This window comes from Nicotiana sylvestris, chromosome 2 (genome assembly GCF_000393655.2).
Source record: "Nicotiana sylvestris chromosome 2, ASM39365v2, whole genome shotgun sequence".
NCBI lineage: Eukaryota > Viridiplantae > Streptophyta > Magnoliopsida > Solanales > Solanaceae > Nicotiana > Nicotiana sylvestris.
Window position 1 is genome coordinate 34,710,710 of NC_091058.1, and position 144,179 is coordinate 34,854,888.

Here is a 144,179-nt window from a genome sequence, read left to right on the forward strand (position 1 = left end):
TTTATTAGTTATAGAAAACTAATCGACGACATTTATCGAGTCGACTATACTAATTATAACAGGTAATAATTAGTCGCTCATATAAACAATACGTTCATGGACCTAAAGGGTATCAGACAACTTTTGTTCAATTACTGAGGCCTATATAAGTTATTCATGCGACGACTATACTAATCGGACATGCTTATCATAGGATGCATTTAAATCATATACAGAAACAATCGACCAAATAAAAGGTCTTTACTGAGAGGAAAGAAATTAAGAAACTATCAGAAAATAACAAACAATTACCACAAAGCAATGCTAATGACTTAATCAGCAATTAATATAAACGAAAAGGGAAAGAAAACTTACCGAAAAATGTTTAAATCAAACAGACCCAAATCCGACTCAACTCTGACCACTTGAGGCCGAACAAATTTTAACCAGGGTGTTCTCACATGAGAACACCTTGGTTAAGATCCATTAAACCTCAAACCCTTATTAAGACCGGCCGGATTCCAAGGCTATTAGTGTTCTAGGTTTTGGATCTTCAGATCTGATTTTTTGGGAGTTGTGGGTAGATTCGGACCAAACCAAGCTTGGTTTGGTCACGAGGAGGGTCAGGGGAGTGTCTGGTATGAAGATGGGGTGGTTTGGCATAGGTCCGGGTTCGACTCAAATCTTCAAATGAAGATTCGAGACGAAGGAAAGTGATTCGAGGCTAGGGGGTAACAGATCCATGTTCAGGAGAGTGAGGGGGTCTTAGGGTGTTCAGGATGTGGCCACCGGCATTCGTGCCGCCGGGTTCTGGTGAAAGGGAAGCTAGGGCGGCTGCTAGGGTTTGGGGCTTCAGTGTTTGGGTGAAGACGATGAGTGGGGGGGGAGGTTCGAATAGGGGGTGCGGGGTATGATAGGAGGCTTATATACGGGGAGGCTGATTGGATCTGAGCCGTTAGATCAGATGATCTCAACGGCTTGGATCTGAGGGTGAGAAATGAGACGGGGTCGTTCTGTAGTTAAACGGGGTCGTTTGGTTTAAGTGAGGGGTTGGGTCGGATTGGTTCCTGGGTCGGGTTTGAAAATGGGTTGCTGAAAGAGATCCTGAGCCGTTGGATTGGCCTGGACGGACGGCTCAGATTGATTTGCCTGAAACGGCGTCATTTCAGGAGGTGCCTGGGCAGGCCTGGACTTGGACTGGGTCTGAATGCTGGTTTTGGGCCTTTTTTGTTTCACTTCCTGGGCCCAAACCGATTTTAATCCCTTTTTTTTTGTTTTCTAATTTCATTTTCTTTTAAAACAAATAATAATAAAAATAATGAAATTGAAACTAAACAACAAGGCAACCTCTTAACATAATTATCACAAAAATATTTAAATAAATAAACCTAGAACGAACGATGCACATATATATGTTTTGAATTTTCTTTTAATGACACACATTTTTTGTATTTTGTTTGATAATGATTAAATGCAAAATGGACAGACCCTCAAATGACTAACAATACATGTCATGAAAAATTTGTACCGCGGGGTCACTTGTCACTATTTTTATATTTTGTTTTCCTTTTGGAGTGATTGCTCGTGAAGCAAAAATCACGTGCTTACAGCTGCCCCCCTCCTAAAATAAGGGTGCCTCAACAAAGAGTTCGTGTACGCGACATGTATTCCGATACTTGTTGCAGAAAGAATTGACTCGAGGTTATGTAAATGATGACATTTATAAAGCAGTAACACATAAAGAAAAAAACTGTAAACACACAAACAACTAGTAAATAATAAAACAACACAAAAATAAAAATCAAATACAGCAAATACAAAAAAAAAAAAAAACTTCAACCAAACATTCTAAAAAGCCAACAAGATCACAGTATCAGCTCAAACCTGCAAGATCCCCAGCAGAGTCGCCAGAGGTGTCACACTCTGTTTTTACAAACTCACTTAACCCTGTTAAATTAATAAAAAAGATTTGTAAAGCTCAAAAGGGCTTTTAATTAAAAAATGACAAAATTGTGTTCAAAAGGAAATAACTCAGATTCGCCACCTGACTTTGATTTCGGTGTGCCAGGTCACCGTTTTAAAAAAAAATAATTTTTCCTTTAAAACACTTTGGACTCCAAAACTAAGTCCGCACCAGAGATTCAGGTAAGGGGGTTCATTTGACTCGGGAAGAAGGTGTTAGACACTCCCCAAGTCCCGTAACTAGTACGGTTGCATGCTTGATCTAGTCTATTTTTAAAATATTCAATTTAAGGTAAAAACATATAAAAGGAAAGTAAACACAAAAAAGGCTCGAGGTCGTCCCCTCCTAATAAAGAAAATATAAAAAAAGAAATAAGGAAGAATCTTAAATACTAACATGTACTATATTGTTCCATAGCTTCGTCATGGCCTCCAAATACATTATACTATGGGGCATTACCCGTAATAAAGTAGGTACAAATCCTTCGGGGCATTCCCTAGATAAATTTAACTAAGGGAACAACCTCTCACCTTGAAACCAACGAAAATCTTAAGGCTTGCCTACCCAAATGTGGTTGGCCTAAACATGCTCCTAGCGATTATGAAAGAAATGTCAAAATTAAGCTAAAATAGAGATATTCCATGATCATGTTCAATCTTCATTTCATTTATGATTTCACTCTCCCTGGTCCAGCAATCAGTCAAACAACTTCAACAAAGACCAAACGAGTAAACAGTAACAATCAAAGACATGAAATGAAGAAAGAGCTAATTAATTAGACTGAAAAGAAAGAAAGGAACCGAAAATTGATCCAAGCATGACAAGAGCCGCAAGTATGTAAAAGCTGAAATTTAACTTTACTAAAGGTTCAATCTAAAGTTATGAAGATTCTGAGATTAGTTCATGCCCTTAATCACGTAGGGAACCTTATTGTATAAAACAAAAGTAAATATAATCTGCCAGCTATAGCTATAAGACACGGATAGTATACTATAATTTCAAACAATAAAAGCTCATTAATTTAGCTAATCCAATTTCATGACTTCTGATCATGCAAATTTAGAAAATAGTCAACCTCCTACTATCTCCGATTGTAATTTTCATATCCAAAGGCAAAACAATCATATAATACGTTACTAAACCATTATAGTACTATTTTGTGTGTATATATATATATATATATACACACACATATATATGCAATGTCTACTCCTTTTGATTCCTTAATCAACTAAACTCATGTAACATTGCCTAGACTTTACCAATTTAGTATTAAGTCATCACAACTAAAATAAGGTATGAGAATCATGTTTAAGAACTCATGTAGGCAACAACTAAGGAAGTTTATGAAGTAAAATTATTATCCTAAATTAGATTCAAATAAGGAAAAGAAACCAATAAAGAAACAAGATACGACAGCAGATACTAATGTCAAACATAGAAAACCTTAAACTCAAATTAGACACAGACACTCTAAGCAAACAGGGAACAAAAGAATTCTTGAACTTCAAAACCAATTAAAATTTTTATGCCCCAAATTTTAAACGACTCTCATTATGCTTTTCACAATAATTCAGATTAAGACAAAGATAGGGGAGAAACCTGGAATAGCAAATGCAGCGATGAGAATCCGAGGCGACACAGAACCACCGATCGGAACCCAAAATGCTCGGACTCGAACTCCCCGGTTTGAACACCAGAAATCGAAATTGAAAGAAGCAACAGAAATTTTCGTATATTTTTTTGATTTTTTGTTATCAGATGAAGAGAAGATCCTTAAAACCTAAGACCAAACCCTTCTTTTATGCAAAAAAGTTTCCCTTTTTTTTAATATTATCCCTCACTCCCTCTCTCTTTTCCCAAAAATCCTCTCCTTCACTCAATGATGTCCCCCACTTTCTCTCTCTTGATTTTTATGTACGTGAGGCTAGATTAATTGTGTGTGTGCAGATTGTGAGTGTGTGCATTTTGAGGAATCTTTTTTGAGTATTTAAACTTACTTGGTAAAAGAAAGAAAATGAATCTTAGTTTGCTGCTCTCCAAATAAAAAAAATAATTTTTTATTTGATGTGGGAAGTGGGGATGTATAAGACTATAAGAGCACTTGTGTTTTATTTCGAACAATAGTTACACCTTTTTCGATTGCTTGGACAAAAGTTGCAATTTTGTAAGTGAAAAATCCCACTAGCATGGATATCATCTCGAGGTGCATGAATCCATAATTGGGGACTAGGATCCTGCAAAGAAACCAATATAGCAGTTTGAAAGACCAGATGCTTAAGCGACTCTCAACAAGGTATAAGCATTAATACTTTCTCTACAACAACGAAGGAGAACTCATTAAGGTATCCTTTGGTTTGCAAGGGTAGTAGGAAAAGGGATATGCGGAAAAAGTTAATTCCCCTTAATTTTTATGCATTGAATGAGCAGAAAAATTGTGGGAAATTAAATGGATTTAAAATATTCAACGGGAATGACTCTCCAACTTGAGTCATGCTAATAAAAGAAACTGGTTTTTCTTTTCTAATCTTCTCTGAAACAAAAAAGATGTTTTCCTTGACTGCAATTTTCTGAATATATACATTTTCTAACTACTTACTTGACATCTACAAGGAATTTAATGGTTTTTATTGTCCTCAATGTCGTCAAAGAACATATTCAAGAAGGGTAGATTCATTAACATCAAATCTCTATTCCATATATATAATTTTATTCAAGATGGTAATAGTGGTAACCGGTTAAAAATCATGACCAAATTAAAGCAACAGGAACCAATAGCCTTGGCTGCCCAATAGCTCCCCTGCAAGTAAAACCTTCTGGTAAGCTAATCAATAAAAATAAAAAATAGTCCTTTTCTAGGGATATAGCTACGTCCAAACCAAGACTCATCTATTGTGCAACCCTTTGGTTTCTATTTCTGTATGTGGGCTAATACTTCCATTCATGGAAAAATGAAGCTGGCAAGCGGGAATTAAAGAAGTATAATTTGACCGATCAAGTACAACCCCGATTCAAGAATGATATAATTCTGAAAAAGTATTAACAAATGCTCCATGAACATTTTCAAAAATGAATTTGGACGTACGGTGGTATTGCAACACATGCAAAATACATAGGGATAATTGGCATCCTACTTTTAACTGGCATTAGTCGTCGTACATGTAATACAAAGAAACAAGTAATGCTATGTTATGAGCTAATACAAGAACCAATCAAGACAGACCATACAATATGCAAATTTTTTTCTTTATTTTCAATCGACTAGGTTTTTCTTCTTTGTATACACAACATGGAGTATAGAAGTTTATACCCTTTGGATTTTCAGTGTAGGATGAACAATGTAAATGATACACGGACTGTTGGACTTCATGGATGTAACACTCCTTAAATCTATAGAAGTTTAAACACTCGTTAAATATAGAATTATTATTTTTTCCTTATATTATACTGCTAGTACGGATTTAAATCCTTGTAATTGATTTTGAGTTACTTTCCTATTTATAAATAGTTAGATATATAATTATGGGAATATTAATAATTTTAATATTATTAATTACTAAAAATGGGTATCATTAAATATTAGTTAAGTTAAAACAAAACAAAAAGGGAAAAGCAATAAAACAAAAAAAAAAGGAAAGAACAAAAGAGAGGGGTGCCCATAAAATGGCTGGAAACGTATTTCTTTAGGGCAAAAGGCTTGAAAGCCTTAATCAAAAAACAAGTCTGAAGGCTGAAAAGTCTTATAGGAACAAAACAGAAGCTTAAAATCACGCAAGCCTCATACAAAAAAGAGGAACAGAACGAGAAACAAAGGCAGCAAGATGATTTACGCAGACAACGAAAATTCTAGGGTTCTTTACAAATCACAAATTCTTAAACTCAGGTATATAAAATTTCCTATTGTCAATTATCCTATAGTAGTAATAGGTAAGAATTGAATAGTTAATTCCCTTATTTCTCTGTATCAACAGTAAATTTCATGTTTAGGCGAGAAACTTTAAAATTGATTAAAATGCATTGGTTGTTGTAGAATCAATTATTTGACGGGTATAAATTGGAATGGGGCCTGCGTATTAGCTCAAGGAGTTTTGAGTTGAGTTGATATAACCTTTTACTAAAGTAGTTTAACTCACAAAAGCACGCATACACGGTGTTTGATGAATTGTTTAAAAGAGTTTATATTTACTTAATTGGAGCGAGTGAGTACCTATTAACTTAGAATTGTTCTAGCAAAAGTTTAGATGATTTATTATGATATATGGGTATAAATCTTCAGATTTTTGTGTTATTCTTATATGCTATTTTCATGTTGAAAATTTATGAAGAAGCAAGAATCTTTAGAAACGCTTTTACATGTTTATTCATTCTTATGTCATGCTTTACATTTAAAGATACCAGCATGAGCATGTACATGATGTTCTATAAAGAAAGGATCTAGACTTGAAAAGTCACAAGAAGAAGTTTTAGAAAGAAAAGATTTTTGGAAGTATCCTTTATTCTGAGAAGGGGTCATCGTCCAGGCCGAAGGTCCTAACCAAGGCTTTGACTTCCTGAAACTACTTGTGCTAAAGTGGGGAGCACACGAGCCGAGGGTCTCGTTGCTGAGAATTTACTTAGCGATGCTAAGATATGATACATGAGCGCTGAGAACCGTGAAGCGAGTGGTACCTCGTGGATGGGCCTATTCGATCAGGTTGGGATCGAACTCGTGCCAATCACACGGTGACTGAGACAGAATTAAGTCAGGATAGTTGAAAATCCCAAAGTATAAAGTGAAGTATTTTTTTTATAAGAAAAAAAAAGAAAAGAATTTCTTTTAGAATATTCATAAACTGCTATTATGCAATTATTTAGAATTATTCTTATAAGTTTTATGTTTTACATGCATTTAGAACCTTTACTCGTAATGTATATGTTATTAAAGTTTCGCCCCCTGTTGTTGAGACTCACTGAGTACAATGGATGGTACTGACGTTCTCTTTTGGGAACTTACGTTGGTCTGCGGTACAACATAGGAACCGGTTTTACAGGTGCGCAGGTTACTGGTTAGGACTTCCTTCTCTTCCAGTGCTATTGGTGAGCTCCGCTTTTGTTCGTGGAGTATTCCTTAGAGTCATCTTTATTTAGTTATTTCTTTGTTTACTTAGAGAATTGTTCAGGAAATCTCATGTCCTGAGCAGTGCGTCAGTTTATCAGTAGAGGCTTCATAGACATAGTCGTTGGGTTAAGATTTAGACGTTCTTTGATAATAACTTAGCAGTAATTCAGTAGTTACTATGAATAAAGTTTTGGAATTAATTTATTTAAATTAATCAAAAGTATTTGGTTAGAGTATTGCCCTGTTGCATATAAAGTTTGTAGTTATAATAGATTTGATAAGCAGAGATGGCTCGCTCGGTCATGTTTAGTGATCGAGTGTCGGTCCCGGCTTGTTCAGAAAATGGGTCGTGACAAACTTGGTATCAGAGCCTCAGGTTTATGGAGTCCTAGGGGTTTATGAAGCCGTGTTAGTAGATTCTTGTTTATGGGTGTGAAGCACGCCATACTTATAAATAGGAGGCTACCAACATTTAGGAAAAGTTTTATTTATCTCATACTTTAGATCGTGCAGTAGATCCTACCTCTAAGAAATTATCTAATGTATTCATTTTTTCAAAACTCGCAGAAATGGCTCGTACTCGCAACTCTAACACAGACACTTTGGATGATGCTGAAGAAACTATTGCTACTATTCTGGCTCAAGGCAGAACTAAAAAGGCTTCAACTCAGAAAAGGAAGGGTAAATCCACAGAGGGGGTTCAAGTACCCCGGGTTGAACATGAAGAAGGGGTGGAGCATAATGATCCAGTACCTTAGGATCCAGTACCGCCCCCAACGGTAGCTCCGGCTCAGGAAACTATATCTCCCGAGGTGGTTCAGATGTTTAATGTTGTCAACAGTGCTATGGAGATGTTTAAAGCCTTTATGGCCAACTAGAATGAGAGAAGAGATGAGATTCCACCTCAATAAAGAGAAAGAACAATTCTGAGTCCTCAAAAGTGAATGAATTTTTGAAGTTGAGTCCTCCAGTGTTCCATGGTTCTATAGTTGATGAAGATCCAATGTTGTGGCTAGAGGATGTCAAGAAAGCCCTCCGAGTGATGAAAGCATTTGATGATAAAGTTGTTGATCGTGGCCTACTCCGCACTACTAATTATGTAGTGAGAGAGGGTCGGAGTAGCTTTTACCTGATTTTGGGTCGGGATCGGTATCCACAGAGATCTAGAAATGGAGTCGAGTATCTATCTAGTTTAGGATTGCGCAGAGTTCCAAATTACACTTCTAATCATTTTTGGGGTTCTTTTTTAATTCTACTGTTAACAAACTACAAATTGTAAATTAAGCTAAGAGTTAGATGCTACGGGTTGTTCAAATAGTTAAAGGCACTAGGGTAGTGACATCCACCTAGGTGGTCAATTGACGGGTACTTGAAACTGAGGCACAATTGACATAATTGGGGAGTATGATATAACCATTGCACTACTTTACCCACTCTACATCTCTCAGTGGTTCAAGTGATTTTGCCCAATTGACTTTCTCAAGACCAATTGGGTATGCAAATTTACACAAGCAACTTAGGGTTCAAGTCTGGTATTACTCTCTCGAGGTTTAACCCTTTTATTGGGGCTGTGAATCTCTTGAGTACACCCCAATATCATGTTGGATCAATTTCGGAGACGTGGGATTTCTTTCTCAAGAAGAGCCCTAGTCAACTAAACACAAACTAGTGTTTGCAACCACTAATTCAGCAATTTAACCATGAAATTGACCCAAATATCAAACACCCATAGTCAATTTAGCCCTAAAATGCAAGACCCATCGATTACCCACACTAGGGTTGAGCCACAACCCTAGCTATGGGGTCTAGCTACTCATATTCAAAGAAGAAAAATAAGAAATAGATGAAGATAAACACATATTAATTAATTGCTAAGTCAAATACAAAGATTCAATGATGAAAAGTAAGTAAAATTGCCCAAAATGGCTACAAGAGTCGTTCCCACGAGTGCAACTGCTTCTACAATCTATCTGATGACCTAAAATTAGAAAAAGGTTCTATTTATACTAAGCTGAAAAATCTAGATAAAAATGCCCCTGCGGGGTTAGTGCGGACCACACAGAATGGACTGCGGCTGCACTAGGACTCTTGGCTTCAAAATCTAGCTCCCTAAACTCAGGCTCTGTGGACCGCACAGAATGGACTGCGACTGTGGTGACTTCTAGTGCGGTTCGCACAAAGTGGACTGCGGACCACATTGGCTTGAAAGCTCCAACTTCAACTTCTTTGAATTTTGGCTCTACGGACCGCACAGAATGGTAGTGCGGCCGCATGGACTCCAGTGCGGACCACACTAAACCTAGTGCGGACCGCACTAAACCTAGTGCGGCCGCATTGCCTTTTAGCCTGAATAGCTGCCCTCTGAACCTCCTAGTGCGGACCGCACAAAGTGGTGTGTGGTAGCACTGGACCTATTTTGCCTGAGCTTGTCTTGTGTTTGGTACTTGTGCAAGTTTCACTCATTTTGAGCTGATATTTGCTATTTTGTCACTTTGTTGATCAAACGTGCAATCAAGTACAATTTATGAGCCTTTTTGGGACTATTTTCTATGAGTCTCTAATCAAAGCATGAGCAAGAAGGAGTATAAAATGCGTCAAAATCCCTAGTTATCAACTCCCCCAAACTTAAGTTTTTTCTTGTCATCAAGCAAACAAAATAAGACCCACCCCTTAAGGGAAAATCCAAGAAATTTTCAGCTGTCCTAAAGCAACCTCAACTAGCATCAATTGGGACTAACAATTGCCCTCAATACTAATGAATCATTAACAATCTTTACCCTTTGAAACACCATGGATTAAGTGCGACACAAGAGCATCAAGAGTTGACTCAACACATCAAGGAACTCTTTCAATTACTTTGATCATTGTGGAACCCAAACTCACACATCCTCAACTCTCCCTAAGCAAACCTTACCTTTAGAATAGTGGCACGTAAAACGAGCTTAATGGAAATTCACTCATCTCTCTCAAGAAAAAGTCACAAGTCCAGCTCTAAGTACCATATGCTTGCCCCTTATGTGAGTATCCACTAATGTAAGCTTCATTCAACTAAAGATCATATAGGACTTTTGTGGAGATATTGTGAAGGCTTTTGTTTCAGGGTAGGAAATGTTTTGGTCTAAGTAAGTTCCGTCTTCCCTTAAGCACTTCTTTTGATTCATTTGGCATATATTCACTTGACTCTTTGAGTCATTTCAGTTCTTTCTAAGGGGTTAGAGAGACACACTGTCACTCTTTCTTAGGCATTTCAAACCTTTTCTCCTTTTTCAACTTTCCACACCTTTCATTCTTTGCTTTTCTTGAATCCCTTTTTATTCTTTTTTACATTGAACATTCTTTTTATCCTTTTGCTTTTATTTCTTTTTCATTGTCTTTCCTTTTCTTCGTTTTTGTGCCTTTTTACCACTTTGTTTCAATCCTCATCTCTTCCCCCAAACTTATACTTTTTCCATGTGCTAAAAGAAAGATTGGGTGCCAAGAGAGGGTATCTTTTAGAATGGGTATAGGCTTGTATCATGGTTCTTGAAAGAAAAAGGTCTAAGGCTCAAACGGGTTAACTAGGGATCTTATCATTAGTAGGCTATGGAATTTTTCAAACTATCATTTGGATCAAGGAGAGCCTATAATCATGTCTCAAGTCAAAATTCACTTATGATTTCGCCTCAACAAACATTCAGGGCAAGCTCTAGACCAATGGCTCAGGACTTGGACTTGTAATTGCAATTACTCACCACACAAGTTAAGGGATTGCTAAAGATCTAGAGTCGGGGCCCACAATGACCTTAGATACGATTTGAGTACACAATGGTCCCGAAAAACCACTTGATGATTATCGGTCAACACAAGAGTCTCATGGTCATGACTTTCACCATCCTAAATACAACAATTTGTTTTTGACCATGAGATCAAAGGCAAATGTGCTAGGCCCAAGTGAAGCTTTTCTTGAGGCACCCTTAACTACTAACTATTAAAAGCAAAAAGAAAAATGGACTCAAACCCTTAAGAAGGTTGTCACGCCATCCATCATTAGGAAGAGCCACCCAGTTCACACAACACTCCACCTTTGGAAAGAACCGTGCCATTAAGAAAACCAAAGGCTTATTGTAAACTTCGAAAACAAAAAGTTACGAATCACAAATAAGAAACTAAAAATGAAAATTTTTGCAGAAAATAGAATGAATATATACAAAAGAGGATTTGAATATACAATGGATGGGATGAATATATACAATATGATATAATCTTTATATACAGACCCAAAGTGAAATAAAAATGCGATAAATGTAACAAAATATCAGAATTATATACAGACCGAAGATGAAAAATCAAGAAAGCATAAAAGATGTTAAATATATACAATCATCTAAAATGTAGGGCCTACCCCCTCAAATGAAAGCTGGTATTGTCCCCAATGCCAGCTAGTCTAAATAAAGCACCAAAAAGGCAAGAGGAAAAAAGATATAGAAGACTCCCTATAGCCCGGCTGTTTGCATAGGCTCATGTGTGGTCCCTGGGTCCCCTCTATGCTCGGGGACCTCAGATTGGTCCCCTGTGGCCTGTTGCTCTGCTACTAGGACCTGGGCCTGGACTTGGACAGGCTCTGTAGGTAGTACACCCTTTGGCTGACTGGAAGAGGTCTCATGTGGGTTAGTCAGCTGGATGACTGCATCATCAGCTCGAGGGAATCATCCTCTTCCTCTTGGGAGGTCTTTGTGGTTTCTCCGGCTCTAGATGAACTACTGGTGCTTTGTCCTGGAGCAATAAATCTAAAGGCAAGTGATCCGCCTTCAGTCTATCTACATCAGCTCTCAACACCTTTACGGACTCTTTGGAGGCCCGTGTCTTTCTCAACTTCTTGTGCTCCCGAGCAAGCTCCTTGAGATCCTTGCTATGTGAATCAACTGCCTTTGAGAGCACTGCCTGAGTGTCGAGGATCTTCTTTTGGTTGTCAAGTATCTCCTTGAGCACATCCTCTATCGACTGTGGAACCTGTGCTGGCTAAGGTGCCAACTGAGCCTCTACCACAGTGGTGAGTGTGGACAACTTGGATATGGCAGTCTGCATCCAGTTGTTTATGCTAAGAAGCGCCTAGCTTAGTCGGTGAGCAGTAATAGGATGGGCCCGGGAAAATGGAATCTATGGGCCTGCTGAGGTGGATGGACTGACAGGAGTGGTTGTGGATGTGGAAGGACTGGGAGGGATGTCTGTAGAAGTGGAGGTAGGCTCAGTAGGAGCCACTACCACAATTGTCTCTTCAGACTGGCCAGTTGGAGCAGTAGCGGTTCCTTTGAAGTTCTTGCTTTTGTGGTTGTCATCCCCCTACATGCTATACCAGGAAAACGGGGCCTTCGCCTTGACCTTGATGTCATAGGGCCTCTTGTATACATTCAGGTCCCGGAAGTACATTGTGAGGAAACTGGGGAAAGGATAGTTCTGGTCATGCTCCGCACCCACAACAGTAATGATTCTGGACATAACATTCCCCACGTTGATGGGATACCCTGCCATGATAGAAGCCACTAATACAGCGCGGTGGATAGGTAAGGTGTTGTCATGAGTGGTAGGGTCTAACCTGCTACAAACAAAGGTCTCCCATCCCCTTGCTTTAAAGTTCAAGCTCCTTCTCAATATCTTAACTCCAGCAGTCAACCAGTCGGGGACGGTACCTGGGATTGCCAGGTACTGTGCTAGCCATGGACGGACCTCCTCGCCCATTTCCATCTTCGCCATGTACAAGGTCTCACCCTCTTCATTGAAGCCCATGTATTCATTGATCGACTTCCCATCAAACAACACTTTTAAGTTCCGATCCTTGGTCACTTTGGAGCCCTTTTTATGTGGGCTACATTGCAATAAAATTCCTTGACCAAGTGTTCGTTGGCATCCACACAGTCATCCATAAAGTGCTCCCAGCCCACACTAGTCCTAAACTGTCTCTGCACGTTGGGGTTGTGAGGTAGTAGGTCTCTATCTATGAAGCTCCTCACCGGAATCAATTTTCTCACCGGCCACCACTCCCGAAACTTATGGTATGCCACCTCACTCACAAATCTATCTTCCCAAGCTTCGGGCTTCCTAGTTTTAGCAACGCCTCCCACCTGAGGCTCACCTCCTTCAGCTACATCCTCATTTCCCTGTACTTCATCCTCACCTCCTTCTGCAACCTTCCCGGATAATGAAGCTGTGGGAGAGGTAGAATATTTCCCACTACTTGTTGTTGAGCCCTCAGATGACTCAGAAGAAATGTTCACTGATGCTTTGGCAGCGGGGGAAGTGGGAGGAGTGTCTCTCAATCTATGCTTCTCCGGCCAGTCAGGGATGTATTCAAGTATAGAGTCCGAAGAGATTTCCTGGGAGGGCTCGTACTCACTCCCCGACATGTCTATAGCTCTGTCAGCAGCCTTCCTCATGTTTTTGATGTTTTTCCTAGCTTGGTGAGTGAGTCGTACCATTTTTTGCTTCCCTCCCCGTGAGGATTCACCTTTGCCCAGTTGTTTTGAACCTTTTCCTCATTGTTTAACCATTGTCTGCAACACAGTTGAAGTGACTTTGTTAGTATAAGTTGCAGCAGCAGAGAAGCAGTTAAAACCAATATTGCAGAACAGGGAAGAAAAGTTGCAGAAAGTTCTCGGAAGTCCCCCAGTGCGGACCGCACAAAATGTAGTGCGGCCGCACAGGGTGCGTGAGGACCGCACAAAATTTCCATGCAGTCCGCATAGGGGTGGGGTTCATAATACCCACCCTCTGTATCTTGACAGCGTGGACCGCACAAAGTGGTAGTGCGGCCGCACATGGGCTAGTGCAGTCCGCACAAAATATAGTGCGACTGCACTGCCCAAGGTTCAGCTTTACAGAAGTTCATCAGTGCGATCCGCACATCATGGTACTGCGGACCGTAGAGGGTCATCGCGGATCGCACAGAAACGACTGCAGTCCGCACAGGGTGCCCAACTATGGCACTAAGTTAGGGTTCCAAAATTTTGAAATTATGTCTAATCTAACACCTAAATCATGCTCCTACGTTTTTGCCCAAAGTATTTAACTAACTAAGCCTATTTTAAACAAGAAATCAACAACCCTATAATAATCGAATGAAGAAAAATACGGGAAGAAGAGAAAATGAGCAGAAAATAACAAAAATTTAAAAGAAAATGACAAAATTAATCAAGTAAGAGGAAAAGAATGGTACCAGATGTGAGATGCAATGAGACTAATAGGTTCCAAACAATTAAATATGAGCAAAGGAGGATGAGCAGTGTTTTTAATATCTTAGAGATGCAAAGGTTCGAAAAGTTTGAACACGAAGGCCTTAGGGACTATTTATAGAAAAGCCCTGGGGTCCAGCTCACCTACCCCAGTGCAGACCGCACAAAATGGACCGCGGCCGTACTGAACTTTTATGTTCAAGCTTGAGAAGACAACGCTCTATGGTCCGCACAAAATGTACTACGGCCGCAGAGATCCACCGCGGACCGCACAAAATGTAGTGCGGCCGCGGTGGCAAACTTTAGAGAGGCTATACTTTACCCTTCACCAGTGCGGTTTGCACAGAATGTAGTGCGGCCGTACTGAAAACTTCAGAGACCTGTGGATTTTTTTTTCACTATGTTTTGCACTGCATCAACACAATTCTATAACATCTCACAACTAGTTAGCCCAAAAATAAATCCTATACTTCAAAGAAAAATCAAAGAAGAACAAAAAGAAAAACACATGGATTGCCTCCCAAGAAGCGCCTGATTTAACGTCGCGGTACGATGCAGGTTACCATCACATCATTTGTAATGAATAAGTTCTACCACGTGGTTGTCATCAATTTTTCCAAGATAATGCTTGACCCGGTGCCCATTAACTCTGAAAACTTCACCATTTTTATTCTTTAAATCAAGAGGACCAAACGGGGTCACACACACCACTTCAAAAGGTCCACTCCATTTTGATTTGAGCTTTCCTATAAACAGACGTAACCGAGAGTTGAACAAGAGAACCAAATTACCTACTTTGAACTCCTTTCCACGAGCATATTTATCATGAAGGTACTTCATCTTGTCCTTATACAAGGATGAACTGGAGAAGGTATGGAATCTGAATTCATCAAGTTCATTGAGCTGCTCCACACGAAGATTGGATGCAACATCCCACTCAAGATTAAGCTTTCTCAAAGCCCACATGGCCTTGTGCTCTAACTCAACCGGTAGATGGCAAGCTTTCCCAAACACCAACCGATACGGGGACATACCAATCGAAGTCTTGAAAGTCATCTTATAAGCCCATAGAGCGTCATCCAACTTCTTCGACCAATCGGTCCTATTTGCATTGATCATCTTTGACAATATGCTTTTGATTTTCCTGTTAGAGACTTCCACTTGACCACTTGCTTGAGGATGATAGGGGGTAAAAACTTTGTGATTGACACCGTACTTAGAAAGCGATGTGTCGAAAGTTTTATTGTAAAAATGAGACCCCCCATCACTTATGATTGCGCGAGTAGTACCAAACCTTGTGAAAATGCTTTTCTTTAGAAATGCAACAACACTCCGAGCCTCATTGTTGGGCAAAGCCACGGCTTCAACCCACTTTGAAACATAGTCCACCGCCACAAGAATGTAAGTGTTCCCACAAGAGCTAACAAATGGGCCCATGAAATTAATGCCCCATACATCAAAAATATCAACCTCAAGGATGGTATTGAGAGGCATCTCATCTTTCTTCGAAATTCCACCCGCTCTTTGGCATTCGTCGCATCTCTTCACAAAATCACCCGCATCTTTGAACAAAGTTGGCCAATAAAACCCACAACTAAGAACTTTAGAAGCCGTCCTCACCCCGCCATGATGGCCACCATAGGGAGAGGAATGACAAGCCTTCAAGATACTCAATTTCTCCTCATCCAGGACACACCTTCGGATCACACTATTCGTGCAAATCTTGAACAAGTATGGCTCATCCCATTAAAAATCCAAACTATCCCGTTTGAGCTTCTTCCTTTGGATAGAAGAGAGTTCACGCGGGATTATTCCGGTCACAAGGTAATTAGTAACATCGGCAAACCAAGGCATATCATTTACCGACACCGCAAGGAGTTGTTCATAGGAAAATGAATCATTGATCTCTAGGACATCACTAGGCCTCCCCTCCTCCTCCAAATGGGACAAGTGGTCTACCACTTGGTTCTCGCTATCTTTTCGGTCCACAATTTCTAGATCAAACTCTTGAAGTAGTAACACCCATCGCATCAACCTTGCCTTGGAGTCTTTCTTTGTCATCAAGTACCTAAGGGCGGCATAGTAGGTGTGCAGCTTGACTCCCATAAGATACGGCCGAAACTTTTCCATCGCAAACACTATGGCCAACAACTCTTTCTCGGTAACCGTGTAGTTCCTTTGATCCTCATTCATGGTCTTGCTTGCGTAGTACACCGGATGAAACATTTTGTTAACCTTTTGACCTAAGGCAGCCCCAACCGCAACGTCATTTGCGTCACACATGAGCTCAAAAGGCAAGCTCCAATTCGGTGCGATAATGATATGGGTAGTGGTCAACTTAAGCTTGAGAAGCTCAAATGCTTGCATACATCCCTCATCAAACACAAACTTTGCATCCTTTTCTAGTAGCTTGCACAAGGGGTTTACCACCTTTGAAAAATCTTTTATAAACCTCCGGTAGAACCCCGCGTGCCCAAGAAAACTCTGCACCCCCTTGACGGAAATGGGGGGAGGAAGCCTTGAAATCACCTCTATCTTGGCTTTGTCAAATTCAATCCCACGCTTTGAAATCTTGTGGCCCAACACTATGCCTTCCTCTACCATGAAGTGGCAGTTTTCCCAATTAAGTACGAGATTTATGTCTTCACATCGGGCCAAAACTCTATCCAAATTTCCCAAACACTCTTCAAATGAATCTCCAACCATACTGAAATCGTCCATGAATACCTCCAAAATATCTTCCACTATGTTAGTGAAAATAGCCATCATGCATCGTTGGAATGTCGTCGGGGCATTACACAACCCGAACGATATTCGAGAGAAAGCGAAGGTTCCATATGGACAGGTAAAGGTGGTCTTCTCTTGGTCCTCCGAAGCGATTAAGATTTGATTATACCCAGAGTATCCATCCAAAAAGCAATAAAAGGCACGCCCTGCAAGGCGATCAAGCATTTGGTCAAGGAATGGCAATGGGAAGTGATCCTTACGGGTCACCTTATTCAGCTTCCGATAGTCCATGCATACCCTCCATCTGGTAACTGTCCGAGTGGGAATAAGTTCATTGTTGTCATTTGTCACCACAGTCATACCACCCTTTTTTGGTACACATTGCACCGAAGAAGTCCACGAGCTATCGGAAATGGGGTACACAACCCCGACATCCAACCACTTGATCACTTCTTTTTTCACCACCTCTTGCATTGCCTCATTCAATCTTCTTTGATGCTCCAAGGAAGGTTTTGCATCATCCTCCAAGATAATTTTGTGCATACAGAATTCGGGGCTTATTCCCCGAATGTCAGCCAAAGTCCATCCAATTGCCCTTTTTCGCCTTTGAAGAACCGCCAAAGTGACCTCAACCTGCATGTTAGTTAGGCAAGAAGAAAGAATAACTAGTAAAGTAGAATTTGAGCCTAAGAACTCATACCTGAGGTGTGGAGGCAGTGGTTCAACTCCAACACTGGTGGCTCCTCAATTGATGGTTTTGTTGGTGGAGTTTTCCGATTTTTAAGATCCAAAGACAATTTTCTAGCCTCATAGGAATAAGAGCCCATCCCATGTAAGGCATTCACGCACTCCACTCTACTTGCATCATCATTGACATCAAGATTTAATAACACGGCCTCAAGGGGGTCCTCCACGTTGATCATAGCACTGGTGTCATCCACAATCACAGCTGTGACAAGGTCTACAAATGAGCACACCTCGGTGCTATTGGGTTGCTTCATATATTTGCAAACATGAAAGACGACCTTTTCATCTCCCACTCGGAAAGTGAGCTCAGCCGCTTCAACATCAACCAATGCCTTCCCCGTCGCAAGGAAAGGCCTCCATAGAATGATAGGGACCTCATAGTCCACTTCACAGTCCAAAATCACAAAGTCGGCCGGTAATATGAATTTGTCCACCCGGACAAACACGTCATCAATAATGCCCAAAGGTCGCTTCATCGATCGATCCGCCATTTGTAACCACATGGAAGTCAGTCTAGCTTTCCCAATACCCAAAGTTTTGAAAATTGAGTAAGGCATCAAATTGATACTAGCTCCCAAATCACATAGAGCCTTGGCCAAATCCGCACTCATAATGGTGCAAGGAATGGTGAAAGCACCGGGATCTTCAAGCTTCGGGGTCATTGAATGCACTATAGCACTAACTTGGTGAGTCATCTTTATAGTTTCACAATTCATAGAACGCTTCTTTAGGACTAAGTATTTCATGAATTTTGCATAGCCCGACATTTGTTCAAGTGCCTCCACCAAAGGCACGTTAATAGATAAGCTCTTCATCATATCAATGAACTTTTTAAACTGATTATCATTATTTTGCTTCGCAAGCCTTTGAGGATAAGGTGGAGGTGGCCTTGGCAAAGGTGCCTTAGCTTTAGGCACAACCGGCTTCGGCATGTCAATTATGTGTTCCCTAGACGGGTTCACATCATTTTGAGTTTCCACCTCGACTTCTTGAATATCAATACTCACTTCATTGTTCACATTTTCATTAACCACATCTTCAACTACCAGAGGGACTTCATCATCTTGCAACTCAACATCATCATCCACGACTTGCTTTTGCTTAGAGGCATTCACATCACCGCATCTCCCACTTCTTGTTGTAACCGCCATAACATGATTGTTCATACCCTTTGGATTCACTACCATATCACTTGGTAGAGCACCCTTTCGGACGAGTATTCAATGACTGAGAGATTTGGCCTAATTGCACCTCCAAGTTTCGGATAGAGGTGTTGTAAGAAGCTAACTATACATTAGAATCCGCATTCTTCTTCATCATCTGCTCGAACATCATTTCAATTCTACCCATATCATTACCCGAAGAACTAGGACCTTGAGATGGAAATGGTGGTGAATTGTTCGGTTGTTAGTACATTGGGGGCCTTTGAAAACCTTGCCCCCGGTTTCCTTGGTTTCCATAGTTCCATCCTCCTTGATTATTATTGCCACCCCAATTATTGTTATTACCATTCCAATTCTCTTCGTTGCCTTGATTGTTGTTCTGATTGCTCCAGTTGTTGTTTTGGTTGTTGTTCCCCCAATTACCACTATTTTGTTATTGGTTGCCCCAATTTCCTTGAGGTTGCCACTGTTGTTGGTTGGAAGAGTTGCCCTGTTGGCCTTGATAGTTGTTGACATATTGAACCTCTTCACTTTGGTCATCATAACCATTATGTTGAAATTCATCATATCCATCATCAAATTGCTCATAATTCCCTTGGTTTTGTTGCCTTATTTGCCATCTATTGTTGACAAGCATATTAACACCCTCCATGGCATTCACTTGGAGAGGATTTTGGACTTGTTGCAACTGTGTCTTAGCCAATTGATTCATAGTAGTTGTCAACTCCGCTATAGCTTGCCCATGGTCATGTAATTCCTTGTGCAAATGAATAACCGTAAGGTCACCTTGAGGCACATTGGCTCTACTTTGCCATGCAGAAGAAGTGTCAGCCATCTCATTAAGTACATCACATGCCTCATCATACGACAACTTCATAAAGTTGCCCCGACAAGTTGGTTCACTATGCATTGATTTGTTGTATTGATGCCCCAGTAGAAAGTTTGTTGGATCATAGCATCGGTCATATCATTGTTGGGACATTCTTTCACCATCGTTCTATACCGCTCTCAAATCTCATGCAAAGGTTCCGTGGGCTCTTGCTTGAAAGCTAATATCTCATCTCGAAGTGCCGCCATATGCCCGGGTGAAAAATATTTAGCAATGAATTTATCCGCCAACTCATCCCAAGTTGTGATGGAATGGTTAGGAAGTCTCTCGAGCCAATCTAATGCCTTTCCCCAAAGTGAGAATGGGAAAAGTCTCAACCTAAAAGCATCCTCGGACACATTCGTCTGTTTGCTCCCCCATATTGTATCCACGAATCCCTTGAGATATTTGTAGGCATTTTGATCTGCAGTGCCCATAAAGTAGCCACGCTGCTCAAGTAAGGACAACATCACATTGGTTATCTGAAAGTTGCCCGTCCGGATTCTGGGTGGGACAATAGCACTTGCATAACCCTGGTTCGGAAGTACTCTGCGAACCACTCTTGGAGGTGGCGGAGGAGGGTCTGGAATATTGTCATTTGGATTAGCATTGACATTTCAGCATCTATGTTGTCCTTGAGGAACAAGAGACACCTCATCTTGTTCAACATCATCTACCTACTCCCCCATAATCACATTTCCAAGAGGGTCATTTGCGTTGTGCAATGCCATTTTAGTACCTGAGTAGTGACACAAACAAGTAAGTAACAAAGAAGGAAAGAAGAACAATACGCAAAACTAACTAAATAGATAGCCAAAACCGTTAGCTCCCCGGCAACGGCACCAAAAAGTGATCGCGGCCTACTCCGCACTACTAATTATATAGCGAGAGAGGGTCAGAGTAGCTTTTACCTGATTTCGGGTCGGGATCGATATCCACAAAGAGCTAGAAATGGAGTCGAGTAGCTATCTAGTTTAGGATTGCGCAGAGTTCCAAATTATACTTCTAATCATTTTTGGGGGTTTTCTTTTAATTATACTTTTAACAAACTACAAATTGTAAATTAATCTAAGAGTTAGATGCTACGGGTTGTTCAAATAGTTAAAGGCACTAGGGTAGTGACATCCGCCTAGGTGGTCAATTGACGGGTACTTGAAACTGAGGCACAATTGACATAATTGGGGAGTATGATATAACCGTTGCACTACTTTATCCACTCTACACCTCTCGGTGGTTCAAGCGATTTATCCAACTGACTTTCTCAAGACCAATTGGGTATGCAAATTTGCACAAGCAACTTAGGGTTCAAGTCGGGTATTACTCTCTCGAGGTTTAACCCTTTTATTGGGGCTATCAATCTCTTGAGTACGCCCCAATATCTTGTTGGATCAATTCGGAGACTTAGGCTCTCTTCTCAAGAAGAGCCCTAGTTAACTAAACACAAACTAGTATTTGCAACCACTAATTCAGTAATTTAACCATGAAATTGACCCAAATATCAAACACCCATAGTCAATTTAGCCCTAAAATGCAAGACCCATCAATTACCCATACTAGGATTGAGCCACAACCCTAGCTATGAGGTCTAGCTACTCATATTCAAAGAAGAAAAACAAGAAATAGATGAAGATAAACACATATTAATTAATTGCTAAGTTAAATACAAAGATTCAATGATGAAAAGTAAGTAAAATTGCCCAAAATGGCTACAAGAGTCGTTCCCACGAGCGCATCTGCTTCTACAATCTATCTGGTGACCTAAAAATAGAAAAAGGTTCTATTTATACTAAGCTGAAAAATCTGGACAAAAATGCCCCTACGGGGTTAGTGCGAACCGCACAGAATGGACTGCGGAGGACTCTTGGCTTCAAAATCCAGCTCCCTAAACTCAGGCTCCACGAACCACACAGAATGGACTGCGTCCGCGGTGACTTCTAGTGCGGTTCGCACAAAGTGAACTGCGGACCGCATTGGCTTGAAAACTCCAACTTCAGCTTCTCTAAATTTTGGCTCTGCGGACCACACAGAATGGTAGTGCGACTGAATGGACTCCAGTGCGGACCACACTAAATCTAGTGCGGCCGCATTGCCTTTTAGCCTGAATAGCTTCCTTTTGAACCTCCAATGCGGACCACACAAAGTGGTGTGCGGCCGCACTGGACCTATTTTGCCTGAGCTTGTCTTGTCTTTGGTACTTGTGCATGTTTCACTCCTTTTGAGCTGATATTTGACATCTTGTCACTTTGTTGATCAAACCTGCAATCAAGTACAATTTATGAGCCTTTTTGGGACTATTTTGTATGAGTGTATAATCAAAGCATGAGCAAGAAGGAGTATAAAATGCGTCAAAATCCCTAGTTATCAGCTGCGGAGCTAGATGCATACCAACTTAGAGATTTGGCTGGTGCTTGGTTTGAGATGTGGGAAAAGGAAAGAAATAATGATGATGGTTTGCCTACTTGGGAAGAATTTGAAGAGGCCTTCATTTCTAACTTTATCCCAGAAGAGGATAGGGAAGCTAAGGCTACAGAGTTTGAACAGCTCAAGCAAGGGAATAAAAGTGTGCAAGAGTACTACATTGAATTCATAAGGTTGGCTAAGCATGCTCCTCACATGGTTAAGATAGAAAAAGAAAAGATTCGCATGTTTGTTGGCGGTTTAGCTTACCACATTAAGGATACGACATTGGCTGCAGCAGTAGGGATGGCAGCCTTCTCCTCTGTTATGGGATTTACCAAGCACTTAGAAAAAGACAGACAACAAAGGAGAGAAGAAAAAGAGCATAACAAGAAAGCCCGGATAGCGGGCAGGTTTAATGGTATATCCAGCGGAGGTGGAAGGGATTCCTCTAATAAGGAGGAATTAGCACCAACTCAGTCTAGTCATCTGTTAGGTGGTGAGTCTTCCTTTAGACATACTTAGAGTTATGGAAACCGGTCTCACCAGAATCAGAATTTTAGGACATCATCCTCACATAGCCAGAGTCATGCTGAGCAACAGTCATACCAACAAGGTCTTTGTGGAATATGTAAGCTGCAACATTCACGTCAGTGTAAGCTCGGGTTTCATGGTTGCTATCATTGTGGAGACATTGGTCATATAAAGTCCAACTGCACAAAGTTGTGGCATAATTTTAGTGGGGGATCAACTCGTCCTTCTAGTCCTCAGCTACTGCAGTTGCAGCACCCCAGGCTCGTGGTTCTCATAATCAGGCCGGGCATGGGGCAGGTAGAGGTGCAGATCGAGTTACTCAGGGAGGAGGACAACCTCGTTTGTTTGCTACACTTGATAGTCAGAGTGCAGACGCATCTGCAGAAGTTATTACAAGTATACTTTTAGTCTTCTCACATAATACTTATGCCATAATGGATCCAGGTTCAACGTTTTCATATGTGACTCCATACTTTGCAATTAACCTCGGACTAGAACCTGAACAACTTAGTGAGCCATTCCTAGTATCTACTCTAGTTTGCAAGTCAGTGAAAGTCACCAGAGTCTATAGAGGTTGTATAGTTTCAGTCCAAAGTCGCAATACCAAAGCCGATCTCATAGAGTTAGAAATGGTGGATTTTGATGTTATCATGGGTATGGATTGGTTGTCTTTCTGTTATGCCATGTTAGATTATCGTGCCAAGATAGTCAGGTTCCAATTTCCAAATAAATAAGTCTTAGAGTGGAAGGGTAGTTCAGCATTTCTTGTAGGTAAGTTTTTTTCTTACCTTAAGGCACAACGAATGATCAGTAAGGGGTGTCTTGCCTATTTGGCTCACATCATTAATCCAGAATCGGAACCACCAACTCTTCAGTCTGTGCCAGTTGTTAGAGAATTATCAGAAGTTTTCCTAGATGACCTTCCTGGACTTCCTCCCGAAAGAATCATAGACTTTGGCATTGATCTCATGCCAGGCACTCAGCCCATATCTATACCTCCTTATAAGATGGCTCTAGCAGAACTTAATGAGTTGAGAGAGCAGTTGAAAGACCTTCTTGACAAGGGCTTTATCAGGTCGAGTGTTTCACCGTGGGGTGCTCCGGTCCTGTTTGTCAAGAAAAAAGATGGGTCTCTCGGAATGTGCGTCGACTATCGGCAGTTGAATATAGTTACCATTAAGAACAAGTACTCGCTGCCAAGAGTTGATGATTTATTTGATCAAATTCAGGGTTCAAAGTACTTTTCAAAAATAGACTTGAGGTCGGGGTACTATTAGTTGAGAATCAGAGAAGATGATATATCTAAAACAACCTTTAGAACTCGCTACCGGCACTATGAATTTCTAGTGATGTCCTTCGGGTTGACAAATGCTCCAGCTGCATTCTTGGACCTCATGAACAGAGTTTTCAAGCCATTCCTGGATACCTTTATTATTGTGTTTATAGACAATATTTTGGTGTACTCTAAGAGCAAGGAAGATCATGCAGAACACCTCAGAATAGCCTTGCAGACCTTGAAGGAGTATGAGCTTTATGCCAAGTTTTCAAAATATGAGTTCTGGTTGCAGTTAGTGGCATTCTTAGGCCATGTGGTATCTAGTGAAAGAATAAAAGTAGACCCTCAGAAGACAGAAGCAGTCAATAACTGGCCTAGGCCGACAACGCCAACTGAAATCAGGGGTTTCTTGGGGTTAGCTAGCTACTATAGAAGGTTTGTAGAGGGGTTTTCCTCGCTTGCAGCTCCATTAACTAAGTTGACTCAGAAAGCAGTTAAGTTTCAATGGTCAGATGCTTGTGAGTAGAGTTTTCAAGAGTTAAAGAAGGGGTTGACCACTGCACCTGTGTTAACCTTGCTGATAGGTTCGGGTGGGTTCACAGTGTATTGTGATGCCTTCAGAGTGGGCCTTGGTTGTGTTCTTATGAAAAATGGAAAAGTTATTGCTTATGCTTCCAGGCAGTTAAAGAATCATGAAATGAACTACCCCACACATGACTTGGAGCTTGCAGCACTAGTGTTTGCGTTAAAAATATGGCGACACTACCTTTATGGCGAGCATTCTGAAGTGTTTACTGATCACAAAAGCCTCCAGTACATTTTCAAACAAAAAGAATTAAATTTGAGACAGAGAAGGTGGCTCGAGTTACTGAAAGATTATGACATCAATATCCTTTATCACCCGGGCAAAGCTAATGTGGTAGCAGATGCACTTAGTAGGAAGTCAATGGGTGTCTTGGCCCATCTTGTAGTACAAAGGCGATCTTTGGGTCGAGAAATTCAAAAACTAGCAAATGATGGAATTAGATTGGATGAGACCAAAGAAGGAGGTATAACAGCTTATGCCTTAGCACAATCCTCCCTTGTTGCGCATGTTAAGGCTAAGCAAGATGAAGATCCGTACTTAGTGAAGTTAAAAGAAGGAGTCAGAAACAAAGAAATCATTGTTTTCACTCTAGGAAGTGACGGAGTTTTGAAGTTGAATAATCGGGTATGTGTGCCTGATGTAGATGGTCTTAGGAAGGCCATAATATATGAAGCTCATAGTTCGAGGTACTCTATCCACCCAGGTGCTACCAAAATGTATCTAGATTTGAAAGAGTTGTATTGGTGGAAAGGCATGAAGAAACAAGTAGCAAATTATGTAGCTATATGTTTGAATTGCCAGCAAGTCAAAGCCGAGCATCAGAGGCCTGGTGGCCTAGCTCAAGATATAGAGATACCACATTGGAAGTGGGAGATGATTAATATGGATTTCGTAGTAGGTCTACCTCGTGCGTACCGTAAGCATGATTCAATTTGGGTTATTGTAGATCGACTGACAAAGTCCGCGCATTTCCTACCAGTAAAGACGATAGATTCCGCAGAGCAGTATGCATAGTTGTACATCAAAGAAATAGTCTGATTGCATGGTACTCCAGTTTCAATCATATCTGACAGAGGCCCTCAGTTCACGGCGCATTTTTGGCAGGCATTTCAGAGAAGATTAGGTATCAAGGTCAATTTAAGCACCGCTTTCCATCCACAGACCGATGGCCTGGTAGAAAGGACCATTCAGACTCTCGAAGATATGTTGCGTGCATGTGTTATAGATTTTGAAGGTAATTGGGATGATCACTTACCACTTATAGAATTTGCTTATAATAACAGCTATCAGGCCAGCATTGGTATGGCTCCTTATGAGGCATTGTATGGGCGGAGATGTAGGTGTCTAGTGGGTTGGTTTGAACTGGCAGAGGTGCAGTTGATTGGTCCAGAGATTGTTTGTGAGGCCTTAGAGAAAGTCCAGCTAATCAAGGAAAGACTAAAAGCGGCTCAAAGTCATCAGAAATCCTATTCTGACAAGAGGCATCGTGAGTTAGAGTTCATGTTTGGTGATAAGGTGTTTTTGAAAGTTTCACCAATAAAAGGAGTTATGAGATTTGGTAAGAAAAGGAAACTTAGCCCTAGATTATCGGACCTTATGAAATTCTAGAAAAGAAAAGAAACGTGGCTTATGAACGAGCGCTACCCGTTGAGTTGTCCTCTGTTCATCTTGTCTTTCATGTGTCTATGCTTAGAAAGTACATTCATGATGAGTCGCATATAATACCTGCCGATACCATAGAAATTAAAGAAGGCTTGACTTATGAAGAGGTACCTATAGAAATTCTCAATAGGTAAGTAAGAAAGTTAAGAACAAAAGATATAGCATCGGTAAAAGTTTTGTGGAGTAATCATGATTCAAAAGAGGCTACGTGAGAGGTCGAGGAAGATATGAGAAAGAAATATCCATATTTATTTGAGGAAAAAGGTATGTGAACCTAAGTTTGGTTTTACATTTATATTTTATTTATTAAATACAAGTTAGCAAGTGTTTCTGTCCTTCCTAGATTATACTTAGTTGTTATAGTAATTTAGTTTATGTCGTAGTATATTAAATTCATTAAAGTGATTTACTTATGCTAAAGTTGTTGTGCTTTAGATTCTTGTTAGTTATTGTCGTACCTCCTTGCCGGAGTGTGAGTAATTAATATATGAGCTGTGTATGATGCCTATGAATGACCTGTTATGGTATATTTGGTTGTTGTTGGTATAGTTGTGGTATTTATAACAAGGATATTTTTTTGGATAGTCCAATTTACAAGGGAAGCTCTGCCGAAATTTTTGAAAATTTAGGGAGTTAGCCAAAATTTTGAGTCCCTTAGAAGAGTGGGTAGTGCTAAGAAAACTTATTAACTTTAGGGCAATAAGTTTAATATTATTGCCCTTAGCTAATAATTTTAATATTATTAACTATTAAAAGTGGGTATCATTAAATATTAGTTAAGTAAAAACAAAACAAAAAGGGAAAAGCAATAAAACAAAAAAAGAAAAGAAAAGGATAAAAAAAGAGATGAGGCCCATAAAATGGCTGGAAACGTATTTCTTTAGGGCAAAAGGCTTGAAAGCTTTAATCAAAACACAAGTCTGAAGGCTGAAAAGTCTTATAGGAACAAAACAGAAGCTTAAACTCACGCAAGCCTCATACAAAAAAGAGGAATAGAACGAGAAACAGAGGTTGCAAGACGATTTACGCAGACAACGAAAATCCTAGGGTTCTTTACAAATCACAAATTCTTGAACGCAGGTATATAAAATTTCCTATTTTCAATTATTCTATAGTAGTAATAGGTAAGAATTGAATAGTTAATTCCCATCTTTCTCTGTATCAACAGTAAATTTCATGTTTAGGTGAGAAACTTTAAAATTGATTAAAATGCACTAGTTGTTGTAGAATCAATTATTTGACGGGTATAAATTAGACTAGGGCCTGCGTATTAGCTCAAGGAGTTTTGAGGTGAGTTGATATAACCTTTTACTAAAGTGGTTTAACTCACAAAAACACGCATACAAGGTGTTTGATGAATTGCTTAAAAGCGTTTATATTTACTTAATTGGAGCGAGTGAGTACCTATTAACTTAGAATTGTTCTAGCAAAAGTTTAGATGATTTATTATGATATATGGTTTTAACTTTTCAGATTTTTGTGTTATTCTTATATGCTATTTTCATGTTGAAAATTTATGAAGAAGCAAGAATCTTTAGAAACACTTCTATATGCTTATTTCATTCGTATGACATGATTTACATTTAAGGATACCAACATGAGCATGTATATGATGTTCTATAAAGACAAGATTTAAACTTGAAAAGTCACAAGAAGAAGTTTTAGAAAGAAAAGATTTTTGGGAGTATCCTTTATTCTGAGAAGGGGTCATCGTCCAGGCCGAAGGTCCTGACCAAGGCGTTGACTTCCTGAAACTACTTGTGCCAAAGTGGGGAGCACACAAGCCGAGGGTCTCGTTGCTGAGAATTTACTTAGCCATACTAAGATATGATACATGAGCGTTGAGAACCATGAAGCGAGTGACACCTCGTGGATTGGGCCTATTCGATCAGGTTGGGATCGAACCTGTGCCGATCACACGGTGACTGAGACAGAATTAAGTCAGGATAATTGGAACTCCCAAAGTATAAAGTGAAGTATTTTTTTATAAGAAAGAAAAAGAAAAGAATTTCTTTTAGAATATTCATAAACTGCTATTATGCAATTATTTAGAATTATTCTTATAAGTTTTATGTTTTACATGCATTTAGAACCTTTGCTCATAATGTATATGTTATTAAAGTTTCGCCCCATGTTGTTGAGACTCACTGAGTACAATGGATGGTACTGACGTTCTCTTTTGGGAACCTACATTGGTCTGCGGTACAACGTAGGAACCGGTTTTGCAGGCGAGCAGACTACTGGTTAGGACTTCCTTCTCTTCCTGTGCTATTGGTGAGCTCTGCTTTTGTTCGTGGAGTATTCCTTAGAGTCATCTTTATTTAGTTATTTCTTTGTTTACTTAGAGAACTGTTCAAGAAATCTCATGTCCTAAGGAGTGCGTCAGTTTATCAGTAGAGGCTTCACAGACATAGTCGTTGGGTTAAGATTCAGACGTTCTTTGATAATAACTTAGCAGTAATTCAGTAGTTACTACGAATAAAATTTTGGAGTTGATTTATTTAAATATTTAAATTAATCAAAAGTATTTGGTTAGAGTATTACCTTATTGCATATAAAGTTTTGAGTTATAATAGATTTGATAAGCAGAGATCGTTCGCTCGGTTATATTTAGTGATCAAGTGTCGGTCCCGACTTTTTCAGAAAATGAATCGTGACAATGGAGTCCTTGTGTCAGTAAAAGGAGTATGGGTTCCTTTTGCACACACCTTCTTATTAAGTAGAATTACTAAAACTGTACATTTACCTATCAAAATTTGACCAAGTGTTTTTCTTCATTGAATGTTTGCTTATTCATTTTACAACCTGCTGATCAAGATTAGTTTCTTCAGCTCTTCCAGATAAGTTTGTGTTGTAAAATGGCAGCTTATTTTGAAAACTCGGGATCGGAGAACTGTACAGAAATGATACAATTCCAGTTAGGATCCAATTTTTTCTTGTGGTTCATTGACCTATCAATGGATAAAACACACCTAGTGTGAAATAGTTTGACCCCAGTCCTTCTCCTCTTCTTCGTATTTATATTTGTATTTTAATTCTTAATCATCTTCTTATATATTTTCTTGCCCAAAATGCTGACAAAGGAGAGAATGTTGCAAGTAAGGGAACAGGAATCAGAATGCGCACAAGACAAACAGACATATACGTTGCTTTTTACCGTGGACTCAGGACTCTTATGATGTCCTTTATTACTTAGGTACTCTTAACATGCTGATCAAGCAGGACACACATATATATGCCTGACGAAAACAAATAAAATCAGAATATTTCAGTTTCTTAAGCAAAACTACTGATATATCTTCATTTTGGGCTATAGTAAAAAATTGAATGAAAACCAAAATAATAGAAAAAACATGCATAGAGAGATCTTGAAACATGAAAAGTGTACTTGATAAGTGCTCTGGGTCCATCTGACTGCATAGAATCCACACTGTTTCCAAGCATGCGCATGTACATCAATGAACCAATAAACCCTGCACCGTAACTGCAACATTAATGGTATATACCACAGTTTATTAGCACCGCCTTTTTCAAGCTTGTGCGCATCAGTGCAACATCACCAGAATAACAAAAGATGTTATGGATTGCTTTATATCAATTGAAGAAACAGAAGTATATCCAGGCAAAGAGAATCTATGAGAAGTCCAGGTCCAATGGAGGACCTCGAAAGAATACTAACAGCTTAAGATATTTCATGTAAAGAAGCTGCTTACGTTTCATCAGTTATCACAAACATCAAGTTAGAGAAGAATATTGCTCAATATATATTACGAACCAAGTTTCACGAAATGAACTAATTGCAAGTTCCGATGACGTATTCTGACCCCAGTTGCAGCTTTGTCCCAGTCCCACTGCTCCTGCTCGCGTCGTGTTGGTGCTGGCCGCCATCTTTGAGATGCACTTAAACGAGGCTGAAAATCAGTTTAGTTTTCAGCAATGCAGTAGACAAGTTAATGCTTAAAGTTGCAAAAGGCAAATGTTTTAAAGTTGCAACATACTCTAGTATTTTCGACTTCTGGTTCTTGAACAGGTACTGAAGGGGCTGTTAGCTCCTTTGGTCAAATCAATTTCCAAACTACATTCTTAGCTCCTTTGGTCAAATCAATTTCCAAACTACATTCTCCATATGCGATTAAATTAAATTTAAGAAGAAAACAGAATTTCTAAAATCTCTATAAAGAAAAGAAGAAAAAGAACACACCTGTCAAAACTCATGACTCTGTTTAAGCTAAGAAATCCCGATGTCTCTTCCTGTAAAGATAGCAAGTCACAAGCAAATTTTGACAACCATTCTAACAAAACTGGTATGCATATGCTACCATGCAAATTAAGCTACAGCAACTTCTTCACTACCATTTTTTGTATTTGTAAATAATAATTCTGGAGAAAATAAATTAGCGTATAAACTAAAATATAAATGAAACAGTAGTTAATTCGAGCCCACTGAATTCACAGTGTTTTCATAAGGAATTTAACCCACTCCTAGTACCCAAGGTTGTGGATTATTTCCTCCTAGGATAGAACAAATTATACATTGGTGCAGCGGTACTTCACACCCCAGTATTTCAGCGAACACAAAGTTCGATAGCAAATCACACTTACGGTTGCTTTGAAGTTAAAACAATGCAGAAGAAAGGAGGAGAACTCAGAAAAATCGTATGAAAATTCTAAGAGGAATGACAGATTGCTCTCAATCTCTGTCTCTTCTCTAACAGCTGCTGGCACACATTTATAGTGCAGTCAACTACTAAGAGACAGACCCGCCACTCATTCAGTGGAGCATTTGCTCATGATGGCCGGAGCACTAATGCTCTTATTGGAGCACTTGGACATGGTACGGATCGGTAGACAATCTGTTACAAACACGGATAATATTATGTTAATCGATCGATCGATCATTTGACCAAATCCAAATCCAAATTCAAATCCGAATACGAAGCCGAAGCCGCAATCGTAGCCGTAGTCGTAGCGAAGCCAAGCCGAGCTGAGCAAGCGACGGTGTATATATACCCACCAAAAACTTTTTCCTCTTCTAATATGGGACAATGTCTCATTGTTAAGAGATAGAAACTTAAAATTTCACTCAAAAATTTTATTTTCCCTCCATTTCTCATTCACCCTCTTTTAAGCTTATTTTTAGCTTAAAATCTCAACAATCCCCCGCATGAATGAGGAATGACTATATCACGGAAATATGCATGAAAGTTGTGTGATTCACAAGGAATGATTGCATCTGGATAAGTAGATTTCCCTTTGAACTTTCCTTAGTGAACTTATGTCGAATATACTCGGTCAATCGGTAGATTTGATATCTTTGAACCGTCGAATTTTGGTGTATACCTAGACAACCATAAGTCACACAATCAACCCTTAACCGTATTTAGTTCTCATTGTTGTGTTCGTTTCAGCCATGAACACCTCCTGGTTTCGTAAGTGCGCAGAGAACTGGCCTTACAGAATTCTCCTTGAAGCGGCTAACACTTCACACTTACATAGGTGATTCCTAAACGTGTCATCCTGTAGATACACTATTTGATATACCCCATATCAAATTTAGAAATTATTAAAAAGCCTTAATGCTTTATCTTTGGTACTGAACATTGTCTTATCACGAGAATGGACCAAAATTTTAGTTGACAATGTTGAACCGTTATTAATGATTTTGTTTGATCTCCTTGAACCTAGATCTTGGGATCTCCAGTCTTCTAGGTAGAGTTACCGCCACAATGACTTGTTCTCGGCCATAGTCCCATTCCCGTTAATGATTTCTCAACTACCTCTCTAGTTAGGCCTTTTGTAACTGGATCCGACATATTATCACTTGACTTTACGTAGTCAATCGTGATAATTCCTGTAAAGAGTAGTTGCCAAATAGTTTTATGTATTCGTCGTATATGATGAGATTTACCGTTATACATAACGTTCCCAGCCCTTTCAATTGTCGCTTGACTATCGCAATGTATACATATTGGTGCCAACGCTTTGGGCCAAAATGGAATGTCTTCCAAGAAATTTCAGAGCCATTCAGCTTCTTCACCGACTTTATCTAAGGCTATGAACTCAGCCTCCATTGTAGAGAGGGCAATACAAGTTTGTTTGGATGACTTTCAAGATACCACTCCTCCACCAATAGTGAATACATATCCACTTATGGACTTAGAATCAGTTGAATCGGTGATCCAATTTGCATCATAGTAGCCCTCAATCACCGTAGGATATTTACTGTAGTGCAAATCAAAGTTCTGGGTATGTTCTAAATATCCCAAAATTCGTTTCATTGTCATCCAATGAGATTGACCTGGATTGCTCGTGTATCGACTCAGTTTACTTATAGCACAAGCTATATATGGTCGTGTACAATTCACGATATACATTAAGCATCCCAACATACGAGCATAATCCAATTGTGATATGCTTTGGCCTTTGTTCTTTGTTAATGCAAGATTCACATCAATTGGAGTCTTTGCAACTTTAAACCCCAAGTTCTTGAATTTTTCAAGTATTGTCTTAATATAATGAGATTATGACAATGCTAGACCTTGAGGAGTCTTTTGGATCTTAATCCCCAGAATTAAATCAGCAACTCCCAAGTCCTTCATATCAAACTTGCTAGTTAGCATACGCTGAATCGCATTTATGTTGGCAGTGTCATTACTCATTATCAACATATCATCCACATATAAGCAAACAATTGACAACATTGACTATGTGATTTGGAACATTTTTAATGTACACATGTTTATCACATTCATTTATCTTAAAACCATTTGACAATATTATTTGGTCAAATTTTGCGTGTCATTGTTTGGGTGCCTGTTTTAGTCCGTAGAGGGACTTAACAAGTCTACATACCTTCTTTTCTTTACCTGGAACCACAAACCCTTTAGGTTGTTCCATATAGATTTCTTCCTCCAAATCTCCATTTAAGAAGGCTGTCTTAACGTCCATTTGATGAATTTCAAGACCATAAACTGCAGCTAAAGCTACTAACATTCGTATGGACGTAATTTTTGTAACTGGAGAGTATGTATCAAAGTAGTCAATATCTTCTCATTTTCTATGCCCTTTGACTACAAGTCTTGCCTTAAATCTTAAAAATCCATTTAAAACCCAAAAATTTATTTCCAAGAGGAAGATCAACCAATTTCCATGTATGATTTTTCAATATGGATTCTATTTCACTATTGACTGCCTCTTTCCAAAACAATGATTCCTAAGAAACATAGCTTCTTTAAATGTTCGAGGCTCATTTTTCAATAAGAAAATAACAAAATCTAGTCCAAATGAAGTAGACGTTCTTTGACGTTTACTACGTCCTGGATTCTCCTGATTAAAGGTACTTTCTTTTGTTTCTTCCCGAGATCATTTAGATCCTTCACAAATCGACTCACATTCCTTTTTATACGGATATATATTTTCAAAGAACTCAGCATTATCTGATTCTATAACTGTATTATTGTGAATATTGAGATTTTCTGATTTATGAACCTGAAATCGATATGCTTTACTATTGGTCGCATATCCTATGAAAACACAATCAACTGTTTTCGGTCCTATTTTTACCCTTTTGGGTTTAGGGACTTGCACTTTTGTCAAACACCCCCACACTTTAAAATAATTCAAGTTGGACTTCCTTTCTTTCTATTTTTCATATGGAATGGATGGTTTTTTGCTATGGGGTACTCGATTTATTATTCGGTTAGCCGTAAGAATGACCTCCCCCCACAAGTTCTGTGGCAAACAAAAACTTATCAATAATGCGTTCATCATCTCCTTTAATGAACGATTCTTTCTTTTCGCAATCCCATTGGATTGGGGAGTGTAAGAGGCCATTGTTTGATGAATAATTCCATATTCCAAACATAATTCTTCAAAAGGAGATTCATATTCACCACCCCTATCACTTCTTATCATTTTGGTTTTCTTGTTAAGTTGCGTTTCATCTTTATTTTTGTATTGCCTGAATGCGTCTATTGCTTCATCTTTACTATTAAGTAAGTAAACATAGCAATATCGAGTACTATAATCAATAAAAGTTATGAAATACTTCTTTTCACCACGAGATGGTATTGACTTTATATCGCAAATATCTATGTAAATTAAGTCTAAAGGATTTTAATTCCTTTCAACTGACTTATAAGGATGTTTAACATACTTAGATTCCACAAATATTTGACATTTTGATTTGTCGCATTCAAACTTAGGCAATACTTCCAAGTTAATCATTTTCCGCAAGGTTTTATAATTGACATGACCTAAACGAATATGCCATAAATCATTTGACTCAAGTAAGTAAGAAGAAGCTGAAATTTTATTATTATTTTCGACAACCATTACATTCAGCTTGAAAAGGCCCTCGGTGAGGTAACCTTTTCCTAAAACATTTTGTTCTTACTTATTACCACCTTATCGAATACAAAAACACACTTAAAACCATGCTTAATAAGAAGTCCAGCAGAGATTAAGTTCTTCCTAATTTCGGGAACATGAAGGACGTTATTCAAAGTCACGACCTTGCTAGAAGTCATTTTGAGAAATATCTTCCCACATCCTTCAATTTTTGTTGTTGCAGTATTTCTCATAGAAAACATCTCTTCGGGTCCAACAGGAGCATATGTAGCAAATGCTTCCCTAACAGCACAAACATGGCGAGTGGCTCCAGAATCAATCCACCACTCCTTAGGATTTCCTACCAGTTGCATTCAGAAAACATAGCACACAAGTCATCAATATCTTCGTGCTTTTCAACCATGTTTGCTTGACCCTTCTTCTTGTCTTTCTTTGGAGCACGACAATCTACAGATCTGTATCCAGATTTTCAACAGTTGTAGCAATTTCCGTTGAACCGCTTCTTGCTTGGATTACTTTTTGGTCCACAAGCCTGCTTCCTCTTTCTCTAAATTTGAGAAGTATCCACAACAATGTTTGTTCCCATTATTGTTGAGTTTCCACAGCCTTTCTTTTAATAGCTTTGTTGTCCTCTTCGATTCTCAACCGAACAATGAGATCTTCAAGGGACATCTCCTTTTGTTTGTGTTTTTAAGTAGTTTTTGAAGTCCTTCCACAAAAGAGGCAACTTCTCAATCATCGCTGCTACTTGGAATGCTTCATTGATGACAAGACTTCAATGAAAATTCCGTTAGAAAAAATACTAAAATTACTACTTTCAACATCAATATTAATTCGACTTATACCTTCAGCAAGGAGATCGTGAATAAACACTTGTAATTCCTGGACTTGGGTAATAACAGACTTGCTATCTACCATTTTGTAGTCCAAAAATTTTACGGCAACGAATTTCTTCAACCCGGCATCTTCAGTTTTGTATTTCCTTTCAAGCGCAATCCACAGTTCTTTTGACGTCTCCATAATACTATAGACATTATACAAATTGTCCTCTAGTCCGCTAAGAATATAATTCTTGCACAAAAAATCAGAATGCTTCCACGCCTCAATCACGAGAAAGCGTTCATTCTCTGGAGTTTCATCGGGCAGATCAGGAACATCTTCCTTGATGAACTTCTGTAGACATAAAGTAGTCAAATAGAAGAACATCTTCTGCTGCCATCGCTTGAAATCAATCCCCGAATTTTTTTGGGGGTTTTCGGTCGATGCCAACGCTGGTGTTTGGCTTGTCGATGTATTGGCAGTCACCATCGGAACAGTGTGGTTTTCGTTGTCATTCGTCATTTTTTCTGTAAAAGAATGACACAAACAAACGTTTAAAGCTTGAGCAAATAATCACGTAGATTTTAATCTTCAATAAAACACCACGAAGTCTTTAATCTCCAAAATAGGAGTAGACAAAACCACAAAGGTTTTAGTTTCCTGAACAGTAAGAATAACACAAATATAGAAATAAAATTAAATTCCTTAAGCTTGTTATTATGATGTATTTGTAAATAATAATTCTAGAGAAAAATAAATTAGCATATAAACGAAAATATAAATGAAACAGTAGTTAATTCGAGCCCACTGAATTCACAGTGTTTCCTTAAGGAATTTAACCCCCTCCTAGTACCTAAGGTTGTGGATTATTTCCTTCTAGAATAGAACAAATTACACACTGGTGTAGCGGTACTTCAAACCCCAATATTTCAGCGAACACAAAGTTCGGTAGCAAATCACACTTACGGTTGCTTTGAAGTTAAAACAATGCAGAAGAAAGGAGGAGAACTCAGAAAAATCGTATGGAAATTCTGAGAGGAAGGACTACAATTTATAGCCAGTGTTGAGTTTAAAGGAAGAGTCAATGATAGGCAGATTGCTCCCAATCTCTGTCTCTTCTCTAACAGCTGCTGGCACACATTTATAGTGTATTCAGCTACTAAGAGACGGACCAGCCACTCATTCAGTGGAGCAGTTGCTCATGGTGGCCGGAGCACTAATGCTCTTATTGGAGCACTTGGACTTGGTGGTTGGAGCACTAATCATAGATTGGTACACATCCATTACAAACACAGATAATATTTCGTTAATATTTAATATTAACAAATAAATTTAGTCCAAAAAATTAATCAATCGATCATTTGACCAAATTCAAATCCAAATCCGAAGCTGAGCCGAGCCGAGCCGAGCGACGACGGCGGCGGCGACGCGAGGCTTGCCTTTTTTTTAATTCTTTAAGAGCTACAAAAAGAGAAATTGTATATATATCTACCAAAAAAATTTCATCTTCCAATATGGGACAATGTCTCATTGTTAAAAGGGGGAAAACTTAAAATTTCACTCAAAAATTTCATTTTTCCTCCATTTCCTATTCACCCTTTTTTATGCTTCTTTTTAGCTTAAAAATCTCAACATTTTTTAAATTATTCTATCATATATAGGGGGAAGGGAAAATGGAACTACGGGATGGGATTACAAGGTGGGAAATCCAACCCCTGCCAACAACGTGAGAGTTTAAGTAACCAACCAGCTGGACTAAAGATTCCCCACAACTTCTTCAGTATAGACTATAGAGTACTACACATACAATTTTGAGAAGAAAGCACTTTCATTTAATAATGACCCCTTCCTTTCTATATGTAGAAAATATTGGGTCCACCCATAAGGGGTGTTCTAAGGCCCAATAGGGTTATTAGTTAACTCTAATGTTCTCTATATAAGTAGATTTAGTGTGTACTCTAAAAGAACGCTCTGCAGTATTTTTCTATGCTTAGTCTTCTCCCACAATCAAATTAGCGTTTAGACTGTGGAATTGGGGGTTGCTCCAACACAACGTGACAACCACTATCGACTAGTGATTCCAGCCGCGGTTCCCCTGTCTTCCGTTTCCACGACGAAGAACAAGTAAGTTCTCGTTTTACAATTTACGCTTTAAATTAATGTGTTTAGTTTATCGCATCATCCTTCATTGGTATCAAAGCCATAAGCTGGTTTTCTGGTCAGGATACATATATAAAATAGTTCTAGATTTATATGTAAATCTAGAATGTCATATACATGCATCTCTTTTACTGTTCAATTGAGATTGTTATCTGTTTGACATATTTGTTTTATCGGTCGAAATAAGTTGGGAAAACTACCCTCTATAGCCCCTCAAAATTTTAATAGCCTATGTTTTGTCCTACTTACAAAAAATGGTCCTTCGGCCCAAAAGTATTGCATATAGTAGCCGAAAGGAATGAGTATGACAACATAAACACCTGTAGCTTAGTGGATAGAGCGCCTGTTTCCTAAGCTGAAGGTCGTAGGTTCGACCCCTGCCTGGCGCAATATATAAATATTTATTTTTGCAATGTATAAATATTGTATCCTAGTACGATAGTGTATCCTTGGTGTACTTGTGTATCTAAAGTGTATATATTTGTGTACCCCAAATGTATTTTGTATCGTGAATGTATAATCTATCTGAACAATGTATCAAAATTATATATAATGTGTATTTTCTAATATGTAAACATAGTGTATATAAATTTTATACAATTTTGTATGTGTAATGTGTGCACACTGTATATTTGGAGTGTATCATATATTTTTGTATAGTGACAGTCTTTTTTGTATATATTTTGTATAGTTTCATCTATTTTGTATATATTTTGTATAGTTACATTTATTTTGTATATTTTTTGTATAGTGACAGTTTATTTTATATATTTTTTGTATAGTGACAGTCTATTTGTATATTTTTTGTATAGTGACAGTCTATTTTATATATTTTTTGTATAGTGACAGTCTATTTGTATATTTTTTGTATAGTGACAGTCTATTTTGTATATTTTTTGTATAGTGACAGTCTATTTGTATATTTTTTGTATAGTGACAGTCTATTTTGTATATTTTTTGTATAGTGACAATCTATTTTGTATATTTTTTGTATTTTGTATAGTGACAGATTTTGTATGAATTTTGTATAGTGACAAATTTTGTATGTATTTTGTATAGTGACAGATTTTCTTTCCAATATTCAAAAAAAAAGTTTGCTCTCCAGTCTAGTACAGTCTAAAAATGTAATACATGCACTATCTCTACATTAGACAAAATAACACAATTGAGAATGATTTTCTATTAGTGGATTCAAAAATATAAAAAGGTAAATAAATAGAAAGGAGAGAAGGAAAGCCATCAGATTGAACCCAAGTAGAAACCCAATGACTTGCATCTTTGTAAAAACATAAAAAGGGACGCTTTATCTTGGATGGAAGAACTGAACTTTATCGTGAAATTGAAATCAAAACCCAGTCAGTCTAACCCATTGTGCTCGATCTCGTTGGCTTTAGATCTGGACGGAAACTCAAACACTGGCGACCCTCCATTAAATCTGGTGACTCTTTCTTCTCGTTTTAGTTACTGTTTTGGGGATTTTGATATTATAAAAATCTAGATCTGAAAGATGGTTTGCTTGCTAATTTGAATTTCGGTAGATCTGGCCGGTATATAGCTTTTTCAACGACCTTGAAGTTTTCCGGCTAAACCATTTCGGGCCGAAAATTATTTCTCCAGTGAACCTGTGTTTGTTTGTGTACTGTTGTTACTATGAACTTGTTATGCTGGAGATTATGGGATACCTTGAATATTACTTTTGCCGGAATCTAACCCACTAACGATAAATAGGGCCCGACTCTGCCGCCTACATTTCTACAAGAAAAGAGAGGAAAATCTACATTATGATTAATTGAAAATTGAGAAAGTAAGAATTGGAGTTGTGAAAAGGAAGCTACTTTTCTCAAAGGAAAGAAAAGATTTGATTGCTGCTTCCTGTAAGCTGACAAACTGGAGCTGGAATTTGTTGGAGAAAAGGGTTTCTCATTGGAGCTGTAGGCTAGGGACAAACCTAGGGCCATTGATGAAGAGCTTTGAAGGCATGTGGTGCAGATATATAGTTCGGTGGCTAGCCACTAGAATTATTTTTGGGCTATAAAATGCATATTGAAATTTTGGGCTACCGGATGCTATTTGTTTTGCCCGATGGGCTATAAATGAAGTTCTCTCAAATAAGTTTTCAAATCTGATAAATAATTGTTAATTGTAATAATAAATAAATAAATTAAAAATCAAAGAAAAACACACATAAGTTGTGTGAATCAATTATTGTGTTTGATTATAGTGTGCAATTAAAATTGGTTAATAAGTTTAAAGCATTGTTTTGACAAAAGTTCTAAAATTAGTTTCAGAACTTATCAATGGAATTCTATGGCATTTTTTCTATGGCCCACAAACTTGGATCATTACAAATCCATTACTGCTATTTGTAACAGTTTGAAGATATTTATTTTCAAATATGATTTTTTTCTGACATCTCAAATCTGCATGACCGCCACCTGAAATCCACCGCCAGCCACTACCAAAACTCCGACGAGGAGCAACAGTAAATCATAGCAAAGAGATGAAGCTATGACTTTTTCCTCAAATGTTGTACATCGAAAAGTTGGAACTTCCTGCTCCAATGGCTATGGTGGCAAAAAAGAAAGGAAGAAAAAAGAGAAATTTCCGTTTCTTTTCTTCCACAAAATAGGCGGCACTGCAATGAGAAGGAAGAGAAGTTAGGGTTTCTCTTTCTCTACCGCTAAAATACTGATATATTTTTATTAAAAAAATAGTGTTAAACGTGTGGGCTAAAAATAGGCTTCTTTCATTTTACAGATTATTAGCCCTGTAGATGACTCCATCTAAAATACAATAGGGACAACCATTTTCGGCTGCTCATTTCGTATCTTGAAGAAATAGTAGGCTTAAGTAATGTAATAGGGGTCACGACAAGCTTGTCTTCTTCTTGTTGGGATAAAGGCCCACTTAGAATATTTTTTAAAGAAAAGGAAATTAATTAAGGCTTTGGTTACATAAGGAAGTAGCTGAATGGGCCTCTGGCAGACTTAAGAAACTTGGACTTATGGCCCATTTTAAATGCTTTGGACAATTATTCTTTTGTGCTCATCGCCAAAAATAAAAATTACATAATGTTCTTTTTTTTTAATTATTTCTAAATTTCTAAAATTAGTCATATGGACTTAATTTTTAGAATATAAATTTAGTATTTGTATTCTTGCAAAGAACACTATAATTGTTTTATTGTTCAAATTGCTAGAAATGTTAACTTGTTTAACATTAAATTTATTTGTTGTCTAACATGCTTTAAAATGTTAATTTGCTTAACATTATATTTATTTGTTAATTCGTTAAACATGATTGAAATGTTAATTTATTTAACATTATTGTTACTTGTTAATTTATTTAACATGTATAATATGTTAATTAGTTTAACATTAAAGTAAATTTTATGTGAATTTGTATAGCAGGTAATAAATGTTAATTAGTTTGACATTAGTTTTATTTGCATGCTAATATAAGTTATTAGTTAACTTATGACCCACATGGGATTATAAAATCATGGAAGATGATTATGTTGTCTTAAACATGATAAAGACACTTAGCTAGATAATTGAATAGGTTAATTTTCAAAATATTTTAATTCTTGGACGATGATTAGAAACATAGAGAACTTTCGACTCCATAATTAATATATGTGTTTATTCACTTAATCAATTGATGCTTAGTGTCAAATATGTATGTATATAGAACATTATGCCTTGCGTTATTTTTTTAACATGATTCTCATATTATTTTTTATTTTTTAAAGAATGACTACTGCTTCAAAAAATATTGTTGTTGAGCTCAACAAAGGGTTGAAACCCAATGGTGACAACTATGAAACTTGGAGCTTGAAAGCCCAGTATGTGCTAGAGGAGCAAGAGGCTATGGAGGCCATTAACAATGTCATGAATGAGCATGGGGAAGACAACACTGCTCAGCATAGGCGTGAGCGTGAAGCCTATGACAGTTGGAAGAAAAAAACTCTATTGCTCGCATTACGTTGTTGAGCATTGTCACGACCCGGATTTTTTACCCTCGGGAGTCGTGATGGCGCCTACTAATGTGAGCTAGGCAAGCCAATCCTTTAAAGTAATTACTTATTTATCCGATTATTTTTTAAAAAAAATATAACGCGATAACATGATAACAACGGAAATGTAAATTTAAGCGGAAGACAACAATAAAATATCTGAAATTTATGTCTATTACAATTACTCAAGCCTTAATCACCCAAAACCTGGTGTCACAATGTCACAGACGGTCTAAGATTTGCTACATAGAAAGTCTGAAGAAACTATCAATACACTGTTTCTGAAGCGAAAAGATGAAACAGGAAATAAAAGAAAGAGGAGATGCCAGGGCCTGCGGATGCCTGCAGGTCTACCTTGGATCTCCGCGCGGATTGAAGGTAGCCTCCAACTACGGTCCAAGAGCTGCTTCGGGATCTGCACATAGTGCAGAGTGTAGTATCAGCACAACCGACCCTATGTGCTGATAAGTGTCTAGCCTAACCTCGGCGAAGTAGTGACGAGGCTAGGACCAGACCACCAAATAAACCTGTGCAGTTATATAATATACAACGGAAAGTAAAGCAGGAATAAACAAGTAAAGATGGGAGGGGGAAACATGCTTCGGGGAATAATAGGTAAAACAGAATATCAAGAAAACTATAAAGGAATCAAAATCCAACCACTAACAAGAATAAGGAAAACAAAGGCAGATTTCACTTTCTTTTCACATCTTGTTGCAGGCGTGCAACCCGATCCCATTTCCTGCATCTCGTGGCAGGCGTGCTACTCGCTCCCCTTTCATGTATCTCGTGGCAGGCGTTCCACCCGCTCCCATTTTATTTATCTCGTGGCAGACGTACCACCCGCTCCCATTTCATTATATCTTGTGGTAGGCGTACCACCCACTCCCATTTCATTATATCTTATGGTAGGCATACCACCCGCTCCCATTTTATTATATCTTGTGGTAGGCGTACCACCCGCTCCCATTTCATTATGTCTTGTGGTAGGCGTACCACCCGCTCCCAGTTACAAGCCAACAATAATCACAAGAAATCCCGGCAAGGGAACAAGAGCAATATAACAACTTCCCGGCAAGGGAACAATGATATTTCAACAACATTCTGGCAAAGGAACAATACTATCAAAACAAACATCCCGTCAAGGGAACAATAATATCAAACAAACATCCCGGCAAGGGAACAATGGTGATGATAACATATAAAGCACAATAAACCACAACGGAGTCATAACAATTATAATACAAGACTCACGGGCATACTTGACACCAACGTATAGATACTCGTCACCATGCCTATACGTCGTACTCCACAATTAACATGTAGCAAAAAAGACACAACTCCTAATCCCTCAAGCTAAGGTTAGACCAAACACTTATCTCGATGCCACGAACACAATTCACGATTCAACTATAGCTTTACCCCTTGATTCCACCACCAATTCGCTCGTATCTAGTCACAAGTTACTTAATTACATCAATAAACGCTAAATGAATCAACCCTAATGCCTGAAAATGAATTTTAAAGTTTTACCCAAAAAGTCAAAAATCGCCCCCGGGCCTACATGGTCAAAACCCGAGGTTCAAATCAAAACCCGATTACCTATTCCTCCACGAACCCAAATATATGATTTATTGTGAAATTGGACCTCAAATCGAGGTCCAAATCCCCATTTTTTGAAAAACCTAGGTTCTACCTAAAACACCCAATTTTCCCCATGAAAATCATTAATTTTAAGTTGAAATTATGTTAAAAGATGTTAATGATTGAAGAAAACTAGTTAAAAATGACTTACAATTGATTTGGAGAAGAAGAAGCCTTTGAAAAATCGCCCTAGCGTGTTTATGTTTTGAGAGGATATGAAAAATTGGTTAAAATTCGTCTAAGTATAAAAGTTGCAGGTCTCAGATGTGGGAATTGCGAACCTCGACCTCTGCTGGCTTAGGAATTCCGAAGGGAAGTTGGGAAATGTGAACTGGGAATTGCGAACTGGGAATTGCGAAGGGAGGTTGGGAAATGCGAAGCCTGCAGGCCTGCAATTACTTAAGTCCAAAATTTCACCCTGCGGCCTATCCAAAACTCACCCGAGCCCTCGGGGCTCCAAACCAAACATGCACACCACCCTAAAAACATCATACGGACTAGCTCGTGCATTCAAATCACTAAAATATCATCAACAACTATGAATTAAACCTCAAAATCAATGAAATTTCTCAAAACTTCTTTAAACATCAAATTTGCATTTAAGGTCCGAATCACGTCAAATGGATTCCATTTCTTACCAAACTTCACAGAATTATCTTAAATCACGTATAAGACTTGTACCGGGCGCCGGAACCAAAATACGGGCCCGATACCAACATGTTCTAATCAAAATTCATTTTCAAATCCTTTAAACAATTTTCTTTAAAAATTCATTTCTCGGGCTTAGGACCTCGGAATTCGATTTCGGGAATACGCCCAAGTCTCATATTTTCCTACAGACTCTCCGGGACCGTCAAATCACGGCTCCGTGTCCGTTTTCCAAAACGTTGACCGAAATCAAATTAATTCATTTTATAGTCAAAATTTATCATTTTTCACAGATTTTCACATATAGGCTTTTCGGCTACACGTCCGGACTACGCATGCAAATCGAGGTGATGCTAAAAGAGGTTTTTAAAGTCTCGGAACGTAGAATTCCTTTTAAAAACAAGTGATGACCTCTTGGGTCATCACATTCTCCACCTCTAAAACAACTGTTGGTCCTTGAACGGACAAAAGAAGGAAGTACCTGAGTCGGGGAAAAAATGAGGATAACAGCTCCGCATATCAGACTAGGACTCCTAGGTCGATGCCTCAGGAGGCTGACCTCTCCACTGAACACGAACAGAATAAAAACTCTTTCATCTCAACTGACGAACCTGCCAGTCTAGAATAGCTACCGGCTCCTCCTCACAAGACAAGTCCTTGTCCAACTGGATAGTGCTGAAATCTAACACATGAGATGGATCACCGTGATATTTCCGAAGCATGGATACATGAAACACTGGATGCACGACTGATAAGCTCGGCGGCAATGTAAGTCTATAAGCCACCTCTCTCACTCGATCAAGAATCTCAAACGGGCCAATGAACCTATGGCTAAGCTTTCCCTTCTTCCCAAATCTCATCACGCCCTTCATAGGCGACACTCAAAGCAATACCCGCTCACCGACCATGAATGCCAAATCACGAACCTTGCGGTCGGCATAACCTTTTTGCCTAGACTGAGCTGTATGAAGCCTATCCTGAATGATCCTGACCTTGTCCAAGGCATCCTGAACCAGATCCGTACCCAATAACCGAGCCTCTCCTGGCTCAAACCATCCAACCAGAGACCGACACCGCCTACCATACAAAGCCTCATAAGGAGCCATCTGAATACTCGACTGGTAGCTATTGTTGTAGGCAAACTCTGCAAAAGGCAAAAACTGATCCCACGAGCCTCCAAAGTCAATGACACAAGCTCGGAGCATATCCTTCAAAATCTGAATAGTCCGCTCGGACTACCCATCCGTTTGAGGATGAAATGTTGTGCTCAACTCAACCCGCGTGCCCAACTCTCACTGAACTGCTCTCCAGAAATGGGAGGTAAACTGTGTACCTCAATCCGAGATGATAAACTCGAGCACACCATGAAGACGAACAATCTCCCGGATATAGATCTTAGTTAACCTCTCGAAAGAATAGGAGACTGCCACAGGAATGAAATGCGCTGACTTGGTCAGCCTATTAACAATAACCCACACTGCATCGAACTTCCTCTGAGTCCGTGGGAGACCAAAAACGAAGTCCATAGTGATACGCTCCTACTTCCACTCAGGAATCTCAATCTTCTGAAATGAACCACCGGGCCTCTGATGCTCGTACTTAACCTGCTGACAATTCAAACACTGAGCCACATATGCAACGATATCTTTCTTCATTCTCTGCCATTAATAAATCTTGATACATCTTCGCGGTTCCCGGATGAACAGAGTACCAGGAGCTATAGGCCTTTTCTAAAATCAACTCTCGAAGCCCATCCACATTAGGCACACAAACTCGACCCTGCAATCTCAAAACTCCATCATCACCTAAGGTAACCTTCTTGGCACCTCTGTGCTACACCGTGTCTCTAAAGATACACAAATGGGGATCATCATACTGCCGATCACAGATACGCTCCAATAAAGAAGAACGAGCGACCATGCAAGCCAACACCCGACTGGGCTCAGAAACATCCAACCTCACGAACTGATTGGCCAAAGCCTGAACATCCAAAGCAAGCGGCCTCTCACCGACTGGAATATAAGCAAGACTGCCCATACTGGCTGACTTTCTACTCAAGGCATCGGCCACCACATTAGCCTTTCCCGGATGATATAAGATGGTGATATCATAATCCTTCAACAACTCCAACCACCTCCTCTGCCTCAAGTTCAACTCCTTTTGCTTGAACAAATACTGAAGACTCTTGTGATCCATGAACACCTCACATGCCACACCATACAGAAAATGCCTCCAAATTTTCAATGCATGAACAATGACTGCCAACTCCAAATCATGAATCAGATAGTTCTTCTCATGAATCTTCAACTACAACGAAGCAGAGGCAATGACCTTGCCATCCTGCATTAATACTGCACCAAGCCCAATACGAGATGCATCACAATAAAATGTATAAGGCCCTGAACCTGTGTGCAGAACCAACACCGGTGCCATAGTCAAAACTGTCTTGAGCTTCTGAAAGCTCACCTCACACTCGTCTGACCATTTGAACTGGTCACCTTTCTGGGTCAACCTAGTCATCGGGGCTGCGATGAAAACCCATCCACAAACTGATGATAGTAGCCTGCCAATCCCAAGAAACTCCGAATCTCTGTAGCTGATGCTGGTCTAGGACAGTTCTTGACTGCCTCAATCTTCTTCGGATCAACCTGAATACCCTCTGCTGATACAACATGACCCAGAAATGCAACTGAACTCAACTAGAACTCACACTTCGAGAACTTAGAATATAACTGACTATCCGTCAAGGTCTGAAGAATCACTCTAAGATGCTTCTCGTGCTCCTCCCGGCTGCGGGAATAGATCAAAATATCATCAATGAAGACTATCACGAATGAATCCAAATAAGGCCTGAACACTCGGCTCATCAAATCCATAAAAGCTGCTGGGGCATTTGTCAACCCGAATGACATCACCAAGAACTCATAATGCCCGTACCGAGTGCGGAAAGCTGTCTTAGAGACATCGAATTCCCTAATCCTCAACTGATGGTAGTCAAATCTCAAGTCAATCTTCGAAAATAGCTTGGCACCTTGAAGTTGATCAAACAAGTCATCAATCCTCGGCAATGGATACTTATTCTTGATTGTAACCTTGTTCAACTACCGGCAATCAATACACATTCTCATCGATCCGTCTTTCTTCTTAACAAAAAACACTGGCGCACCCCAAGGAGAAACACTCGGCCTAATGAAACCCTTCTTAAGAAAGTCTTAAAATTGCTCCTTCAACTCTTTCAACTCAGGCAGGGCCATACGATACGACGGGATAGAAATAGGCTGAGTGCCCGGAGCCAAATCAATGCAAAAGTCAATATCCCTGTCAGGTGGCATACCCGGCAGGTTTGAAGGGAAAACCTCAGGAAACTCACGCACAATGGGCACAGAATCAATAGAAGGAATCTCAGCACTAGAATCACGTACATATGCCAAATAGGCCAAACACCCCTTCTCGACTATACACCAAGCCTTCACATAAGAAATAACACTACGGGTAGAATGACCAGGAGTCCCTCTCCACTCTAAACGAGGTAAACCCGGCAAGGCTGAGATCACAGTCTTGGCATGACATTCCAAGATAGCGTGGTAAGGTAATAACCGATCTATTCCCTATATGACATCAAATCAACCATGTCTAGAAGAAGCAAATATACACGAGTCTTAAGACCTCCAATCACAACTATACATGCACGATGGACTCAATCTACCACAATAGAATCACCCACCGGTGTAGACACATAAACAGGATCACTCAAAGAATCACTAGGCATGACCAGGTACAGTGCAAAATAAAACCGAAGCTTCTCTACCACAAACCAGAACAGTACATGCACCTTCACCTCTAATACTTTTACCTCCACCTCTAGCATCTCTACTTCCACCTCTAATACCTCTACCTCCACCTCTAGCTAACTGAGCGGGCTAGACGAGTCCCTCAATGAACCTCCTCAGTCTCTCTCACAGTGGGAAGTATGATAAGAGCATGACGAGCCAAGTCGATGAATCTGATCTCGTACTGAGTAATAGTCATAGAACCTTGCTGGAGACGCTCAAACTGCCTCCAATAGGCCTCTCTCTGAGTGATGGGGAGAAACTTCTCCAGAAATAGCTGAGTAAACTGCTCCCAAGTCAATGCCGGTAATCCGTCTACTCTAGCCAAACAAAAATCCCTCCACCAAGTCTTGGCGGATCCAGACAAGCGAAAAGTGGCAAAATCGACCCCATTGGTCTCAACTATCCCTATATTCCCGAGAACCTCGTGACAACTGTCTAGATAATCCTGGGGATCCTCAGTAGATGCACCGCTGAAAGTAGTAGTGAAGAGCTTGGTGAACCTATCTAACCTCCACAAAACATCGGCAGACATAGCTGCTCCATCACCGGTTTGTGTTACCACACCCGGCTGAACTGCTCCAACAGGCTGAACTACTGGAGTCTGGAACTGGGGAGCTACCTGCTCCAAAGTGCGAGTAGCAGGGGTCTGGGCCCCTTCTCCAGCCTGAAAGACGGCTGGTGCTATAGGAAGCAAACCTGCCTGGGTAACACTCTTCATAAGGCCCACTAGACGGACCAGAGCATCCTAGAGTACTGGGGTAGCAATAAACCCCTCTGGGACCTAAGTTGGGCCCACCGAAACTGCTGGGGCCAGAACCTTATCATCAAAATCAACCTGAGGCTCCGCCGCTGGTGCTGCTGCTCTAGGCTAAGCTCTACCCCTACCTCGTCCTCTAGCACGGCCTCGGCCTCGCCCTCTGCCCCTTGTGGGAGCTGCTGCTAGGGGCTCGGGCTGTTGTTCAGTAGATGAGGAAGCGCGCGTGTCACACCTCCTTTTTACGCATCCGAGGGGCGCAGGGGAGTTTATTTCCAATTAAAGGACAACCAAAACGGGATTGGTTTAATTATTTCAGAGTCGCCACTTGGGAGATTTAGGGTGTCCCAAGTCACCAATTTTAATCCCGAATCGAGGAAAATAATGACTCTATATTACGGTCTGCGTACCAGAAATCCAGATAAGGAATTCTGTTAACCCAGGAGAAGGTGTTAGGCATTCCCGAGTTCCGTGGTTCTAGAACGGTCGCTCAACTGTTATATTTGGCTTATTTATCTGATTTTTAATACCATATAAACTTATGTGCAAATTTTAACTTTTGACCGCTTTATTGTTATTGTTTTTACAAGAATGTGAACATCGCTTAAAACACGTCTTTGGACTGCGTCACATGAAATGCACCCACAATCCGGAACGCATTTTATTTGATGTTTTGAGATTTGGCTTTGGGTCGCATGAAATGCACACCCGAACTTAAGCAAGTAAATTATTAAACACGCGCCTAAAGAGACTATCGCGTTATTATTTTGCGGAGGCCGTGAAATTCGCTAAACGACCCTCCTGAATTCTAAGTAATTTTAAACAAGTATTTACTGAGGGCCCCGCAATTTGTATTTTTATTCGGCGAGGCTCATCTCATCCTTATTTTTTAAAATAAATTTGCAACGTCATGGACACGCATCTCGAACCACGTCACAATCAATGTACCCGTGATTAGAAACACATTTCGATTCCGTTGAGATTTGGATTTGGGTCACATCAATGTGCACCCGAGTTTACGAAGGTAAGATTTATTAAGGCGCGTCCTAAAGAGTCTAACGTATTGTTATTTTAGGAAGGTTGTGAGATTTGCTAAACAACCCGTCCTGGAAACTAAATGCTTCACTAATATACATTTAACAAGGGCCCCGCATCTGCGTTTTGTTTATTTTTATCGAGGCTCATCTCGTTGTTATTTTTAAAGGATACCCTATAGCAACTAAGTTTCTTGTCGTGTTTGTCTCTATCAATTGAAAGCAGTAAATAGCCTTAGTTGATTATAAAACCGGATTTAAAGTGCTTTTACAGAATAATAAAACGTGACTGCACTTATGGACAACTAGCTGCAAATTATGGGCCCAAACCTAGCTCATGCGAGATGGCCAGACTTGGGCCCTGTTTTTCCGATACAGGCCTAACTGATTTTTTCGATTTGGGCTCGGCCTTCCTGAGGTTGAGGCCTAGAACTGATTCTTTGTTCTTTATCAATTTATATGTGACAAACTAGCAAAGGGGAAAGAACTTTAACTCATGTGGGTAGTTTTCCTATTTTTGGCCTACATTATAGAATGTACTACACCATCAGACTAAGTCTAAAATACAATCTATTACCCTGGGAATGTTTTTCACCTGACAGCATACATACATGACTATCATTCATTAACCTACATTGATATACTGAGCATGTAGGCTACTTCTATTATACAAACGAAAATGTAACTATTTTATGACATTTAATGTAGCAGTTCATGTATACATAAAAACAATCTGCAGGTCCTCTCTTTTGCATTCATGCTCAAACTCTCAGTTACATTGGTGGTATCAACTGTGTACCTGGTAAGGAAAGGAAAGGAAGAAGGAGAGTGATCAGTTGAGTAGTGTGCAGTAATCACAGCATCAACAGATACACAGCAACAACACAGCAACAAACCAACAACCAAGATTGTTTTCCACAGTCCACGAACAACCAACAATGATTCCCAGAATAAATGAAACCAGCAAATAGTCGAGTGCCAAACCAATAATTCCAGACGAAGAGTAATGAACACCAGAAGTAAAAGAAGTTCAATGCAGCAAATACCAATAGTTCAGCAACCAACAAACAGCTCAGTCACGGCAGACGACAGAACTTGGCCAAGACAGCTTGACCAATATGAATTCTTGTTCAACTTTCAGATGGTGTTTGGTTACAATCTATTTGGAAACTAACTTATGTTTTTCGGCTTTCTTTAAACTCAGTAAACCTCTCTTCAGATTAAAACTCTAGCCTTAAGACTGAAAATTTTCACTTTGTTTTTCTCTTTTTTCTGAAGACTAAAAAGTCCATCCCTTTTTAAGTTTTCCACTGGCCTATTTATAAGCCAAAGTGACCAAGTGCAGCTAAGCTGCCCTCATCTGCAACTTGCAGTCTGCCCATACCCCTTAAAGCCCATGCCTAAGCATCTTTTGGTTGCCAGCCCCTTTATTCCCCACGCCTGGTTTTTGTTTAATCAAGAGTTATGGGCATCATTTTATTATTCATTTTAAGCCCCATACTCTCATGTCTTGCTCCCCATTGGTATTAGTTTAATCCTAAATTAGTACCCTACTTGTCAGCTCATTTAAACTAATCTTTCTGTCCTTTTTAACACCCCAGAATACCCCTGCTTAACCTTGATTATTACTGCCCTGCCTATTGCAGCATCAGGGCAGTTTTGAACTGATGAAAGTTCAAATTCAAGGCTGCCTGGACTGAACCTTTCCAGTCATTTTTTACAATGCAAACAAACCATTTTAAACAATGTTGGGGCATTCAGTTAGTGGCAACGTTCAATTAGTCCTGTGACATTATTAGCTCATTCGATTCATTAGTTATAGAAAACTAATCAACGACATTTATCGAGTCGACTATACTAATTATAGCAGGTAATAATCAGTCGCTCATATAAACAATACGTTCGGGGACCTAAAGGGTATCAGACAACTTTTTGTTAAATTACTGGGCCTATATGAATTAGTTCATTTGACGATTAATCTAACTGACGATCATGTTTATCACAGAGTGTATTCAGAACAAACAGAAGACAATCGACCAAATAAAAGGCCTTTAACAGAGATGGAAGAAATCCGAAATAAAAATAACAACATAACAAACAAACACAACAGAACATGCTGACAGCTTAATTAGAACTAAAACAAAAGAAAGAAAAACTTACCAAAAAGGTTTGAAATCAAAAATGACCCAAATTCTGATTCAACTTCGAACCCTTGAGGCCGAACAAACTTTAATCAGGGTGTTCTCACATGAGAACACCTTGATTAAGGTCTATTAGACCTCAAACCCTTGTCAAGACTGGCCGGGTTCCCCAGGTGCATGTGTCCTAAGGTCTGGATTTCCAGATCTGATTTTTAAGGAGTTGTGGGTAGATTCGGACCAAACCAAGCTTGGTTTGGTCACGAGGAAGGTCAGGGGGGTGTCTGGTATGAAGATGGGGTGGTTTGGCATAGATCCGGGTTCGACTCAAATCTTCAAATGAAGATTCGAGACGAACGAAAGTGATTCGAGGCTAGGGAGTAACAGATCCATGTTCAGGAGAGTGAGGGGGTCTTAGGGTGTTCGGGAGGTGGCCACCGGCGTTCATGCCGCCGGGTTTTGGTGGAAGGGAAACTAGGGCGGCGTTAGGGTTTGGGGGTTTCAGGGTTCGGGGAAGGAGATGACTGAAGGGTGGGGTTGGTATAGGGGGTGCGGGGTACGATAGGAGGCTTATATACGGGGAGGCTGATTGGATCTGAGCCGTTAGATCAGATGATCTCAACGGCTTAGATCTGATACTGAGAAATGAGACGGGGTCGTTTGGTAGTTAAACGAGGTCGTTTGGTTTAAGTGAGGGGTCGGATCGGATTGGTTCCTGGGTCGGGTTTTGAAGCGGGTTACTGATAGAGGTCCTGAGCCATTGGATCGAGAGTTTGAACGGCCCAGATTGATTTGCCTGAAACGGCGTCGTTTCAGAAGAGGCCTGGGCAGCCGGACTTGGACTGTGTCTGAGTGCTGGTTGGGCCTATTATTTTTGTTTAATTTCTTTTGGCCCAAACCAATTTCTTTCACTTTTTGTTTTCTAATTTCACTTTTCTTTTAAAACAAAAAATAACAAATAATAAAATAACGAAATTAAAACTAAGCAACAATGCAACATTTTAACACAATTATCACAAAAAATATTTAAGTAAGTTAGCTAAAAGCCTAGAACGGACGATGCACACATATATATATATTTTTTGAATTTTCTTTTACTGACCGAATTATGGTTTAATCATCCTGACATACATGTTTGGTATTTTGTTTGCCAATGATTAAATGCAAAAATGGACAGATCCACAAATGACTAACAACACATGTCATGAAAACTCAAACATTGTACAGCGAAACCATTTGTTACTATTTTTATTTTCTTTTGGAGCGATTGCTCGTAAAGCAAAAATCACGTGCTTACAGCTGCCCCTCTTTGCACGAAGACACGAAGGGTTTTCGCGCAAAGATAAGCGAGCGATTTTTGCCCGTCCGAATACTCCGTGTGAAGCATTTTTTGAAAAAGATTTGACCGAACCTTTGCTTCAGAGGTTTCCTACATATCCTGGGCTGAAACAGGAATCAGGTCAATGTAGTTCGGGAAATTTTGGTAGCTGGGACTACCGTGTGACTGTATTGCTTGCTGCTGTTGTGCGCTGTCGCATGCTGCTGTAGGATGCTACTGCTCAACCGATCTCCCTGTTACATTGCTCTAAAAGGAAAAACAAGAAGTTAAGCTAGAGTATGAGATCTCATCCATCTCCAACTTGTTCTTGTTGTCTCGCTTTCTTGTCGGCTAACGCTTTCTTCTGATGCCTTTATTTTGTGAACTTTGGAGATGATGCTTGTCCACCGTCTTTCCGAATGCGAGTTTTCATCACTTTGTTTGATTTGCTAGGAACATGGCTTTCTTCTTTAAATCTTCCACTGGTTTCTTCAGTGGTATGTCTCTTCATCAGTATCGTCATACTAGGCATGCTACAATGTTTCCGAGCTGCTTCTTCTGAGACGCGTTCTTTTTTGCTTTTGAATGTGCGCTTGCTTTGGCAGACTTCTGCTTCTTGGCGCTGGGGATTTTATTGTTTTTCCTGCTTGGGTCTCTCTGTTGTAACCTTCCATCTTCAGGTGGGGCTACTGATTCCAAATTCTAGAGCTAAAAGTATTCCCGCATTATACTGGTGGGCGACCTAGAACTTAAAAGTATTCCCGCATTATACTGGTGGGCGACCTAGAACTTAAAAGTATTCCCGCATTATACTGGTGGGCGACCTAGAACTTAAATGTATTCCCGCATTATACTGGTGGGCGACCTAGAACTTAAATGTATTCCCGCATTATACTGGTGGGCGACCTAGAACTTAAATGTATTCCCGCATTATACTGGTGGGCGACCTAGAACTTAAATGTATTCCCACATTATACTGGTGGGCGACCTAGAACTTAAATGTATTCCCGCATTATACTGGTGGGCGACCTAGAACTTAAATGTATTCCCACATTATACTGGTGGGCGACCTAGAACTTAAAAGTATTCCCGCATTATACTGGTGGGCGACCTAGAACTTAAATGTATTCCCGCATTATACTGGTGGGCGACCTAGAACTTAAATGTATTCCCGCATTATACTGGTGGGCGACCTAGAACTTAAAAGTATTCCCGCATTATACTGGTGGGCGACCTAGAACTTAAAAGTATTCCCGCATTATACTGGTGGGCGACCTAGAACTTAAATGTATTCCCGCATTATACTGGTGGGCGACCTAGAACTTAAATGTATTCCCGCATTATACTGGTGGGCGACCTAGAACTTAAAAGTATTCCCGCATTATACTGGTGGGCGACCTAGAACTTAAAAGTATTCCCGCATTATACTGGTGGGCGACCTAGAACTTAAATGTATTCCCGCATTATACTGGTGGGCGACCTAGAACTTAAATGTATTCCCGCATTATACTGGTGGGCGACCTAGAACTTAAAAGTATTCCCGCATTATACTGGTGGGCGACCTAGAACTTAAATGTATTCCCGCATTATACTGGTGGGCGACCTAGAACTTAAAAGTATTCCCGCATTATACTGGTGGGCGACCTAGAACTTAAATGTATTCCCGCATTATACTGGTGGGCGACCTAGAACTTAATGTATTCCCGCATTATACTGGTGGGCGACCTAGAACTTAAATGTATTCCCGGTTTTCGGTGACTTCCCTGGCATTGCATCTCGCTGTCATCATCAATCCTTTGTTTTCCTGCAGCAGACAAAAGGATTTAATTAGTTTTCATCGTGGTGGTAGAGGGTGCCTTTCTGGCGGATGATTTTCCTTTCGTCCCCTTTTCTTGCTCTTTGTTCCCATAATTGGTTGGCGGGCAAAGTTGCCTGTTGGGGGTCTCTAGCCTGCTGGGGATTGGTTTTCAATTTATCCCCTTTTCTGCTTTCTCTTTAAACACATGATGTGGGAGTCTGTTTCTAACTCCCGAAACCACTCCCTTTTGGAGCTTACTTCTTCCAAAATTTCCGGGCACAATCACTGCATTGCCCGGGACCGGACTTTAAGACTGTTTGTATTATCCTGTATTGGATGAATTCCCCTTTGGTTCCTGGTAGTAAGCTTTGAAAAATCCTTTCAAGACACATTTTAGGAAAAGAAATAAAAGATATGGAAAGGAGAAAATCTTTCTGTACCAATATTTTTTGTGGGAGGAGACAATCAAAAGAACTTATCTGGAGGACACAACTGGTCCCTGTGATCATGGCGTGCACCATAGATTCCCAACCCAGTCTATTTGTATCAATTGATTTGCCCGATGGTTTGACTTGCTGGGGATGATAAAGGAGTGTTCCTTTCGTTTCGAATGTGGTAGTTTCGCTGATCTGTCTCGTCGCCTCATAGTGCCCTTCGAGGGGTTTTCACTAATGAGACTCTCTTTTCTCTCATCTCCCGGCGCCTTATGGTGCCTGTGAGGGTTTTCACCAATAAGACTCTCTCATTTCATATCCCTCATCTTACATCGCCTCTCGGTGCCTGCGAAGGTTTTCACCGATGAGACTCTCTCATTTTATTTCTTTCGAGGAATCGGGGCGTTGTAGATACGACCCTCTCTTCTGGAGATTCCTTCGACTATCAATTCATTTCCAGTCTTACGATCCTCTTCTTTGCTGGGGATTGGTGTATTATTCTCGGTCTTATTTGCCTGACTTGACATCTCTTGAACATTGATCGGGAGGTCTTTGAGACGTTGATGTTGGTTTTGGTGTGGAGTTAAAGAAAGGCTATGAAAAATGAAAATAATTTGATGGGTGATGTGCTACAACTTTTGGAATCAAACCTTTGTTGGAATTTTAAAACATAACTTCTGCCCCAGTTTTCTTGCTTGGGGAATTTATTTTTTACTCTTATGTTGTGCTATGTGCGTTACGCACGCTGTGCCTATTATGCACACTATGTACATTATGCATCCTATATTTACTATGATGCATACTATGACCGAGCCGGGAGGCGCCTACGTATCCTCTTTGAGGAATCAGGTCAAACGTAGTTCCCACGGTTTTGTATTTGTGATTTTATCTTCTTCTCTTTTTTCTTTTCTTCTTCTCATTTTTCCATGTCTTTTTCTTTTCTTTTTCTTTTCCTTTCTCTTTTTCATATCTTTCTCATTAGTGATTCCAAAAGAGGGGTATTGAAAGAATTGCTTAAGGCTCAAAGGGGGAAGCGAGGGTTAAAAGTGTTTGGATAGAAGAAAGAATTGCCTCCGTCATCTCATTATTCAACAAATGCCAAATACAAACAAATAAACCAAAATTGCCATAATTAAAGAAGTTACGCATAATATCTCTTGACTGCATCTGAATTGATAGCCATGTCGACACATCTACCTTCGACATCTGTCAAACACAAAGCACCGTTGGACAATATTCTGGTCACGATATAAGGCCCTTGCCAATTTGGGGCGAATTTGCCTTTTGCCTCGACCTGATGTGGGAGGATCTTCTTTAATACCTGCTGCCCTACTTCAAACTTCCTGGGGCGCACCTTTTTATTATACGCTCTTGCCATTCTCTTCTGGTACAGCTGACCATGGCACACTGCTGCCAATCTTTTCTCATCTATCAAGCTCAACTGTTCCAATCGAGCTTTGACCCATTCATCGTCATCAATCCCGGCTTCAGCGACAATTCGGAGGGACGAAATTTCGACCTCCGCTGGTATCACGGCCTCAGTTCCATACACCAACAAGTAAGGAGTTGTGCCTATGGAAGTCCGGACGGTAGTGCGGTAACCCAACAAGGCAAAGGGTAATTTCTCGTGCCATTGTCTGGACCCTTCCACCATTTTTCGCAGTATCTTCTTGATATTCTTATTGGCTGCTTCGACTGCTCCATTCGCCTTGGGACGATATGGGGTGGAATTGCGGTGTGTAATCTTGAATTGTTGGCATACCTCTCTCATCAAGCTGCTATTAAGATTCGCACCGTTATCCGTGATGATCACTTTTGGGATCCCAAATCTGCAGATGATATGGGAGTGAACAAAGTCCACCACTGCCTTCTTGGTTACTGATTTGAAGGTTTTAGCCTCAACCCATTTGGTGAAGTAATCAATGGTCACTAGAATGAACCTATGACCGTTGGACGCTGCTGGCTCGATGGGCCCAATGACATCCATGCCCCATGCTACAAACGGCCAGGGTGCTGACATCGTATGTAACTCTGTTGGCGGAGAATGAATCAAGTCTCCATGTATCTGGCACTGATGGCATTTCCTCACGAAAGTGATACAGTCGTGTTCCATGGTGAGCCAATAACACCCTGTTCGAAGGATTTTTCTTGCCAATACATATCCACTCATGTGTGGCCCACAAACTCCAGCATGTACTTCTGCCATAACCGTTGTTGCCTGCCTGGCATCTATGCATCTCAACAATCCCAGATCCGGGGTTCTTTTGTACAATATTCCCCCACTGAGGAAGAAACCATTCGACAAACGCCGAAGGGCTCTTTTTTGGTCTCCAGAGGCATGTTCTGGATATATCCCCATCCTGAGGTATTCCTTGATATCATGAAACCAGGGTTCGCCATCTGCTTCTTCTTCTATGGCATTGCAGTAGGCGTGCTGATCACGGACCTGGATGTGTAGAGGATCAACATACATTTTGTCAGGGTGGTGCAGCATTGATGCTAAGGTGGCTAAGGCATCCGCAACCTCATTGTGAACTCTCGGGATGTGTTTGAACTTCACCGATCGAAATTGCTTGCTCAGATCATGCAAGCATTGTCGGTATGGTATGAGCTTTAGATCTCGTGTTTCCCATTCACCCTGAATTTGATGTACCAAGAGGTCCGAGTCTCCCAAGACCAAGACGTCTTGGACATCCATGTCAGCAGCCAAGCGCAGACCCAGAATGCAAGCCTCATATTCGGCCATATTGTTGGTGCAATAGAAGCGTAGTTGAGCCGTAACAGGATAATGCCGTCCTGTTTCAGAAATGAGTACTGCTCCTATTCCAACCCCTTTTGCGTTTGCAGCTCCATCGAAGAAAAGCTTCCAACCTGGTTCCTCGGGTAATTCCAACTCATTCGTATGCATCACCTCTTCGTCAAGGAAAATACGTTCTTAAGGGCTCGTATTTTTCATCAACGGGATTCTCTGCCAAATGGTCTGCCAGTGCCTGGGCTTTCATGGCCGTCCTCGTTACGTAGATGATATCAAACTCTGTGAGCAGAATTTGCCACTTTGCCAACCTTCCCGTGGGCATAGGTTTCTGAAAGATATACTTCAATGGGTCCAAGCGGGATATGAGATAAGTAGTATATGAAGACAGGTAGTGCTTCAACTTCTGAGCTACCCAAGTTAGGGCGCAGCATGTTTTCTCGAGTTGAGTGTACTTGACCTCATGCACTGTGAATTTCTTGCTAAGATAGTAGATGGCTTGCTCCTTCCTCCCTGTGTCGTCATGTTGCCCCAGTACACAACCAAATGAATTTTCCAAGACTGTCAGGTAAAGGATTAGGGGTTTCTCGGGCTTAGGCGGGACCAGTACGGGTGGATTAGACAGATACCCTTTGATTTGGTCGAAGGCCTCCTAACACTCTGCTGTCCAACCTACCGCAGCATCCTTTCTCAGCAGCCGAAATATGGGCTCACAAGTTGCTGTGAGTTGAGCGATGAACCTGCTGATATAATTGAGTCTACCCAGCAAACTCATTACCTCTGTTTTGTTCCTTGGCGGTGGCAAATCTCGGATGGATTCAATTTTGGATGGGTCTAACTCAATCCCCCGTCGACTGACGATGAATCCTAGCAACTTTCCTGATGGAACCCCGAATGCGCATTTGGCCGGGTTAAGCTTGATATCATACCTCCGGAGTCTTTGGAAAAATCTCCTTAGGTCTGCTACATGGTCCTCCTGACGCCAAGATTTGATGATCACATCATCGACGTACACCTCTATTTCTTTGTGTATCATGTCATGAAACACAGCAGTCATTGCTCGCATGTACGTTGCCCCAGCGTTCTTTAACCCGAACGGCATTACCCGATAGCAGTAGGTTCCCCATGGCGTAATAAACGCTGTCTTCTCAGCATCCTCTTCGTCCATTAGGATCTGATGATAACCCGCATAGCAATCCACAAAGGATCCGATCTCGCGCCCAGCGCAATTATCGATCAGGATATGAATGTTGGGTAACGGAAAATTGTCCTTGGGACTTGCTTTGTTGAGGTTGCGGTAGTCGACGCACACCCTGATTTTTCCATCCTTCTTTGGGACTGGTACCACATTGGCCAACCACTCGGGATATCGAGTGACCCGAATGACCTTCGCTTGCAACTGCTTAATCACTTCTTCTTTGATCTTTACACTCATTTCTGTTTTAAATTTCCTTAGTTTTTGCTTGACCGGAGGGTATGCCGGGTCAGTGGGCAATTTGTGAACCACTAAATTGGTGCTTAATCCAGGCATATCATCATAGGACCAGGCAAAAACATCTTTGAATTCCCTGAGAGTTTTGATCAATTCTGTTCTGACATTCGGCTCAATGTGGATGCTAATTTTGGTCTCTTGGACGTTATCAGCGTCTCCTAGATTCATAGCCTCGGTGTCATTTAAGTTAGGCTTGGGTTTCTCTTCAAATTGGCACAGTTCTCTGTTTATTTCTTCGAAGGCTTCACCTTCGTCACATTCAGATTCATCGTCACAAACGACCTTTTGCATCATTGAGTCGGTTTCAGATTGATTTATTAGACTAGGTCGAAGATCCGCTGTGCATGCCATGTCATTAGAACCAGTAAAAAGAGAACTGTTCAGAAAGAAAAAGAACAAGACAAAAATTAAAATGAGACAAAAGAAAAGAACTTTATTAAATTTGCGGGATAAAAAGGGTTCACACTTTTACAAAACGAAAGTAAAATTTGGATTACACCCTTGAATAATCCGATCAAACAAACAAACAAACAAAACATTAATCAAAGCCTACTACCAAGACTCCCCTCGGACAGGAAGAGGAGTAACCGTCCAATTGTTGGTCTTGGCCTCAGGCCCCACAAATTGTATCTCTGCTCTGCTGGAACCTTCTCCAGCTTCCACCATACTGACATCCGCGAACAGCCTCTCAAAACTCTGATTCAGGTCTTCATTTATACCGATCAAAGGTCCTCGAATCTTTGGGATCGCTGACCCCTTGGCACTTGCTTTAACAAAAGACCTTGAGAGGCGTGGCACTGGTTTAGGCAGAAACCAGACCCTCTTCTTCATTTTTCGCGCTTGCTTCCTGTCTGCTGCGGTTGGTTTGAACCCCAACCCGAAAGTTTCCAGATTCTTAGGAAGGGAGACAGGTTGGACTATCCCTTGAAGTTCAACTCCCAGGCCTTTTCCCGGCACAAACCCATTACCCAGCATTTCTGATACCATCATGACTGTTGCGGCAGCTACCCTAGGGTGCGGGATGATTTCTCCTTCAGAAATTTTGTTGGCCGACCCTGTATCGAGAATCTGGTAGACCCAGGGACCCTTGTCATCCGTGGTCTCTATGAAAGGCACAATGGTTCCACCCATGGTGCATGTTGTATCCTCGCCGTGCAGCACGACCTCTTGTCTTTCCCACTCGAACTTCACTGTCTGATGTAGGGTGGAAGGCACCGCTTTAGCTGCATGAATCCAGGGTCGTCCTAACAGCAAGTTGTAAGATACCGTGGCGTCCAATACCTGGAATTCCATGGTAAACAGGACCGGACCAATGGTCAGTTCAAGTACAACATCCCCCACAGTGGCTGTTCCGTTTCCGTCAAACCCCCGGACACAGATGCTATTCTCCCGGATTCTTCCACGGTCAATCTTTAACTGGTCCAGGGTGGATAATGGACAAATATTGGCGCTTGAGCCGTTATCCACCAATACTCGGGTTACCACCGAGTCTTCACATTTGACAGCTAGGTATAGAGCTTTATTGTGCTCCGTTCCTTCCACCGGCAGGTCATCATCTGAGAATGTCACTCTGTTCACCTCGAAAATCTTGCTGGCAATGGTTTCCAGGTGGTTTACAGAAATCTCACTGGGTACATGGGCCTCGTTCAATATCTTTAACAGGGCCCGACGATGTTCCTCGGAATGGAGGAGTAATGACAATAGTGAGATCTGGGCAGGTGTTTTTCTCAGCTGCTCAACCACAGAATAGTCTTGTACTTTCATCTTCCTCAGGAATTCTTCAGCCTCTTCTTCTGACACTGGCTTCTTGGTTGCCACTGGGTTGGTTTTTCTTAACTCCACCGGAGCAAAACATCGACCTGATCGAGTCAGCCCTTGCGCTTCACAACTGACTTCTTCCACCTGTTTTCCTTGGTACGTCACCACTGCCTTTTCATATTTCCAGGGCACAGCCCTGCTGTCAATCATCGGCAGTTGGACCACCGGCTTTATGGTCACCCGTTCTCTACATACCCCTTTCAACATGACTGCCGGTGTGGGCAGGATCCCTGGTATTACCAACTTGCTTGGCTCGGGTTTGCTTGCTATGACGGACGGGCTCTTCCCCAATATTACTACCGGCTTGACGCCTTCACCCTGCGTCTGTATACTCGTTCCTCCACTGGTTAAGACTTCTCTCGGGGCGGCTTGGATCATCATCACTGTTTGTGAGGGTTTTCTTAATTCTCCTCCCTCACACACCAACTCAATCATGTGAGTTTCGTGGTGCGCTGGCAGTGGGTTTTGGTTGATGTTAGGAGCCTCTGGTGTCTGGACCTCGATCTTATTGGTGTCAATAAGATCCTGTATGGCATGCCTTAACTTCCAGCACTTCTCGGTATCGTGCCCGAGCATCCCTGAACAGTATTCACAACTGATTGAACGATCCAAATTCTGAGGCGGGGGATTTGGTTCCCGAGTATGGACAGGACTAACCAAACCCAATTGCCGCAGCTTGTGGAACACAGCGGTGTAGGTTTCTCCCAGTTCGGTGAAGGTTCTTTGCTTCCGCAACCTGTCATTCCTAGCATCTGGATTTCCCCGGAAACCTGCCCCTGAAGGGTTTCTATATGCCCTTGGTGGAGGGTAGGTGTTTTGTGGTGGTGCATATATGTTCTGGGGAGCCGGTGCGCGCCATTGTGGGCGAACCGGAGGCTGAGTGTATACCTGGGCTTGGTGTACGGAACAATGTGGTTCTCGAGGTGGATAGAAATTTTGTGGTGGGTTGTATGGGTAATTTGACCTGTGAGGCCTGGGTTGGTTGTAGTGCGGCCTGCCAACCCTGGACCAACTGCCTGCCTCGATCGTGGCAACCTCTTCTTTCTTTCTTCTTAGCGCACCTCTCGTGCCGCTTTGAATAGCCTGGGTTGTGGCCTTAAGTGCCGAATAGTTTAAAATCTTGTCCGACCTCAAACCTTCTTCTATCATGACCCCTATTTTGACCACCTCGTTGAAAGATTTTCCAACCGTTGTCACCAAGTGACCAAAGTAGGTTGGATCCAACGTCTGCAAAAAATAGTCTACCATCTCTCCCTCTCTCATGGGAGGATCGACCCTAGCTGCTTGTTCTCTCCAGCGGAATCCGAACTCGCGAAAACTTTCCCCGGGTTTCTTCCCAGTTCTCAATAACGTGAGACGGTCAGGGACTATCTCTAGATTGTACTGGAAATGACCTGCAAAAGCCTGTGCCAGATCATCCCACGTGTACCACCTGCTGAAATCCTGCCTGGTATACCATTCCAGTGCAGATCCGCTCAGACTTTGGCCGAAATAAGCTATCAAAAGCTCATCCTTGCCTCCTGCCCCTCTCATTTTGCTACAGAATCCCCGCAAATGTGCCATGGGATCACCGTGCCCTTCATATAAATCAAACTTGGGCATCTTGAACCCAGCCGGGAGTTGGACATCTGGGAAAGGGCACAGATCTTTGTATGCCACGCTGACTTGATTGCCCAGCCCGTGCAAGTTCCTGAAGGATTGCTCCAGGCTTTTGAACTTTCTCAACACTTCTTCCTGTTCAGGGGCCTTAACCGGCTTCTCAACCTCTGCCGGTACTTCCAAATGGGGATTGTAAGCCTGTGGTTCCGGTGCGTGGAATGTAGGCTCGGGGGGATAGTATTGGGTGTCGTGAGCCTGAAACAATGGCTCACTAGTCGTTCGCTGCAAAGGGGCTGATGTAGGTCCCACAAAAATGGGAATGTTGGGTGTTGGGAGAGGTTGATGGGGTGGTGGAGCTTGGGAATCATGAGGGCTTCTTTCTTGATGATAGAGGGGATTTGGGCGGCTTGTGGAAGGGCCAGAGTGAGGGTACTCCGGCATGTGTCCCAGTGTCTCAGGGCTCTTTTGTGTTTTGGCCAGGGCTAGCTGCATTGCATGCATCTCTAGTCCCATCCTTTCAATCTTTTCCATTGCCTCTTTTAGCAACTGGCTCATCGGCCTTTCTTCCTCATTACTATTCTCTGAAGTAGTCATGCTTGTTGCTACCGGTCCTTTGGATCTGGTTTGGTATGAATGTGTTGCCAGAATTCTTTAACAACTAACTGTCTGGTATCAGACAACAACAAACTTTGTTAGTGTTAGAGCTTAACAGATTTGATCGTAACACATAGAGGATGCAATGCACCTAGGCAGTTAACCGTTTCTACATGCTTTGCTTCAAACCACATGCGTCATCCCGGCTTGTTCATTCGTCTCTTTTAAAGTATTTTGCGAAACTCTGCGTTTTATTTTATTTACATTTTCTTTTCTTTATTTATTAAAAGCGGTCGAATCTTATGGGGATTGCCTACGTATCACGTCCCCGCGTGAATCAGACCAGGCGTAGTTCTGCCTCAAAGTAAAGAAACACACAATTCTTGTGAAATCATTAAATTCATTCTCAAAATTTTGCTATTACAAATTACATCAAGCGAGGAATAGCAATAGTACAGACTCCACAGTTCTTAAAAAGAAAGGAAAACAGCATATGGAAAAGCGACAAAGACAAATAAACAGGACTCAACCAAAGATTAATTTTCCAACTTAGGGACCCGCGAGGCATCATTCGGCCTTTCAGCGGCCCTTGGTATGAGGTCCCTCTGCAGGTTTTTCAACTCATTCATGATTCGGTGGACGCAACCCATGATGGAAACGAGGAGGGTCTTTCGAGGCTTTTGCTCGCATGCCAGGCATCTCATGTAGATGTAATGCCCAATCTCGTCGATCTTTCCCCGGATGTTGTCCCTTTCTGCGAACAAATGCCTTATCTGTTGGTTCTTCAACCCCAGTGTTTGCGCATTGTTGGCAAGCTGATCTTGGAACATCTCCATTTGCCTTTCCATTCTGGTCATTGCATCGTAGCATTGCCTTCTGTCGGCTTGGGCATCTCGTGTTTGCTTGAGGATGCTTTCTCGAAGAGAGGCGTTCGTTTCCCTTAATGTCCCGATGCTCAGTTCATACTCCCTTATGACTCGTTGCAGGCGCTGCCTCCGAGCCATCGCACCCTTTGCCCACTTGGTTCGCAATTTTGCTGTGCTGGCCCTGGCTTTTTCCAAATCTTCCTGGCATTCCGCAACCTGATCCTTTAACCCTGCTATCAATCTTTTATCCGCCCGGCTTCTCAACTGGCTATTAGCCTCTTTTTTCATTCTCCGGATCTGAGCTTTGAGGATCTCGCCTTCTCTGATTAACTTGTTCTTTTCTCCCTTGTGGGCAGCAGACTGTAATTGGCACTCAAACCTCATATCCTGAACTTGTTGCTTCAGTTTGCCTGCTTTGACAAGATATTCCTGCTCTTTGGCCAACCAGCCCCACTGTTCTTGTGAAGATTTGGCAAATTCTTGCAGGTGAGGTCTTTTGGTCGGTCTTCCAGGTGATGTCTCCCCTTTGTACCAAGGCCTGATACCCGGGCGAAACTTCCCCTTTTGCCCGATTCATTACACAAGTATTTGCTTCTAAGTATTGACATTGGCTCCAAATTTGACGAACCCTTGCTTCAGGAAACTGGCCGTCGGGACTGATCTCGATTACCTGGATGCTCAGATCCTCGTCTTTCGGCACTATCTGATACCTCCCAAGTTGCCTTAAAACCCGATGCGGCGCGTATGGTTGAATGCTCTTAAGTCCCATTAAGAGAAAATGGGGCCTGGCTGCTGGCATGTATATGACTTCGTCGATCGGTAACCATCCTAGCGCCCACTGTATTTGACTGGCGTTGAGGGTATGGAAATATGAGGTCCATGCTGTGACTCCTTCTGGTAGGTAGGTTTCATTAACTCTGGTATAGAACTCCTCTATGCAGGTCTTTCCAGCGGATCCATGGCTCAGAAACTGGGCTCGGTGACATAGGTGTTCGGTCATCCACATTTGCAACAACAAATTGCAACCCTCGAAAAAGCTTCCTCCGGCTTTGCAAGAAGTGAGTGCCCGGAATATATCAGATACTATCATGGGCGCCAACGTACTATCACTCTGTGTGAGCAACGTACTGACGACCCCTGCTATCTTTATGTCAATATTCCCGTCTTTTCTTGGGAATACTAGTAGTCCTAAGAAAGCTATCATGAAAGCAATCCGTCTATGTTCTTCCCACTTTTGGCGATTACCTTTGCTGCACAACTGGTTTTCTGGCTTGTCGAATCCTCCTATGTGACCATATCTTTGATATATGAAACTCATGCTGCAAAAACCTTTTGCCAAGTCAGGGTTATGGATTGTTCTGACTATCTTTAAGGAGTCCAGGAACCGGTGTATTGCTACAGCTCTTGGAGCAATCAGATATTTGTGTCTCAAAGGAGTCTCAGCGCTGCCGATATACCCTGCTATTTCTTCTAAAGTTGGGGTAAGTTCAAAATCTGAGAAACGGAAGACATTGTGCGCAGGATCCCAGTGGGGGACTAGTGCCCTTATGATATCTCCTCGTGGCCTGATATCCAACAAACTCGTGAGGCCTTTCAGATACTTCTTGATTTCGTCATGCCCTTCTTTGCCCAAATCATTCCACCAGAGCCGCAATTGGAGGGGAATTTTACTCATGATTAAAAAGGGTTCATTCGGCATCGTGCTCATTCTGCACATTTATTAATAAGATTTTAACAAACGACACTTATCCTGATAAAAACAAAATATATGCGATTTTTTTGTGAATTTTGAATTTTCGTATATATATATATAAAAAAACTTTCTAAAGAAGTTAATAACGGAAAATATTTTGGATTTTTGTTTCGAAAACTGGGAGCCTGAAAGGACTTTTCTAGACCTTTAGCAAGACAAATACTTTTGCCACAAATAAAGATATATATACATTTTGAAGTAAAGAAAAACTTTTGAATTTTTCACTTATATATATATACATATATTTGCAACAAATAATAAAAGTTAAGACAAAATAAGACTCTTTTATTATTTTCATAAGAAAAAAAACCATTTTAAGAATAGGGTCTTTTTTTTTTTAATTTTTTATGACAAGACAAACTATATATTTCTATTGATATTTTATTTTTTGAAAGACAGAACAACGACTTTTCAAAATTTTGGCAGAGTTTTGACAGTATTTGTTTTTTTTTCTTTTTTTTTTCAACAATAAACAATCAATTCCTAACCGTTATTTCCTTTTTTTCACAATATTCCAAATATTCAAACACCGGTCAGCATGCGGGCATGAGACAAATAAATGCACGGAAAACAATAGGATGCACCAGAATGGTCTTTTCATATCAGGTTGCTAGTCCTAGACGGACCCAACCCCTGTGTTGAGTCCCCTAAGTCATATGCAACGTGATGCAAATAAGCGTTCCTACTAGGGATCCGGCATGAAGTCACGTTATTCTATGTTCAAAACCTGGGTCGGTGTTCTAGACAGTGTACCCGAGCGGACAACTCGAGTTGAGGAAGGAGCTCCTTTCCGGGAACCAAAAGGCCAGCCGGCTTAGAAACTTTCCGAGCCTCTTTTATTTAGGGTATGACACTAACAGAATAAGGAGTCTCAACCAGTGAGCACATCCCCGGAGGTAAGAAGAGAAAGGTTTCGGCACAGTTTATATACAGTTCAAATAATATCAAAGCGGTAACAGCAGCATTTAGCACACTAGGATCAAAACATGTAATAATCAGATAATAAATAAAGCCGAATAATAACAATTATTCTAAGCTCGAATTCTTAACCCTGAACCAGTGGTTCTGGGTCTAAGTCCCCAGCAGAGTCGCCAGAGCTGTCACACCTCCTTTTTACGCACCCGAGGGGCGCAGGGGAGTTTTTTTCCAATTAAAGGACAACCGAAACGGGATTGGTTTAATTATTTCAGAGTCGCCACTTGGGAGATTTAGGGTGTCCCAAGTCACCAATTTTAATCCCGAATCGAGGAAAATAATGACTCTATATTACGGTCTGCGTACCAGAAATCCAGATAAGGAATTTTGTTAACCCGGGAGAAGGTGTTAGGCATTCCCGAGTTCCGTGGTTCTAGAACGGTCGCTCAACTGTTATATTTGGCTTATTTATCTGATTTTTAATACCATATAAACTTATGTGCAAATTTTAACTTTTGACCGCTTTATTGTTATTGTTTTTACAAGAATGTGAACATCGCTTAAAACACGTCTTTGGACTGCGTCACATGAAATGCACCCACAATCCGGAACGCATTTTATTTGATGTTTTGAGATTTGGCTTTGGGTCGCATGAAATGCACACCCGAACTTAAGCAAGTAAATTATTAAACACGCGCCTAAAGAGACTATCGCGTTATTATTTTGCGGAGGCCGTGAAATTCGCTAAACGACCCTCCTGAATTCTAAGTAATTTTAAACAAGTATTTACTGAGGGCCCCGCAATTTGTGTTTTTATTCGGCGAGGCTCATCTCATTCTTATTTTTTAAAAGGAAATTTGCAACGTCATGGACACGCATCTCGAACCACGTCACAATCAATGTACCCGTGATTAGAAACACATTTCGATTCCGTTGAGATTTGGATTTGGGTCACATCAATGTGCACCCGAGTTTACGAAGGTAAGATTTATTAAGGCGCGTCCTAAAGAGTCTAACGTATTGTTATTTTAGGAAGGTTGTGAGATTTGCTAAACAACCCGTCCTGGAAACTAAATGCTTCACTAATATACATTTAACAAGGGCCCCGCATCTGCGTTTTGTTTATTTTTATCGAGGCTCATCTCGTTGTTATTTTTAAAGGATACCCTATAGCAACTAAGTTTCTTGTCGTGTTTGTCTCTATCAATTGAAAGCAGTAAATAGCCTTAGTTGATTATAAAACCGGATTTAAAGTGCTTTTACAGAATAATAAAACGTGACTGCACTTATGGACAACTAGCTGTAAATTATGGGCCCAAACCTAGCTCATGCGAGATGGCCAGACTTGGGCCATGTTTTTCCGATACAGGCCTAACTGATTTTTTCGATTTGGGCTCGGCCTTCCTGAGGTTGAGGCCTAGAACTGATTCTTTGTTCTTTATCAATTTATATGTGACAAACTAGCAAAGGGGAAAGAACTTTAACTCATGTGGGTAGTTTTCCTATTTTTGGCCTACATTATAGAATGTACTACACCATCATACTAAGTCTAAAATACAATCTATTACCCTGGGAATGTTTTTCACCTGACAGCATACATACATGACTATCATTCATTAACCTACATTGATATACTGAGCATGTAGGCTACTTCTATTATACAAACGAAAATGTAACTATTTTATGACATTTAATGTAGCAGTTCATGTATACATAAAAACAATCTGCAGGTCCTCTCTTTTGCATTCATGCTCAAACTCTCAGTTACATTGGTGGTATCAACTGTGTACCTGGTAAGGAAAGGAAAGGAAGAAGGAGAGTGATCAGTTGAGTAGTGTGCAGTAATCACAGCATCAACAGATACACAGCAACAGCACAGCAACAAACCAACAACCAAGATTGTTTTCCACAGTCCACGAACAACCAACAATGATTCCCAGAATAAATGAAACCAGCAAATAGTCGAGTGCCAAACCAATAATTCCAGACGAAGAGTAATGAACACCAGAAGTAAAAGAAGTTCAATGCAGCAAATACCAATAGTTCAGCAACCAACAAACAGCTCAGTCACGGCAGACGACAGAACTTGGCCAAGACAGCTTGACCAATATGAATTCTTGTTCAACTTTCAGATGGTGTTTGGTTACAATCTATTTGGAAACTAACTTATGTTTTTCGGCTTTCTTTAAACTCAGTAAACCTCTCTTCAGATTAAAACTCTAGCCTTAAGACTGAAAATTTTCACTTTGTTTTTCTCTTTTTTCTGAAGACTAAAAAGTCCAGCCCTTTTTAAGTTTTCCACTGGCCTATTTATAAGCCAAAGTGACCAAGTGCAGCTAAGCTGCCCTCATCTGCAACTTGCAGTCTGCCCATACCCCTTAAAGCCCATGCCTAAGCATCTTTTGGTGCCAGCCCCTTTATTCCCCACGCCTGGTTTTTGTTTAATCAAGAGTTATGGGCATCATTTTATTATTCATTTTAAGCCCCATACTCTCATGTCTTGCTCCCCATTGGTATTAGTTTAATCCTAAATTAGTACCCTACTTGTCAGCTCATTTAAACTAATCTTTCTGTCCTTTTTAACACCCCAGAATACCCCTGCTTAACCTTGATTATTACTGCCCTGCCTATTGCAGCATCAGGGCAGTTTTGAACTGATGAAAGTTCAAATTCAAGGCTGCCTGGACTGAACCTTTCCAGTCATTTTTTCACAATGCAAACAAACCATTTTAAACAATGTTGGGGCATTCAGTTAGTGGCAACGTTCAATTAGTCCTGTGACATTATTAGCTCATTCGATTCATTAGTTATAGAAAACTAATCAACGACATTTATCGAGTCGACTATACTAATTATAGCAGGTAATAATCAGTCGCTCATATAAACAATACGTTCGGGGACCTAAAGGGTATCAGACAACTTTTGTTAAATTACTGGGCCTATATGAATTAGTTCATTTGACGATTAATCTAACTGACGATCATGTTTATCACAGAGTGTATTCAGAACAAACAGAAGACAATCGACCAAATAAAAGGCCTTTAACAGAGATGGAAGAAATCCGAAATAAAAATAACAACATAACAAACAAACACAACAGAACATGCTGACAGCTTAATTAGAACTAAAACAAAAGAAAGAAAAACTTACCAAAAAGGTTTGAAATCAAAAATGACCCAAATTCTGATTCAACTTCGAACCCTTGAGGCCGAACAAACTTTAATCAGGGTGTTCTCACATGAGAACACCTTGATTAAGGTCTATTAGACCTCAAACCCTTGTCAAGACTGGCCGGGTTCCCCAGGTGCATGTGTCCTAAGGTCTGGATTTCCAGATCTGATTTTTAAGGAGTTGTGGGTAGATTCGGACCAAACCAAGCTTGGTTTGGTCACGAGGAAGGTCAGGGGGGTGTCTGGTATGAAGATGGGGTGGTTTGGCATAGATCCGGGTTCGACTCAAATCTTCAAATGAAGATTCGAGACGAACGAAAGTGATTCGAGGCTAGGGAGTAACAGATCCATGTTCAGGAGAGTGAGGGGGTCTTAGGGTGTTCGGGAGGTGGCCACCGGCGTTCATGCCGCCGGGTTTTGGTGGAAGGGAAACTAGGGCGGCGTTAGGGTTTGGGGGTTTCAGGGTTCGGGGAAGGAGATGACTGAAAGGGTGGGGTTGGTATAGGGGGTGCGGGGTACGATAGGAGGCTTATATACGGGGAGGCTGATTGGATCTGAGCCGTTAGATCAGATGATCTCAACGGCTTAGATCTGATACTGAGAAATGAGACGGGGTCGTTTGGTAGTTAAACGGGGTCGTTTGGTTTAAGTGAGGGGTCGGATCGGATTGGTTCCTGGGTCGGGTTTTGAAGCGGGTTACTGATAGAGGTCCTGAGCCGTTGGATCGAGAGTTTGAACGGCCCAGATTGATTTGCCTGAAACGGCGTCGTTTCAGAAGAGGCCTGGGCAGCCGGACTTGGACTGGGTCTGAGTGCTGGTTGGGCCTATTATTTTTGTTTAATTTCTTTTGGCCCAAACCAATTTCTTTCACTTTTTGTTTTCTAATTTCACTTTTCTTTTAAAACAAAAAATAACAAATAATAAAATAACGAAATTAAAACTAAGCAACAATGCAACATTTTAACACAATTATCACAAAAAATATTTAAGTAAGTTAGCTAAAAGCCTAGAACGGACGATGCACATATATATATATATATATATATATTTTGAATTTTCTTTTACTGACCGAATTATGGTTTAATCATCCTGACATACATGTTTGGTATTTTGTTTGCCAATGATTAAATGCAAAAATGGACAGATCCACAAATGACTAACAACACATGTCATGAAAACTCAAACATTGTACAGCGAAACCATTTGTTACTATTTTTATTTTCTTTTGGAGCGATTGCTCGTAAAGCAAAAATCACGTGCTTACAGCTGCCCCTCTTTGCACGAAGACACGAAGGGTTTTCGCGCAAAGATAAGCGAGCGATTTTTGCCCGTCCGAATACTCCGTGTGAAGCATTTTTTGAAAAAGATTTGACCGTACCGATCCCTCAGACTCTACTGAGCTTTTCTGTGAACTGTGAGACCCATGTAACCTAGAGCTCTGATACTAACTTGTCACGACCCGGATTTTCCACCCTCGAGAGTCGTGAATGCGTCTACTAATGTGAGCTAGGCAAGCCAATCCTTTAAACTAATTACTTCATTATTCAATTATTTCTTTTTAACAAATATAAGGCGATAACATGATAACAACGAAAATGTAAATTTAAGCGGAAGACAACAATAAAATATCTGAAATCTATGTCTATTACAATTACTCAAGCCTTAATCACCCAAAACCCGGTGTCACAATGTCACAGACGGTCTAAGATTTGCTACATAGAAAGTCTGAAGAAACTATCAATACACTGTTTCTGAAGCGAAAAGATGAAATAGGAAATAAACGAAAGAGGAGATGCCAGGGCCTGCGGATGCCTGCAGGTCTACCTTGGATCTCCGCGTGGATTGAAGGTAGCCTCCAACTACGGTCCAAGAGCTGCTCCGGGATCTACACATAGTGCAGAGTGTAGTATCAGCACAACCGACCCCATGTGCTGGTAAGTGTCTAGCCTAACCTCGGCAAAGTAGTGACGAGGCTAAGACCAGACCACCAAATAAACCTGTGCAGTTATATAATATACAGCAGAAATAAAAAAGTAAAAATGGGAGGGGGATACATGCTTTGGGAAATAACAGGTAAAACAGAATATCGAGAGAACTATAAAGGAATCAAAATCCAACCACTAACAAGAATAAGGAAAACAAAGGCAGATTTCACTTTCTTTTCACATCTTGTTGCAGGCGTGCAACCCGATCCCTTTTTCTGTATCTCGTGGCAGGCGTGCCACCCGCTCCCTTTTAATGTATCTCATGGCAGGCATGCCACCCACTTCTATTTCATTTATCTCGTGGTAGGCGTACCACCCGCTCCCATTTTATTATATTTTGTGGTAGGCGGTACCACCCACTCCCATTTCAATATTCTTGTGGTAGGCGTACCACCCGCTCCAAGTTACAAGCCAACAATAATCACAGGGAATTCCGGCAAGGGAACAGTAGCAATATAACAACTTCCCGGCAAGGGAACAATGATATTTCAACAACATCCCGGCAAGGGAACAATACTATCAAAACAAACATCCCGGCAAGGGAACAATAATATCAAACAAACATCCCGGCAAGGGAACAATGGTGATGATAACATATGAAGCGCAGTAAACCACAACAGAGTCATAACAATTATAATACAAGATTCACAGGCATGCTTGACACCAACGTATAGATACTCGTCACCATGCCTATACGTCGTACTCCACAATTAACATGTAGCAAATAAGACACAACTCCTAATCCCTGAAGCTAAGGTTAGACCAAACATTTACCTCGATGCCGCGAACATAATTCACGATTTAACTATAGCTTTACCCCTTGATTCCACCACCAATTCGCTCGTATCTAGTCACAAGTTACTTAATTACATTAATAAACGCTAAATGAATCAACACCAATGCATGAAAATGAGTTTTCTAAAGTTTTACCCAAAAAGTCAAAAATCGCCCCCGAGCCCAAATATATGATTTGTTTTTTGGTCAAATATATGGTCAAAACCCGAGGTTCAAACCAAAACCCGATTACCCATTCCCCCACAAACCCAAATATATGATTTGTTTTGAAATCGGACCTTAAATCAAGGTCCAAATCTCCAATTTTTGAAATACCTAGGTCTATCCTTAACACCCAATTTCCCCCATGAAAATTATTGATTTTAAGTTGAAATCATGTTAAAAGATGTTAAAGATTGAAGAAAACTAGTTAAAAATGACTTACAATTGATTTGGAGAAGAAGAAGCCTTTGAAAAATTGCCCTAGTGTGTTTATGTTTTGAGAGGATATGAAAAATGGGTTACAATTTGTCTAAGTATAAAAGTTGCAGGTCTCAGATGTGGAAATTGCGAACAGGGGTTCGCAATTGCAAACCCCGACCTCTACTGGCTTGGGAATTGCGAAGGGAAGTTGGGAAATACGAACTGGGAATTGCGAAGGGAGTTTGGAAAATGCAAACTGGGAATTGCGAAGGGAGGTTGGGAAATGCGAACTGGAATTGCGAAGGGAGGTTGAGAAATGCGAAGCCTGCAGGCCTGCAATTCCTTAATTCCAAAATTTCACCCTGCGGCCTATCCAAAACTCACCCGAGCTCTCGGGGCTCCAAACCAAATATGCACACCACCCTAAAAAGATCATACGGACTCGCTCGTGCATTAAAATCACTAAAATACCATCAACAACTATGAATTAAACCTCAAAATCAATGAAATTTCTCAAGACCTCTTTAAACATCAAATTTGCATTTAAGGTCCGAATCACGTCAAATGAATTCCGTTTCTTACCAAACTTTACAGAATTATCTTAAATCACATATAAGACCTGTACCAGGTGCCGGAACCAAAATACGGGCCCGATACCAACATGTTATAATCAAAATTCATTTCCAAACCCTTTAAACAATTTCAGAAAATAATTTTCTTTAAAAATTCATTTCTCGGGCTTGGGACCTCAGAATTCGATTCCGCGCATACGCCCAAGTCCTATATTTTCCTATGTACTCTTTGGGACCGTCAAATTACGGGTCCGGGTCCATTTACCCAAAACATTGATTGAAGTCAAATTAATTTATTTTATAGTAAAAATTTATCATTTTTCATAGATTTTCACATATAGGCTTTCCGTCTACGCGCCCGGACTGTGCACGCAAATTAAGGTGATGCTAAAAGAGGTTTTTAAAGCCTCAAAACACAGAATTCCTTTTAAAAACAAGTGATAACCTCTTGGGTCATCACAAACACCTTAGATGATGACATTCTAAAGGTGTTTAAGGATCACCAAAGAGCTATGGATCTTTGGAATGCTTTGAAAAAAAGGTTTGGTACATGCTCCACTGCAAGGCACATCTGAGCCAAATGACAAATATGATTGGGGAGTTGAAAGATGTTGGTCATGTGTTGACTGATGAACAACAAATCCAAGCTATCATACGTTCTTTACCTAGTTCTTAGGATCATATGAAAATGCATTTGACCCATAATGAGCGAATCACAACTCTGGAATATGTCCTGAGACACCTTGAGTTAGATGAGGAACGACTTGAGGCTGCAAAGCCAATAGCTGAGTTGCACATGGCAACAACCTCCAAAACCAAGAATGATTCAAAGAAAAAGTAATTGGGGAAAGAACAAAAGGCCACCTCAAGCTCAGCCAGCTCAGCCTGCTAAAAGAGCAAAGACTGAAAAAGGTAAGAACAGACGTCCCAAACGTGTCAAAGCTGGTAAAGTGAAATGCTATAATTGTGACAAGATGAGTCACTATGCCAGAGATTGCTCTGAGCCTCCTTGAAAGGTATTTCACGATGCTCGAAGTAGTGAACTTTGTATTTACAGTTCTGTTTTTCTTACTGAATCTAATCCTTTGTGGATTATAGACTCAGGAGCAACGGACCACATAGCTTGAGAACGCAGTGCCTTTGTTGAATTTTGGCGAGTTCCATGTGGAGCAAAGTGGATATATGTGGGCAACAACAATAAAGTTGTTGTTGAAGGGATCGGTACATGCAAGTTAGTCTTGCATGGTGGTCGAGACCTAATACTACATGATGTTCTCTTTGCACCAACAATTCGTCGGAATGTTATTTCAGTTTCAGTTTTGCTTAAGCTAAGATTTGACTTGTTTTGTCATGGAAATTCTGCCATGTTGAATTTTGGTTCAACTTTATTTGGTTTTGGTCATGTGACCGAAGGTTTAATTATTATGGATTTGGATTATGATTCATTTAATAATAATGCTAGTTTTTCAATGTTTGTTTCTTCATATAAATATGATAGTGATGTAAACATATGACATGCTAGACTTGGTCATATTGGCCAATAAAGAATGCAAAGGTTAGCAAAACAGCGTTTGCTTTCCAACATTGAACATGTGGAATTGTCCACTTGTGAAAACTGTCTAGCTGGAATTTCTGCAAGAAAACCTTTTGGTCAGGCGACTAAAGCTGAATATCCTTTGAAATTAGTCCATTCAGACATCTGTGGGCCTATGAATGTTAGGGCTAGGCATGGAGCAAGTTATTTCATCACATTTATTGATGACTTTACCCGTTTAAGTTATGTCTATTTAATTTCCCACAAATCAGAAGCAAGAGCTTAGTGGAAAATCAATTAGACAAGAAGATAAAAGCTCTTCTAACTGATCATGGTCGTGAATATTTATCAACTCAGTTTAATAATTTATGTGATAAAAAGGGAATATTTCATCAGTTGACTATCCCAAATACTCCACAACAAAATGGTGTTGCGGAGAGAAGAAACAGAACACTCCTAGAAATGGTTAGGTCAATGATGGAATAAGCTAACCTCTCAATTAGTTACTGGGGTGATGCGTTGCTTACTGCCACTTTTGTACTTAACCGAGTGCCTACAAAATCAGTTAGTACTACTCCATATGAGTTATGGACTGGAAGACAACCTAACCTGAGTGTATTAAGACCTTGGGGTTTTGTTGCCTATACACATGATTCCTCTCACAAATATGGCAAGTTGGGCCCGAGGGGAAAGAAAAGTATCTTTATAAGATACTATAAAACCTTAAAGGGTTATGTGTTTATAGGTCAGCAAGACAGTGGGAGTAACTGAGTTTGAATCATGAGATGTCACATTCTTAGAGGATGAATTTCCTAAGAAGGGAGAGGTAGGGAAAGACCTAACCTTATTTGAGATAATGGATCAAGAAGTACAAGGATCACTTCATTCTAGTTGGAGAATTTTAGCATATGATGAATTAGTTTCTCATCAAAGACTTCCTTCATCATCAGATGCGAATGAAAGTAATCCTTCTACATTTAGTGGAAGTCACCAAATGGATCTCGTTCCAAGTGGGAGTGAGATGGTCACAAATCTTGTTCCAAGTGGGAGCAACATTGATCCAAATGGGAATAATGATGAATCACAAATAAGACGTGGTTATTGTAAAACGATTCCCCGTCAACGATTTGATGTTGAAGGCGGCAAGCTATTTATGATGCTCTTACAAGAAGAAAACGAGCCTAAAAATGTAAAAGAGGTTCTCTCATGCCCTTCTAAGGATAAATGGACAAAAGCAATGGAAGATGAATTGGAGTCTAAGAGAGTCAACAAAGTTTGGGAACTAGTTGACCTCCCTCAAGGATGCAAAGCAATTGGGAGCAAATGGGTTCTCAAAATTAAGCTCAAGGTTGATGGCACAGTTGAGAGATATAAGGCTCGACTGGTGGCGAAAGGATACACACAGCAGAAAGGAATAAACTACGAAGAGACTTTCTCGCCTGCTGTACGATTTACCTCAGTTCGCCTGGTTTTAGCTATTGTTGCAAGCTTGGATCTTGAATTACATCATATGGATGTAAAGACTACCTTTCTCAATGGAGAACTACATGAAGAAATTTATATGGAACAACCCGAGTGTTTCATTGAAAAGGGTCACGAACAAAAGGTTTGTAGACTTTTGAAGTCTATTTATGGCCTCAAACATTCTTCAAATCAGTGGTATATACGCTTTTAGAATGTTCTTGTATCCAATGGTTTTACCATGATGGATGAAGACCATTGCATTTATACCAAGAGATCAAGAAAAAAGCTTGTGATTTTAACATTGTATGTAGATGACATACTTATAGCTAGAAATGATAAGGAGTTTATATCCGAGATAAAGTCATGGTTGTCATCTCAATTTGAGATGAAAGATATGGGTGAAGCTGCATATATTCTTAGAGTTAAGATTTCAAGAGATCGTCCAAAGAAACTATTGTATCTATCACAAGAAATTACATTAGAAAAGTTCTTGAATGATTCAATATGCAAAATAGTAGCCCAGTTGAAATTCATATCAGTAAAGGCCATACCTTGAGAAGTCAGATGTGTTCTAAGACTCCTAAAGAGACAGAAAGAATGAGCCGAGTTCCTTATAGGAGTGCAGTCGGAAGTCTAATGTACATTATAGTGTGCATTAGACCTGATATCTGTCAAGCAGTTTGCTTGGTAAGTAGATATCAAACCGACCCAGGTTTAGCACATTGGCAAGTTGTAAAGAGGATCATGAGATATCTGAAGGGAACTGCTGATTATGCCCTTTGTTATCAAGGTAGAAAGGATCTGCAATTAGTTGGATACAGTGATGTTGATCATTGAGGAGATCTAGACGAGAGGAAGTCTACCTCAAGATATGTTTTCTTACTCAATGATGGGGCCATATCATGGAGTAGTAAGAAACAATCATATGTATCACTATCTATGATGGAAGCCGAATACGTGGCTCTCACATCAGCAGCACAAGAAGCTGTTTGGTTGAAAAAGTTCTTGGATCACTTGTTGGATATCACTGAAAATACTGAACCATTATTAGTCTATCCTCCACCAAGGACCCAAAGTTTCATTGTAATACCAAACATATATGATCTAAGGTACTGCATACTTTATGATCTACTTGCAGGTTTGCGCTCGACGAGAGGCTATATACTCCTAACAGATGTATAGCACTTAGCTCTCACATTATGTTGGTCGCACGGTGTGATGACCTTTTGGGTCAAAAGGTCATCGGGTCATCACTTATTTTAAAACGAAATACTGTGTTCTGAGGCCAAAAAAACCTTTTTTAGCATCACCTCGATTTGCGTGCACAGTTCGGCACGTAGCCGGAAAGCCTAAATGTGAAAATATGTGAAAAATGATAATTTTTTAGTATAAAATGAATCAATTTGACTTCGGTCAACATTTTGGGTAAATAGACCCAGACCCGTGATTTGACGGTGCCGGACGGTCCGTATGAAAATATGGGACTTGGGCGTATACCCGGAATCTAATTCTGAGGTCCCAAGCCCGTGAAATGAATTTTTGAAAGAAATTGTTTATAAGGTTTGGAAATGAATTTTGATTAGAACATGTTGGTATCGGGGCCGTATTTTGGTTCTGGCGCCCGGTACATGTCTTATATATGGTTTAAGATAATTCTGTGAAGTTTGGTAAGAAACGGAATCCATTTGACGTGATTCGGACCTTAAATGCAAATTTAATGTTTAAAGAAGTTTTGGAATATTTCATTGATCTTGAGGTGTAATTCGATGTTCATGATGTTATTTTAGTGATTTGAGTACACAAATAAGTTCGTAGGATGTTTTTGAGGTTGTGTATACATTTGGGTGGGAGCCCCGAGGCTCGGGTGAGTTTCGGATAGGCCACGGGGTGCATTTGGAACTTGGAAAATTGCAGAAAAATTTGCTCGTATGCCCAGGCCTGCAGGCTTCGCATTTGCGAAATGCGAAGCCTGGCTCGCAAATGCGAAGGCTGGATCGCAAATGCAAAACCAGCCCAGGCCAGCTCCCTCTCGCAAATGCGAGATCCTCTTCGCAATTGCGAAGTTTCCCTTTGGGCCAATGGTCGCAAATGCGACCTATGTGTTGCAAATGCGACATGCCTTTCGCAAATGCAAAGATCCCATTTTCCTGATGGGTTCGCAAATGCGAACCCTCTTTCGCATTTCCCAAGCCAGCAGAGGTCGGGGTTCGCAATTGCGAACCCCTATTCGCAATTCCCACATCTGAGACCTGCAATTTTTATACTTAGCCGATTTTAAAACCCATTTTTCATATTCTCTCAAACATAAACACACTTAGGCGATTTTCAAGGATTTCTTCTTCGCCAAATCAATTGTAAGTTGTTTTTAACTAACTTCCTTCAATTCTTAACATCTTTTAACATGATTTCACCTTCAAATCAATGATTTTCATGGGGGAAATTGGGAGTTTTGGGTAGAACCTAGGTTTCTCAAAAATTGGGAATTTGGACCTCGATTTGAGGTCCCATTTCAAAACAAATTATATATTTGGGTTCGTGGGGGAATAGGTAATCGTGTTTTAGTTCGAACCTCGGGTTTTGACCATGTGGGCCCGGGGCGATTTTTGACTTTTTGGGTAAAACTTTAGAAAACTCATTTTCATGCATTCAAATCGATTCATTTAGCATTTATTGATGTAATTAAGTAACTTGTGACTAGATACGAGCGAATTGGTGGTGGAATCAAGGGGTAAAGCTATAATTGAATCGTGAATTGTGTTCATGGCATCGAGATAAGTGTTTGGTTTAATCTTAGCTTGAGGGATTAGGAGTTGTGTCCTATTTTCTATTTGCTTCTTGTTGAGTACGACATATAGGCATGGTGACGAGTATCTATACGTTGGTGTCAAGCGTGACTGTGAGTCTTATATTGTGATTTTCGTGATTTTGTTGTATTATTCATGCCTTGGTGAAGATTTCTAATTGTTGTATAAAGTTTGTGGAAAGAATTGTGACCTATGAATATTGCGGAGCATTGGCTCAAGTTGTATAGCGAAATTGTGAAAGTATAAGTGACAATTGAACTTTTAGAGCATTGGCTCGAGTTGTCAAGTAAGAGTGAGAAAAAGAAGAGATTATTATGTTTCCCCCCTGTCGGGCTATTGTTGAATTATGGTTCCCTTGCATTGTATTCTTAATTGATATTACTGATGCTTAGATTGAGGATTCTTTGTGTTGGGTAGGGATTATGGGTATAGTTGAGGTAGTTAGGTGTCAGAATGAGGTTGGTTATAGCTAAAGTAGTTAGGTGTGGTGATGAGTTTGGTTATAGCTGAGGTAGTTAGGTGTGGTATCAAGTTTGGTTATAGTTGTTTCTCCCTTGTTGGGACGTGATTGCTTATGCTGTCGAATCCCTTGCCGGGACAGTGTAGACCTTATTGATCTCTTGTTGGGACTCTCGTTATAATTGTAAATATTATATGTGGATCGGGTTGCACGCCGCAGCAATATTATATATGGATCGGATTGCACGCCGCAACAATATTATATATGGATCGGGTTGCATGCCGCAATAATATTATATGTGGATCGGGTTGCACACCGCAACAATATTATATGTGGATCGGGTTGCACGCCGCAACAAAGATATAATGAAATGGGAGCGGGTGGTACGCCTACCACAAGATATACTGAAATGGGAGCGGGTGGTACGCCTACCACAAGATATAATGAAATGGGAGCGGGTGGTACGCCTACCACGAGATATAATGAAATAGGAGCGGGTGGTATGCCTACCACGAGATATACTGAAATAAGAGCGGGTGGTATGCCTATCACGAGATATAATGAAATGGGAGCGAGTGGTACGCCTACCATGAGATATAATGAAATGTGAGCGGGTGACACGCCTGCCACGAGATACATGAAATGGGATCGGGTTGCACGCCTGCAACAAGATGTGAAAAGAAAGAGTGATCTGCCTTTGTTTTCCTTATTCTTGTTAGTGGTTGGATTTTTGTTCCTTTACAATTATCTTGATATTCTATTTTTACCTGATATTCCCAAAAGCATGTTTCCCCCTCCCATCTTTACTTGTTTATTCCTGCTTTACTTTCCGCTATATTAACTGCACAAGTTTATTTGGTGGTCTGGTCCTAGCCTCGTCACTACTTCGCCGAGGTTAGGCTAGACACTTACCAGCACATGAGGTCGGTTGTGCTGATACTACACTCTGCACTCTTTTGTGCAGACCCCAGTGTTGTGGACTTCGAACCGCAATGAGATTGCTGATTCTTGATCATCAGGCGACCCAAGGTAGTCCTGCAGGTGTCCGCAGGCCTTGGCGTCTCCTTCTATCTATTATTCCTGTTTCTTTCATGCATTTCTAGAGACAGTGTTGTATTTATTTCTTCAGACCCTTTATTTGTAGCATTCTTAGACCGTTTGTGAAACTGTGACACCAATTCTGGGTAGTCGAGACTAAAGGTGTTAAACGGGCTGGGTTGGACCGGTTCTGGACCGGCCCAGACCGGTAGAACCCGGAACCGGCCCAGACCGATAATAGGGGGCTGGGTATGAGGGTTTGGGGGGGTTGGCTCGGTTTAGTTGGCCCAAACGGGTAACCGGAACCGGTTGAACCCGGTAGAGTGAATAGTACCTATTACCGGGTTAACCGGCCCGGACCGGCCCGGTTCAAACGGCTATATGTTTTTTTAATTTTTTGAACTGGTGGGCCCCACAGATCGTTGGCAACGGTCAGACTATGTTTTGGTCCATTGGCCAACGGAAATATTGCACAAATAGCCTATTTTTTAAAAAAAATTTTAACCCTTTTTCAATTTACAAAATTAACCTTCTCTAAAACTATAAATACACCTCCCTCTTCTTCATTTCTTCACTCAACTCTCATTTCTCAATCTCAATTTCTCTCATTCTCCAATTTTCAAGATTTCAAGTCTCAATCTCAAATTCTCAATTCTCAAATCTCAATTCAATTTAAATTATGTCTCGTACTTCTAGAGTGCGCTCATATGTTTTGAAACACTTTGAGGTGGTAGAAGAAAAAAAAGAAGGTCAGAAAGTAAAGTGCAAGAACTGTGGTCAAGGCTTAAATTTTCGTTCAGAGTCTGGCAGAGGCAGTTTAAGGAGGCATATAAAGTATTGTCTTGAGCGTCCTTCGGAAATTCGAATTTAAGATTTTAAGACAATTTGTGTTATTTTAAAATTATTAGACGTATTTATGCTTAATGTTTTAGTTTGTTAGATTAATTTGAAGTATTGTTAATTTATTATGCATGAAAATTTAGTTTTACTATTTTTTGTTAATTTACTTTTTAAATGCAAACTTTAATTTTGAATTTTGAAATAAATGTAGCACTTGCAATTTATATTAATACTTTTGTATTAATATAACTTGTAATCTTTAAATTAATACAAAGTATTAATATAACTTACAATAGTTATACAAAATACAAAAAATATTAAAAAATACACTAAACCCGGCCCGGCCCGGCCCCCTCAACCCGTAACCCTTACGGTTCAATTTTTACCCGGATGAACCCGAACCCGTTAAACCCGTTAAGAACCAACCCGGAACCGACCCGGACCGTAACCCGTACGGGTCCAAAAAATAGCGTCCCGACCCGGCCCACCCGTTGAACACCTTTAGTCGAGACTCAAACAGTTGTACTAGATATTTATGTTTAGCTAGTTTGTTGTTTTTCTTCCGCTTATGTTAAATTCCACTATTCAAGTGCTATTACTTCAAAATTGTTAATGAATATAAAATGGGTAAAAAGGTAAATTGTGCAATTAATTGGCTTGCCTAGCTCGTATTAGTAGGCACCATCACGATTCCCAAGGGTTAGAAATCTAGGTCGTGACACATGGTCTACTTCCCTGTATGAATGATTGAGGAGATGAGTTGAGAATATGTTTCTCAAGCTAGATGGGCACTCCCATTATGTGTGAGTGGGAGGAAATATTTGGTCCATCCATAAGGGGTGCTCTAAGGCCCAATGGTTATTAGTTAACCTTAATGTTCCCTATATAAGTACACTTAGTGTGTACTCTAAAAGAACATTCTGCAGTAATTTTTCTACGCTTAATCTTCTCCCACAATCAAATTAGGGTTTAGATTATGGAATTGGGGTTGCTCCAACACAACGTGACAACCATCACCGACTGATGATTCCAGTCGTGGTTCCCCTGTCTTCCGCTTCCGTGACGAAGAACAAGTAAGTTCTCGTTTTATAATTTACGCGCTAAATTAATGTGCTTAGTTTATCGCGTCATCCTTCACTATATTTAGAAATAATTTAATTTTAAACTTCTCTTTCTAGAGATGCTTTTGTACTCCAACAAATATTTATCACTTAGTTTTAGACCACAAATTTCAAAATTATTTCTTATTTATTAAACTTCGTGCTCACAAACTATGCCACATAAAATGGGACGGAAGTAGCCAATTAGTCAAAGATTGTACCTTTACAGGAGCAGAGGGAGAAGAAGGGGCATGTTGTTGAGGGTCCTGAATATACTTCTTCATACGACCCATAAATTCTTTGTTCCAGATATAATCATCAGAGGTGAGAGGATCCACATCCTCACCCCAATACTTCCTGAGCTTAGTTGTAGTGGCAACGTCCCCATTGGACAATTTCACAGGTTTCTGCTGGGGCAAAATAACCTTGGTCTGTGTTAGAATTGAAGATGGGGTTGAATTATTTGCAGAATCTTGAGATATGGGTGTGGCTACAGAGGTCACTGAGAGATAGCAGTAGTTTAGGACTGCCATCTGAATTCCTTCAATTTTTTTGGATGATGAGTGATGTGCTTGTGTGGACCTAGTGCTGTTGATAACATTGTTTGTATTTTTTGGCCATGCAAAAGTTTGACTGGATATTTCCTAGGAAGTGAACAAAATGTAGTGAAAAAAGAGACTTGTATAATGGAGGTAAAAATGGGTTAGCGTAAACTTTTATTGTAAAATGTAATATGTTAAAGGTAAATATGGGTTTTATCTAACTTATTGTAAAATGCAATATGTTAATTTTTTAAAGAAAAGTAGACTTTATTTTGAGGCATAAAAGGAATACATTTACTCTTTTTTTTGCATTTGCAAATGAAGCAGCATTTTCTTCCCACTTGACAGTGGATCTTTATTTGGTTATGGGCTGCATAGAGATATTTGTTAACTAAAATTTGGCTATATGCATATAAATTGGGCTTCATCACGGGAAGCCCGTATAATCCGGGTGAAATTCAAAAATAGCCAGATATATAAGTGGTAATTGAAAAATAGCCACAATTTCAAAAGTAATCGAAATTTAACCATCTTTTATGTAAAGATGTATCTGAATGAAAATAATGTTCAAAATCCGAAAAAATATTCCAGCATAATATACTAGAGTTCGAACCTTTTACATGAAAACTTCCAGCATAATATACTGGAGTTCCAGCATAATATACTGGGTTCCAGCATAATACGCTGGAGTTTCAGCATAAATACTAGAAGTTCATACACAGGTGCTCCAATCTCCAGTATATTATGCTGGAACTTTCTGTGTTGCAACAAAATAGTGGCTATTTTTTAATAACTTTGCAAACGCTGGCTATTTTTTAGTTACTAACCCGAGAGCTGGCTAGCTCGTGCTATTTTTACATGGAATCTCCACTAAGAGTTGGTCAACCCCTTAAGCCCAGTTGGTTATATCATGAAAACTTCAACTTGAGCTTCTCTTAGACAAAAATGTTAAAGACTATAATACTTTCAAGAAGTAAGTCTAAAGAAGTTATGATCTCTGTTTAAAGTTAGGGATATTTTCCTTCCTATAAAATATTTGAAACTTATTTACTAAAATTATTCTAATTTTATATATTATCCGCTCTAAACAATGATTACTTACAAAATATATACAATCTATTATTAATGCCTTAAATTATGGGATTTAGTTACATCTATTTCTTATTTTCTCTTCTCTCCTCTTTCAATAAGACTCCTTCACGCAACGTGATGTCTGTTTTTGTAAATATAGTTTAGAGAGGATCCAACAATAAAAACCCAAAAGGGAGGCATCTCAGAAAGCCATTGTTTTGCTTTTCAATCAGCTTTTGGCTCGCTATGGTGCCTACATGCACACACTAGATCTTTATCTTCTTTTTCTCTGAACTTTTATTAAGTTTGTTTCATTTGGATAATTGAAATAAAGTTTGGTGAAATGTCTACCGAAGGAGTTTCGGTTTAGCAGAATTGGGAACATAATTCTGTCGAGGAGGAGGTGAAGGGCGTTGTCCTTTGCTGGAATATTTTCTTAAATTTTTTTTTTTTTTAAAAACGTCCTTCCGGTTGTATATTACCTATTTTAAGTCAAAATTAGCGCAACTCTTCTCTGTTTGCCGCCTCCCTCCTAAACAGAAACCAATATCAATTCTTCATTTTCAAGTTATGCCACTGGCACGTCGTCACTTCCATCCTTCCCAACTTTAGGACCATCATCAAAAATCCGAATAGCAAGTTCGAAGCAACATATTGTAGCGCAACTCCAAAAATTTAAAAGAATTTTTTTTACGCTAATAGTTAATTTAACATGTGCGATCAAATCAGTTACTTATGGATTGAACATTAGAAGTCACTGTTGCTGCTACAATATTCAAGTTTTTCAGTTTAAACAAACATGAATCAGTGCACATGAGTCAATTTGGAATTTATTCTCTACTTTTCTTTTTTTAACAAAACGAGTAAGAAAAGATTAATGTATGGTACAACAACATACAAATTAAAAAAATAAATTTAATACAAATTACTTGTGCCCGTTTTTGACGCGTGCTTATAAATAGGATGAATTGAACTTGCATAAATGAAAGAAATTAAATATAAATTGTATACATATTCTGTTGAGACATTTGTAACGAACAACGCACTAGAGATGGATAAATCGTAGGGAAATTTTCATAAAGCACTATCTTTTAGTAGTAATTAATCATCTATAGATATCATTTGCTATATTACGGATTATAAATACCTTTTCTGTGATTATAAGATGTATTTGATGTATTTAAGATATTGTATTCATGAATACAATAGCAAAAATAGGCGTTGTGGGCATATAAATTTGGTTGAAATTAAATTCATTAAATAATTTGGACTATATTTTAAATTCAAGATATATTGGTCCAAATAAATATTATGGGCTAATATAATTGAATTAATTATTTAAGTCCAATAATATTGACTGGGCTAGCCCATTTAATTGGGCTACAAATGATGAGCCCATCTTATTAGGCCCAAGAAGTCATCTTCTTAGAGGCCCAATGCCACACGTCAAATGATGTGGCACGCCAAATCAAACGAAAGAGCCAATAGGATCGTGTCATGTGTCAAAATGACAAAGCATGCCCAGTCACACTAAATGGCCAATGAAATCACGCCACGTGTGCAAGTGACATGTTCTGGCCAATCAAATGCGGTCATGTCACATTTCAATTTGATTGGTCGGAAGAGTTTGTTCTTATCACAACTCCTCCTTTCCACAACTATAAATAGGGGTCTTCATAACTCAGAAAAGACACCAGAAGTTATAACAAGAAGCAAGAGAGAGCTCGTGGATCAAACACTGCAAATTTCTCTGCAAGTTTCAAGCTTCAAGCAATCAAGTTCAAGTTCAAGAAATCAAGTTCAAGCTCAAGAACGAAGAACAATTCAAGTATTCAAGATCAAGAACGAAGTCAAATCAAATACAAGGCGTTCAAGATCAAGGCTACTTGTTTGTGATAAAATTCGTGGCAACAATCAAAGTGTTCGTGACGGATAAATCAAATTACAATTCAAGATCAAGCTCAAAGGCCCTTGAATTTATACTAGAAAAGTAGAATCAGAGGAATCATAGAGATTGTAACACTCAAATATTTGAAATAAAATACTACGATTGTTGCGATATTTTTCGGTCTTGATTTTATTTTCTCGACCCAAATTTATTGTCTACAAATTCTGGCACGCCCAGTGGGACAATCTCTACCTCTCATCTCAACTTTTCAATCACCAAAGTTCAAGAACATTGAAATGGCTTCGAAGAAAATCAACTCCAGATCAACATCCACCAAGGCTGCTAACTCCAAGTTATATGCTGCTGTGGAAAGCATCCTCGATATCACCTTTGGAAGCTTCAGACCAGTTACGAGGAGCAAAGCAAGCTCTTTAGGACAATAAGCACCCCAAGTGTCGTCCGCATCAACCCCTGTTTTCAGATCTTCATCCTCAAAAGGAGCAAGATCTTCCACAAACGCATCCGAAGGAAGAAGCGATGTTGCTGAAAAGATCAAGAAAACTCTTGCTCTGCTTGACCTCTCCGGCTCCAAGCACTCTGTTGTGAAGGAAGATGATGATGCTTCAAGCGATGGATCCTCCCCACTTACACCACATAGCGTGAGCCAGTCAAGGATCAATCTGTGTGAAAATCCATGCTACTCTCTGTAATCCACGACAATCATGCAAGCCATGGTGACAAACACTTCATCTATGGAGGAGCAGTTGGCAAACTTGACGGAAGCAATCGCTGGCTTGACCAAATGCATGCAAAATCAAGAGGCTAGAATTGATAAGCTAATAGACAGGGTGTGAATCTTGATGGAAGAAGAATCTACCCATGCACCCAGCAAGCTCCCAGAAGTTCTAGAGAGTGACTCTCCCCCAAGACAAGCAGCATCCACTAAGGCTATCCCTGTCTCATCTGAAGGGATGATTCCAATCGATCAACTGAAGGAGTTCATCGAAGGAACCATTAAGAAAAAATATGAAGTTGCTGCCAAATCCTCCCTTACATATGCAAAGTCGTACACTGCAAGGGTCGATATGTTGAAGATGTCTGCTGGCTATCAACCTCCGAAGTTTCAATAGTTTGATGGTAAAGGTAACCCAAAGCAACATATTGCGCACTTCGTTGAGATGTGCAATAATGCTGGGACTTATGGAGATTACCTCAACAAGCAGCTTGTCCGCTCGCTAAAAGAAAATGCTTTTGACTGGTACACGGACTTCGAGGCTGGATCTATCGACAGCTGGGATCAACTAGAGCAAGAGTTCCTCAATCGCTTTTATAGCACAAGACGCACAGTGAGTATGATAGAGCTTACAAATACTCGTCAATGAAAGGGGGAACCAGTTATCGACTTTATCAATCGTTGGAGGAATGCAAGCCTCAACTGCAAAGACAGGCTTAGTGAAGCTTCAGGCATACAGATCTGCATCCAAGGAATGCATTGGGGATTGCGCTACATCTTGCAAGGTATCAAGCCTAGCATATTTGAAGAACTTGCAACTCGTGCACATGACATGGAGTTGAGCATGGCTTCCGCTGGAAATGAAAGGCTACCCATCTATGAACCTCGCAAAGTGAATGACAAACAAGAAGTCAGGAAGTAGGGCAAGTTCGTACCCAAGTCTGAAAGCAAGGAAGCTATGAATGTCAATACATCACTTGTGAAGTTTACAACGAAGGAGAGCAAAAAGCAGAGTATGAAATCCACTTCGTTTCAAGATAAGCCAAGTAGGAAGCTGACTCTAAAAGAAATGCAAGAGGAAGAGTACCCATTCCTGGATTCTGATGTGCCAGCCATTTTCAAAGAACTCCTCGAGTTAAATCTCATCGAGCTTTCGGAGATGAAGCGACCAAATGAAGCGGGGAAAACAAATGACCCAAACTACTGCAAATATCACCGACTTGTAAGCCACCCTCTAGATAAGTGCTTTGTCTTCAAGGATAAAGTCATGGACTTGGCTCGCGAAAAGAAGATCGTTCTTGAAGATGAGAAAGCAAGCACAAACCAAGTCTCTATCACCTTTGGCACATTCAGTCCGGATGAATTATGTAATTTTAAAGAAAGTAAAAATGAAGAATTACTGGAGAGCGACAAAGCTGAAGTCAACCAACCTGATGATGATGAAGGTTGGATGTTGGTAACTCGTCGTAGGCGCCACAAAAGGAGCCTACAAAAAGAATCAGTGGAACAACCAACAAGGAAGATGATGGTAAAAAGACCAATAAAAAGAAATCCAGTTAGGCATTTGAAGAAAGCAAAAGTGGAGATGCACCACCCTCAAAAGCCACAAAATCCAGTGACCTTGGAGGAGTTTTTACCAAGTTGGTTTCACACGAAGATTTCCATGAGGGCATTGATGCCTCTTGTTGCCATGCTGACAAAGGGGAAGAAAAGAGTGATGACCTACCGTTGGCACCATCTTCGGAAAAGCCCATCGAGTCCACTCCTCAAGAAGTTAATGCTTGTGAGGAAAAGGTCACGTTCACAAATGACGATTTTTTGCTAGGTGACACTCCTCATAACCGCCCATTGTACCTGGTTGGCTATATGCGCGACGAAAGGGTAAATCGGATTTTGGTTGATGGAGGATCCTCAATGAATATTTTGCCAATCCATACTGTGAAAGAACTTGGTATTCCCATAAACGAATTCTCAAAAAGTCGTGTGATGATCCAAGGATTTAACCAAGGGGGGCAAAGAGCCATAGGCGCGATCAAGATGAGAATCACTATTGAAGATATGCAATCAAGTGCATGGCTGCATGTGATCGACGCGAAGACTTCATACAATGTTTTGCTTGGGAGGCCTTGGATACATAAGAATAAAGTTGTTCCATCTACCTACCATTTATGTTTAAAATACTACAAGGGTGAAGTCGAGAAGACGATAGTTGCTGATGATGAGCCATTCACCGAGGTTGAGTCACACTTTGCCGATGCAAAGTTCTACTTGAAGAACCACATTGTGAAGGAGCTGAAAGTTGATAATGGTACGAAAATCAAGAATGACGAACCCATAACTAAAAGAGCTGATGTGACTATTGGTAAAGTCAAAACTGTTACTAAAGAGGTACCCGCCAACGGGAAGAAAGACGAGGGCAGATCACATAATCTCCAAACCAAGACGCTAAGGGAGTTAACTCTTCCGGTAAAATGAATTGAGGCAGTAAAGTTGTCCTCAAAGCCGCTTGCAGGGTTTGTAGCCCAAAATCGTTTGCAGAATGTGGCACTCCCTACAAAGCGAACAGATGAAGGTTTCGATCCTAACGCTTACAAGCTATTTGCAAAAGCTGGATACAATCCCAACGAGCCGTCAATGTTAGGGAAGCTCCCATTAGAAGCTGCAACAAGGCAACCCCGTGAAGGTCTGGGATACAAGCAACCGTCACCAGTGCGCATCTCAATAAGAAGGGCGAGTAGCAATTATATCACTGTAGAAGACGAATCTGCCGCTTCTAACAGGCCTTCTATCTTTAATCAGCTTGGAAAATCAACTGTGAGAACTTCTGTATTTGAGAGATTGGGTCCATTAAAGAATGTGAATAAGTTCCAGAGAAATCATCGAAATACAAGAACACCCACTTCACCCAAAATTCAGGAGATCTCTAAGGATTTCCAAAGTTTGGTTCCTTCAAGAATGAGGCGACAAACAAAACTGGTGGTTTCATGTGAAGAAGTACTGAAGGTAAAGCCATATACTGTGGTCTACACTAGGAACGTAACGAAGATGAAGAAAGTGTAGGTTCTTCGTATCATATCACTGTACAAGACGAGAATGGTGCTTCTTCTTCGATGGAAGATAATGCGCAATTGAAGGATGTTTCGCCGTGTTATCACATATCCTTCAATGATGGGGACCCTCAAGAAGATGAAGATGCGAAAGATGCTCCACCTGAACTTGAAGAAGGAGTGAAGACGACAGTTGATGCCTTAAAAGAAGTTAACCTTGGCACCGATGAGGAACCAAGACCCACCTACATAAGTGCTTTACTAGAAGCTGATGAAGAGAGCATTTATATTGAGTTACTTAAAGAATTCAGGGATGTCTTTGCTTGGAGTTACAAAGAGATGCCTGGCTTGGACCCGAAAGTAGCAGTCCATCACCTTGCAGTCAGAAATGGTGCTCGCCCTGTTAAACAAGCTCAAAGGCGTTTTAGGCCAGACTTGGTTCCCCTGATTGAAACTGAAGTTAACAAACTCATTGAAGATGGATTTATTCGGGAAGTTAAATACCCAACATGGGTTTCAAGTATTGTCCCTGTAAGGAAGAAGAATGGCCAAATTCAAGTATGCGTTGACTTCAGGGCCCTCAATAATGCATGTCCCAAAGATGAATTCCCGCTTCCTATTCCAGAGCTGATGATCGATGCTACTACTGGTTACGAGGCAATGTCTTTCATGTACGGTTCGTCGGGCTATAACCAAATTCGCATGGCACCAAAAGATGAAGAGCTTACTGCATTTTGCACCCCAAGGGTATTTATTGCTACAAGGTAATGCCTTTTGGCTTGAAGAATGCTGGTGCTACTTACCAAAGGGCTATGCAGAATATTTTTGATGATCTTCTCCACAAGAATGTCGAATGCTATGTTGACGACTTGGTGGTGAAATCAAGAGAGAAGGGTGACCACATGAAAGACTTGAGGATGGTATTTGAATTGCTCCGGAGGTACCAACTTAGGATGAATCCGTTGAAATGTGCCTTTGGAGTTACTTCTGGAAAGTTCCTTGGTTGCATTGTCCGCCATAGAGGGATCGAAATTGATCAAGCCAAAGTGGATGCCATTTTGAAAATGCCTGAGCCTCGAGATATCCATGAATTAAAGAGTCTGCAAGGAAAGCTAGCATACCTTAGAAGATTCATATCAAACTTGGCTGGGAGGTGCCAACCATTTAGTCACCTCATGAAGAAAGGCATTCCTTTCAAGTGGGATCAAGCTTGTAGCAATGCCTCAGAAAGTATCAAAACCTACTTGATGAAGCCTCCAGTTTTAGCAGCTCCTATACCAGGAAAGCCATTGATACTATACATTGCGGTGCAGGAAAGGTCTGTTGGAGCATTATTGGCCCAAGAAAATAGTGAGGGGAAAGAAAACTCTCTTTACTACTTGAGCAGGATGATGACACCTAACGAGTTGAACTATTCGCCAATTGAAAAGTTGTGTTTGGCGCTAGTCTTCTCAATTCAAAAGTTGAAGCACTACTTTCAAGCTCATGTTGTCCGTCTTGTTTCTAAAGCAAATCCCATCAAGTTCGTGATGTCAAAACTTGTTCTTAGTGATCGACTAGCGAGATGGTACCTCCAATTTCAACAATTCGAGATTTTGTACATCCCTCAAAAGGCTATAAAAGGACAAGCATTGGCAGACTTCTTGGCAGATCATCCGATACCTGATGACTGAGAGCTAACTGATGAACTACCTGATAAGGACGCAATGGTCGTTGAAGTTCAACCTCCATGGAAGATGTACTTGATGGTGTTGCGCATCGTGAGGGAGCCGGTGCTGGCGTAGTATTTGTTACTCCTCAAGGTGAAGTCTTGCCCTACTCCTTCACCTTAACACAACTCTATTCCAACAATGTTGCTGAATCTCAACCATTAATACTTGGGCTTGAAATGGCCGTTGATATGAAGCAATTGCAATTGCAAGTCTTTGGTGACTCCCAGTTAGTGGTCAATCAGCTTTTGGGTAGTTACGCGGTCAAGAAGCCTGAACTACGCCCATATCATGATTACACAAAAAAGTTGATCGGGTGGCTCAGCGATGTGACTATTCAGTATATACCAAGGAAAGAAAATAAGAAGGCTGATGCTTTAGCTGCTCTAGCTTCATCATTATCCCTGCCTGACCAAGCGCAAGTTACCGTATGCCAAAAATGGGTAGTACCGCCGCCAAATGAGGTCGAAGGTGAAGAAAACGAACTCAAGCACCTTGTTGCTGTTTCTGAAGTTGAGAAAGAAGAATGGCGACAACCCATTATCGACTACTTATGCTATGGGATACTTCTAGAAAATCCAAGGAGAAGGACTGAAATCCGTCGTCGTGCACCTCGCTTCCTTTACTATAAGGATACTCTATATAGAAGGTCGTTCGAGGGAGTACTCTTGCGATGCCTAGAAGAAGAAGAAGCTCTCCAAGCTTTGCAAGAGGCACATTTTGGGGTATGTGGGTCACACCAGTCCGGACCAAAGCTCCACTTCCATATAAAAAGGATGGGATATTATTGGCCAACGATGGTAAAAGATTGCTTGGACTATGCTCGAAGATGCAAGGCTTGTCAATTCCATGCAAATTTTATTCATTAACCTCCTGAAATATTGCACCCAATTGTTGCATCCTGGCCATTTGACGCTTGGGGATTGGATGTTGTTGGACCACTGCCAAAGTCCTCTGGTGGGCACCTATACATCTTGGCTGCAACTGACTACTTCTCAAAATGGGCTGAAGCTGTTGCTCTTAAGGAAGTAAAAAAGGAAAATGTTGCAAGTTTCATCTGAGTAAACATTATTTATTGCTTTGGCACTCCTCGTTACATAATAACGGATAATGGAAAGCCATTCGATAATAGGTTGATGAACAGGATTTGTGATCTCTTTAGCTTCAAGCAACGTAACTCTTCGATGTACAATGCTGCCGCCAATGGTCTAGCTGAGGCATTCAACAAGACTCTATGCAACTTGTTAAAGAAAGTTTTCTCCAAATCCAAATGAGATTGGAATGACCGTATGGAAGAAGCTCTATGGGCATATAGAATGACTCATCGCACGCCAACACATGCGACTCCTTATTCACTCGTTTATAGAGTCGAAGTCGTCTTGCCACTTGAGCGTCAAATACCTTCGTTACGACTGGCTATTCAAGAAGGGATCACTGATGAATAAAATGCTCGACTTCGATTAGCAGAGTTGGAAGCTCTTGATGAAAAGAGATTGGAAGCTCAACAGAGTCTTGAATGTTATCAAGCTCGATTGTCTCGCGCCTTCAATAAAAGAGTTTGTCCGAGATCCTTTCAAATAGGAGATCAAGTCCTTACCGTACGAAGACCCATAATTACTTCCCATAAACATGTAGGGAAGTTCACTTCAAAATGGGATGGGCCATATGTCGTACAAGAAGCTTATTCAAGTGGGGCTTACAAGCTGGTTGATGCAGATGGTATGGGGATCGGCCCTATCAATGGCAAGTTTTTGAAGAAGTATTATCCTTGAAGTCGCCACGCTCCTTGACGTACGAGCCTAAACTGCATGTTGCTACACTCCTAGCCCGCAAGAGTATAAACTGTGTACGACCCAAAAAAAAATAGTCCGCTAGGTTGAAAATCTCGAAAGAGGCGGCCTAGGCAAAAGTTAGGGTGTAAAAAAAAAGTTCGCTAGGTTGAAAGTCTCGAAAGAGGCGGCCTTGGAAAAAGTTAGGTTGTAAAAAAAAGTCCGCTAGGTTGAAAATCTCGAAAGAGGCGGCCTAGGCAAATCTACCCAGTCTGAACTACGGTATGACTTGATCCTCTTCACCGAGGTACGTAGGCAGCTTAGAGTTTCATTCTAAGTTCAGTCGCATAAGTTCAAAAGATACATATTGCCCCAATTGTTGTTCGAGTGAAGTATGGAGGAATGCAAAATCAAGCTGAAATGCCATTCTCCTGTTGAACTTTGATCTCATTTGATTTAAAGGGGGCAACCCTCCTTGGTAAATTGATATCTTCAATGGGTCGATTTTAGAAGGATGTCAAGTATTTGCATTGAAGTCTAGGGATTCCAGATGTCTTCAGGTTCGCCAAACATTCAAGTTTGTTGGTCTCCAAGTCCGCCCGCTGCCTAAAAAAAGGGAAAGAGAAGTGAGGCGTTAAAAGGAAACACAAGTATAAGAAAATAATTACTTGGCGCAACGTTTCAAATTCAGTGAGATTTGAACCCCAAGATATTTGTGAGAATATGGATCTTAAATTTGGATTTATGGCAAGTAAGACGTCTTCCGATCTCGAGGCTTTCATATCAAGATACAAAATATTTGGTGAAGTCGCGCAAATCTGAAATTGTCGGTGTATCAGAATTTAGTATTGAGTTCGAAATATTATTTGAATGTATCCGTAAGGCATTAAATATTTAATTTTAGATATGTTATATATTTGGAAGTTAAGTTTCCAGTAGATTAAACGGTTCATGATTTCGACGTTCCTACTTCAAGATACAAAACTTTTGGCGAAGTCGCGCAAATCTAAAATTTTCAACGTGGTGGAACCTAAAGTTGATTTCAAAATATTATCTAGGACGATTCTGAAGTTATTTGATTGATAATTTTGGATATGTTCTAGATTTTGAAGTTTAGTTTTCAAGAAATCAAACGGTTCATAATTTCAATGTTCCTACACGAAGATATGATATTTTTAGTGAGACTGGGCAAATCTGGAATTGATAGCGAGGTGCAATATAAAGTTGGTTTCAAAATATTATTGGGACGATTCTGAAATTGTTTGATTTAGAATTTTGGATATGATCTAGATCTTGAAGTCTAGTTTTTTTTGAAATCAAACGGTTTGCAATTTCAATATTTTTACACCGAGATATAATTTTTTTTGTGAGACTACGCAAATCTGAAATTTTCAACGTGGTGGGATCTAAAGTTGGTCCCAAAATATTATCTGGGGCGATTCTGAAGGTGCTTGATTCTGAATTTTGGATATATTTTAGATATTGAAATCTAATTTTCGAAAAATCAAATAGTTCATTATTTGGACTCTCCCACGACAAGATATGAATCTTTCGTTACAAGTGAGTAAAGTAAAAAATTATGCAACTAAGATAAATGTCGGGTAATGTAAAGCAAACGAGAAACAATCTTATCTAAGATGAAATAAATATCCACTAGGTCAACCTAATATAAAAAATAAAAGGGGAGATAATGCTAACAACCTAATCTAAACAAAATTTGTAGTTAATCAGTTCTTGACAGCTAGTCTCCAAGTTCTTCTTCTTCTCCTCCAAATTGGCCGAATCATCAACAGTCAACAAATTTATGTTGTCATATGAAGAGACCTCAGTCTCCGCAGTTGAAATTTTTTTCTGAATCTCTTCAACCTCCTTTTGAGTCACTTCTATAACACCTTCGAGGTTCTCCCTCTCTTGTTGCAATGTCTGCAACTTCTTCACGACTCTCTTCAATTTCTTTTCACTAGAGGAAACTTTTCTCACTTGCTTCAAGTTTGAACGATTCGAGACGCTCTTTAGCTTTGGAAATCAGTTCTAGCTTCTCATCTTTACTCGTCTTATCAGCCATATTGGATCACTCTTGGTCATATGATGCGGCAAGTTCAAAAAGAGAATTCAGTAAATCTTCTAATGGAGAAAAATCCAGAATATTCGTCTTCTTCATATCCTCGAAAATCTCAATGATTTGCTCCCTATAAGATGAGAGCAATTCCGGACGAGTTTTGGAGAGCCTATTGCAAATATCCTCCCAAAGTCCCAAAATGAATTCCTTCTTGCGATTGGAAACAATGCTTTTTCCTTCAAATATAGATACCGTCATATTTGTCATTGGTGAAATGCAAGTAAACTCATTTGGAGTTTGTCTTTTTAGGGATTCGTCATGAGGAAGAGATGACGCCTTTGACGATGACTTCACTTTACACGTAGGCCCTCCAATAGATTCATCACTCACTTGCGGCTTGTCTCATGGGGATACAATCGGATGCCCAATGGTGTTTAACTGCATAAAGAAAAGTCAAAGAAAGTAAGTAACTTATAGTGAAGCTACTCCTAAAAAAAAGGAATGAGCGAGGCGATTGTATTTTACCTCTTTGTTACAAGTTGTATGCGTTCTTGAGGGACTATCAACACTTTGAACCTCTACGATCTCTACTGGATTAGGCCGTTTCCTTTTCCAATTTTGATCTTCATTGGTACTCTGGCTTGTGTCTTGAGGAACACGCGTGTTAAATGGAAGAACTAGAGGGTGTGTCTCTATAGCTGTTGAAGTGCACACCACTTCTTTCAAAGCTGCATTTGAGGATTTAAGCTTCCTTTTTTAGGTTGCGTAACTACTTTTGAGATTGGAGTTGATAATTTTTTAACTTTTGCGAGCGTCTTTCCAACACCTTGATCTTCACCTCCTAAAGGAGTTGTAGACTTTAGCCCAACATTGTCTACCAAAGCTTGTAAGTTATTCTCGAGAAACTTCCCATGCGCTTTCTCCCACCAAGATATATAATTAGTGGAGAAAGGCTTCTCCATAGGATCTCCCGATGGGGGAAAAACCGCACGTGACATAGATCGATACAGTGTGCAAATCCTCCAAAATCTGATTCCTTCATCTAGAGAGGTGTTGCGGATATCGTTCTCCAAAAAGCCGGGGACGTTCTGGTAAAATCCAAATTGACGACCAAACCGATGCGGGCTATATGGCTCGATGATTAATGAGTTACCATACCTCAAAGGAAGGTAATTAAAATGTAAGCTCATGAAGTAATTTGATTCCAATTCTTGAGGGGCATCGTTATCCACGTAATAATAAGGACGGGAATTGGTTAACATTGTTGGTGCCCAAACTATATCCTCCCCATTATGGATGCGTTTTCTTCCATCCTTATCATCAAAGTACCTTGCAACCCCTTTTCCTAAGTATGCCACCATCAAAGGGACAGACAGACCCTTAGCAAGTGGATAGTGGGTTTTGAAGTAATGTGCAAGCCAACCATAAACATAATAAATGGGAAAAGAAACTTTGACCTGATCGAGTTGGGAAGAACGCGAAATCTTATTCAAACCATGATAAATACTCACTAAAACTGGGACTGCAAGGCTAATCTGTCGCCCGCCTGCCATCATGCTTGCCATCTTAAAAGTCTCAGGACGAATGGAGTTTTCTACCTTGGGGAACACAAAGGCACATAGCCAAATTCATAAGAATGCCGCTACATATGTCTCATCTTTCTTGTCAAACCTCACCCTAAGCTTAGAGAATATAGTTTCTTGATCACTCGACCACCTCGTCGTCTCGGGAATAACTCTGTTAGGATTATGTGTTGACTTTAGGCGTGCAAATTTCTTTTCCTTTCGCAACGGGGCAGGCCTATATATTAACGTTTTTTTATACCAAAAACTTGTCCACTTGATGAAGGAGACCTTTTGGGTAGCACCCGTACCCTCATTAAGATGATAAAATGCGGCAAATAAATACTCGCAAGATCGAGGAATAAATCTGACTTGTTTTTCATTCAAACCGATGAGTTCCCTTGTCTCAGGTACCACTTCTTCATACGGAGAACCCACAATGGTCAAACCCCCAAGGATATGTAAGTCCCAAAGAGATATAGATAGCTCCCCAGCTGATGTAAGAAGTATGTTTGTCTTGAGGCACCAAGCCTCACAAAATGCTTGCAAAATGATCGAGTTTCGATCATAAGTGAAAAGTGAGGCATAGACAACATCGTAAGTCTTTGTTGTACTTAGAGTTTGTTGGCTTCCACCAAGTACGTTTTCAGCCCATTCCCAATATCCTGAGATATGATGATACTCGCCCTCGATTGTTGTTGTGTTTTCCCAATGTACTTCGCCTTGGATTATGCGACCTCCTAAGTTTGGAAGGGTGCTAGCAATATTTACATGGCGATGGATTGGCGCTTGGAGAGACCACATCTTGGATAATGGATTATGTGAGACCCCATGTGTTTTTTTCTCTTCTCTTACGTAATATACGTAATGTGGCATGGTTATATTAGGTATATACGATTGGGTATAGCACATTGGGAGAATAAGACTGAAAATGTATGGAAATATCAAGGAACTAACTAAAGCTTTGGGTCAAAGGAATCCCTTAAACAAAAGTTTGTGGTTAAAGAAATGGCTCGGGTAGCACCCCGCGCGTTCAGAAGGTTTAAGTTAACTTGCACCTATGGGATAAGACTAAGAGTGTCTAATATGCTAAGAATAGTGTATTATGAGGTATTGTAATATCACACAGGTCACATGTTAAGTTTTGGAGTCAAGCAAGTTGCGAAATAAAGGTCGGCAAAGGTTATCGTAAATTTCTCTAATAATTTTTCTAAACTTTGGGTCAAATGTATCAGGTCATTTCTCCCAATATATAATGAGTTATGGGACCCACAACATATCAAATTGAAGGTCTACAAGTCTAGTTCTCAATCAAAACACCTCACATCAAACGGACATTGGAGTAAAAATTCATGACTGTTTTACCCCGGACTATCCAGGCTGAAACCGGGTCGCGAACCGAGTCGGGTCAAACAAGTGGTATAAGTCGGCAAATCCGACTTGTAAGACCCCAAAACATTTCATATTTGTCCCAAAACAGTGAGAGAGCTGAAGAGAGGGTTCCATGGTGTTCTTTAGTGATTAAGGTACGTTTTTAACGATTTCTACCGTTAAAGTTTGTCCTCGTGCCTAGAAACTCAATGTCTACGCTTTGCAATCGTTTCCCCCTTCTATTAGCTGTGTTTGGAGCTATTTTTGGAAGATAGGAATTTGTTGTTCTTGCTGGTTCTTCAGGCTTTATACTTGATTTTCCAAGGTAATCATCTTGGGATTCTTTTATGATCATTTTTACAAAGTTCTACGGACGTTTCGTCAAGTTAGGGCCATATGGAAAATCTGCCGATTTAAACTCAATTATGAACTATTTATAGGTGCATATAAGCTAAATATATATAAGGTTTTCAAAGCTTAGGATGTAAGGAACAACTTTCGTGAAGGAACTATAGGCATTCAGACGTTCGTTGGAAAGGTATGTTAAGGCTAAGCTCTGTCCTTCCTTTTTGCACGAATTCTTGGAAATTCCTAAGACGTCAAATGTGATATTTTACTATTGTATTGCTAGAAAGACCTTTTGTGAAAGGCATTGGGATCGTAGCTGAATTATTTTCATGATGCTATTAGGTTGATATTCCACTCGTTCGGTTAATTAGGGTATTCGACATCTATATATGTTATTTTGTCGGTTTTCTTATCCATATGTCTATATATATGAATTCTTATTCGTTTTTGGGTTGTGTGACTAAACAAAATAAAGGCATGTAGTATTTACGATCAGTTCTTCTTCTTTGTTAAAGTATATTTTTAAAATCTCTAAAGTGACACATCGATTTCCAAAAATCTCAAATATAAATTTTACGTTTAAACTATTAAAACACTTGATTTTTGATATACTTTCCTTTACTAAATATCAAGAAATTGGGTATAAGGACTAAGTTAAGCACCTTAAGCCTTTTTATGAACATCTTCAGAGTTAAGTTATCTTTCTAAAAGTAGAGTTAAGTTTTAAAGCTTATTTATTCAAAGAAAACATATGAGGTTCCACGAGACAATTATATGCGATACGAAGGTGATTATGAGATCATGAGGATAAGAGTACCTATGAGCTAAGATTGGCTAAGTTATTGTTATGGCCTATTTTGTGCATTCAAAGTTCATATCATACATGAAATATTATGCATGTACTTCGAGCTATAATCGGAGGTAAAGGGCTTATTTGCCCGAAAAACTATATATATTGTACAGATGGCCACAGGTTGGCAATATGATACCGGTTAGCTACCGGGAGAGACCGCCATTGCTAGCATTTGGTTTGGGTATGTCATGCATTTGTATCAATATATATGTATTCACGACATACGCTTACACGAGCATAACATGCATAATTGATTACTATGAGGTCGGATGTCGGTCATAGAGGCTATAAGAGTTTCACTGTCAGGTGGTTTCACTATTATTTTTTTACATCAGCTATGTATGATTCTACTTTCTGCCTTACATACTAGTACATTTTTATTCGTACTGATGTCCCGTTGCCTGGGGACACTGCATTTTTATTTCGTGTGTGCAGGTCCAGGTAGGGACTCTGATCGATCCCTCCGCTAGGATTTCAGGGTTCAACTGTGAGTTGGTAAGCTCCACCTCTTCCTGGAGCTTTCATAGGATGGTTACTTTTGTGTACAGTTTAGGTATAGTCGGGGCCTTGTTCCGACAGTGCTTATGACACTCTTAGAGGCTATTGTGGACACAGTATTCTGGGTTTCTTTTTGTAGCTTTCAGTCTCCAGCCCATAGGCTTGGCATGTATATATATATGTGTGTAGGCATGTATGTCTCCAATCGCGGCCTCGTCGGCCAGCTAGTACTTTATTATTTTGGCTCATCTACCTTTGTTTATATGGCTTATTATTATTCTGGTCATGACCTTAATGGTCCAGGCTTAGTATTTTAGATGTTGTGCTGCCCGATTTGTTGGGCCCCCAGTTTAGTTAGCTAGTATGTTTAGTGGCTAGCTCGATCGAATACAGTATCGAGTGCCAGTTGTGCCTCCCCTAGTTTGGGGCGTGACAAACTTGGTATCAGAGCAGGTCATGTCCCAGGGAGTCCACAAGCCGTGTCTAGTAGAGTCTTGCTTATGGGTGTGTTATGCACCACACTTATAATCAGGAGGTTATGAGGCATTTAGGAATGGTTATGTTTCTTTCAATTAATAGATCGTGCTATAGAGCGAAGTTATAAGAACATATGAAATCTAAATCGTGTTTTGTGTTTCTTATCTTACAGGCTACCTACGCTCAGGAGATGGCACATCGAAAGATAGGTATGAATCCCGGGGAAGGTACCAGTTGTTCCCCACCGGGTTAGAGGGATAGATTTCCCTTAGAGGCACACAGTGAGTCTCCAGTACCCCTAGTTTCAGCTTCCCCAGCACTTGTTGGAGCCTAGGGAGATGCAGTAGCCCAGCCTCACCAGTTATATTAGTACCTGAGACAGCTAGAGACACAGGACTTCTAGCACCCGTTGTTCCTCCATCAAAGACTAGGGAGCAGGGGATGAGGGAGGCAGTTCAGTTGCTGACTAGAATGGTTTCTATTCATGAGCGACAGCTAGAGTCGGGAGTAGATGCCCGGAGAGATCGGACAGGAAGCTTGATGGTACGAGAGTTTCTTCACTTGTTCCCTCCATTATTTAGAGGATCCAGTTCTACTGAAGATCCCCAGGACTTTATAGACCAAATGTATAGAGTATTGAGGGTGATGCATGCCTCAGTCACCGAGGCTGTGGAGTTGGCTTCTTTTCAACTACGTGATGTAGCCGTCCTATGGTATGAGGCATGGGAGAGATCTAGAGGACCTGATGCTCCGCCAGCAGAGTGGGAGGACTTCTCTGAGGCTTTTTTAGCCCATTATTTGCCACGGGAGGTTCGGGAGTCCCGTCTTGACCAGTTTCTTAGTTTGAAGTAGGGGGATATGAGTGTGAGGGATTATAGCCATAAGTTTAATTCTTTGGCGAGGTATGCACCAGATATTGTACGTACCATGAGGGCTAGAGTTCATCATTATGTGGATGGTTTGGGGGATCATCTGATTAGATACTATAGGGTAGCATCCCTATCGGATGATGTAGATATTTCCCGCATACAGGCTTTCGCTCAGACTACAGAGGACCTTTCCCGTCGGATTCGTGATACTCGCAGGGATAGGGAGCAGAGTAAGAGGGCTCGTACTATGGGGTCTTATAGGGAGCCACCAGGTGATTTCAAGCCCCCACTCCATCGATATCCACCTCGATCAGCAGGTAGTTTCCCACCACAGATGCAAGGCCAGCGGTTTGATCATTATATTCAGTCAGGACCGGGGCAGAGCTCAGGCCAGCCTGAGAGCCGTCGACAGGAGCGTTCATCACAAATGAGACAGCTTATTCCTCCATGTACTCAGTACGGTAAGCTACACACCGGGCAGTGTAGACAGGGTTCGAGTGCATGTTATCATTGTGGGCAGACAAGACATTTTATTAGCCGGTGCCCGTGGTTAGGCAGAGGTGCACCAGCTCAGCCTTCAGGATCCACAGCAGCCTCTCCGCCCTCAGTCCGTGCTCCCCGACCAGGTCCACAGTCTACTCAGGGACGTGGTAGGGGGAGAGGTGGAGGAGACACCTCAAGTTTTAATGGTGGCCAGAACCGCTTTTATGCACTCACAGACCGACAGGATTCAGAGGCATCCCCGGATATTGTCATAGGTATATTGACAATACATTCTCATGCTATTTATGCATTGATAGATCCCTACTCTACATTTTCATATATTACTCCATTTATTGCTGGTAAGCTTGACATGAGATCTGAGTTGTTGCCACAGCTAGTTGAGGTGTCTACGCTAGTTGGCGACTCTATTGTTGCTAATCATGTCTATCGAGGTTGTACAGTGTGAATTAATGACCGTCCAACTTCTGTTAATTTAGTGGAATTGGTTATGCTAGACTTTGATGTCATTATGGGTATGGATTGGTTAGCAGCTTGTTATGCTAATATTGATTGTCGTGCAAAGATGGTCCCATTTCAATTTCCAGGTGAGCCTGTCCTTGAATGGAAAGGTAATGCAGCCACGCCCAAAGGTAAGTTTATTTCATACCTTAGGGCTCGGAAGTTTATTGCTAAAGGATGTATATACCATCTGGTTCATGTCAGGGATATAAATAATGAGCCAACGACTCTTCAATCGGTTCCTATTGTGAATGAATTCCCGGCGGTATTCCTTGACGAGCTTCCAGGAATTTCCCCCGAAAGGGAAATCGATTTCGCTATAGATTTGCTTCTTGATACGCAACCTATATCCATTCCTCCCTACAGAATGGCTCCTGCAGAGCTAAAAGAATTGAAGGAATAACTTAAGGACTTGCTCGATAAAGGCTTTATTAGGCCAAGTACATCCCCATGGGGTGCTCCAGTGCTCTTTGTTCGGAAGAAAGATTGCTCCTTGCGGATGTGTATTGACTACAGGCAACTAAATAAAGTCACTATCAATAATAAGTATCCTCTTCCACGGATTGATGACTTGTTTGACCAGTTACAAGGTGCCAAATGCTTTTCGAAGATGTACTTGCGATCTGGTTATCATCAGCTACGAGTCAGGGATATTGATATCCCAAAAACAACATTTAGGACGAGGTATGGCCATTTTGAATTCCTTGTCATGTCTTTTGGGCTTACAAATGCCCCAGCAGCCTTTATGGATCTTATGAACCGGGTATTCAAACCATTCTTGGATGAATTTGTGATTGTGTTTATTGATGATATCTTGATATATTCACGATCGGAAGCCGAGCATGAGGATCACTTGCGAGCTATATTGCGGACTCTCCAGGACTACAGGTTATATGCTAAATTCTCTAAATGTGAATTTTGGCTAACTTCTGTAGCTTTTCTTGGTCATGTTATTACTATCGATGGTATCAAGGTTGATGGCCAAAAGATTGAAGCTGTGATGACTTGGCCGAGGCCCTTGAATCCGATAGAGGTTCGTAGCTTTTTAGGCTTGGCAGGGTATTATCGAAGGTTTGTGGAAGGATTTTCCTCTATTTCTGCACCATTGACGAAGCTGACACATAAGGGAGCTAAGTTTCAATGGACTGAGGCATGTGAACAAAGTTTTCAGGAGCTAACAAAAAGGCTTACAACGGCACCTGTCTTGACTCTTCCAGATGGCACCGAGGGTTATGTTGTCTATTGTGATGCCTCGAGAATTGACCTAGGTTGTGTTCTTATACAGCATGGTAAGGTTATCGCGTACGCCTCCAAACAGTTGTAGAAACATGAACAGAACTATCCTACGCACGATCTTGAGTTAGCCGCAGTTGTCTTCGCCCTAAAGATTTGGCGGCATTATCTATATGGGGTTCATATTGATGTTTTCACCAACCACCAGAGCCTCCAGTATTTATTTAAACAGAGGGAGTTGAACCTACGACAAAGACAATGGCTATAATTACTAAAGGACTATGATGTTGATATTTTATATCATCCTGGCAAAGCTAATATTGTTGTTGATTCCCTTAGCCGGAAGTCCATGGGCAGTCTAAGCCATGTTGAAGCTGATAAGGTCAAGATGACCAAATATCTATGCCAGCTAGCTAATTTGCAGGTGCGTTTGGTAGACGCAGAGGGTGGATGCATTCTCGTTCAGAATACAGCAAAATCTTCTTTTGTTACTGAAGTGAAAGAGCGACAACACGAGGATCCTGAGCTTATAAAACTGAGGGAAAGTATTCCACAACAGCGACAACCTTTATTTGAGCTAACTGGAGATGGAGTCCTTAGATACCAGGGCCGCTTATGTGTACCGACAGTCGGAGAGCTCCGCGCCAAGATTCTTTCAGAGGCCCATTATTCTAGATATGCAGTTCACCCCGGAGCGACAAAGATGTATCGGGACCTTCGATAGATCTATTGGTGGAATGGAATGAAAAAAGATATCGCGGAGATGGTAGCCCAATGTCCTAACTGCCAGCAAGTTAAAGCCGAACATCAGAGGCCTGGAGGCCTAACTCAGTGTATTGAACTTCCATTATGGAAATGGGACATGATAAATATGGACTTCATCACCGGTTTGCCTCGCACTCCATGGAGGTATGATTCTATTTGGGTAATTATTGATAGGCTTACAAAATCTGCTTATTTTCTGCAGTCAGGACGACATATTCAACCGAGGATTATGCCAAGCTTTACATTCGGGAGATTATGCGCCTTCACGGGGTACCATTATCTATTATCTCTGATCGAGGGGCTCAATTTACAACACATTTTTGGAAATCTTTTGAGAAGGGTCTAGGCACGCAGGTAAATCTTAGCACAGCTTTTCATTCGCAAACTGATGGACAGGCAGAGCGTACTATTCAGACAGTTGAGGATATGTTACGTGCTTGCGTGCTAGATTTTAAAGGAAGTTGGGATGATCATCTACCTCTTATTGAGTTCACTTATAATAACAGCTTCCAAGCTAGTATTCAAATGGCCCCTTATGAAGCACTATACGGGCGGAAGTGTAGGTCGCCGATCGGTTGGTTTGAGGTCGGGGAAGCGGAGTTGCTAGGTCCTAATTTAGTCCAGCAAGCAATGTAAAATGTAAAACTTATTAGAGACCGCCTGTGTACAGCACAAAGTCGGCAGAAGTCTTATGCAAATGTTCGATGACGAGACTTAGAGTTTGATGTAGAAGATTGGGTTTTCTTGAAAGTATCGCCTATGAAGGGCGTCATGCGATTTGGAAAGAAGTGGAAGCTCAGCCCCAGGTATGTTGGACCGTATAATATTATTCGGAGGATTGGTAGGGTGGTGTACGAGCTTGATTTGCCTTCAGAATTGGGAGCAGTTCATCCTGTGTTTCATGTATCTATGTTGCGAAAGTGCATTGGAGATCCTTCATGTATTACACCCATTGAGGATATTCACATTGCTGAAGACTTATCTTATGCAGAGGTACCAGTAGCTATTTTAGATCGGCAGGTAATAGAGCTTCGAACTAAAGAAGTGGCTTCCGTGAAAGTGTTATGGCGAAATAATAACATCGAAGAAATGACCTGGGAAGCTGAGGAGGAAATGAGGAAGAAGTAACCCTACCTATTTACGACTTAAGGTGAGTCGCATTTAAATAATTGGTAATTATTTCTTTACAACACTTAATTGGATTTTTAAATGACAAGAAAGTGCAATTTAAATTTCTTATTGCGAGATAGCTATACGAAGCCTAGTAGTTGGAATCTTCAGAATTTGATTTATGCTTTGCAAATGTAACAAATATAGCCTCGCAAATAACGTATTAGAGGGAAAAAAATGAAACCAAGGAATTGATTTGACCCGTTCGCGGACGAATGTTCTTAGGGGGGGGGGAGACTGTGAGACCCCATGTGTTTTTTTCTCTTCTCTTACGTAATATACGTAATGTGGCGTAGTTATATTAGGTATATACGATTGGGTATAGCACATTGGGAGAATAAGACTGAAAATGTGTGGTAATATCAAGGAACTAACTAAAGCTTTAGGTCAAAGGAATCCCTTAAACAAAGGTTCGTGGTTAAAGAAATGGCTCGGGTAGCACCCCGCGCGTTCAGAAGGTTTAAGTTAACTTGCACCTGTGGGATAAGACTAAGAGTGTCTAATATGCTAAGAATAGTGTATTATGAGGTATTATAATATCACACAGGTCACATGTTATGTTTTGGAGTCAAGCAAGTTGCGAAATAAAGTTCGGCAAAGGTTATCGTAAATTTCTCTAATAATTTTTCTAAACTTTGGGTAAAATGTATCAGATTATTTCTCCCAATATATAATGAGTTATGGGACCCACAACCTATCAAATTGAAGTTCTACAAGTCTAGTTCGCAACCAAAAAAACCTCACATCAAACGGACATTGGAGTAAAAAGTTATGACTATTTTACCCCCGGACTGTCCAGGTTGAAACCGGGTCGCGAACCGAGTCGGGTCAAACAAGTGGTATAAGTTGGCAAATCCGACTTGTAAGACCCCAAAACATTTCATTTTCGTCCCAAAACAGTGAGGGTGCTGAAGAGAGGGTTCCATGGTGTTTTTAATCGTTTCCCCCTTCTATAACTGTGTTTGGAGCTATTTTTGGAAGATAGGAATTTGTTGTTTTTGCTGGTTCTTCAGGCTTTATACTTGATATTCCAAGGTAATCATCTTGGTACTCTTTAATGATCATTTTTAGAAAGTTCTACGGACGTTTCGTCAAGTTAGGGCCATATGGAAAATCTGCCGATTTAAATTCAATTATGAACTGTTTATAAGTGTGTATAAGCTGCATATATATAGTGTTTGCGAAGCTTAGGAAGTAAGGAACAACTTTCTTGAAGGAACTAGAGGCATTCAGACGTTCGTTGGAAAGGTATGTTAAGGCTAAGCTCCGTCCTTCCTTTTTGCACGAATTCTTGGAAATTCCTAAGACGTCAAATGTGATATTTTACTATTGTATTGCTAGAAAGACCTTCTGTGAAAGGCATTGGGATCGTAACTGAATTATTTTCATGATGCTATTAGGTTGATATTCCACTCGTTCGGTTAATTAGGGTATTCGACATCTATATATGTCATTTTGTCAGTTTTCTTATCCATATGTCTATATATATGAATTCTTATTCGTCTTTGGGTTATGTGACTAAACAAAATAAAGGCATGTAGTATTTACGATCAGTCCTTCTTCCTTGTTAAAGTATATTTTTAAAATCTCTAAAGTGACACATCGATTTCCAAAAATCTCAAATATAAATTTTACGTTTAAACTATTAAAACACTTGATTTTTGATATACTTTCCTTTACTAATTATCAAGAAATCAGGTATAAGGACTAAGTGAACACCTTAAGCCTTTTTATGAACATCTTCAGAGTTAAGTTATCTTTCTAAAAGTCGATTTAAGTTTTCAAGCTTATTTATTCAAAGAAAACATATGAGGTTCCACAAGACAATTGTATGCGATACGAAGGTGATTATGAGATCATGAGGATGAGAGTACCTATGTGCTAAGATTGGCTAAGTTCTTGTTATGGCCTATTATGTGCATTAAAAGTTCATATCATACATGGCATATTATGCATGGACTTCGAGCTATAATCGGAGGTAAGGGGCCTATTTGCCCGAAAAACTATATATATTGTACAGATGGCCACGGGTTGGCAATATGATACCGGTTAGCTACCGGGAGAGACCGCCATTGCTAGCATTTGGTTGGGTATGTTATGCATTTGCATCAATATATATGTATTCACGACATACACTTACACGAGCATACCATGCATAATTGATTACTATGAGGTCGGATGTCGGTCATGGAGGCTATAAGAGTTTCAGTGTCAGGTGGTTTCACTATTATTTTTTTGTTACATCAGCTATGTATGATTCTACTTTCTGCCTTACATACCAGTATATTTTTATTCGTACCGATGTCCCGTTGCCTGGGGACACTGCATTTTTGTTTCGTGCGTGCAGGTCTAGGTAGGGACTCTGATCGACCCCTCCGCTAGGATTTCGGGGTTCAGCTGTGAGTTGGTAAGCTCCCCCTCTTCCTGGAGCTTTCATAGGATGGTTACTTTTGTGTACAGTTTAGGTATAGTAGGGGCCTTGTTCCGACAGTGCTTATGACACTCTTAGAGGCTATTGTGGACACAGTATTCTGGGTTTCTTTTTGTAGATTTCAGTCTCCAGCCCATAGGCTTGGCATGTATATATATGTGTGTAGGCATGTATGTCTCCAATCGCGGCCTCGTCCGCCAGCTAGTACTTTATTATTTTGGCTCGTCTACCTTTGTTTATATGGCTTATATTATTCAGGTCATGACCTTAATGGTCCAGGCTTAGTATTTTAAATGTTGTGCTGCCCGATCTGTTGGGCCCCCAGTTTAGTTAGCTAGTATGTTTAGTGGCTAGCTCGATCGAATACAGTATCGAGTGCCAGTTGTGCCTCCCCTAGTTTGGGGCGTGACAGATTAGATATCGATTTGTGTTCCAAGGTCCAGTTCTCTACATGAAGGGAGTTCCTTAGAGGAGGGCATGAGGCTGCGTATCGGCCGGCTTGTGAGGTGTGAACCAAAAGCTTGGTTTGTTCTATGCGATCTTCAGTCTCGATGATGAGATATCTAAGTTTTGAGGAAGGTGAGGTATAGTCCCTGAAATTTGTCATCTCTTCGTGCTAAAAAAAAGAAAAAGAAAATAGGGGTCATCAAAGTTCGAATCAAGAATATTAAAATGGGTACAAAGGTCTAAATGGATGAAATGCTCCAAGAATCGGGCCATTTTGAGAGTAATCTCTCCAAGAATTGGGCCATATTGAGAGTAATTTCTCCAAGAATTGGGCCACATTGAGAGTAATCTCTCCAAGAATCGGGCCATTTTGAGAGTAATCTCTCCAAGAATCGGGCCATTTTGAGAGTAATCTCTCCAAGAATTGGGCCACATTGAGAGTAATCTCTCCAAGAATCGGGCCATTTTGAGAGTAATCTCTCCAAGAATCGGGCAACATTGAGAGTAATCTCTCCAAGAATTGGGCCATTTTGAGAGTAATCTCTCCAAGAATTGGGCCACATTGAGAGTAATCTCTCCAAGAATCGGGAAAGGATGAATACTTATCCCCTCACACCCCAAGATTATCTTCTTCATGCGTGGATCATCTTGTTAAACAAGAACATATCTTTCTCGCTTGACTTACAAAGAAAAAAAAAAGGGGACAACAAAACAAGAAAAGCACGAGAAAAGAAGAAGAAATTACCTTTGCGTTAATGCCTCCAATCGTCAAAGAAACGAATTCAAGGGCAGCTTGAAGATGCCGTAAGCTGATTGATGCTCAAATACATGAGAATGTGGCTATTTATAGATTTCTCGAGGCAGCACATTAAGTGGCTTTGCCGATGTGGGATGACTGCCATGATCAATTCCAACAAGGAATTAAATTGCACGAATTAGTCTCCTAATCGAAGATGGTTACTGTGTGTCGGCGTGTACCCACATGCAAGTTCAAAAAAGCATTCCCAATGAAGTAAGGAAACGTATCTTAGCAAGTCTACGTGGAAAGGAATATCATCTTTGTCCAAAACTTAAAGTGAATATATAATTGCCTTATTAATGCATGTGAATGAAGAAAGAAAGTTATTTCTTACATCAGAATTTTGAATTGCAAAGAAAGAGAGTCATGTGCAAATCTTTTGAAATCAATAAGCACAGCGGGCCATTTCATGTAAATTGTGGTATGACGTACTACTTCCAAAATAATAGCAAATAAAGCTATTACACTTTTTCGTAATTTGACAATGAGTCGTTTTAAGCTACAAGTTGAAAGGGATATACATGAATTAACCCGGCAAAGCGCTTGTAAGAAGGATGATACAAATTGTTCTTGTAAATACTTCAAGTCTAGTGTTTAAAGTTTATACCTTGACAAGTCTTGAAGTAGGGGGCATTTGTGGGCATATAAATTTGGTTGAAATTAAATTCATTAAATAATTTGGACTATATTTTAAATTCAAGATATATTGGTCCAAATAAATATTATGGGCTAATATAATTGAATTAATTATTTAAGTCCAATAAATATTGACTGGGCTAGCCCATTTAATTGGGCTACAAATGATGAGCCCATCTTATTAGGCCCAAGAAGTCATCTTCCTAGAGGCCCAATGCCACACGTCAAATGACGTGGCATGCCAAGTCAAGCGAAAGAGCCAATAGGATCGTGCCATGTGTCAAAATGACAAAGCATGCCCAGTCACACTAAAAGGCCAATGAAATCACGCCACGTGTGCAAGTGAAGTGTTCTGGCCAATTAAATGCGGCCATGTCACATTTTAATTTGATTGGTCGGAAAGAATTTGTTCTTATCACAACTCCTCCTTTCTACAACTATAAATAGGGGTCTTCATAACTTAGAAAAGACACCAGAAGTTATAACAAGAAGCAAGAGAGAGCTCGTGGATCAAACGCCGCAAATTTCTCTACAAGTTTCAAGCTTCAAGCAATCAAGTTCAAGTTCAAGAAATCAAGTTCAAGCTCAAGAACGAAGAACAATTCAAGTATTCAAGATCAAGAACGAAGTCAAATCAAATACAAGGCGTTCAAGATCAAGGCTACTTGTTTGTGATAAAATTCGTGGCAACAATCAAAGTGTTCGTGACGGATAAATCAAATTACAATTCAAGATCAAGCTCAAAGGCCCTTGAATTTATACTAGAAAAGTAGAATCAGAGGAATCATAGAGATTGTAACACTCAAATATTTGAAATAAAATACTACGATTGTTGCGATATTTTTCGGTCTTGATTTTATTTTCTCGACCCAAATTTATTGTCTACAGGCGTGAATCAGGGAAGTCCAGCTAATCAGTTGTTGTATTCGAGTGTATTAGACTGTATTCATGGAGTGAAACGTGGGATTACAACTGGACAGATTATTGTATTTGACTGTATTCGACTGTATTCATGGCGTGAAATATGGGATTACACTGTTTTTAAAATAGGAAGTTATCAATTAACATAATAGACTCCTAATATAACTCAACAAACTCAATTATAACACATAAATAAATTTTGTATTTTCAGTTATAAAAAAGATTCTCAACCGAAAAATACACAAATAAATATAGCAATCTTCAGAGAAATTATATAATACATCTTAATACATAAATTATATTAACTAAAAAAAAATATAAATATATTCATGGCATATAGCGAGACAGTGAATACAATGAAATACATAGAATACAACGGGATACATTGAAATACAGTGGAAAAAAAGACAGTGAATACAATGAAATACATGGAATACAACGAAATACATTGAATTACAATGAAAAAAAGACAGTGAATACAATGAAATACACGGAATACAACGAAATACATTGAATTACAATGGAAAAAAAGACAATGAATACAATGAAATACATGAAAATACATTGAAATATATTAACAGAAAATCAAGTTGCTTAGCCCCAAACTCCGTCATCTTTGTTCAAGAACAAACCCTAATTTCAATGCAGAGCGTTAGAGCATTGTGCTCGGAATTTTAGTGGTAGAATAAGACATACGACTAATTGATCATGGTGTCAACAGTCATTCAGGGCAGGCCTATTTGCTCTAATATGGACAACAGTGGTTGGGTGACTTCTACTAATTCAGCTTTCCATTACTTTCCTCTTGAAATGGATTTTTTCTCTTTTGATTTCTTATTTCCGCTTTGACGTAGGCGGCCAGAATTGACATTAAGTTGATGAAGAATCAAGTTTACCCCTAATTGTACGTAGATTTTTAATGTGAGGCATCAAACATTTCGTGATGCACAGAAAAAAAGAATCTTCCTCTTTAAGCACTGTTACAATAGAGGATATCGATGGAGGAGAAAATCGCAAGTGAACTAGACAGAGAAGAGGAAGAGAATCAGAAATTTTAATGGGATGAGGAAGAGAATGAGATGTATTAAATTAGAGAGAGAAAGAAAATATTGTAACTAATTAGCGTATTTAGTGGCTTAGGGCTAGAAGGTAACCACAATTAAATTTTCCTATAAATCTTAAAAGGTATCTATAAAATATAATTTTTTTAAATGATATAAGAAGGTCAATATAGGAAGAAGTTACACGCCTATATAAATGCCCCTAACTGTTTCTAGCCTACACAATCCTCCTCTTGATATTCTTGCCCCAATAGCCTTACATCCTCTCTTCCATCCATGGCGAGCTGGGCAGAATTGCCGCGCGATATCATTCCTGTGATCGCAAAGCGTATTAAAGTGATGGAAGATTTCATTGCTTTTGGTGCTGTTTGTACCTCATGTCGAACTGCTGCCACTAAGGATAAGTTTGATTTGCTCTCTCCCCAACTTCCGTTGCTGATGCTGGCTGATAGAGATGATGATTATCGAGAATTTTTCTCTCTGTCGAAGGAAAACGTTTCACGCATATTTCTCCCGGAAGCTAGAGGGCGAGAGTGTTTTCTATCAGAGGGGTAGCTGTTCACCATGTCATGTAATGGTGAGTTTAACTTGTTGCATCCTTTCTCCCGTAACCAAATTCAACTTCCTTCACGACAAGCCTTAAGTGATTTTGTGGGTCTCGAAGAAGTACCTAAAGGACAGATCTATCGCTGTATAGACAAAACTGTCTTATCTGCCAATCCTTCTCTTACATCAGATTATGTACTGATGATTTCCTATTTTAATTTTAGTAACTGCTTGGCCTTTTGGCGACCTGGAGACCTCAACTGGACTAATATTGACACTAGAAATTTCGGGGGTGCAGTCGCTACTATGAATTATTATAAGGGTCAAATTTTTGCTGTCTTTTACACCGGTGAAGTTAGGGTTTTGACGTTGCAGGGCCTAGTATTGCTCAACCAATTGTAAAGTCGCACTTGCTTGTACGGCTTAAAGATAAGATCTTTGATGAAGCGTCAGTCCAGTTCTATCTAGTTGAGTTACATGGTGCACTATTACTTGTTACCCTGTTTGCCCATCATAATGAAGAAGAAGATGGTTATGATACTTTTAAATTTAAAGTATCTGAACTAGATGTAATAAAACGTGAATTGAGGGACATCAACGACTTGGGAGATTCAACTATATTTTTGGGCCGTAATGGAGCAAGTTCTATCGATTCTTCGAAGTTTAAAGGAGTCAAACCTAATCACATATATTTTACTGATGATTGGATTGAGGAATTTAACTACGTGGAAGGTGGTGGTGGAAGGGATATGGGGACTTACGATCTTGAAGATGGAATAATCGAATCTTTTTATCCTGGGTTATCACTAAGTCGTATTTGCCCGCCAACTTGGGTCACACCGTCATTCAGATAATGTGATTTCACTTGTCTCCACTCATGAATTGTAGTATGGTTATTTATTATTATTATTTCCAAATTATCATTCTAAAATTGAGTTGATCTGTTTATTTTCCTTCAATGTAACTTCTAATCTTGTAATTGTGGCTAATGGATGATGTATGGATGTTATCCTATTTAATCAATTCTAGTTGTGCTTTCTCTAGATGGCTTATGATATTTAGTTTGCAAAGTTTAAACCTTCATTTGATTCCCCTCCTACATTCAGTCTCTTTCCAGTATGTCATTGTAGTTTTAGTAGGGAGAGCTTTATAATAAAGACAAATACACGGTGCAAGTGCAAAATTTTATTAACTTAGATATATTGTCTATTTTCGTCTCCGAGGGTCTATCGGAAATAACCTCTCTATCCCTTGGGTAAGGTTTGCGTATACTCTACCCTCCCCAGACCCCACTTGGGAGATTTTAATGGGTTGTTGTTGTTGTGTTATGGAGCCCTAGATCAAAAGGTAACAATACTTTCGTCTTTTACATTTCCAAAGTTGTTCAATAAGAATTCTATACGTTATTTGCGTTACTCAGTTTCGCTTTTTGTTGCATTATTAGATTTATTTTGATTGACTTTTTGATAAGTAATCATATTAACAACACTAGGAGGAGCTGTATAGGAACGAACTATCTGGATTTGATCCCTCAATTATGTATCAGATGAATGAGCTTCAGTACAAATTCTATATTATTTGCAATTCACTAATAGTCAAATTATTTAAACATTCATAGTGTACAAAAGATAAGTCTTCTACTTTCCTTTGAAGCTTCTACGAGTTGTTTCAAGCTAAAACTTCCCAACACATACTTCAAAAAAATTGTTCTCCAGATTTGCCCCTGCCAGCTGTCTATGCAGCAGCATCACCAGTGCATCCATTGTGCTTTAGGAAGATGCACCAACCCTCAATTATATACGGAACCAATGAATTCCAGTACAAATTCTTTACTTTTTGCAAGAGACACTTTGCAAAAGATAGGTGTTCTACTTTCCCTCGAAGCATCTGCGGGTTCTTTCAAGCTAAATCTGCCCAACACATACTTTAAATTTTTTTTTCTCAGGATTGCCCCTGCAAGCTTGGTTGGGTATGGGTAAGGGCTGTAGTAATCCTGGAGGGTGAACTTGTTCTGATTTCACCCGTTGGCACACGGTGAACTTGTTCTGATTTCACCCGTTGGCACACATCACACTCACTAACCCATTTACATACTTCTGTATTCATGTTAGGCCAGTAAAACATAGATTGTACCTTTCTGTAGGTACCGTGCTGTCCTGAGTAACCCCCTAATGGTGATTGGTGTAGTGCTTCTAGGATCTTGTGTCTTAACTCAGTACTCCGTCCAATATAGATCTTGTGTTTGTATTTGATAATTCCCTGGTGTGATGAATAGTCTGCATTACTATTAGGGGCAATGGCCAATTCACTCAATAGTTATAATGACACTGGATCAGATTCATAGCTTAGGCTCACTTCTTGTAACCAAGTAGCTTGAGTTGTAGATATAGCTAGTAATGTACAGTCTTCTTCTTGCCTTCTTGAAAGAGCATCTGCTACCTTATTCTCCACCCCCCTTTTGTATTGCACTTCATAATCTAACCCCATCAGTTTTGTCAGACCTTTTTGTTGCAAGGTTGTAGTCACCTTTAATTCTAGGAGATTTTCAAACTCCGATGATCTGTCTTGACAATAAAATGTCCTCCTTGGAGATAGTGCCTTCACTTATCCGCTGCTGCTAACACAACCATATATTCCTTCTCATATGTAGAGAGACCCCTATTTTTGGTTGCTAAGGCCTTGCTAAAGTAGGATATAGGTCTGCCTTCTTGCATCAACACAACTCCCATGCCAGTGGAGCAGGCATCAGTCTCCACAATGAATGACTTGGTGAAATATGCTAAAGCTAGTACTAGAACTAATACCATGGCCTCTTTCAACTGCTGAAAAGCCAATTCTGCCTCTGCATTCCATTGGAATGAGTTCTTCTTATGTAAATTAGTTCGCGGCCTGCTAATGATGCCATAAGATTTAACAAACCTTCTGTAGTAACCCGTGAGCCCTAGAAAACCTCTAAGAGCCTTCACATTTTTTGGTATGGGCCAGGACAACATGGCTTCAATCTTAGAGGGGTCAGTTGATACTCCTTTCCCAGAGATTATATGACCCAAGTTCATTTGGACAACTTGGCATATAACTGTTCTTTCTGCAGTACTTCCATTACTTTTTTAAGATGTAAAGCATGAGTTTCCACATAAGAACTATAAACTAGGATGTCAGAATACTAACACAAATTTTCTCAAGTAAGGCTTGAAAACATGGTTCATAAGACTTTGGAAGGTAGCAGGTGCATTGGTCAAGCCAAAAGGCATGACCTTGAACTCATAATGCCCTAAATGAGTTTTGAATGCAATTTTGAAGATGTCACTCTCCCCCATTATTATTTAGTGATAACCTGCCCTAAGGTCAATCTTAGAATAGATACAAGATCCTTTAAGCTTATCCATTAGGTCATCTACCAAAGGAATATGAAATTTATCCTTAATGGTCATTTTGTTAAGCTCTCTATAGTTAATACAAAATCTCCAACTTCCATCCTTGTTTTTAACAAGAAGAACTGGAGATGAAAATGGGGAGTGACTTGGCTGTATAATCCCATTAGTAAGCATTTCATTGACTTCTTTTTCTATTTAATTTATTTGGAAATAGTTTTACATGTAGGGTCTGATACTAATTGGGGTTGCATCAGGTTTTAAGGGAATGAAATGATCATGGTTCCTGCTTAGTGGCAAGGACTTGGGTTCTGCAAATACTCATGGGAAGTCCTCCAATACAGATCCGATCTCTGTAGGTATGACTATAACATTTTTCACTTCTGTAGCTGTTATTGTAAACAAATGTGCCTATATCACCTGCCCTTTCTTCGAGAGTTGTTTGATAACAACTAGGTCGGGAATCCAAATTAGAGTAAGAATTTGAGAAGTAAATGCGGAAGCAATAACAACAAGGAATTGAACAACTAGAATTAAAGAGATGAAAATAAAGGATATGGGACGAATTCAAGGAAAGAATTCCAAGAACTTCCAAGAACGTAAGTTCTATAGCCTTGACAAGATCAAAGTAACAACGTCTTGATTTATGGAAGAAATCAAACGCCTTTACTTAAAAAGCAAATCAAAACAATAGATTCGGATCTTGACCACTTTACGAGTAACTTGAGACAACAATTAATAACTAGTATTAATCGCCTTCTAAGAATACCACAAAGGAATCAAAGATATCATAAAAGAGAAGTAATCTTACTACCTTGAACTAAGAACTAGTAAAGGTTGAAAGATAAATCTCAAAGCACAAGTAACAAAGGTTCAAAGAACTCTCAAAGTATGATATACTTAATCAATAAATGTTGTGTCTTATGAATGAGAAGAACTCCTTATTTATAGGAGTTAAAAGCACTTAAAATAATGTAGGGGGTTGCTAAAAAAGTCATCTAAATTAGGTAGGGGGCTGCTAGGGGTCACAATAGCCATCAAACTTAGGTAGGTGGCTCCTAAGGGGTAACAAAAGCCATCAAAATTAAGTGGTGGGGGGCGGCCAAATCCTTTTGGGGCAGATTTGGGCCTTAAAACTATTAGTTTGGGCCATTGGTTTGGACTCCAATTGGGCTCCTTTTGAAACACCCCCTTTTGGACCTCTTTTAAGGTCATTTTGAGCCCTATTGGTGGACTTCAAGGGCTGATTTGGTAACCCAATCTTCCTCCTCTTGGACTTCAATTTGGACTACCAAATAATTGTAAAACTTGGACAATTCATCTCCTTTGGGCTTGAGCTCTTCCTCTACAATTAAAAGCTTCTTTATTTGCCATTGAAGTCTAGCAACCTTAGTTTGCAACTCTTTAGCTTGAGATCTTGTATATGGCCTTGGAGCTTCCAAAACTCTATCCTTGTCCTTGATGTTATCACCTAGCCAATTCACATCCTTTATCCTTGAGCTCTTCCTCCCAATTAATAACTTCTTCATTTGCACTTGAAGTCTAATGATCTTGTTTTGTAATTCTTTAGCTTGAACTCTTATTAAAGGCCATCTTTGAGATTCAAAAGCTTCATCCATGTCCTTGAATAGAGTTGAGCTTCCTAGGATGCTATCATTCCCCTCTTCTTGAAGAAAATTCGTCCTCGAATTTTGACCTTGCAAGAAAAAGAAAACACGCACTAGTAAATGGTATCCACTAATCTGAAAAAATAGTAGGAATAAAATAAGATAGTGACAATGTGTCCATTTAACCCAATCAATCCTAATAGGTATAAATACTCCCTTATAAAGAATATGGACATCAAAAAAAATTAAAATAAATGCTGCATAGACAACACATGTAATTGTAAGCAAATGTTCAATACTTCAATTAAAAAACTAAAGAGTAGCATCAATTAAAGCATAAAATAAACATCCTATTCTTCTACAAGATTGTTAAATTCTTGTATTCCACTATCATTATTATATTGCTCGTCATCTTCTTCAACTTCATCTTCTTCATCAACTAAGGACAAAGTAGATGTATGTTTTCCCTTCCTCTGTGAACTTGAAGTTGAGGTACTCCCCCTCAAACCATAAATCCTCTCCCCAATTTCACGCGCCTCTGTAACATCACCCCAATGAAATTAGAAGTATCCTCAAATATTTCTTCATCTGCATGATCTTCCGGGACTCCAGTTAGCCATTCATTAGCATCATCGATGTTGTACAAACTAATTGGATCAATTACATTGCGAGCATTGTAACGACGCCTCAATGTTCTGTTGTACTTAATGAAGACTAGATCATTGATACGCTTCAAGGTTAGTTTGTTCCTCTTTTTGGTATGAATGTGCAAATAATAATTAATTAGTAAGATTAGGACAATTGATATATAATTTAATTATCTTAATATACTAAATTTTTTTATTAGTTCTTACATGCTCAAACACGCTCCAAATTCCTTTCGCACCCGAACGAGCTACATATCAGACTTAGAACCTTGATGGCAAACTTTTGTAAATCTGAAGTGGAATGACCATATTGCTTCCACCATTCAACTGTAAAAGTAGAAAAAAATTTCAAAATATAATATTGATAAAGAAATAACTTATTAACTATAAAACAACATATAAGCACTCACTCACCTGGCGACTTTGTTAATGGCCATGTTTTTTCTAAAAAGTTGCTCAGCATTCCTATAAAGACTAAATTGCTCTGTGATTTTATCTTGTACGGATTCTTCAGGTATCAACTTCTCAATACATTCATAGTATCCATTCCACAAAGGTTCATCTCCTGGTATCCTCTCTTCATTGTCATAAAACAGTTCCGGGTTCAAAACAAGTCCAGCTGCATGCAAAGGGCTATGAAGCTTACTATTCCGCCTTTTATCTATGATCTCAAAGACTCTTTTGTATTTTATTTGATCACTAAAAGAGGCTTGAATAGCCTCCTTTGCCCTATCAATTGCTTCGTATAGGTAGCCCATTGGTGGCCTTTGCTCCCCATCCACCAAACGAAACACTTTAACTAAAGGACCATCAATCTTCAATGTATGAACCATATTGTTCCATAATGAAGGAGAAAGTATAATATCTGCAGATTCTCTTCCTCGAGCTTCCCTTCTATAGGCACTGCTAGTGTACTCATATGAAACAAACAACTTCTTCAAATTACTTTTTTGCTCATACATCCTATGCAAAGTCAAGAAAGCAGTAGCAAATCCTGTCTTTGCAGGTTTCACCAAGCTTCTTTGTTTAGTGAATCTCTTCATCATGTTCAATAACAAAGGCTTTTGAACAATACAGGAATGCACTTTAATTGCCTGATTAAAGACAGTACTGAAGGGTCTTTCTTTGAAAATATCACCGAAGATCAAATTAATAGAATGTGCTGCACACGGAGTCCAATAGATATGCGGGTACCCAGCAAACATCAAATTACCAGCTTTAACATTTTTACTGCATTGTCCGTGACAACTTGAACAACATTTTCTGCTCCAATAGAGCCTATTGTACTCTTGAACAATGAGTACATTTTGGTTGAATCAGTCGAAGAGTCGCTTGCATCAGCAGATTCAAGAAACAAACTTCCCTTAGGAGAATTCACCAAGATATTGATGATTATTTTTTCAATTATCGTCGTCCACTTATCCATCATAATGGAACAACCAAACTTGTTCCATTCTACTTTGTGCTCTTCCACGATTTTGTTCACCTCTGCCACCTCTTTTTTTAGATATGGCCCTCTAATTTCATAATAAGTTGGAGGCTTCATTCCTGGACTATATTGGCCTACGACCTCAATAAAAGCAGCAACAGTGTCAGTATAATTAACACAATTAAAAGGAAGACCTGCATCATACATCCACCAGGTAAAGTAGGTAACTGCACGGTCCCTCAAAATCGCTTTGGCATCAACTTGAGGATCACCACTTTTTCCTCCCTTATCTCCAGATTTTTACAGGAAGTAACAATCCATAGGACCTTTGGTCTTGCCAGTAGATCCACAACTAGAAGACATTGGTGGAAGCGACGAAGCATCGTCACCTTCTTCTGTTTCATCATCATCATCAAGATTATAAAGTTCTTGTTCATGAATCATTTAAGTATTTAACTCTTTCTTTTTTTGAAGGTATGCTTTCAATTCTTTCTTCACATGCCTCGGAACGTTAGGACAATATGCGATATTTGGATCACCACCGATTAGATGCACTTTTTGACGATAGATTCCTCCATTTGTAATCTTATCACAAAAAAGACATTTAATGGCCATCTTGTTGGTCTCATTAACTCTAGAAGAGTAAGCACAAGCCGGGTCTTTTCTATCTTCTTTTGGTGCCATTAAAAGAACAACTACATAACACATAAGAAAGGCAATAAGAACTAAGAATAAAAAATATTATAATTGGGCAGAAACTGGAAAATTGGGCAGAATTTTTTCTGAAAAAAATTTGACAGCATTTCAGCGCTTTTTGGACGTTTAGAAAGAAAAAGAATAAGAAGAAGAATGAAAATAAAAAGTGCAGAACATATCTGTTGAAAGTTGTTGTTGTACTGTTGAAGAAGAAGAAGAAGAACCGTAGTTTGAAGAAGAGGAATCGCTGCTTGAAGTTAATGAAGAAAAGAGGAACAAATCACTGCTATTGTTTGAAGAACCCTAGTTTCTCGCTGCTGAAGAAGTTGAAGAAGTCCAGAGTCCAAACTAAAACATAATACAAAGTTTTTAATTAAATAGGGCTTTGGATATTTTAATTAAAAAAGCGTCCGCTTCGCTCGCTTCTTCTCGCTTCACCGCTTCTCGCTTTTTACAGAGAAACGGTCGCTTTTTCATACCAGAGTCGCTTTTAATGGCAGAAGCGCTGACCCTTCCACTCCGCTTTGCTTCTCTCTTAAAGCGAGGAAGCGCTCGCTTTTTTTTTTTCACTGATTTTGTTTTCTCATCCAATCACCACCCAACACTATATCACACCCATCGATATCCAATAATATGAGTTTATTCTCAAACTCAATACCATGTATCTTCCATTTAAATTGATGCCATGAATAGTAGCTCATCAAATGGCTTCCAATAGCAGCTGTTACTCTCATAGGAGCATCCTCTTGTATTACACAACCTAGCTGCTTTAAAGTACTACTGGCAACAAAACTATGAGTGGTACCACTGTCAGCTAATATAATTAGTTGTTTCTTCCTATATATTCCCTTCAATTTGATAGTGTTAGAAGTGATAGTGCCATATAATGCGTTCAAACTTATTATTTCATCAATTACTCCTTCAGGAGTCTCCAATGATCTTTCTATCTCTTCCATCCTTGGTTCTTCTTCCCCTTCCTCCTGTTCAGTTATCCCATATAATGCATTCAAATTGCCTATCTTTGCATTTATGACCTAGGAAATACTTTTCTCCACACCTATAGTATTCTCCTTTAGCTTTTTTGGCTTCAGACAATTTATTTCCTGAGATAGTAGAGTTAGGGTTGCCTTCTTTTGGGATGAAATTAGAAGTTCTGCTTCCTGAAGCACCAGAAGCCATACTATACCGAGGTGCACTCTTTCCCCCACTTCCTCTATTCTTTCTGCTCATGGATTCAAGTAGTTCCTCCTTATGTTCAGCTTTCTCAACAGCTTGAATTAAAGAAAAGGGATCCAACAGCTTAACTGTGTGTCAAATTTCTTCTTTAAGCCCTTCAATGAAGAACCCTAGAAAGAATTCTTCTGGAATAGTAAGGTGCTTAATCAACACCCAAGTTTTTAGGTCCTCAAATTTTTCTAAGTATTCAGTAACACTACCAATTTGTTCAATCCTCTTGAGCCTTCATAACAAATTGATGTTACTATTATCTGAATCATTGAATCTTTTTCAGATTTCCTCCACGAAATCAAGCCACTTCATAATACCTCGACTCACTTGATATGAAAAGTACAACAACTCAACTTTTCCATTTAAATGAAGAACAACAGTTTCTAGTTTGTGCTGGGGATTAGAGATGTGATTGTAATGAAAGTACCTTTCACATTTCCTCAACCAAGATATGGGATCACCATCTTCAAAGTATGGACAGTCTACCTTTGAAGGAGAGTTGCTCAAGTGAAATCTTCCTATGGGTTGCTCATGAGGCTCTACTATTCTTATCCTGCTTCCAGAACCTTCCACGTGGTGGCTTCCTGTCGGCGCATTTCCCAGGATCCCATCCTTGTTGATGAAGATTTTGTCCATCATTATATCAAACTTGTGATGTAATTCGTCCATTTTAGAGTCACTGGACTCCAGCTTCTTGTTTGTCTCTATCATGTAATTTTGTAGTTGATTCTCCAATTTTTTTATTCTTTTTTCAGTAGTCTTAGCCCTAGTTTCTGGGACTCTCATGGTACCAGGACTTGCTCTGATACCAATTCTGTAATGAACTAATAGTTTTTATAGGAAATGAAGATGTAATTGAAAGAAATGGAGCTTTTATTGATCACTTGAAAACAATTGAGCTACATCAATGGAATTACATATAAATACTAGCTAATAACCCCATGGATATGACCTGAAAGTTGAGAAAAGAAAGAGAGGATTAGGAACGAAGAGAGAGAAGAGAGAAAAGAAAGTAGTTAGAAAGTGTAACTGATTTACCGAAATTTGACTGTTCCTTCCTTCTCTATTCTGTTTATTTATTAGTTGTTGGTTGGATTGGGGTAATAACTAATTGGGACATCGATTCTGTAACAATCTTTAGCCCAATACCTTCTAATCCTTTTATTTGGTGCATACAAGTTTCTACACACACCTTCCCCAATATAGAGATACCTACTTACTCCAATTTCCTAATTCCTAACCTCAGGCGTTACAGATTTCTTGGGGAAAAAGCATAGAAGGTTCTGGGTTCACCTATATATTAGGGGATTCAGACGAAAATTGGGGGTTCTGGACAAACAATTTCGGAGGAGGAGGAGGAAAAGTTCTAGGATTTCGATTTTGATTTCCAATTCTCCTCTTGTGTTTTTTTGGGTCTCGAGATTCAGATTCCTTTTTGTTTTCTAGAGTGACAGAAAATTAATTTTTTTTTTAAAAAAGAGAGCTTCTGTTTCTTCATTTCGATTTCGATTTTGGTTTCAAAATAATGGTGTTTGCTTGAGGTTTCAAGGTTTACTGTTTTTGGTTGCCGATTGAGGTTTCGATCGAGGTCATGGTTCGTGTTGTTGTTCCTTCTCGTTCGGATTTAGGATTCAAAGCTCTGTAGCCGACTTCACTTTTATTATCAAAAGGAAACTTGAATTCTCTGGTTCAATCTTATCCCCTTTATTTTATGCTTTGCTCTTGGTGATAATATGATTTGAATCTAGGCTAAATTGGATGAATGAACTTTGAATTCGGGTGTGGCTTCATTTCATGAAAAATAGTGCTCAAATACCTCGTTTAATTTGAAGCTCTTGTCTGAATTTTCCTTAGCCTTCTTAGAGTTATACTTCCTCTGTTCCAGTTTATGTGAATCTATTTCCTTTTTGGTCCGTTCCAAAAAGAATGACCCTTTCCAAATTTGGTAACAATTTTGCTTAAACTTACAATTATATCCTTAATGAGAAGCTTTTATAACCACACAAATACTCTGTGCCCCTTTTTGACTTGTTTAGGACCACAAATTCCAAAAGTCTTTATTTTTTCTTAAACTATGTACCCAGTCAAACAAATTGACATAAATTGGAACGGAGGGAGTACATATTAGTGAAAGAGGAGATAAATATGGTAGAATTCTTATTGTTTGAAAACTTGTGCTACTGTTTTGGTTTAATTAGAAGATTTGAAGAATTTTACACTATTTGAGCCAAATCTGATTCTAAATCTTTCATAGTGTCGAAATATTGTCCTTATTAGTTGGGTTAGAATAACTGCCACACTGAGTATTGAATAATCTGTTTTGCTCGTGACAAGTTGCTTTGGGGTTTGTGGTCGGGGATAAATGCAGTTTTATTCTCTTGTTTCAATTGTGTGATACATAAATGTTGGATTTTAGAATGTGGTCACTGTTGTATATTTCATTTCCCCTTATCCATGTGCCTCTTTTCTTTGCTGTACTCTTATTATAAAAAAATAATATAGGCTGGTATTTTAAAGAAATCTGAAAGGAACGCTTTTCGTTTACTAAAATTTGCACAGTTTGGAGATGTATTTAACTTATAAAATATTAATCGTGTAAAGAATTTTATATGTACTAATCAATCCTGTTAAGATCAATGAAGTATAAAACACAGAGTGGTCGATTGATGTTATGACATCTATGCTTCAAAGTTATAGTTTGCAAGTAAATATTTCACTGTTTTCACCCACAATGCGACTTTCCCGGCATTAAACCCGTTTTGGAATCTTTATAACTTTGGATTGCATCCGACCTTTGTCTACTTTGCGAAAGTTAAAGGTCGGCACCGAAAGAATCCACATGAATAATGTATGTGTTCGAGGCTTTGATGGAATTGGTGATAGGGCTAGTTGGTTCACTGTGATCAAAGGCGAAGCCAGGATTTGAACTTTATGGGTTCGGAATTATAATCCTTTTAAATTACTGGGTTCTAAATTAATAAGTTGTACATATTCAATAAATTTTTTAAGACAAATACATGATTTGAACGAAAGCTACTGGGTTCGGTCGAACCTGCGTCCCGCACTCTACCTCCACCACTGTGATATTTCAAGTGCTAGATGTGGCTGTCTCCTATAGTTTGTTATTGGGTAGGCCCTGGATACATACGGCTAAGGCAGTGCCGTCATGGTGTACTAGTAATTGTTAATATATAAATATGTGTGTGTGATTCCAGCCACAAATAAATCGATGAATAATATGTTTTCGAAATACATTTCCATGGAGATATTATCAAACACACTTGTATATTATTAGATTGTCTATGTTATCACGGTCTTTCATTCATTTCAAATCCTAATCTTATACGTTCTTTAGATTTAAAAAAGTTCTCCATAAATTTTCAAAGTACTTATGAAATATTTTCAGAAACTGCGTTCTAGTTTATCCAAAATTTGGCATGGAGATGAAACTTAGAAAGGTCAGATGCCATAATTATATATCTTGGTGGAATAAGGGATATTGGTTGTTGAGATAAGGGATAAATAATTTTAGAATTAGATGCAATTTATCTGCGTTTAATTGAATTTTCGAATTCAAAATTAATAATTTCGGGATTAAGTTATACCACATTTGTGGTATCACTATATCCTACATTGAGAGTGGGATAATAATCCTGAGATTAAGTAATCCTAGTAATCCCAGGATAAAACACTACAACGAGAAAAAATTTCTTTTTCAAGGTTGTATTCTAATGGTCCTTTATTTAGTAAACACCATACACATACTTGATATTATATTTTATTTTAGTCTAATAAACTAAATATCTCCAATAAAAAGCTATTTACTAAATAATTTCATCTTTATTTAAAATTTATGTATTATAATTCCAAAATAACTTGATAAATATGTCAAGAAAAATAATTGTAAGAGAATTAGGTGACGCTACTCATATTTTCTCAGTAGTACTATTTAATTTTCTAGCGTTGCATATGGACTGTTGAGGTCGTACGTTTGTGAAATACCATAACTCGCCTTTTTTTTTTTTGGATACTACCAGCTATGTCCATTTATAAGTAGCTGATTATAAAAATTGGTCAATTCATAAAATATTACTAATATTAGTCAATTAGATATTTGTAGCAAAAAAAGTCAATTTGTTTTCTTTCTTTTGAGTGAGTGGTATTAGAATAGATTGAGTACATCTTAAGGAGCTTGAATCTCAGTTTTGGGATGATTTAGTGAAGTTTTGGGATAGTTTGAATAGAAAATTCGAAGTAAAAACTGAACATGAAAAAAAAATATGTGTATCACACTGTGTATCACATATGTATCATATTTGTATCAATTGTGTATCACATGTATATCCATGTATACCTGTGTGAGATACATGTGTGATACATTTTTGATACATGTGTCGCAGAAAATTTTTGTGAACTCGATTTAATTATGAATTTTGATACAAAACCAGTGTAAATCACCTTCAATCTTCCTCAAATTTTGTATATTGACTTATATATATGTTTTCAATGAATTTCAACAATACCAATTGAAGAAATTCCTTTTTTGCTTTGATTTTTGGAATATTGTATTTTTTTTTGTATTTCATAACCTTATTTACTACCTCATCTATGAAATTTCCTTTCCGTCGTGCATATAATGTTGCTAATCACGCTTAAAAATATGGAAGGAGATTTTCGCATGTGATTCTTTGATTTGAGAGAAAGAACCTTATTTATTTGATTTTTCAATTTTTGATGTGTTTGGCTGGTTTTGGTAAGTCTATGACTAATGGATAGAGGTTGGTAAGTTGAGACTTATTTGGGACATTTGTGTAAGTTTTTCTTCTTTTTTTTCGAAACATTTTCATCGTCTTGGTACGGAGTAAAGGTGTTTATCGGACGGATTGGACCGAGTTGGATATGAAAAAAATCGCTCGTCCAGTTAGTGGGACGAGCTGGTTAGTGGATCGGGGTTCCGGGCTGGTAGTGGCCTGGAATTTTCCGGGTTAAGTTGGATCCGTATGGGTTCGAGCTTATCGGGTCTGGACCGGGCCGAGTTTTTAGTGTATTATGTTTTCTTATTCAATGTAATTAATACTTAAGTGTTTGCAAGCTTTTAAATAACAAAATAAGTATTTTAAGGCATAAAATTAAACTTTTAAACTTTAAAGTTTTAAATTTGAAATTTGAATTTTAAAATTTTAAAATTGATATTAAGTGGCTATATAAAATTATTTAATAAGACCAATATGTAAGGATCAAACTTCAAAGGCTTTCATTTCATATTTCATTGCATAATAATACTTCAAATTAACTTGTCTAATAAACTAACTCATTAAGCTTAAATAAGTCTAATAAATTCAAAATAACACAAATTGTCTCACTTCAACTTAAATACAAATTCCTGGAGGATGCTCAAGACAACCCTTGATGTGCCTCCTTGAACCAGTTGTGCCCTCTCATTTTGGACGAACATTAAAGACTCGACCATAGTTCCTGCACTCTACTTTGCGATCTTCTTCATTTTCTTCTACCACCTCAAAGTGTTCCCAAACATGTGGGCGCACTCTAGAAGCATAGGGCATGATTTAACTTGAACCTAACAAAAATGATAACCACACTTCACTTAATAATTGTATTTTTGTAGTGCATATCGTAAATAATTGATAAAACTTGAAATTTTAATTAATTGACAACTTGAGAGCAATAAGCTATTCAATACAATAAGCAATTCAAGAATCAAGAGAAAATTAGAGTAGAAGAAGAGGGTAAGTTGTGAGAAAAAATAAAGAAGATGGAGGTTATTTATAGTTTTTAAAAAGCTAAAAATATAATTTATCAATTATTAGAGGTAGGAGGGCTATTTTAGTTAGAGGGTAGGCCGAAATGGCTAAAAGTACAAAAAATGGCCATTGCACAATAGTCATTTTTTATTTTGATTGTTCGCAATGGTAAAAAATAAAAATTCCCAACGGATACCGGGCTGGAACCCGATAAAAATCCATGAGCGGGTTATCGGGCTAGCTGGGTTTCGATGCACCGATAGCCAAAAATGGCCCGACCCCGTCCCACCCCTTAGCAGACCAGGCTGATCCGAGCTAAATCGGGTCGAACGGGATTGTCAGTGGGATAGTCCGGCCCATTTAACACCCTTAGTACGGAGTGAGGATAACTATATAAGTGATTTATTTAAATTATACAAGTGACTTAACTTTATCTAAATTGATATATTTTTATGCATTAACTTTTCTAATTTGTTGTAATTATTGGTATAAATTGTGTTCAAAATCAGAAAATTATAGAAGCAAAGAAATGTTAATTTGATAAACAAAACAAAAAATAATTCCAAGCCCACAAATTACTTGTGTGTCCTTAAGAAATTGAATCCCCTCACTGTTGCCCAATATTTTGGATTAGTTCCTTCTAGGATAGAACGGAATAACTATTCTGTGATAGTGACACTATAAATCACAAAATTTCAGTGAACTCAACAAACAACACAAATCATACTTGGCACTTATGTTTATTTAGAAAATAATACAACAATGTAGAAAAAAGGGGAGCAATTCAGATTTTTCATGTTTGAAAAATGAGGCCAAGCCACTAAATTTATAGACAAAGGAAGGGTGAGATGGAGAGGTGCAATCGAAATGGTGCCTCTTTCATTGTCCATTCACACCCTTTAAAGAAAAAGCCAACAATCTCCACATAAATGGGGAATGGCCATATGTGTAAAACCATGCATGGCAAAATTGTGTGATTCACAGGTAAGGATTAATCGCATCTGGATAAGTAGGTTTCCTTTTGAACTTTCTATAGTGAGCTTGTGTTGAATATATTCGGTCAATCGGTAGATTTGATATCTTTGAACTGTCAAGCTTTGGTGTATATCTAGACAATTATAAATCACACAATCAACCCTTAATCGGCTTTGGTTCTTATTGTTGTGTTTGTTTCAGTCATGAACACCGCTTGATTTCATAAGTGTATAGAGAACCGGCCTTACAGAATTCTCCTCGAAGCGGTTTACACTTTACACTTACATAGATGATTCCTAAATGTGTTATCTGGTAGATGCACTATTTGATGTACCCCTTATCAAACTTAGAAACCAGTAAAAAACCTTAATGTTTTATCCTTGATACTGAACATTGTCTCATCATAAAGAATGGACCAAAATTTTAGTTGACAATGTTGAACTGTCATTAATGACTTTGTTTGATCTCCTTGAACCTAGATCATTGATAAGTAGGGATTTTGACTACTTATTAGCGCCTTTTAGCTTTCGTTTTAGTCCAAAAACGTTTAATTGTGTTCCCGAAAACTAATGAAATATGCTTAATTGCTGGAGTATTGGAAAATGAGCCACAAAAATTAAATCCAACTAAAGATGGAAGGATCTGAACTCGAACAAAAACTGGCATAGAAGCTCAAAGTGCGGACCGCAGAAAATCATCTGCGGCCGCAGATTGTGAAGGCAAGCTTAGCAGAGACAAGTGCAAAGTGCGGTCCGCACATGAAATGTGCGACTCTAGAAGCTAAGCAAGATCAGAAGTTCAGAGAGTTCTCATTTCAATCTCAAAGGAAGTGCGGACTGCATAATTATTGCGCGGTCGCAGAAGATCAGCTATACGGCCGCAATTACATTTGTGGGGTCCACAGAAGAGCCTTGTGCGGCCGCAGAAAATCATCTGCGGCCGCAGATTGTGAAGGCAAGCTTATTAGAGACAAGTGCAAAGTGCGGTCCGCACATGAAATGTGCGACTGCAGAAGCTAAGCAAGATCAGAAGTTCAGAGAGTTCTCATTTCAATCTCAAAGGAAGTGCGGACTGCATAATTATTGTGCGGCCGCAGAAGATCAGCTATACGGTCGCAATTACATTTGTGGGGTCCACAGAAGAGCCTTGTGCGACCGCACCCAGAAATGTGCGGACTGCAGAATATGAGAGACGCGGCCGCGGTTTAGAATTGTGCACCCGCAAAGATTCACATCCTTTGAAGATGAAGCAAAATGCGGACCGCACGTGGAATTGGTGATTTAACATTGGATTTCTATATTTTAATCTTTCAATATGAGTTTTATTATATATTCTTCTTTATTTTCTGCTACACTCATTATGAGTAGCTAGATTTTTTTAGATTTTTTTACTAGGGTTATGACCCAACCCTAGTGTGTAGGCCTTATGGGTGATTAATTTTATGCTTTTTTGTGAATGAGTGTTTGTTATTTAGCTAGGTTCATGATTCAATATTGGAATTAATGGTTGAAAACATTGATTCTTGCCTATTTGACTTAGTCTCTTCTTGAGAAACAGAGATCTAATCTAGGTAACTTAGCTAACAAGGAATTGGGTCAATTGAAAGATTGATTAACCTAATTAAAGGGTTCAACCTAGAGATAGTAATAACCCGACTTGAGATCTTATCAACCGTTTTGGTAGATACCCATTTGGACTTAAGAAATCCAAATTGGGCAAAACACACTCTGATCGAGAGGTATTGAGTGGGCAACGTAATGTTGTGAGCTATAATATACACCAATCAATAAAACAACATAAAAGTTTTTATTCCATTAGGCAAACACCTAGGTTATGGTCACATCCCTAGGCCTTTTTATATCTTTGACAAATATTCAAAAACAATCATCTCTAGTTTTATACCTTTAGATTTGCAATCCTTAGTTAATTTAAAAGTAAAAATAATACCCTATATTTGGAAGTGCATTATAGATACTTCACATACTCACTCCAAATACATACTACTAACTCTCATCTTAGCTCACTGTGGATTCGATTCCAACTCCTTGTTGGATTTTATTATTGCAAACGACCGAATCATACCTCGCTAGAGGCGTGCATTTGGACGTGATCATTTTTAGGTGCCGTTGCTGGGGAGCTAAAAACGAATTTAGCTATATATTTGATTTTGTGTGTGAATTGTCTTCTTTTCCTTCCGTGTTACTGATTTTTGTGAAACAATTATAGGTGCAACAATGGCTCTCAACAATGATCCACTCAGAAACATGCTTATGGGGTATGTAGACGTGTAAGATGACTAAGTTGAAGAGGTTCCTCTTGAACCTCAAGCAAATAGACGAGACCGATAGCCTCAAGACAATGTCTCAGTTCCACTTCCACCTCCACCAAGAGCGATTCCACACCGGATGTTGCCGAATGAAGGGTATGTAAGTGCCATAGCCCCGACCCGCATTAGGGCGGGCAACTTTCAAATCACGAATGTAATGCTCACATTACTAGAGCAATGGGGATTCTTTACCGGGGCTCCGAGTCAAAATGCATACAAATATTTGAAGGGGTTTGTGGACATTTAGTGGGGGAGTAAACAGACAAACGTCTCTGAGGATGCTTTAAAGTTAAGGCTATCTCCTTTAAAGTAGAGAGATTGCCAAACCATTCCATCCATACATGGGATGAATTGGCGGAGAAATTTATTTTCAAGTTCTTTTCTCCCGGGTATATGGCTACTCTTAGAGACAATATTCTAGCATTCAAACAAGAGCCCAATGAGCCGTTGCATGAAATACGGGAGATGTACCGAACAATGGTCAAAGAGTACCCTAATAATGACATGACGGAGGCTATGATTCAACAAACTTTCTATCGGGAATCAATACTACCAATGAATGCGTGGTCAACCAACTTGCCGGTGGAAATTTCATGACAATGCCGTATGCACAAGCTTGTGAGATCTTAAATGAAATGGCATATACTTAATCAGCATGGAAAAGTAGAGCAAATGTTCCTCAAGGTGATCCGAACATGATTAACCTATATAAAGAATTGCATGATCATGGTCAAGCCATTGCCGAGTTGACCACCACAATGAATCAATTAGCCAAGGCTCAACTTGAACAAGTGCAAAATCCTAAGCAAGTCAATGACATGGATGAAGTTAATATGATGGTGAACAAGATAAGGCAAAAGAGTCCACAGGTGCAAAATCATGTGGAAAATTATGTACAAGAAGATAGTGGGTTTGATCATAATGAATCTTACAATGAACAAAAGAAGGAAGTGCAATATGTTAACAACTTTCAAGGGCAAAGAAATAACTCTCAAAGCCTAAATCAACAACAATGGTGACCTCAAGTTAATCAAGGTAATTAGAATTCGAACAACTACGGTAATTAAAATGGTAACAACAATCAAGAAAATTGGAGTGGTGGAAATAACCAAGGCAATTGGAGTGGCAACAACCACGGATATTGGAGAGGCAACAACCATGGGGGATAGAACAATAATCAAGGCAATCAGGGGTCGGACTTTCAAAGGCCCCCGATGTATTAACAACCGATAAACCCACCTCCTTATCCTTCTCATGGTCCAAGTTCTTCCAACAATGAAATGGGACGAATTGAGAATATATTCAAACAAGTGATAGAGAAGAATGTTGACTCCGATGCCCAACTGGCCTCATACAATACATCAATTCGCAACTTGGATGTTCAATTAGGGCAAATATCTCAAGCATTAAACACTCATCCTAAGAGGGCATTACCAAGTGACACAGTGGTGAACCCAAAGGGTGGGAACAACACAGGACATGCCATGGCCGTTACGACAAGGAGTGAAAAATGTGGGGATACACCCACCTCAAGTCAAAGGAAACTTGTGGATGATGAGTAAGTGGTACAAGAAGATGCAAGAACAAATAATGTGGTTCAAGCAATGATGAAGTGCGGATTGATATTGATGACAATGTGGAGGAAGATCAAGAGGAAGTGAACCCGTCTAGGGAGCACATTGTTGACATACCGGAACCGGTAGTACAAAAGGCAAAGGCACCAATGCCTAGGCCTCCTCCTCCATATCCTCAAAGGTTTGCCAAGAAAAATGGCGAGAATCAATTCAAAATGTTCATTGATATGATAAAGAGACTATCTATCAATGTGCCATTAATTGAAGCTTTGGAGCAAATGCCTGGTTATGCAAAGTTCATGAAAGATTTGGTGACAAAGAAGCGGTCGATAAATTGTGAAACTATAAATATGACTCATCAAGTGAGTGTAGTTGTGCATTCAGTGGATCCTAAATTGGACAGTCCCAGCTCTTTCACAATTTCTTGTACCTTTGGAAGTGCTGAATTTGCTGAAGCTCTTTGTGATCTTGGGGCAAGTATCAATTTGATGCCCTATACGGTTTTCAAGACTTTGGGAATTGGGAAACCAAGAACCACATATATGATATTACAAATGGCCGATCGTACCATGAAGAGACTGTTGGGAGTAATTGATGACGTGTTGGTCCATGTTGATAAATTCATTCTTCCGGCAGATTTTGTTATTCTTGATTGTGAGGTAGGCTATGAGGTGCCAATTATTCTTGGGAGACCTTTCCTTGCTCCGGGGAAGGCTCTAGTTGATGTTGAAGCCGGAGAACTCACCTTCCAGGTTGGTGATGAAAAAGTGGTTTTTCATGTGTGTAAGTCTATGAGGCAACCCAATAGCAATGAGGTGTTCTCTTTCGTGGACTTGGTGACCGGTGTAATTATGGATGAAATAAGTGATGTGATGAATGTTGATGATACATTAGAGGCCGTCTTGCTCAACTATGATGATAAAGAGATGAAGGGGTACGTGGAATATGTAAACTCTTTGCAGGGATGGGGTCATACACTTATGAGCCCTGCAAATTGTCCTTGGATCTTGAAAATAGAACCACTTCTCCAACAAAGCCTTCAATTGAGGAGCCTCCCATATTGGAGTTGAAGCCATTGCCTCCATATCTTCGATATGAATTTCTTGGACCTTCTTCTACTTTACCGGTTATTCTTTCCTCTTGTTTGACTAACATGCATGTAGATTCTACATTGGCGGTGGTACAAAAGAGGAAGAAGGCTATTTTATTGACATTGGCGGATATTTAGAGAATAAGCCCCACATTTTGAATGCACAAGATTAACTTGGAGGAAGGTTCCAAACCATCTATTGAACATCAAATGAGACTCAATGAAGCTATGCAAGAGGCTGTCAAAAAGGAGATCATCAAATGGTTGAATGTCGAGGTTGTTTACTCTATTTCTGATAGTTCGTGGACTTCTCCGGTTCAATGTGTCCCAAAGAAATGGGGCATGATGGTGGTCACCAATTATAAGAACGAGTTGATTCTTACAAGAACGGTAACTGGGTGGAGAGTGTGTATGGACTATCGTAAGCTCAACAAAGTCACAAGAAAGAACCATTTTCCACTTCCCTTCCTAAATCAAATGATTGATAGATTGGCCAGCCATGCTTTCTATTGTTTCCTTGATGGGTATTCCAACTACAGTCAAATTCTTATTTCTCCAGTGGATAAAGAGAAAACTACTTTTATATGTCCTTATGGTACTTTCTCCTCTCGCGGATACCATTTGGGTTATGCAATCCACCAACGACTTTTCAAAGGTGTATGATGGCGATCTTCATGTACATGGTGGAGAATTACCTTTAAGCCTTCATGGATGACTTCTCGATGGTCGGGAATTCTTTAGATGATTGTCTATCAAACTTGGATAAAGTGTTGGCAAGATGTGAAGAAACAAACTTGGTGCTCAATTAGGCGAAATGTCATTTCATATTTGAGGAAGGCATTGTCCTTGGACAAAATATCTCAAATAATGGCATTGAGGTAGACAAGGAAAAGATTAAGGTGATTTCTAAACTTCCACCTCCAACTTCAGTGAAAGGTGTACGAAGTTTCTTAGGCCACGCGGAATTTTACCGGCGTTTCATCAAGGATTTCTCTAAAGTGGTAACCCGTTGTGCAAGCTTTTGGAGAAAGATGCTAAGTTCCATTTCAATGATGATTTCATGAGAGCCTTTGAATTGCTAAAGCTCAAGTTGACTACTATTCCCATCATCACTACTCCAAATTTGAGTGTTCCTTTTAAGCTCATGTGCGACGCAAGTGATGTAGCGGTAGGGGCTATTTTGGGGGAACGCATCAATAAGATTTTTCATCTGGTCTATTATGCAAGTAAGACCATGAATAGTGCCCAAGTCAACTACACCGTTACTGAGAAAGATCTTGTTGCCATTGTGTTTGCTATTGAGAAGTTCCACCTGTATTTGATGTGTGCAAAAGTAATTGTCCATACGGATCATGCGGCACTTTGCTATCTTATGAGCAAGAAGGATTTCAAAGCCTAGTTGATGAGATGGGTACTTTTTTTGCAAGAGTTTGATATAGACATCCAAGATCGAAAAAGAAGTGAAAACCAAGTGGCGGACCACTTGTCTCGTTTGGAGGAGGAGAGAAGGCTGTATGATGGCCTTAAAATCAATGACTCCTTACCCGATGGGCAACTCTTGGCTAGTTCTATGAAAGAGGTGCCTTGGTTTGCGGATCTAGCAAATTATCTTGTGAGTGGTATCATTTCGGTTGAGTTCTCTTCAAACCAAAGAAAGAAGCTCAAACGGGATTATCACAACTATTATTGGGATGAACCATACCTTTTCCAGATTTGTATGGATGAAGTGATTAGAAGATGTGTACCGAGGAGGAACAAGGTGAAATTCTTGGGGCTTGTCATTCTTCGCCGTATGGTGGTCACCATGGTGGAGCAAGAACGATGGCCAAAGTGTTAAGTTGTTGTTTCTTTTGGCCCACTCTTTACAAAGATGCAAGTGATCTCGTTAAGCGTTGTGATGAATGTCGAAGGGCCGATGAAATCTAAAAAAAAAATGAAATTCCCCTCACCACTATTTTGGAGATTGATATTTTCGATGTGTGGGTTATTGACTTCATGGGTCCTTTTGTGAGTTCTTGTGGAAACACCTACATCTTGGTTGCGGTTAATTATGTGTCCAAATGGGTTGAGGCCGTTGCTTTACCCAACAATGAAGTGAGAAGTGTAGTGGCGTTTTTCAAGAAGAATATTTTTACAAGATTTGGGTCTCCAAGGGCTATCATAAGTGATGAGGGATCACATTTTTGCAACAAAACTTTTGACACCTTACTCACCAAGTATGGTGTCACTCATAAAGTCACGGCTCCCTATCATCCACAAGCAAGTAGTCAAGTGGAAGTCTCCAACCGGGAGATAAAGAGTATTTTGTCCAAAATAGTGAATGCTAACTAGAAGAATTGGTCAAAAAAACTTGATGATGATTTATGGGTTTATAGAACGGCTTACAAAACACTGATCGGAATGTCTCCATACCGGTTGGTGTTTGGAAAAGCTTGTCATCTGCCAGTGGAACTTGAGCACAAAGCCATGTGGGTGTTAAAGAGGTTGAATCTTGAGTGGGATGTCGCCGCCAACTTAAGGGTGTCACATTTGAATGAGTTGGATGAGTTCCGGTACCATGCATACACAAGTTCGTCTTTATACAAGGAGAAGAAGAAGTACCTCCATGACAAGTACATTCGGAACAAGGAGTTTAAAGAAGGTGATCTTATGTTCAATTCTAGGTTACAGATGTTTCCCGGAAAGTTAAAGTCTAAATGGAGTGGATCGTTTGAGGTTATGGGTGTGACACCCTTTGGTGCATTGGACTTGAAGAATAAAAATGATGAGGTGTTTAGAGTCAATAGTCACCAGGGGAAGCATTATCTGGGAAAAGTTAGTGATGGCCACGTTGTGGTGGTAATTTATTTCAAATGACGGTAATCTGCGTCGTGTCGCGATATTAAATCAGACACTTCTTGGGAGGCAACCTATGTTTCTTTTTCTTTTTCTTCTTCTTTAGATAGGTCTTATTTTGTGCTAACTGGTTTTGAAGTGTGTTGCAGGAATGAGTGTGTTTTACAGGAACTGTGCTTAGAAAAAATTGGTTAAGTATGGAAAAAGTGCGGACCGCACAATTTGAACACCACAACAGAAGGGATCTGCGGCCGCACAATTCTTGTGCGGACCGCACAACTTGAGATGAAAAATTGCATAATCTCTGAAGTTTGTTTGTCAAAGAAATGGCCAAAATGCGGCCGCACTAGGAAATCTGCGGTCTGCACCAGAATCTACGTTCGTATAAGGAATTTTGTGAACCGTAGATCAACAAAGAGAAATTGCACAACAGGTAATAGAGTGTAGACTGCAGAAGGATTTCTGCGGCCGCGCTCATCTCTTGATCTTTTGGCCAACCCCGTAAGTATAAATAGTAGGCCTCATTTTACTATTGAAACTTTACAAATTCTGAGAACTTAAAACACAAGCTAAAATCTTGCACACTTGATTCACTCCTCTGCCGCTTAATTCAATATCTTTGATCCTTCCTTAACACCACTTTATCACTGGTATGTTCAAATAATCTCTAGAATTTTTCAATTTTCTTAATTTAGTTTATAATTTGTTAAATTATTTTTAGACCATTTGTCAAATTCATATCCATGTGGGCTGTAGATTGTGTTGGATAATCTCTTCCTTGTTATTTGGGGAATGAGTATATTGCTTATCATGTTTAATTGTTATTACCATATCTAATTTGTGCGTAAAATAGAAACCCTAGAACTCTGCCCCGATTGAATTTTGAATTGTGCAACCGCACAAGGAATTGTGCGGTCCGCAGATGTGTAGGTTAGGGATTTTGGTTGGCAAAAATTTGCGGACCGCACTTGAAATTGTGCGGTCCGCAGAAATTCAACTGCGACCGCAGAAAAGTGTGTGCGGCCACAGATCAAGGCAGTCTATGTCTTCAAAGAGTTGCCACTTTTGAGGTATCCATTGTGCAGACGCACTCAAAATTGTGCAGACCGCACTTCAGATGTGCAGTTGTACTCAAAATTGTGTGGACCGCAGAATCATCACTATGACCACACATTCAAATTGTGCGGTCTGCACAACCCCATTTGCGATCGCATTCAAAATTGTACGGACCGCACTTTCCCACCCTGAAAAATATATTTGTTTTGCAACTATTTGCTATTGTGCACTTGAACTAGAACTGACTCCTGTTTCTATTTATTTCAGAAAATGGTTAGGTCTCGTGGTCATGGTGATACTTCAAAGGGGAGGGTGAACCCTCCTGAGGACGAGGCAAGAGTACCTTACCACTCTCCTTACAAAGAGTTTGACACTAAGGTTTGGGCAAAGAAGCCCTTCACTTGGTACTTTCTGAAGGACCCTGATGTCTCCAAACTTCACAACTCAAATTGGGGTTGTGAAGCGGTCGATGCAATTATAATTACCCAACTCGGAGTCGGGATCGATTCCACAGGGAGCGTAGATGGGATTAGTGGTATATACTTGGACTAAGCGAGTAAAGAATCTAAGTTTCACTTCCATAAACTTTGTTTTGATTCTACTTCTAAATTATGCTACGGTTTGCAAATATAAAATATGAAACTAGAGAATAACGTTTTGTGGTGGCTTTTCAAATATGTAAAAGGTCTAGGGCTGTGACTTCCACCTAGGTGGTTGCCTAACGGGTTGTGGGCTTTAGAGAGGGTTTCGTTGGTCGGGGTTCAATATAGCAATCAACACATAAAATCAATACCTCTCGATAATAGAGCGATTTTGCCCAATTTGGCTTTGTCAAGTCCAAATGGGTAATTCACAAAATAGTTGATAGATGCTAAAGTCGGGTTTTGTTATCTCTAGATTTAACCCTTTAATTGGGACTATCAATTTCTTGAGTTCACCCTAATTTTTTGTTAGCCAAGTTTTCCTAGACTCAACCTCTCTTTCTCAAGTAGAGGCTCAGTCAAATAGGCTTGAATCAATATTTGCAACCATTATTTATACAATTAAAGCAAGAACTATGCTAAATATTATACACCCAACCATAAACAAGCCATAAATCAAACACCCATAAGGTACCCACACTAGGGTTGGGTCACAACCCTAGCTAGAAATTTAGCTACTCATACATAAAAATGAAGTAATTAAAGAAGAAATGATAATTAAACTTATATTGCAAGATTAAAAGACAATAATCTATTGTTTAATCACTAAAGTAAGCTAAAGTTATTAAAACCAGTAAAGAAAAATGGCTACAAATTTTCTCATATTCAAACTTAACCCAATTTTGATAAAAAGACTATTTATGCACAACTGAAATTATCGGACAAAATTTCCCCTGCGGAGCTTCTGCAGCTGCACAATTATGTGTGCGGTCTACACTTTGAAGATGGATTTATGGGATGGACTTCTGCTGCCACACAATTCTGGGTTGTGGCCACACTTCTTCAAATTCCGCGGACCGTACATTTCTGAGTGCGACCGCACAATAATGGTGTGGTCCGCACTTCTTCATGGTCCCAGAATCACATCTTTCTGAACCTCATCTTCTACGACCGCACAATTATTATGCAGTCCACACTTTGCAAAGGAAATCTGTCAGAGGTTTCTTCATGGGTTGCGGCCGCACTCAATATTGTGCGGTCCACATTTTGCTCTTTTTGTTTTGTTTTTGTCCTTGTCCAAAATTACTCCTTCTTGAGTTGATTTTCATCTCTTTGACTCATATTCCAATACTCCTGCAAGTAAGCACATTACATCAGTTTTTGGGAATACCTTTAAGCAATTTTGAGCTAAAACAAAAGTAAAAGAGTGCGAATAAGTAGTCAAAATCCCTACTTATCAACTCCTCCAAACTTAAGCTTTTGCTTGTCCTCAAGCAAATAATGTAATTCCCACCTCCATAAGAAAATAGCTATTTCAGTTAGCCTAAGGTGAATCAAACACACATTAATTGGGAAGAACAATTACCCACAACACTTATGAATTATCAACAAGGCAATGATTTGACGTTTCAAGTACAATAGTTCAAATGTGACACTAGAGCATCAAGAGTTGACTTTATTCATCAAGGGAGATCGCTCTTTTATGTAGGTCATTGTGGATCCCAAACTTCTCCTCTTCCTCTCTCCGTTAGCATATCTCACTTAAGAATGTAGTACTCAATTCAAAGATTTGTGAAAAGTTCGCTCATCTCTCTTAAAAGATTGTCACAAGTACGGCTCTAGGTACCATATGCTTTCCCCTCATGTAAATCACCACTAATGCAAGTTCACTCAGTTTGAAATCATGTAGGCCTTTTTCAAAATGTAATGAAGTTTTATTGGACAGGGGTAGGGAATATTGGAATAGAAACGAGTTCATCTTTCCTTAAGTACTCCATTTTTCTCTTTTTGGGTCATGTTTTGCCGACTCTTTGAGTCATTATCTTTTTCCTCGGGGGAACTAGAGAGACTTAACATCACTCTTTCTCGATCATAATGGTTATTTTTTCCTTCTTTATTTTCTCCATACTTTGCATCATTGGCTTTCTTTGAATCCCTTCAACTCTTCAATTTATTCACTTTCTTTTTGCATTTTTCTTTTCTTCATTCTTTCTTTTTCTTTGCCTATCCTTTTCTTCATTTCTTCTCTTTTATGCCTTTATACAACTTTCAAACTCCTCGTCTCTCCCCCAAACTTATGTTTTAGCCAATTGCTTCTCAAAAGTGATAAGAAAAGCTAGGGTGCCAAGATAGGGTCACTACAAAATATGTAAAGACTTGTAATATGGCTATCAAATGAGAAAGGTATTATGCTCAAATGGGTTGACTAGGGATAGCAACATTGGTGGGACATGAAAAATTTCAAGTGGGTCAAGGAGAGCCTACAATCATTTCTCAAGCCAAGCAAAACCTAGAATTTTGCCTAGAAACACATTCGGGGCAAGTTCTAGACCATTCGCACGGGTACTTGGACTTGCAATAAAAATATCACTTCTCACATAATTGGATTATTAAAGAGGATAGAGTCAAGGCCCCACAACAACCATATTCAAGATTGAAAATCACTAATGGTTTAACTAAATCACTCGATGATTGTTCAAGTCAACACAAGAGTCTAAATGTCACTAATTAGAGCTATTTCTTCCCAAGAAGTTGTTTTAATCATAAGGCCGTAGTTAAATGTGTTGGTACCAAGTGAAGCATGCTTGACCCTTTTTTGTTCATTAGTACTACTATTTTTACCTAAACATAAAAAACGGACTCAATTCCTTAAGAAGGTTGTCACACCTTCCATAATTGGGAAGAGCCACCCGGTTCACACAAAACTCACCTTTGAAAAGAACCGTGACATTAAGAAATCAAAGGCTTATTGCTTAATTAAATATAAAAAGAAACTACCAAATCAAAAAGAAGCTATTAAAGTAAATAATAAGTTATACAACTAAGAAAAACAAACTAAAGAAGCTATGAAATAAACTTTTGAATGTAAGACAAGTGGATATACAAACCGAGGGGAATAGAATATATACTGTGCACGGTGAAATCTGGGAGGCCGATTTCTCCTCGACTGAATACCTCAAAGGGTGATCCCGGAAGCCCAGGATCTCAAGCCAGTCACTTCCCTCAAGATCGGTCGGTACCCTGCCAAGGATTGTGTCGACTAAAGCCCCGACGAATGCAGGAATCTCCCGAGGAATGCACCCGGGGTCGATCAAGTCTATTCAAGTGGCTCGACATCAGCACACGCATACATCGCAAAGCTAGCCGGTTGTCCCATCCTATTTCTTTTGTCACGCAACTTATCTTTTACGAAGTTGGGACTTCCTCCTCTCTATAAAAAGGGAGTCGCTAACACCCTGTAAAGGCAGATGTCCAACCATTCTACTCAAGTGCAATAATATCTTCTCTCTCCTTCTCCTCTCTAACTCGCTTGCCCTCACTGGCTCGAAGCCATTGCCTTCTTGTCTGTTCTTTGTTTATCACTTGGTATTGGCCCGAAGTCGCCTTAATATCCATTGCCCTCTTACTTGTTCTTTATTATATTACTTAATATTGGTCTTGAAGAGCATTGCTTAATTATATCCTCAACTATTATACCATCCCCGATAGCTCGAGCTCGACCCTGACATTGACCCCGAGGTCCCTCATCGACCAGACCTATTCCCGAGTAGCAGGCCCTTCAGTTCAATTATTATCTCGTTTTAGCTTGCTTTTCATAGTTAAACTTCATATTATTAGCATCAACTGCTCTAACAACTAGCTTGGAAATAGATCAAGTATTTTTAGAATCTCATTTACAAATTTAATTGTTGTTACCATTTTCACGGTAAACAGTTTGGCGCCCACCGTGGGGCTAAAAATAATAGTGATTATTTTCTTGCTGGTTTTATTGCACAAACGCACACATTATCTTTCACACCTTTTCTTGTCCAAGATCCTTTGATTTCAGGTCAAAATGTCTGGCTCGGTAAATGGAGTCGAGAACGACAACCTCGAAAATCACGGGGAAAATGGCGTGGCTTTCCCGGCCACCGGAGCACCACTACAGAATCCCGATAACGCACCGAGACAGATTCTTGCGGACGCGGATTCACAGGACGCGCAGCAAGTCAACGAAACTTCTCACACCGATAGGAGCATACGACACAACGACAGACAGGAATCCCAAAAAACCCCGGCCCAGGAAGAATAGGAAGTTAGTCTTCATGTTATTTATGAAATGTTGCAGGCACATCAACTCGCCATTGCTCAGTTGCAAAGCCATCCGAGAACTCCCAGCACAGCGGCACCAGAGACAGCTTCCCCCGCCGAGCAAGTACCCGAAAGATCAAGCAATAATGGGTTGGTGGCTGACCCCGCCATAGTGAAGATGCTCGAGGACCTCACCAAAAGGATCGAATCAGGTGAGAAGATGATTGCAGCCAATGATAAAAAAGGTCGAGACACACAAATCTAGGGTGGATCAGCATTGATGTATCAGACATCATGTTCGCTATCAGCAAGATCAGAGATGCCTAGTAGCCTAAACCGATACAGTCAGACCCTTCGCAGAGAAATTACAACTTAATGTGTGAGTTCCACAACACGCACGGTCACAGGATAGAGGATTGCTATCAACTATGAGAAAAAGTGGCTCAACTGCTCTAATAACTAGCTCGAGAATAGATCACGTATTTGTAGAATCCCATTTACAAATTTAATTGTTGTTACAATTTTTACGGTAAACATATACATCAAAAGAGGGAGAGGAATATATACCTAATGAAAGAGAGAATAAAGATAAAAAAGAGTATTAAAGTTATTGCATGCCAAAGTCATATCAAATCAATTAAAATAGACCACCCCCTGAATAAGAATAAGCATTGTCCTCAATGCTTAACAAAAAGTATAATAAGGAAGGGTAGATGTCACAACCCAAATTTCACTAAGGGTCGCGATGGCGCCGGACGCCGATGTCAAGCTAGCCAACCAAAATACTTAATTAAATTCTCGTTTTAATAATTTTGAAAACTATGATTTTTCTTCAATTTTACCAGTAAAAGATAATCATTTCAAATCAAATATGAATGTTAAGAAGTTAATACAAGATACCCCATAATCATCCTAGAACCCGGTGTCACAAGTGCCTGAGCATTTACTAGGGAATGGAATAAAATACAGTAGCTGCCTGGAATACAAAATGGCAGAAATAAAAAACACAATAAAATACTCTGAAGGAGACTTTGCTGGCTGCGGGTCGTCTCGATAAATGCAGCTCACCTAAGTCTCCGTATCAACCATGTCACTCTGCCACTAAGCCACTAGCCACATATGAACCTATGCTATAAAAATGCATAACAAGTGTAGTATGAGTATGAAAACAACGTGTACCCAATGCGTATCCCATCTAATCTCGAAGAAGTAGAGACGAGAGGTCGACTTCAACACTTACTAATGGTCTAATGATAATATAGTAAAAGTGTAAGGAACTCATGGATTTCATAAAGCAAAATTTAACTCATAAAGCCGAAAAGCAGGTAAACAACTTCTCAAATAATAAAGGATTTCCAAGGATTTACTTTTCATTATCTTTATCAATTTATCTCTGGCTGGGCAATTATCAACATTTAAAATTCTCAGGCAAGCAATACAAGCATGCGCATATTATGCCGACGTCATACAACCCAATCCAACATAAATGTAAAATGTGCACTACCGAGGGTCGAACAACGCGAACCATAGATGCATCTATTACCCCGCTCGCGAATCATACATGCAACGCAGTCAAATTTAAATAAACAATCACCCTGCTCTCGAATCATACATGCAACGCAGGTACACATAGAAATACATGCTCAAACAGCCAATTAAGAATTTGTCGGGGAACGTTTATCCAAATAAAATCCAATTCTCTTTTAGCGATTTAAGAAATTAAGGTTAATCCTTTTTAAAATTTATTTACCGATTCGATAGGATTTAAGCAATTCAACTGCCAACAAGATTACAAATATTTCAAGTATAGCATGCTTTTGGGACCTAGACTACCCGGACTTACATATAATAGTAGCTACGCACGGACTCTCGTCACCTCGTGCATACGTAGCCCCCACAAATAGAAGCACATAACCAATTATTTCACCTATGGGGACAATTCCCTCTTACAAGGTTAGAAAGG

The 144,179-nt window shown here is 39.7% G+C and overlaps 3 protein-coding genes, 1 long non-coding RNA gene and 1 pseudogene across 4 annotated transcripts in view; 3 read left to right on the forward strand and 2 right to left on the reverse strand.

The window, feature by feature from the left end:
- The window catches only part of LOC104236719 (uncharacterized), a 5,111-nt gene extending 1,254 nt beyond the window's left edge, over positions 1-3,857 (reverse strand). The window contains exons 1-2 of the long non-coding RNA XR_011404981.1: positions 3,545-3,857; positions 1,864-1,926 (exon numbers count right to left, since the gene is read on the reverse strand). This is a non-coding gene — a long non-coding RNA (uncharacterized lncRNA). The remainder of the gene's footprint in view (positions 1-1,863; positions 1,927-3,544) is intronic.
- A 25,141-nt stretch (positions 3,858-28,998) lies between these two features.
- Positions 28,999-83,730, reverse strand: LOC104224352 (protein CONSERVED ONLY IN THE GREEN LINEAGE 160, chloroplastic-like; annotated as a pseudogene).
- An 18,157-nt stretch (positions 83,731-101,887) lies between these two features.
- LOC138884190 (uncharacterized) lies at positions 101,888-103,303 on the forward strand. The gene is made up of 2 exons (XM_070165220.1): positions 101,888-102,833; positions 102,879-103,303. Exons 1-2 carry the CDS (start codon positions 101,888-101,890, stop codon positions 103,301-103,303), a joined length of 1,371 nt encoding a protein of 456 aa, XP_070021321.1.
- A 2,366-nt stretch (positions 103,304-105,669) lies between these two features.
- LOC138884191 (uncharacterized) lies at positions 105,670-106,026 on the forward strand. The gene has a single exon (XM_070165225.1). The coding sequence runs from the start codon at positions 105,670-105,672 to the stop codon at positions 106,024-106,026; it is 357 nt and encodes a 118-aa protein (XP_070021326.1).
- Positions 106,027-132,229: 26,203 nt separating this feature from the next.
- Positions 132,230-133,751, forward strand: LOC138884192 (uncharacterized). Its single transcript, XM_070165228.1, has 3 exons — positions 132,230-132,507; positions 132,552-133,457; positions 133,541-133,751. The coding sequence occupies exons 1-3, from the start codon at positions 132,230-132,232 to the stop codon at positions 133,749-133,751; spliced, it is 1,395 nt and encodes a 464-aa protein (XP_070021329.1).
- The last annotated feature ends 10,428 nt before the right edge of the window (positions 133,752-144,179 follow it).

Bases quoted from the DNA above. Each gene is read 5' to 3' on its own strand.
- LOC138884191 (XM_070165225.1), top strand. From the start codon at position 105,670: ATGCGATTTGGAAAGAAGTGGAAGCTCAGCCCCAGGTATGTTGGACCG.
- LOC138884192 (XM_070165228.1), top strand. From the start codon at position 132,230: ATGGGACGAATTGAGAATATATTCAAACAAGTGATAGAGAAGAATGTT. The intron at 132,508-132,551 runs GTAAGTGGTACA...ATGTGGTTCAAG, and splicing joins AGGAAACTTGTGGATGATGA to CAATGATGAAGTGCGGATTG. The intron at 133,458-133,540 runs GTACGTGGAATA...TCTTGAAAATAG, and splicing joins GATGATAAAGAGATGAAGGG to AACCACTTCTCCAACAAAGC.
- LOC138884190 (XM_070165220.1), top strand. From the start codon at position 101,888: ATGAGTGTGAGGGATTATAGCCATAAGTTTAATTCTTTGGCGAGGTAT. The intron at 102,834-102,878 runs GTTGTACAGTGT...CTGTTAATTTAG, and splicing joins TGCTAATCATGTCTATCGAG to TGGAATTGGTTATGCTAGAC.